The sequence below is a fragment of the Phoca vitulina genome, unplaced genomic scaffold (genome assembly GCF_004348235.1).
Source record: "Phoca vitulina isolate PV1807 unplaced genomic scaffold, GSC_HSeal_1.0 scaffold11, whole genome shotgun sequence".
In the NCBI taxonomy this organism is placed as follows: domain Eukaryota; kingdom Metazoa; phylum Chordata; class Mammalia; order Carnivora; family Phocidae; genus Phoca; species Phoca vitulina.
Genome location: NW_022589714.1, coordinates 21,011,225 through 21,155,403, shown reverse-complemented (window position 1 = coordinate 21,155,403; position 144,179 = coordinate 21,011,225). Strand labels below are relative to the sequence as shown.

The window sequence follows — 144,179 nt, the reverse complement described above, 5'->3', positions numbered from 1 at the left end:
CAGTTCAACAGAGTAAATTTAAAGATCTAAGTGTTTTCATTGAAAGATTCGTAAGTGAGCAGCATCCCATCAAGTGAGAAGAAAGGAACTCCGCAGGTCTACAGAAAGGGAAAAGTTTTTAAACAGAGGGCAAGGCAGTCATAAACAGCCAAAATAATAATAATAATAATAATAATAATAATAATAATAATAATGATTCTATCAGGCAAGGTCACCTCCTTTTGGGAGACAAAAAGTTCTTATTAGATACCTTACTGGTGCTGACTAGGAAATTGCAGACTGACTGGTTAACATTACATTCCCGGGGAAAGTTGCGACTGCAATTAGATTAGATCTTGAGACCTGGTTTTGTGACATGGGCTTAGCACAGGTGACTTTATTTGGGGCTATGGTTTTCTTTTTAGCAAGTCCCCACTTCTGGTCAGACCCTCAGCTTGACTGGGAGATGTGAACCAACTGGAAGGCGTCATTACCACTCTCAGCTATCATTGGCAGCTTTTGTTATTTCTTTTTGTGGTATCCATAGGTCGTGATGTTTGTGCTTAACTCCTGTGACATTGACAGGTCACAGTTCCAGATTAATAAATCTTAAAACCTGTCGTTCTCTTCACATCTTTTCTGACATTCTAGTCTAAGGGAGATCATTTGCTTATGGTTAGAGGCTGCGAATGTGCACTGAAAGCTTTTGAGAGAATAAAAGACACCAGGGAGATTATTATGATTACAGTAAGCAGGGCTTATCAACATTTGGAGTGCACTTTGAGGTCATAGTCCCTAAGACCCAAACCACTTAAAATCAAATAAGTCAAAGAAAGACCCCACTGAAGAAGTCACCTTTAAAAGCCAAGTGGCTTGCTCAGTGATCATATGTAACTGAGTTTCAGCTTCCTGGGAAGCGTTAATCCAGATACAGCAGGTGGCATTGGCCACAGAACAGACGCCTCCTTGGTCAGCTAAAAGATGATCAAAGGTGACCCTGTTATTAAGGGCATCCATGGCCTGAGAATCTCAGGATTTTAAGGGGGGACAGCTACTGCCTTAGCAATGGATTCTGAAATACCTTCTAGAATTAAGGAGAGATTTCTGATCATATTCTCACTTACATTTACTTCTAATCAGGAAAGTATGACCCTGCCAAATGAAGTGAATCCTGAGTCATGAATATTTTCTAGTAGATCCTTTCTAATAGGATAAATCCAAGGGATCTGACTAGTGAGATAGCTTAGTTCATTTGTGGGAAGTTAGGTGCATTGTTAAATAACCTAAGAGGCATTACCTGGCCATGTGCCAGCTATCTAGGCCTTCACAGGTCCAAGGAGAATGATGACCACCACCACAGACAAACCCTGTTGGGGTACAAATAATCCCATTAAGGATGTTAATGTGTTCATTTGCAGGGATTTCTGTGTTTATCCATTCAAGCTAGGACCAGTCAATTTTTCAGCATATATGGTAAGAGACTAAAGACAGTCGACCATAGTTTGTGGTGACATTGGAAATAGAAGAGAAATTGGTCACAGGAAGGACCAGAGGGTCTCTAGCATTGTGGATGGATTAGATACCTTGATGACAAGTCCAACAGTCTGAAATTTTACCCTCCTTAACAGTGGTCTGGGAGATAGATGGGAGTGTTTTCTTTCTATGCCAATACTAGACTAAAGGAAAGAAAGAAAAAAAGGTTTCATGCTTTGTGATTGTGTGAAGTCTTGATCTGCCATCTTGTGTGAAAGTAGTCTACTTCTATGTCAGCTACTTCTCTTCCCTGTCAGTTTGATTCAAAGGTCTCCAGCATCTTTACAGGAAGAGTTATCTGGTGGAACCTTCTTTAGCTGTGAGATGCATACCCAAGGCTCAATACCTTCTTGTTTTTCAGCAGTGTCAGTGGTCAGGAGCACTTGGTAAGGTCCTTTCTAATAGGGCTCCAGGTCTGTTTCCCTCTGATGAATTTCCAGAATACTCAGTCATAGGCTCCAGAGTAGGACCAACAGGATCCTTTCAACTGTGGTTCGGGAAGTCTTCTTTAACCTGTCATGAATGTCATGATGACAGGCTGCAGCATAAGTCATTAAAGACTTAAGTCTCTGCTCACATTAGCATGAGACAATAGGGCTCACCAGAAACTTGTATACCAATAGACATTGGTCTACTGGTGACTATCTCATGTAGAGTGATTTTATGTTTCCCAAAGTGGGACTATGAACAGTCAGCAAGAATAGAGAGAATATCTTAGGCCAAGTGAGTTCAGTAGTTTAAGCAAGTTTAGAGATTTTTAGTTTGAGAGTCACATAGTTGAAGGCCTAGGAAATTTCTTGGATTAGCTGAATCCTTTTTGGAGATAGCTGGATTCCTTCAGCACTTAGATTATAACCTAGGTAATGGACAGTGTCTAGAGATAATTATAATTTTTCCTTTTTTTAGAGACCATATATTACTTTTCAGCTAACTGTTGTAGCAAATAAAAGGACTATTTTATGGATGCCTCTTTGATAACTGAGCAGAGCAAGAGGTTGTTTACATATTGTAAAAAGCTTGATTTCTTAGGAAGCTAAAGGGTGCTTAAATCTCTGTGAAGTACTTGGGAGAGATAAGAAGGGCCCTCAGTGAACCCTTGAGGCATAACTGTCCAGGTATATTGTTGTATGTTCCAAGTAAAAAAATAGATACTGGCTGTTAGGGTCAATGGGAATTGCTGAAAAAGGCTGATCGGAAGTCTACAATAGTGAACGATTTCAGTCTGGTGGAACCTGCAACAAAAGGGTCTTCAAGTTTGGAACAACTAGGAAATGGGAAATAAGGATCTTGTTAATGACTCTCAAGCCCTGAACAGATTGCCATTCCCTCCCATTAGGTTTTTGGATTCGCAAGATTAATATATTACAGGGGCTGGTACAGGGAATGATTGGGTGATTAGGTCTTCTACTATGGGAGTGAAGCCTTGCATGGTCTCAGGCTTTAGTAGATATTGAGGCAATTCAGGAAAAGGTTTAGTCACATCTATTGAATCTTTATAGGCTCTGTACTTTTTATTCTTCCAATGTCAGTATTAGAAGCAGCCTGCAGATTTTCGGGCACCTTGATTAAATTAGGGACTTTTGTTGGAATTCTTTTTCTTCTATATCAAAAGCAGATTGTAAAGAACATAAAAGACCAGGTTCAAGTTGGTCAGGAAATTCTAAGGTGAGGTCTCCATTGGTAGCAAAATGTCCTTTAACTTTAGAAAGGAGATCTCTACCTAATAGATTCAAAGGGGATGTATCTCATAGCAAAAGGAAATGTTTTTCAGTAAAAGGTCCCAAAGTCATTTGTACTGGTTGAAATAGAAATTCTTTCTGAGCTTTACTGGATACCCCCAACATGGAAAAACCTTTTTTTTTTTTTTTTTTTTTTCCTTCTAGGGATTTGTTTTCCTCTGAGATAGGGTTTAAAGTAGAAAGCATAGATCTAGTATTAACTAATCCTTGGCAAGGTTTCCCATTAATTTCAAGTTTAATTTCCTCTTGAGTGTTTAAGGAAATTACTGGTAGTTTACTGGAGAACCCCTTGGAGTCCTGTCAACTCTGGGAGGGACCTATATGGGAGGGGGCTACCTTGGGGGTAGATAAAGGGGCAATCAAGTTGAAGAATTTGCATAAGACCTTTGAAGACAATCTTTTTTCCAGTGTCGCAGTTGATTACAAGTGAGATGTTGATTTTTGAGCCAGTGTTTTTATGATAGGACTCTAAGAAGACACAGAATGAAAGACCCAGGTATTATTTGAGGTCTCTTGCCTTGGCTTTGTTGTGGCTGCAAGGCTAATAGCCTGGCAGATTTTTGTTTGGAGACTTGCTCCAGGTCATTTCGAAGTGCCCAGCTATAGTCATGAGTTCAGTCAGAGGGTTGGCTTCCCATCCTATTTTCTGCCTTTTTATTAATCCACTAATCTCAGGATCTACTCCATTTACAAAAAGAACAGCTACAGCAAGTTTGGTGAGCTTATTTATTGTATGGAACCTGGAATACCATCAGAAGGGGACTTCCAAAAGTCCTCTACAGATTCATCTTTCTTTTGTTTGCGTGTTTGAATAATAAATCAATCAATCAGTAAGGGCAGGAAAAACCCTAGGAATGGACTGTAAAAGTTCAATTGTTATTTTGTAAGCTCTTTCTGATCTGTAAAAGGAGCACATTGAAGATCAATCATCTTAAATATCCTCCTCAAGGTTTTGCCATTTTGCTTCTTGCATCTGTTTTTCGGCTTCACTAGGTCCTACTGGTAAGGAAAATCAGTGTCCTAGGATGGCCAACTGAGCCAGCGACAGAATCCCAGTCCTTGCCCCGGGGCTCTTCCGTGTTCTTCTCCCTGCCCTGCTTCGGTCACGTGCCAAAAGTGCCAAGTATGCAGAAGCAGAAGTGTATAAATTGCCCCCTTTTTCTGTGCTCGGGGCTCAGACCTTTGGACATCACTCTCCTCTGAGCCTGCTGGCGTTAGATAAACTTCCTAACCTCCAAGATCTCAGAGTGCCGCTTGGTTCTTTTGTCGGGCGATCCAGTCCAGGTTCTGTAACACTACCAATATGTGGACTAGCTGATACAAATCTGACAGCCAGGGTCATAGGCCCCAATAATTATCCTAAATTCTTAAAAAAACAAACAAACAAACAAACAAAAAAAAACTTCTGGGGATCCTCCCTCGGGTTAGGAAATTCTTGAACTCTGATTCTGAGTTCAGTCTTTGACCAAAGGATAAAATATACATGAGGAGTTTTGTCAGCAATCTTGGGTAGTTTTATTTTTAAAGATTTTAAAAGGTAACTGTTTAATAGTCTCTTCAGAGTGGAAAGGCATTTCAGACTGAGAATTAGTAAAATGTGAATACTCGCTAAAGAAAAGGGGAACAGTAGGAGTCACATCAGTTTTATTGTCTTTTGTTTTAGTTATCTCCTATGTCTCTAATTTTACACTAGCCTTCTGTAACTAGTCTTTTAATGAAGCTATTTTGCAATCTTGTAGTCTTTTGGAAGCTTTGGCATATAAGTTAAAATAGTTATCCTATTCTGTTTATTTAATTTGGGGACCCTTGCTTTCAAGTGTGCTTCTTAAATGAATGATGTTATCTAACTGGAACATGCCCCACAATGGCCATTGTAATTCTAGGTTGTTTTTAGCAGGATTTTGTTATTTTTGTAGATATCGATAGCTTCCAGGACTATAATTCCTAGACACAAAATAAGCAGGTGTGCTGGAAGATGGTCTGCTTAACTCTTTGGAATTTAAAGATCCCATTTCTTTTAGCTAGCCTTTATCTACACAAAACAAGAAAAACAAACATGTGCTTCTTAATGTCTTAGCAGTAACCAAGAGATGTTACTGCATCCTTGCCAAGAGAAGCCCCTGTGTACACATCCAATAATTCCCACCATGGAGCCTGGGACTGGGGAATGGATTGAACTAGCAGACCTCAACAAATGGGTACTGCAACCTGATTCCAAACAAATGGGGAACTGCAGCCAGCAGTTTCCAACATGGAGTCTGGGTATGGAACCAAGGACCAGAATTTCCAAACAAAGGGAGAACCGTGGTCCAAACTACCAGTGGTTCCCATTGTGGAACTAGTGATTCCAAACAAATGGGGAACTGACTCAAAACCCAATTAGATCAGGGGCCCAACACAAAGAGAATGGAGCTCAGAACCAAGAGGAACTTAACCACATCCCTCAAAAATGGTAAGAAAGGCAGTAAACTCAAAATGGGGTTCATGGGTGCCACACCTGTGTTTCTCACTGTCCCTGAATGTCATCAGAAGTTTGCTTCCAATTCCACTGCCACTGCCACCAAATCTGTTAAATAACAAAAATTCAACTGATATATACATATACATATACATATATATATGTGTGTGTATATATATATATATATATATGTAAAGTGTAGAATCTTTAAAAATAGGCATCATGTCTTTTTTTTTTTTTTCCCATCCTCTTATACATATGTCTAGAAAACTTTTTAGAACATTATCCAGGACAAGTATAGAACATAGAAGTTGCTTAAGATATAATGAAACTATTTATTTATGGAATAAAATGTTTTAGATCAGACTATCCATATCTTTTCTCATGACTACATATAACAGATCAAAAAGGAACTGGCCACAAGGGAAAAGCATTCTATGAACCAAAGAGTGAGAAAGTACAATGTAATTTCAATTTCATTGTAAAGAACAGTTGAAGTATTTCTGAATGTTTTTCTTTCTTATAATGTGGACATTTTTTTTTTTAAGATTTTATTTATTTATTTGACAGACAGAGACAGTGAGAGAGGGAACACGAGCAGGGGGAGTGGGAGAGGGAGAAGCAGGCTTCCCGCCAAGCAGGGAGCCCAATGTGGGGCTCGATCCCAGGACCCTGGCATCATGACCCTAGCCGAAGGCAGATGCTTAATGACTGAGCCACCCAGGTGCCCCAATGTGGACATTTCTAATATATCTAATATCTTATACTTTTAATCCACTAAGGGAAAAGGAAATGTGAACATTTCTTTTTTTTTTTTTTAAAGAATTATTTATTTTAGAGAGAGAGACACACACAGAGAGAAAGCAAGGGGATGAGGGACAGAGGGAGAGAATCTTCAAGCAGACTCCCCACTGAGGGCAAAGTTCCTTGGGGGGCTCAATCTTATGATCTATGAGATGATGACCTGAACCGAAATCAAGCATTGGATGCTCAACCAACCGAGTCACCCAGGTGCCCCAACATGTGAACATTTTTAATGTATATAATATTTAATATTTTAATCTACTTAAGAGAAAAGATTCTTTTCCTATGGAACTTAGTATGCATGCAAGTAAAATTATTTTTCACCATGGAGGTACACATTTTTAAACTTTATCATTAAAGTTTTCTTTTTTATTTCTCACAACCATTAGGGGGTGTGGTATTTAAAAAAGTCACATATGTGAGAAATTTAAACATCTAAGAGGCCACATGCCTATGTTGCAATCTCTCCCAGTGTGAATAAAAGGTACTGGAATCTGAACCTGGTTCTTCTAGCTGTAAATTTAATTTTGTTTTGTTTTTCTTGTTTTAAAACTGGCAGAACTGAGATGGGGAGATATAATAGCACATTAAAAAAAAAAAGACAGAAAACAGTGGCAGGTAAGAGAAGTAACTAAAATTCATTTTGTGTATACTGTGTTTAAATTTGGGTCATTTCATTCTTAAAAAAATACATGATGTATATATTATTTTCCTAAATTTGAGCTCTAAAAACTATGATTCAAAGATCAATTTAATTTAGGCCATACTCTTAAATCGCAGGAAAGAAAAGACGTGCATACAAATCTCTTTGACGTTAACACTTACAATCTTAGGTCAGCATATCATGGTGGAGTGCTGAAACATGAATAGATATTAGTTCAAAGTTTGCCCAACATGTCTTTCACAGAACAAGAATAAGTGTTGCAAAAAGACAAGAGAAAAATGCCCTATTTGGAGGTAATTACTAGTTTCCATTTCTGGACCAAATACAGAGAAAAACAGATTCAAAAATCATATGTAAGATTAACATCTAAACAGTATATTGATAGCTTTACTGAAATTATATTAAGGCCTGATTCTTGATAATGATTCCTTCATAGTTGTGAAATGTCATTATTGAAGATACACTGGACCGCAGAACACTTAAAAGCAAATATGTATTTTGGAAATGCTTGACCAAAGGAAATAAAGTTGAGCAAATAAATGTTTTTTTCATAATTTATTAGGTTTGTTAGCAAAAAATATAGTTTTTATTTTTAATTTCTGCTATCTGCAAATATTGTTATATTAATTTTAAATTATATTATTCAAGTCCAAATGGAATTACATTTAAAAAGAGGCTTTAAATGTTAAGTTTTCTGGATCCCAGTAATTAGAAGACAAACAAGCTCTTTGTTTTATTTCCAAGGATACAAAGATATAACTAGTTGCATCACTAGTAAACTTCAATGATACATAATCTTAGCAACACAATGATTCAAAAGGAGAGTGTATGGCTACTTTAATTTATATATGTTCAGTTATTCATATGAATAAACAAAAGCAGGCTTCATAAATGTGTAATGACAACTTTTCCGCCAGATACAGTATTTCCTCCTTTGAAAATCCAAAATGAAGAGTTATATTAAACTTTCTATCTCCTCTACTTTGAGGCTACAATAAAATAATAGTAAAAAATTAAAGAATGTGTAAAATCACAACGAGGAAGATGATATAGGGAATGTTTCAATATATTGCTAGAACATGCTAAGAATATAAACAATATTGATTTGTGAAACCTAAGATGTAGCGTTCCCGGGTCCTTGAGCTGCAGAAAGAACTGAACTGTCCAGCGGGACCATATATAGAGAGGTTTTCAGTCTCAGGGGCCCAGGTGTGGCATCATGCTTTTCTCTGTGACCATTTGAAATTCTGCATTTAAAAAAGAGTTAGAATCCTTTTTCTCTCTCCTAAAGCCTCTTCCACATTTTCACATGGAGTTGCTAACAAGTTGTTATTTAGAGGCATAAAACTGATAGAATATTCTCTTGAGAAATGGAACAAAGGCCTTGGGAGAATAATTACAGCTAATTCAGATGATATAGCTTTTAGGGATACCCAGGAATAATATGCAATTCACCCATAATATGCATAATAATGCGCAATACGCCTTAAAGTCTAGCTGGCCAATTGACATTCTCTCGATGCACATAATGCTCCCATACAGTTTCTGCATTGCAAAAAGGAATAATAAACATGTATTACCAGTGTATTAGGAAAAACATGGGAAATATTAAAGAAGAGGACAAATACATACAAACCAAAGATCTGATCCTAGACAGTGAGCTAATACAGATAATTGAAGATAACATTTAAAAAGACTCTAGTAAATGTCTTCTAATATATTTGGAAACATTTTGCAGACATAAAGCAGGAACTGGTTGCTACATAAAAGATTCAGATAACAGGAAATAATAGCATTTTTTAAAAGATTTTCCTTATTTATTTGAGAGAGAGAGAAAAAGAGAGTGGGAGGGGGGCAAGGCAGAGGGAGAGGGAGAAGCAGGCTCTCTGCTGAGCAGGGAGCCCAACACAGGGGCTTAATCCCAGGACCCCGAGATCATGACCTGAGCTGAAGGCAGACGCTTAACTCACTGAGCCATCCAGGCACCCCAGCGTCTCTTTTTAATTATTAAAAAAAATAATTTCAATTAAAAATTAAAATTTAATTTAAACAAATGGAGTCAGCACACCATCTTTGGGCTGAGCCATGGTGGACGTTTTGAGGGCAGCTGACCTGCAGCCTGTGATGCCCCTCATGGTCTCCTATGGAAGCCTGAGCCAGTGTGTAGCTCTCTCCCTTTGTCTCCTAACCACGTCCACCAATAAGAATGTTATTTCACCAACTGCCCACCTTAATAGATTCAAGAACAAGGGGGAATACAGTACAGAAGTGAATAGAAGTTAATGTGGAGCTGAGGAAAGCTAAGAAGGATGACCAGATGCTGAAAAGGAGAAATGTAAGCTCATTTCCTGATGACGCTACTTGTCCACTGCAGGAAACCTCAACAACCAGGGCACTGTGAATTGGTCTGTTGATGACATTGTCAAAGGCATAAATAGCAACCACTTGGAAAGCCAGCTCCAGGCTACTCAAGCCGCTAGGAAACTGGTTTCTAGGGAAAACAACCCCCCACAGACAACATAATCGGGCTCCTTTGATTCCAAAATTTGTGTCTTTCTTGAACAGAACTGACTGTCATCCCATTCAGTTTGAATCTGCTTGGGCCCTCACTAACATTGCTTCTGGGACATCAGAACAGACCAAGGTTGTGGTAGATGGAAGTGCTATTCCAGCATTCATTTCTCTGTTGGCATCTCCCCATGTCCACATCAGTAAACAAGTCTATGGGCTCTAAAAAACATTGCAGGTGATGGTTTGGTTTTCTGAGACTTGATTATCAAGTATGGGCAGTTGGCCCACTGTTGGCTTTCCTTGAAGTTCCTGATATGTCATCTTTAGCATGTGGTTACTTACAGAACCTTACTGAACACTTTCAAACCTTTGTTTCAACAAGAATCCTGTTAGATGAGGTTGAGCAGATTCTTCCTACTTTAGTTCATCTCCTGCATCATGATGATCCAGAAGTATTAGCAGATACCTGCTGGGCCATTTCCTACCTTATTGTTGGTCCAAATGAATGGATTGAAATGGTTGTGAAAACAGAAGTTGTGCCCAGCTTGTGAAGCTTCTAGGAGCTACTGAATTGCCCATTGTGACTCCTGCGCTAAGAGCCAAAGGAAATATTGTCACTGGGACAGATGAACAGACTCAGGGTGTAATAGATGCAAGAGCACTTGCTGTCTTTCCCAGCCTGCTAATGACCCCCAAAACTGATATTCAAAAGGAAGCTACATGGATAATGTCAAATATCACAGCTGGTCACCAGGACCAGATACAGCAAGTTGTGAATCATGGATGAGTCCCATTTCTCATTGGGGTTCTAAGGCAGACTTTAAGACACAAAAGGAAGCTGTCTGGGCTGTGACGAACTATACAAGTGGCGGGACAGATGAACAGATTATATACCTCATTCATTGTGGCGTAATAGAACCATTGATGAACCTCTCAACTGCAAAAGTTACCAAAAGTATTCCGGTTATTCTGGATGCCGCTTCCAACATCTTTCAGGCTGCTGAGAAGCTAGGTGAAACTGAGAAACTTAGTATGATTGAAGAATGTGGAGGTCTGGACAAAACTGAAGCTCTACAAAGCCATGAGAATGTGTCTGTGTACAAAGCTTCATTAAACTTAATTGAGAAGTATCTCTATTGAGGAAGAGGAAGATCAAAATGTTGTGCCAGAAACTACCTCTGACAGCTCTCCATTCCAAGTTGAGGATGGCACTCCTGGGAACTTTAACTTTTAGATTGTACAGCTGAAGCATAAAATCGTTTGTTGTATACCAAGTTTGGTATAAGTTTGTCTTACTGTTTCTCGACTAAGAACTCTTTTTAAATGTGTTTTGTTATGGTAGCACTTTTTACAACGAAACTCTGCTTGACCAGTTCCAAATGGTACCTACTGTATGAAGCTTCTCTCAGTGGGTTTCTGAGTTTTATGTGGAATCTCATATCTTGCAGTGCCCTATAAGTAGAGATTAAATTCCACCCTTTTCATTAAAAAGAAATTAACAATTTCTTTAAAAAAAAATAAACAGATGGAGTCAGACTAGAGTAGAGAAGGGGAGTCTTTGGGCCTAAGTGTGCAGCAGGTCTAGAGAACAGTAATTTCAGATTGGCTGCAGAGTATAGAACTCGTGAGTAAAGGTGATTTGGGGAAATAGGATTCAGGCTACCAAAGTACATGAGTAGAATCTTAGGCACGGTAGAAGATATGACTGAATAAGAAGATACAAACACACAAAAAAACATTACAAATATCAAGGGGATAAAAAGGCAAAGAAAAATTACAAGAAAAGCAAAATCCAAATATAAAGATAACAAAAACCATGGTATCTTCTGAAAAATTTATAATGCAGATTAGAGATCCAGTGGAATGTCACACTAGGAATATTCAGGGTCATTTACCTGAGAGTTTTGTAAATATTAATAGATCATAATACATGATCCTGTATTAAATAATACTTATAGAGCAAAATCATATTGGATGTTATATTTTAGAATAAACATAGAATGTTACTATGGTTACAGAGGAGAATATACACCTTAACATGGAAAATGTAAAAATAAAGTTTTGATTGACTGAGAAAAAATAAAAAGTGGGAGAAGTATTGATAGGAGGGCTACCTCATGTCACTCAGTGGTGATTAGAAGGATACACTCTCTGGAGAAGCGACACATTACAAAGGTGTCTAGTAAGGAATGTAAGGGCATTGCTATAACTTTATTAGAAAAGGGAAAATTTTTAATTTTTTGTATTTTACAAAAAATTTACAAAAAATTTGTGATTTTTTAAGTCTAGTAAAATTATGCATCTAAATAATTACATAAAGATCAAGGCTATAAACATACATATTGCTGAAACATAGAAGTAACCACCAGGAAACTAAAATCAGAAAAAGTTAAAGACGTAGTCTCTGGTAGAAGAGACTAAAGAGTAACAGTTAAATTAGGGTTTTACTGCTTTTCATTTTTAAGTTATTCTCTACCATTTTAGAGATGCAAGAATAACTTGTTTTAAAAGAAAAATCATATAGGCAAATGCAAGGTTAACATAATTAATTCTTTTAAAAAATATAAAGGCAAACTAATTCTCATTCTCTGACCTCCAAATATGTTGATTATTTGTTTTATTTGTTTCCTTCAGACAGAGCAGTTAAGCCAACAGATTGACCTATGTTCCTATGCCTCAGTTTTGTTTTTGTTTTTTAAAGATTTTATTTATTTATTTGACAGAGAGAGACACAGCGAGAGAGGGAACACAAGCAGGGGGAGTGGGAGAGGGAGAAGCAGGCTCCCCGCTGAGCAAGGAGCCTGATGTGGGGCTCGATCTCAGGACCCTGGGACCATGACCTGAGCCGAAGGCAGACGCTTAATGACTGAGCCACCCAGGCGCCACCCCCGTGCCTCAGTTTTAGCTTCAAATAAGCCAATGAAATGTTAAGAACTTCAATACTTTTTTTTTAACTTTTTCATTTTGGAATAATTTTAGATTTACAGAAAAGTTGCAAAGATATTATGGAGAGTTCTCATATGCCTTTCACTCAGTCTACTCTAATGTTAACATATAACAATGGCACATTTGTCAAAACTAAGTAATTTAATGTAATTACAAATAATATTAATTAAACTCCAGGCTTTCTTCATGCTTTCTAAAACTTTCACAGATGTTCTCTTTCTTTTCCAAGGTCCAAACCACAACATCACATTGTATTTAAAGACTTTGGATGTAAAAGTCTTAGAGGAGAAGCAAAAGTTAAGATCAGGAAAGCTTCTGATCCCTGGGAGCTGGCGTTATAAGTTCCTAGGGAATTAAAAGATAATTAAGACCCTGTAAGGAGGTGAGGCTACTGAGGTGCGTGCATTGTTTGCTTAGATCATAATCATAGACCCAGTCTAAATCTCCATAAATGTTTTTTCTTTTTTTAAGATTTTATTTATTTGACAGAGAGAGAGACAGTGATAGAGGGAACACAAGCAGAGGGAGTGGGAGAGGGAGAAGCAGGCTTCCCGCTGAGCAGGAAGCCCGATGTGGGGCTCGATCCCAGGACTCTGGGATCAGGACCTGAGCCGAAGGCAGATGCTTAACGACTGAGCCACCCAGGCACCCTCCATGAATGTTTTTTCTAACATATCAACCATCAAAAAATGAGCAATACAGGGAAGTTATACATCAAGTGGGCTCATTAATATCACCTCTGTAGATTACCAGGTGCGTTCCTCAGAAATAACAGCCAGATCTTGAGACTTTCCTACGGTGGTTCTTATTTTGGAACAAGCTGGAAGGATGAATCACTCCTGCCATCTCTATTTTCTTTTTTCCTCATCCAAATAACCGCAACTAAATGATTTCTGCTTTTAAATGTCTGGCATACCAAATACTTGTTTTTGCTGAAACTTAAGAGTGGGATGGTATGAATGAAATAGTCTGTTGTATTTATCAAGTTAGCCTGAAAGCCATTTCATAATACATGTCAAAATATTATGAATTCAGTTCACATTTCAGTTAAAAACAATTTGAAACCCTTTACTAGGCTAAGCTCGCTTAAAAAAATCCTTATTAAAATCATCTATTATTGATTTCATAAACTTGACAGATTGTTTTGTTCTTTTAAATAATACTAAATGATCTTAAACCACACCTTGTACAAGAGTCATTTTCTTTAGGGACATATCTTCTTCCAGTGACTCAGGTGAAAAAATAAAAAGGCTGAATTTCCTTGTTAAAAACAGGGCCTGCGGCACCTGGGTGGTTCAGTGGGTTAAGCGTCTGCCTTCGGTTCAGGTCATAATCTCAGGGTCCTGGAATCGCGCCCCACGTCGGGCTCTCTGTTAGGCAGGGAGCTTGTTTCTCTCTCTCATGCTCCCTCTGTGCTCTCCCTCTCTCTCTCAAATAAATAAAATCTTTAAACAAAAAAACAAAACAAAAACAAAAACAAACAAAGCAGAGTCTGTTGAGGCAGATGGATTGAAGAATAGGAGGCTAGTCAAACAGGGAAGAGAATTTTGAATATAAGCTCTTTTAGAAATGAAATGCAGATTATTAACTACTCAGAATAGACTGTACTAAAGTTATCTTAAGTACATACACCAAGGATCTATCTCTATCTCTGTCTCTGTCTCTGTCACTAGCTGTATCATGTGTAGCCCAGGTAAATAACATGTCTGGCCAAAATGCAATGCATGACTGAAATGCTAGGTATTCACAGGAGAGATATTTTGTCACCTATCTTTATATGGGGCTAAAAGTAAATCAGATAAATAAAACATTCCTGTAGTCACCCAGCCAGTGTGAAACGTGAAATACAATTTTTGCAGTTTTGCATTAGAAAAATCCACTTTTTAAAAAGCTCTTTTCTATAACTTTCACAAGAAGATATATAATATGCAAAATTAAGATGTATCACTATGAGCCATCCCACAGGCATGCAATTTAAAAGTATCTTCTAATACCAAACTATAGAAATGATCCCTGAAAGCAGTGTATATATGCTAGTGGGTCTCACATCAATCCTAGGGATGGCAGTTAAATTTGAATTTCCTCAGTTTGCCCATCAGTAATGGAAGGTACTCTTCTTTCTATATAAGCCTGTAAGAGGAGAACAACAACAACAAAAAAATCTCTAATAAACTAATGAGTACAGCATTTCTAGTCCTTCAGAGGACAAGTAGTCCACTTACTAGACGCACATTAAGCTCATTAATATAATTAATGTCTCCAATCATTTTTTTTTATAAAAAATGGTTTGACTCAAACCTTTAAAGTGTATTAAATAAAATATTTTTGAATGACAGATAATAGCTTTGGACCTTAGTTTTCCATTTATGATTAGTTTCCTGGCTTGCCCAAGTATACTTTAGTGGTTTTTCTAATTTGGCAACAGGCACAAAATATTATTGACAAATGCTTCAGTAGGTTTGGAAATTCATTCATATATTTACTCTGGAAAATGAATTCAAAACTTAAAAACAAATAAATGAATACATAAATAAATAAAGTAATATTGTGGAAAGCAATACACTATTTTCTATGCCAGGGTATATTTTGTCATATTTTTCAAATGATAGGTTTTTGGCTAATAATTTTGTTAAATTGTCAAAAGAGAATAAAACAATGACTTATGTGGGAAAACACAACAATAAAATAAAACAATGTAACTAGAACTACTGAATCTATGTTAATATGCCGCAAATAACAAAATCTTATGTAGACTGGCTATCCATAAGTTGAATCTAGCTTATGTGTATGTATTTTGTGTCTAAAATGACTGCATAGTTTTCTTAAGGGGGCAGGGGAATACTTAGAAAAAGCTATTTTAATATGGAAAATCATGTCAAAGGGGCATATAGTTCAACTTTTTATTTTAAACACCATTAGTTAACTCTACTGACTTACATTTAAATATGTTCATTTTAACTTGTTTAAGCCTCACTTTTTGTATCATCATCATCATCATCAGATATGCTAGGATATAATTCTATTGGCATAAATAAATTTGGTTTATACAAGTTCAGCAAGATTTAAGAATTTAAAACCAAAACATGTATTTTTTATAATTTTTAAAATGAAGATATGGTGAAACTAGCAGCTATATAATAGAAGCACTGTTTTAGACAGGGATTTTTGTCGAGGATAAGCAACTTTCATGCATTATGAGAATACTGTTAATTAAATTAAATAAAAATAATATAGGCAGAAAATGAAGCTGTTGGAGAGCTTTTAATCTGTTTGTTAGACTGAATTATTTGCCATGGTTTTACATTTATCTTAAAGAATTAAACATCGAAACTCAGAAAGATCAAAATTAAAAAAAAAGCTTATTGCAAAGCAAATATAAATTAATTTGTTAGATCCCACTATTGGATATTATTTTATGAATTAACCATGTGTATGTTTTTGATTTGATTGCAAGTGATAAACACCTGGAAGACTGAAACCCTACCAAAGAAGTTGGTAGGTAGAGTTACCCCAGATGCAAGAGTCCAGAAACATGTAATAAAAGGAGACAAAGAAGAAATTTGAAATAAAATTTTTATGATACAGAGAGAGGCTTCTTTCAGATGAATGCCCCTATAGGAAATTATTTCTCATAAAAGCCCACTATTGTCTATGATTCTATCTGATGGTGATTGTAGCCAACTTTTAAAATGGAATATACTTGGAAAGCACTGTGGAAAACATTTATATGGAGGAGAGTAAGATATCTGGAAGATTCTGCATTTGCATAAATCTATACTATAAAAAAATAGGATCATAAAAATATAGTACCTTTGGAAAGCATGTGAAAAAGATAATTTTATACTTATCTGAAATCCAAAAGTGACAAGGAAAACGTGAACTACACACCAAAAGGCAAAACAAACAAAAAAGCAAACAGAATTAGAAAGAGGAGTGAGTCATTCCTTGGCTTAGATGCAGCATGATAAAAGACAGAGAATCTGTTTGAGAATAACTTCTCTTTCTCTAAAAGTTTTCGTGAAGGCATAAGCCAGGTTTTACTGTAGCTTCTGCTTGGGTGTATGCTATCTATTAGCACACTGGATATAGCGTAACTGTAACTCAATTATTCTCCAAGTGTATTTGTGTGTGAGGGTGAAAGTACACAAGTATTTTAATTCATTTCAGATAATTTATTCTCTTAATAAGAAGTCCTTGGGTTCATAGACACAAACTCCATATATTCCATTTAAAAAATGATGCCAAAAAATGACAAAGAGAAAAAAAAAAAAAGGTAGTTTTAGAAGTAAAGATTTGATATATAACAATGAAGTAGGTTGTGTCAGGATATCATTATCTCATCTGTTCTCACCCATAAGAACTCAGCAGCTCAGTTGCTGAGGGGCACCACCGGGGACTTATCAATAAAACGTATCAAGAAACAACTATGGCAGACAGACATGTAGACTATAAATACCGAGAGTTTGTGAGGACTCTCTGAGCGGTTAGTCTGGGCAAAGCTAAACTTTGCTGATCTAAAATAGCCCTCCAAAGACTTTGGGGCAATGAGCTCCTGCCTCTCTAAAGGCGACTGTCTTACAGGCAGTGACGAAAGCCAGACATCGGCCTTAAGATGATCTTGTCCGTCAACACCAGCACCGCGCCCCCTAGCGGTGTGTTTACCCACACAGGACTTTCACTTTTGTGCTGCAGCGGGTCGTCAGCTTTCCGTCGACTAAGCCCGCTCTTCAGAGTACTAATTCCTAAAAAGGTTCCTACAAAGCACACTTCAATTGGACTTTTTTCATCTCCCTTGCCAGGAACAATAGTGTCATTAATTTAACATTGGTTTGGAGTAGGTTCTTTCTTTTTTTTTAAATTATTATTTTTTTTATTATTATGTTCAATTAGCCAGCATATAGTACTAAACTGAGGGTTACAGAAGGGAGGTTATTTCTTTATTGGCTAATTTAAAGTCATCGTCCTGTGTACTATAGGCTTGCGAAATTCGCAAAGTGAACTAATATTAAATACATTGTTGGCAAAGATAGAAAAAAATGATGCCCAAAATGAGCATACTCAGTTTTATTCTCCTTATCTTATTTATTTAAAGGACAAGTGGTACTATAAAGAAAATGAAGACTTGGAGGCACCTTTTAAGCAACTTCAAAGACATCATTTCAGGGAAACATTCAATCTAGTGTGTGAAATTGGACAAAGGTACAAAAAATATGGCAAAGATGTTGATTAATGACTACAAGTTCTCAAAGAAGAGAACTAGTCTTGAGCTAGTATTTTAAGAAGTGCAGAATTTAGGTTTCTGTGTCACTGGGAAATGCTTAACATTTATACATTAATAATTTTAATATACATTAATAATTTTAATATTTGATTTCATATAGGTACAAATGTTGGCTCTAATTTGATTGTTTCCTTCCAAAATATTTAATTTCTCAGATTCACTTTATTATGAATGTCTTTTGTAGCCAGCTTTAATTTTTAAGATTTTATTGTCTACTTAAAAATACATTTGTAGGCTTTTTATTTTTTTAAGATTTTATTTATTTATTATTAGCCCGACGCGGGACTCGATCGTGGCACCCCCGGATCATGACTGGAGCCGAAGGTAGTCGTTTAACCAACTAAGCCACCCAGGCGCCCCAGGCTTTTTTTATTCTTGTCTGCTGGGGATCCTTTTAGAAATTCACTTCTTGAGGACACCATCACCAGAGGCTGAAGAGGAGAGCTATGCTAAATAAGAACCATTTTGATCCTATGTTTTCTCATATGTAAATACATGGATATAGTACATTTAAACTATTTTAAAATACACTTGAATATAATTTTGGTACTACTTAGAAAAAAGAGAAAATCACTGATATAAAATAATGAATTAAAATATATTATCACTACAATATTTTATACTCCTAGGAAGTTAGTTTAGGCTTATTTAGCAATAGATTTAAAAATTTATAGCACTCTTGTACATATATAAAAAAGAAAATATGAATGACATATACTAGGTAAAGGTTTTCAATCATTTTTTATTTTCTGGGTCAGACTTCTCTGAATAATTTGCATCTCAGAATAGTGGATGTCTATGAAAACCCGTAGCTATTAACAGATTTTCAGATAATAACGAGTACTCCTAGTCCTCACTCAAATGATCCCTTAGTGATTTGGAGACTGACGTACTGAGGAGTTATGGTCATCGACTCTAGAATAACGGCTAAGCTCTGACAAGCCAGGCAATGCCAGATTTGACATGACTACCACCTGGCCAACAGTAATACAAAACGCAACTGATTTTTGAGCTAGTGCGTGATTTCAGAGTTGCTAATATGTGAAAAATGGACATAGTCAATGTCTATAATCAATGGATATAATCAATAAAATACAGCATTTTTAAACTCATAGCATAATATTGAATATTAGAGATGATAACATAAGTAAAATTTTTAGTACGGATGAGGCACAAAATGCAGTAAAGCCCCGGGAAAAATGTGATAAGTGGAGTCCAAAAAAAAAAAAAAAAATCACGTAAAATGGTGCTATTATATAATTGTGAGAGTCATAAAATTGCTGGGGAGAGGCTGCATGGCCAACGGCCAAGGATTTCTGTAGGATACACATTAACTCTAGGCCCAGATGTATTTTGGAACTACCTAGTAGGTAACTTTTTTCCCCCTGGAAAGTAGTGACCAGGGGTATCTATCTCTGCCCATGAGAAACTATCTGGTACAAGACTAATTGCAATAAACAAATATAATACTAAACAAAACATATGAAGCACGTATTCTGGACATTGTATATCAAGCAATGCGGGACTTTCACCTCTCGGGGAAGAGAAACTCACAGGATGAGCCCCACCACCAAAAATACGGCTTCTTGATGTAGATACATTTGGTCAGTGGCACCCATTCTGCCAAGCTGAGAAGGCGGAGTAAAGAACCGTGAAACAGCTGAAATTTCTAAGGCACATTAACAAAGAACTGGGCAGAGAAAGAGTTCAAACACAGAGACATGAAAAATGATCTGAGTGGCACAACTCGAGGTTTCAACCAGAGTTAGTCTCCTGGTCAGACGGATGCTGGTAGTGTTGGTAGTGTTGGTAGTGACTGTATTGAAACTAAGGCCCTGCTGGAGAGAATAGTGTTCAAATTAATAGTTCTTTCAAACAAATACTAATTTAAATAACCACGTTTGCGTGAGATGCCTTAGTTCTTAAGAGTAACTCATTTTTAGAACTGCTACCAAATCATGCAGGTAGTGTATTAGGAGAGGTTACACTCAGGCAAACATGATTTTAAACTCTAAGTCTAGACTGATCTTGGAGAGGTGGATTTTCATATTTACAGAGTAAAATTGTGTATATCAAACTTTCAGAATCAATTACAAGGGTGTGCCTAATAAGATGACAAGAAACGAATAATGAAGACATGAGCCCATGTCATTTGTCTCAATAATAATGTCACATTTTAGCATTCTCTTCTACGTGCAAGGACTTAGTGATGGTACCTGTATTTATTATATGTAACTAGTGTAAGTAAACACATTTCAGGACCTTCTGAACTAGTTTTTCATCTGATATCAGTCACTTCCCATTCTACTGCTAACTTCTCTTGATGTCCAAACATGTCAAAATGAGCACACGTATGTGTGCAAGCACATGAACACACCAACCCTGGCCATACACACACACACACACACACACACACACACATATATACACATGTCTGACAAATAAACTTAATGTACGGAAGGGTGATCTTGTCTTTTGTATCTGTAGCAGGTGACTCCAGTGCCCGTTGCCATTAGTAGTCTGTATGTCTAGTAGTCTGAAAACTTTGCACCAAATCACCTCCATATTCCTAACGGCTGCACACAGGGTTTGTCTTTCTTTCACGTCTGATTTATATCAATCCGGGACTGGAATTCAGTATATGACTTTGTGCTTCAGTGTTTCCTGTGAATACTTTTTCTGTCCTGCTTGTTTGGGACTGTCCTTTTTTTCATCTCGGAACAGAGCATCTGCTTAGGTATTCTGCTGTTCTCCATGTTCCGTATGTGTCCTGCAAGCAAAGTTCTACTTTAGCAAGTATCACTTCAATAAAACACTGGGTTCTTTTCAGGACCTAATTTTGACATTTGACAAGAATGAATGGTATGTAATGATAAAAACTCATCGATATTGAGTGTGGAGAAAGTCTGATGTCATACGGACATCTAGAGATTTTATAACCCTTTCTTTCATCGGGTGGATGGCATAATCCTCTGCTTTTTGAAGACTCAGGTAGAGCAACTTGTCTTGATTCTCTTTACTATATTTTTAATGTAGTTGCGTATTTTTTTCCAGATATAAACTAAGGGGAAAAGATAATTCAATGGTAGATTTTATTTGGGAATTGTCAGTAAATATTTCAGTTTATGGTATTCAAGAGACAGACTGGAGCATAGCTTCCATTTACTTCATTCTATGCCCGGGTTTCAAGAATAAACATCGGAATATGGCAGTATCTTGATGTCTATCTCATGGATTTTCAATGATGCCTCCTGTCTATAAATTGGATATTTCCCAGAGGACTAAACACAAAATCTAACACCAATGTCTATATTCTTTCCGGCACTATTATACCTAACACTATGGCAGATATAATATTTTTTAAAGTAGAAATAAAGATGACTTAACAGTAAACATTGTTATATACATTTGCATTTAAGACTTTAATGTCTTTTTCATGAATTTATTTTATCTTTATGTAATAGTCCTCTTAATTGCTAAAAATATTCATTTTTCTAAAGTCCACTTGCTCTGGTATTAATATGGCCACTCTAGTTTTACTTTGATTATTATTTGTACGGTTTAGCTTTTGCCAATTTTTACTTTAAACTTAAGTATTCCTTATATTTAATATAGGTTTCTTGTACAGTGTTCATAGTTTGGACTTATTTAATCCAATGTTCATCTTTAATTGCTGTCTTTATACCACTTATATTTTTACTGAGGAATAATTCACATATAAATTTTTACAGAAGGTGTACATTTCTATTTTTTTTTAGTTTATTTGCAAAGTTGGGCAAGCATCACCATTTTCTAATTCCAGAATATTTTCATCACCCCAAAATGAAACTACATACCTAAGAGCAATCACTCCCATCTCCCTTTCCCCCAGACTGATCTACTTCCTGTCTCTATGGATATGCCTATTTTGGATATTTCATATAAATGGGATCATAAAATCTGTGAGATTTTGTCCCTGCCTTGTCTACTTAGCATAATGTTTTCAAGATCACCAATATTGTAGCATGTATCAGTACTCCATTCCTTCTTATAACTAAAAAAAATCCTATTTTTATGGTTATTCTATTTTCTGTTTATCCATTCATCTGTTGATGGACATTTGGGTTTCTTCCACTTTGTGGCCAATATGCATAATTCTGCTGTGAATATTCATGTACAAGTTTTTGTATGAACATATACTTTCTATTTTCTTGGTTACATACTTAGGAAGGGAAGTACTAGATCAGATGATAATTTCATGCTTAACTTTTTGAGAAACTGCTAAACTGTTTCCCAAAGAGGATGCACTATTTTGTATTCCCACCAGCAATGTGGGGTTGGTTCCACTTTATCCATAGCCTTGTCAAAACTTGTTATTGTCTATATTTTTGGTGGCAGCCATCATGGTACATGTGAAGTGTTACCTGTTATTTTTATTTGCATTTCCCTAGAAACTAATGACGTTGAGTAACTTTTCATGTGCTTATCGGCCACTTGTATGTCCTCTTTGGAGAAATATGTATTCAAGTCCTTTGTCCATTTTTAATTGGATTAATTATCTTTTAACTGATGCTTTGCTGAGCTGCTTTGGGTCCTACAAAGCACTATTTCCTCTCTGTGATTTCAACCCCTCCCCATCCCAGCCTGGCCTTTTGGTACCTTTCTTCCTGGTTCCTCCGGTCAGAAAAATGGATTTCTTTTCTTTTCTTTTTTTTTTTTTAAGACTTTATTTATTTATTTGACAGAGAGTGAGAGAGCACTAACAGGGGGCACAGCAGAGGGAGATGGAGTAGCAGGCTCCCCGCTGAGCAGGGAGCCTGACCCAGGGCTCAATCCCAGGACCCTGGGACCATGACCTGAGCCAAAGGCAGAGGCTTAACCGACTGAGCCATCCAAGCGCCCCCAGAAAAATGGATTTCTATCCATTTCAGCCACCTGCTCCTTCCCAGATCTGAGACTAGTACCACCTTCGGGGCAAATCATCCAGAGAAAAGAAGGAGAAAATGGGAAATACATGCTTTGTAGGTCATTTCTCTAAGCTTTGACTCCCTTCTACTATTAAACTGTTTTATTTTCAGAATTGTTCAATACTTACATTTTGCCTATTGCATAAAATTTTTAGTTATAATTAGTGAGGAATATAGGCTTTAGTAGACTTACCCCTCCATGCCAGAAGAACTCTACAGTCTCTGTAGACTTAAAGTGACAAATTTTTAAACTCTAAATGGAAAGACAGACTTTTGTTAATAACAGTGATATCTCACCCACTACTTTGAAAGGTATTATTTCATTTCAAAGTCCCGCTTCATCATTCCTATAGAGGTCTGTAGAGAATAATAAGTTTATGGGAATTTCATGATAATTTGTTTACATAACCACAAATATTCTGAAATTTAACTTCATGTATTTTTCCCACCCATGTATTATTTTACTATTCATTGTTTACATATTGCAATTATTTTAATTTTACCATTTTTTAATTTCACAGGTTCTTATACATTTATTATGATATTTATTGAATTAAGATGTACAGTAAACCATTGTATATTTAATATAAATTAATTTAGTTATATACCAAAACACATATACAATGGGGATTGTGCATTAATTATAAGATACTGTTTTAGCTAAAATTAATTTTGTTGTAGATATGAGAAAATAATTGCACACTTAAACTTGAATAGTATTCATGTTCTTAAAATCAATATTAGAATTAAAATACTATCATAATGTAAAATACTATCATAAACTATTATATTTAAATAGAATTTTAAACATTGAAAAAATGCTTAATTGAAGTGTTTGAAGGTTGTGTAATATAGATAGAATTATATTCACGTTTTGATTACATCTACTCAATTGATTGAAAAACCCAGAGAAATAAATATAGTCTTGTATGAATAAATTGTTTTATTGACTAAAAGCATCCATCTGTTGGTTTACAGGATTTTTATTGCCATTTCCATTTATATTTCATATGATGTAAGCATTAAAATTCTGTTAAGTAATAAACAACATAAAACTCAAGGCTCTTGTTCAGTTATATTAAGTCACAAAACAAATATATAACATTAGTTTCATATTTAATTATTTCTATAACAATGTTATTGTTCCGTTAAACAAAGAATTTTACCCCTCTCCAAACCTTTTATTTCACATATTTTATTTTTTATTATTATTATTTTTTAAGATTTGTATTTATTTATTTGACAGAGAGAGACACAGCAAGAAAGGGAACACAAGCAGGGAAAGTTGGGAGAGGAGGAAGCAGGCTTCCTGCTGAGCAGGGAGCCAGATGTGGGGCTCCATCCCAGGACCCTGAGATCATGACCTGAGCCAAAGGCAGACGCTTAACAACTGAGCCACCCAGGCGCCCCTATTTCACATATTTTAAATTCAATTAGCTTGGGCATATATCTGATGTGAATGAAAATATTTCATTATTGATTAAAGTCTTCTGTTGCTTGAATGTGTGTCTATATTGTTAAGATTTGCAATTTATTTAAGATTAAAATGGATTTTTCCTATTTTGAAAATTTTGAGAAGAAATAATATTACCATGTTAGAAACAGAACTGTCTATTACTAGGTCTTGACTTTTTACCAATTCTCGAATACATAAAATTCTTATGAATAGCTGTTTACTGACATAGGAGTTCTTATTTACATACCTATGCAGTCCTCAGTGATACAACCAAGTTAAAATCACAGTTTAATAGCATATAGTTTTCATGCCTTTAGAATCCATTATATTTTGTCTTAATTATCTATTGTCTATTCTTGCTGAAGCCAAAGAAACTTCATAATAAATTATATTCAATCTGAAAGCATAAGACATTATATATCTTTCCTTGCAACAAATAGATACTTTCTGCAATAATTAATTAAAAATGATTATATACCATACAACTATCTGTGAGATATGTTTTATCATTTATATTAAAGAAATTCATTATCTAATTGATATTTCAATGTAGCATCTGTAAAACATATATTGTAAGTGCTCATTTGAACTGATATTCCACAAAACATGTTTACATTTTTAAGAATTATGATAGGTAAAGCATCTGTTAGCCGTCCATAGATTACTCTTAATCATGATCTGTGTTCAAAAATGTGTACTTTTTGAAGCAAATAATATGCTGCTGGTTAATGATGTCACCCAAAATAGGAAAAGCAGTAAGCAACTCGACAATCACCAAAAGAGAAGATCAATTTTCTCTTTCTATTGAAATTGCCTTTCCCCAGGTGGTCAATTGCACTTGTCATCTGTTATTTTGGAAAATGTACAAGATTTAATAGATGAGGTATATCAAACTAACTACATTAGCAATGTACCAGCTGTCAATATGGCTTCAACCCAGCATCATCTTTTGGGAAAAACAAATTCCAAAATGCAGACAGTATACTATTAGTCTGATAGAATGATTATAAGTTCCACCATCTGTTGCGCATATTACAATTAATTGTGATTTGTTTTCTCTAAAAATGCACATTTCCTTTGTTATATAAGAAACATGATATTATGGAACATTCATTGTCTGGTAATGACAAAAAAGAACTATAAGTTCAATGGTGCCACATATTTGCACGATAATTATCCCCAAAACTAATTACAGATTTCATTCAAAAGTAGTAATGCCATGTCAATTAACTCAATTTCAGTCTTATATGGATTAAAATTACCTCTTAATTTTATTTTCAAGTATTACTATGACACAAATTATGAAAAATGGAATCAAACAGATAAAAAAATAAAAATTTCTGTCATAATTTTTATAGATACTATTAGTTAATTCTATGACAGGGTGCTCATTCTATCATCACAGAGTGCTAGTTTATTGTTTTAACACCAGTTTGTTTATACAGTTTATGATGTTAAATTAAATATCTAAATTGTTATTTTGTAGTTTTTGAAACAAGTTGGGAAATTTCTATCAAATTGCTATAAGATATGCAAATTAATACTTACTTATAAACTCTTCTGATTTTGATAGCTTCCACGATTTCAAAATAAAAGAGGATCAAAACTAGTTGATGTGTCTTCTGAAGCATAAGGTTAATTTTAACATCAACTTAGTTTGAAGACTAATCTACAAGTGAAGTCTTAAATCATTAAGGTCTGTGCCACATCTTACTCAGCTACCTATTTTTGAGGGACTAATTTCACGTGTCTCTGTTTAACAATTGATTAAACTATATTTCCATTCTATGTTTTTTACCCTAGTGTACCTATACTCTACTTTTTTGGCACAATGACATTTCAATTAGTAGCTATCTATTTTATGCTTAAAATTATTTGTCATAGTTCTAGAAACTTCTGAAATACAGAATATCTAAAACTAAACTACCTGCATTTACATATTTTATAATTATGAAAGTGTTCTTGAACTATAAAATTACTTTGAGTACTTGGTCAGTTGCAAACACAAATTCCTTAAATAAAACTCTAGGATTCAGAGACATAAATGGAAGCATAAATCTAATTAGATAAAGATTTGTGAGGTTTCCAGGAATATTGCTTCCTAGTTGTAATTACTATTGATGGTATTTACATTATAATATAAAGAATGCTCTTGTGTTCATAATTACTAACTTGCTGTTCTATGATACCACATTTGGGAAAGTCAATCATACACCATTGGAAAGATGCCCAGATTTGTGGACAACTTTCATACTATATGTATCACAAGAACAATTATTTTGGGGAAGTTTTCCTAATTTAAGTAACATTATTTGTACATTTGCAGAAATAAGTACCTACTTTTCCCTAAAATGATGAAAGACTACAACAGAAAACAATTACAAAAATTAAGCTTTAAAACATCTTAAAATAAGTATGTCCAAAATTATTTATTCACTGGCCCAATATATCTGGGTTTTAGAATATGTTGAGCATTTAGAGTAACTTTATCAGATGTTAATCTTCAATGTGGACTGAATTCATTTAGATATCCTGGTAGAAAAATAGGATGCATGTGATTTAGACTCTTCCCTCAAAGTGTTTATCATCTACATGGAGATTAAAGAAAGCTACATGTGAAAGCATATTACTAAAGTTACAAGTATTACATTGATAGTATAAATAAATGGTTTGAGAAATAAGAGGACGCAACATAAAGCTCGAAGAAGATATGAGACTGTAGGTTAAAAATCAAAGGACAGTTTATACTAACAGATAACAATAGCGAGAGTAACATTATTGTACTTGTTCCTTAAATCCCAAACCTTGGTGTTATGCGGTGAGTGCCAGACAACCTACACATTCAGTACTATGTATTATAGGAAAAGAACCCTGAGGTTAGGAAACCCTGATCTTATATATGAGGCTGCTAGCAAACCTGACCAAATTGCTATAGAGGAAAATATCTTATTTTCCTGGACATTAAGCAAATCTGCTCCAGAGAGAGATACTCTGTCTTTCATGGATGATCATTATAAAACAGTTTTGAAAAGATAATACAGAGCAAAATATCTACTAATGTTTTTCTACATAAATGTGCAGAAATGTAAACAAGAATGATCTTTTGGTACCTATATCTATAATCATATTTAATATATTTAATTATATAATAATAATAAATGAATAAATGTTAATTAGCATTATTCCTAAGGTAATAATAGAATAGTCAATAGCAAATGGAATAGCAATACATATGGTCATTGTTGACTAACAAAATAAAATAGTAAGTTGTGTAGTCTGATAGAGCATTATAAATATTTAAATGTTTAAAATGTCTGTATGATTGGGGCCCCTGGGTGGCTGAGTCAGTTAAGCATACAAATCTTGATTTTGGATTAGGTCATGTTCTCACAGTCTTGAGATCAAGGCCTGTGTGGGGCTCATGCTCAGCGCAGAGACTGCTTGTCCTTCTCCCTCCCCCAGGCTTATGCTTTTCTCTCTCTCTCTCTAAAATAAATAAATAAATAAATAAATAAATAAATAAAATATTATATTTTTTTAAAACCTTAAAAAATAAAAAATAAAATATCTGTATGATTAAGCTAAGAAAATGCATGAAATAATTTCAATGAAAAAGAGCTCAGTTTTGCCTGGAATTCTTTGAAAATAGTGTTTTGAAGATTGTGACTCAAGGTGATTTTCATGGATTAGGCAAGCGACAGACAGCAAAATGAAGTCAGCTTTAATGCCAGTAGGACCCTATACAAGAAAATAGAAAGAGATGTTATGGTGGGGCTTCTGAAAAAGAGGAGTCCTGGTCTACTGGGGAAATGCCAAATCATGGGTCCATAAGCACTCAGTCATTGAAGAGCAATTCATTTTTGGAGCCTATATCTAGGGAAGATGCTTAAGTAAACAACCACAGAGGTTTAATACTGGTTGAGAGACTGGGTGGAGATGAATCTTCAAGTGGTAAAACTTTTACTAGCAGTGTGGCAGGAAAGGAGCTGGAAGTAATTGTTCTGAGAACAAAGGCTTATGTCACCACAAAATCAAAAGATAGTAAAAGCAGTTGAAGAAATAAATCAATCTTTGATTCCCTTACTTTTCCTAATTTTCACATAGGCAATTTTTGTACTTTATGTAAATGAAAGATGGTGTTCTGCTTGATACTATAGTAAATGCTTGATTTGAAAGCTTTTCTGTAGGAGAGAATTGGGGTGAGGTAGGGAGAGGGGTTAACATAAAATTGTATTCTGATGTTTTTCTTATTTACAGATGATGATGTAAATCAAGTGCATGTTTGTCTCTAGTTTCATAGATCAGATGATTTTCAACTCTTAAAATATTAAGAAGAGGTAAAATCCAGGGTTGTGGCATAAAGAAGCAAACCAAATTTAATAGTCTCAATCAGCAATGTGCGAATGGAAATTTTTAAATAAATCACATATCCCCTTAAAAAAAAGAGGGGGATAAGAAATAACAATTTACCAAAAAAAGGGGTTTTTTAAATTAATAATTAATTAAAGCAAATTCAGCCTCACCAGGAAAAAACATCAAATTTTAGTGTTTTATGATAAAATCATAAGGTTAAAAATAAAAGTTTTAGTAAAATGCAATGGGAAAAAGTGTATTCTCATAGAGTGCTAGAAGAAATGTACACTCATGCCAACTCTCTGGAAGTAAATTGGTCAAGTTAAGACATAATTAATGCCTAAACCCGAATCAGACTGTAGCACAAAATGGAGTTCGTTATCTTGTTTTCATATGTGCTGCTTCTGGATCATCAGCTTCAGTCATGAGTGGGTCATTTATCAAACAGTATGTTATAGTTATGCAGAGAAAGGATTTGGAATTGGCTAGACCCATGGTCCAATCTGAAGACTGAACACCTAGGCAAAGTTTTACTGTGCTTGGCCACATGGGTAAATCAATTTGAACTCAAGAGCCAAGGACAGGATATAGCTAACTTCCTAGTAAATGAAGAATTCCAATGTAGGAATAGAAGGAGTGAAGAGAAAAGACTTTGGTACATCCATCTGTTTGATGAAATCAGAAAGGTAATCTTATGATAAAAGTCAGGATATATTTTAGCTTCAGCCTCTGAAAGAAAAAGTGAACATTTTTCTGCTATAAGTAAGGTTATATTTTTTCTAGTCATGCAGTAGGTTGCCACATTTAGACAAAAAGTCACCTCTCTCTCCAACTCTGTCTCTCTTATTATAGATATCTACAAGTCAATCCAAATTATTCCTGGATTCCTGTTTGCTTCCTTATAAAAATTTATTTTTAATTCCAAAATCAATACTCATATGCTTTCATGGTCATTCAGACATGTGCTGAGTAGTGAAAAGTTTGAGTTGCCCGCTACTCAAGTTCCCAGGTAAGGCTGACCAAAGTGATGTTCTGCCTTCTTGTTTCGGCTCTTCCACTATAAAAAGTATCCTTTTTTTTTTTTTTTCCAGTATATTTAGTGTCACATTTTTGTGCTTTTTGCTGGTGATTTTGCTGTTCAAAATGGCTCCCAAATATAGTGCTGCAGTGCTGTGCATTATTTCTAAATGTGAGAAGGCTGTGGTGTATTTTACTGAGAAAATCCATGTGTTAGATAAGCTTCTTTCAGACATGAGCTATAGTGTTGTTGACTGTGAATTCAATGTTCATGAATCAACAATATATACTAAATAAGATGTCTTTAAACAGAAACACAGGTAAAACAAGTTTATGCATTGATCAATTAATGAAAATGTTGTGACCAGAGGCTCACAGGAACCTAATTATGTCCAAGACCAATGGTTCAGCATTCGCTAATACAGTGTTCTTGGTGACTTTATAGAATATAACTAGCACAGACAGCAAGGATCCACTATATATATGTAATATGAAAATGCTGTGTCTGTGTCTTTACATCTCTCTCTCTCTCTCTCTCTATATATATATATATACACAAACTATTACATGTGTGTATATGTCTGTTTCTGTACATCTGTATAAACAGATATATACACACACATACACAGAAACACAGACATATGTACACACACATAACAATTCTCATATATATGAAAATATTTAAATAAATGTTAAGTGGTCAGATTATAAGTTATTTAATTTTTTATTTATATCTTTCAAAAATTTCCAAATGCTGTACAATCACTATTATGTTCACAGATCCAAATAAGTAAATCTCACTTCAAAATTATGTTACCATTTAATCAAAATGTCAAAAATGTCTACTTTTAGGAATTTTTTAAAAGATTTTATTTATTTGTCAGAGAGGGAGAGGGAGAGAGTGAGCACAGGCAGAGGGAATGGCAGGCAGAGGGAGAAGCAGGCTTCCTGCAGAGCAGGGAGCCCGATGCGGGACTCCATCCCAGGACCCCAGGATCATGACCTGAGCTGAAGGCTGAGGCTTAACCAACTGAACCACCCAGGCTCCCTTTTAGAAATTTTTAAATGCAAAATAAAAAGTAGCATATAAAGGCTATGGGTGAGAAGATGCATTATAGCATCACTTATAATAATAGTGTAAGATTGGAAGCAAATTTAAATGTCTCACCATAGAGAAATGGTTAATTAATCCATAAGTGTGATTAAATTTCTCAGAGACCATTTTACAATATGGAAAAGTGAGTATATATTATTCATTGCATAAAGAGTATATATTATTCATTCCATTAGATATCACAGAACACAAATTTTGTTAGAAACTAATATATATAATATTAACATGTTGTCATATTTATTATAATATGTAATATAAAATAAATGGTGTTTAAAATATATCATAAACACTTTGTATGTTAAATAATATTATTAGAATTAACAGTATAGAGTTAAATGCATACACTGGGAATTTTAATTCTTTTATACGTACAGTATTTTTTATGTTTTGTTTTATTTCAAAGAAAATGTGTTGTTTTTTTTTTTTAAGATTTTATTCATATACTTGACAGAGAGTGAGAAAGCTAGCACGAGTGGGGGGTGGGGCAGAGGGAGAAGAGAAGCAGACTTTCCACTGGGCAGGGATTCCCATGCTGGGCTCCATCCCAGGACCCCCTGGACCACGACCTGAGCCTAAGGCAGACACTCAACAGACTGAGCCACCCAGGTGCCCCAGAAAATGTGTTTCTTCCATAAGAAAAAAATTAAGTGTTTGTGACACAAGTGACTAATTTTTAAATGTTACAGTGGGTCACCTTGTTCAAAACTGTGTTGCACTATGTATATACTATTCTGAAATAATGTTTTCTGGTTTTTTTTTTTTTTTAGTAATAATAAAATGTAACCGGTTTAATCAGCAAATTTACCTACTAAACCTGACAAGGTAACCTAAAGTGAAGATACCTTATGAAACATGGATGCTATGAACAACACGAAAGGAATAAAGTTTACAGTCCCACATTGACAGTGTGAAATTGTATCTAGTTGCAATGAAAAATAACCCAATCGTATAAATATGAATGTATGAGACTATTACATTTTTCCAAACTTTCACAAATATGGTTTTGGAGATAGGAATGGGAGAGCTATGGTATCTCTTGTACAAGACATAGCATTTTTTCCAGGAAATTCTAAGGAATGGAGGTCAGGTTTAAATCAGAATGTTAACTAAGGGTTAAGGTAACACCAAGGCCTGTTGCTTAGAAGGAAACAGGTAGGACTGAAGGAACTGCTTTTAGCAGAAAAATGTGTAAAGAAAAACTAGAGCTTTCAAACACTAAGAGTCACCTCTGAGTCATCTTTGATTGAAGCTAGAGAGTGTTGAAGACACTGAGGCTGTGTTAAAAGCAGTGACTTGATATGGGGGAAGTTTATCCTCACAGAAAATGAAAGTGGTAACACTGCACTGAGTTTGGCACTGTGCCAGAAGTTTATCCCAAAAAGCAATTTAGAAATATAATTAATTGTGTCTCCTTTTGACCCCTTTATTTACCAATGCATGGAAAGTACATTTTTAAAAAGTATTCTCTTCCAAATTAGAAATATCACTTCAGAACTTTTCATGAGACAAGAACATAAATTCAAAGATTTTTTCATTAGAGCCAATAGAGAAAAAAAGCCCTCTTCCTTTTGCTACTTGAGAATAGTATCAGCTAGCATATATTGAGTATTCACCATGTGCCAGGCACTGTAAATTCTTTATATATATTAATGCAATTAATTGTTACTTTCTACTTTACAAAGTAGGCAATTCTTTACTCCAATTTTATCAAAGCAGTGACATAAAGCTACCTAATGACGGTATTAGGAGTTAATAAGGGTCTAATTCAGTCTAGCTTCAGAATCCTGGATGTTAACTAGTATCCTAGAGCAGCCGCGATATATAAAATTGATAACAAACTGAATATTCCACCAATATAGATTTTAATGCATTCACTTTGTCATACTGAGTAAATATAAATATTTTACCCACCTTTTTCCTAAAAAATGTTGTCTGCATTTTTATCCCCCCAAATAGTCTAAGAAGACAAACCTAATATCACGTAAGAAAATAACCAATATTTCACTACCTAAAAAAACAAACAAAAAACAACAAAAAAAAGCACAGCAAACAAACAACATATTAAGCTATTCCAATAAACACATTAGATGAGCAAAAAAGTGCTCTTGGAATCTTAAGATATAAAATAAAAAGGAAGGGAAAGTCACTGTATTCACACAATAAATGTGAGTATTCTCTCCACATATCGAGACTCATCTATTTAATAGATTATTTACATAATCACTGTGCAACATGGATCTAGTTCCAACTCCCATTTTGTTCTTATTTTATTTTATTTTATTTTATTATGTTATGTTAATCACCATACATTATTACATCATTAGTTTTTGATGTAGTGTTCCATGATTCATTGTCTGCGTATAACACCCAGTGCTCCATGCAGAACGTGCCCTTTTTAATACCCATCACCAGGCTAACCCATCCTCCCAAACCCTCCCCTCTAGAACCCTCAGTTTGTTCTAATAACAAAGTTTTAAAAGCCATATATGTATCCTATGCAGAATTTATATTTCATGGTGCAGAGATCATTCAAATAATCATCATTTTCTAACTGCTAGAAGAATCAATAATATTTTTAACAATGATAATATTCTCAATAAACTATCAGGAGGTTGGTGGCAGAAAGAAATATCCCAAAATAAAATGTGTGTATATTTACCTTTGTCTGTATATGTTCCAAAGGCATATGTATACATACGAACATATGTATATACAAACAAGCAAGATGCACATATAGGCATGTGTGTTATATATATACATACCATATATGTTTTTTTTTCTGGAAGTCTCGCAGTGTGTTATAATTCAAATAAAAGAATGCTTAGCTTTTCTCCTGAAGTCTTGTCATATAAGCTCAATGACACACCAACATTTCTGGAAGCTATTTATTTTATAGATATGAAAAAAGAGGATATATAATTTTTAACTACTTAACCTTGTGATAGTCTAACCATCAGCTCCAGAGTCCATATGGACTATGTGTGTGATTGCTATCCCTAGTCATCTTTTTCAGAAAAATGTAAGGTTATTTATAATTTTTTCCAAGACAACACCTTTGTCCATATTGTCTTTTATAATGTTACTTAATTAACTAATTAATTAATTATTAAAATTTTTAATATGAGTATAGTTGACACACAATGTTACATTAGTTTCAGGAGTACAACATAGTGATTTGACAAGTTTATACGTTATGCTATACTCACGGCAAGTGTAGCTACCATCTGTCACTGTACACCTCTATTATAATATCTTTGACTATATTCCTTATGCTGTGCCTTTTATTCCTGTGACTTACTCATTCCATAACTGGAAGCCTATAAAACTACTTTATTTTAATTAGAGTGCTCAGCAGAGTCTCTATTTGGATTTTTATCAAAATTATTCCTCTTATCTCTAAACAAGTATTCTGGAGTTAAACCCTTAACTGTCCAATGAAAGATAGGGCAGTGAAAGTGACAAATTCTATCCCTGGCTAGTGTTATCTCTTATGATATACTAAGTCCCATTTTGCTCTAGTTGGATAGAATGAAAATGTGGTGATGTTTTAAAAAATTGTTATCTATATCCTAAAAGCAAACAAGATTGTATTTTCAGCATTTTGTTGATTTTGGCAATTCTGATTGGCCCTGTGCTACATTCTCAATATTTAGTTCGTTTAATTTGTGTCTTCTTTCCGATAAGAAAATTTCATGAGGGTAGGGATCTTATTCATCTTGCTCAATCCTGTGTCCCCAGTTTTCAGTATATTATTTGGAATGTAACAACAGTATTTATTCATTGAAGAAAGTAATAAGTGCAGAAGTTATCAGATTTACTTCCAAAATATCATGTTTATATAATACAAAAAAGTCAAATATATCTTTGTATCAAGGTATGATTAAGAAATAATAAAGTACAGGGGCGCCTGGGTGGCTCAGTCGTTAAGCGTCTGCCTTCGGCTCAGGTCACGATCCCAGAGTCCTGGGATCGAGTCCCACATCGGGCTCCCTGCTCCGCGGGAAGCCTGCTTCTCCCTCTGCCGCTCCCTGCCACTCTGCCTGCTTGTGATTCCTCTCTCTCTCTCTGTGTCAAATAAATAAATAAAATCTTTAAAAAAAAAAAAAAAAGAAAGAAATAATAAAGTACATGAAAAGTTGCAAAATGAATTCAAATATATTCATTTGAATGAGTAATATTCAAATGAATATTCTCTATCTAAGGAATTATTTATAAAACATTAGAAAGTAGAAAAAAAAATCTGTTAGAAATATGGGTGTTTTAGGTTGATTATTTTAATAAGAAAATGGATTCCAATCAAGATGAAAACAAAATCTTGGCCAGTATCACAAAGCCTTAATTTTTGCACGATTTAAAAACAATGTTACAGTTGTAAAAAATTATATGTATCTTCTTATCTAAATGTGTCAAACTGCACTTAGGTTTACTTTGAAATAAATTCTAGAATCATTTGGTCAATTTTGACAAAAATAAAGTAAATGGCTAGGATTTTGACTGGAAATATATTTGAAACTAAAATTCAATTATTTCTATCTAAAAGCACAGTATTTATTCAAGATATATTTCACAAATGCTGAGCTCTGGAAATTCACAAAATGTTTAAAACAAACAGAAAAATGTTTATACAATAACAAATACTGACACTCAACTAGAACTGTAGGTTTTGTGATGTTTGAATTTAGGACTACTCCCAAACCCTAGCCTCAAAAAACAACAGCCTCTTTCTTAGCCATCAGAAAGGGCATACCTGTTTGGCACTCATGAGAAGTCCCATCACCAGTGTATTGTCACTCTGTGACCCAACATGAAGTTCCCAGGAAAAGCTTCATTCCCAGTGTGTTGTGGCTGTTTGACTGACTCAGAGCTCAGCTCCAGAGGAGAAACCTTATCCTCAGTCGTTGAAAACAATCAGCTGCAACTGTTTAACACAGGAGCTGCCTAAGGCTACAATACAGTTTGTACAAAGGAGCACAGCCAAAAATTTAGAAGTAATATCTAGGGAACAAGAAGTATATGAAGGATTTTAAAAAGTTGTAACATATTCTTGGTAATTGAAAAAAACTGCACATATGCCCAAGAAAGACTGGAGAGGGCTGCAACTATTCACCTCTGACTGTTCTCAAGGCATTGAACGAGTAGGAAGTGAAGCATAAGGCAGAATTATACACTGCCTGTACATTGAAGTTAACCCTAATACACACATGCACACAGATTCTCTTCTAAAGGTAGAAGTCTTACTGACTCAAGGAACTTAAGGAAAACCTCTAAGCTATACTGACTACTGACACAGATACAACTGCTGGCCCAGGACTAAAAATAAATGTGATTGATGTAGACTGAAAATTTGTATCCCTCAGAATTCATGTGCAAATCCCCAATTTGACACATTTGGAAGTGGATTCTTTGGGAGTTGCTTATGTCATGATGGTGGAGCCCTCATAAGGGGGATTAGTGCTGTAGAAATGAAATCCCAGAGAGCTCCCTTTGCCTCCTGTCATGTGAGGAGACAGCAAATGTTGGCTTTTCAATGAGGAAGTGGTATCTTATCAGACACAGATCTGCTGGCACCTTGATCTTGGTAACTATGAGAAATAAATATCTGTTGTTTGTAAGTCACTCAGTTTATGGTATTCTGTCATAATGGCCCAAATGGACTAAGACGTGATAACAATAAAACCAAACAAAAACATCAGAGGCATTAGTGGTTGCACATTAATGGAAATAAAAGCTACAGGGAACTAGTCTAGACGAGTAAATAAAGAGCAGTAATAACAACAACAAAAACAGCAACAGCAACAATTGATGGATATAATTGCTACAACAAAATTTCTAAAACATCCAGGTTTAAACAAACAAACAAAAAAATTGGAGATTTGCAAATAAACAGGAAATTGTAGTCCATACAAAGGAAAAATAAGCATTCACTAGAAACCGCCTAGGAGTGTACCTGGATGTTGGACTTGGTAGACACTTTAAAATAACCTTTATAAATATGCTAAAGGAGCTAAAGGAAATCATGTTTAAAGAAATAAAGCATGACAACTCTATCTCACAAATATCTCAATAAAGAGATAAAAATTATGTTAAAAAAACAATAGAAATTCTACAATTTGAAAGTCCAATAACTGAAATGAAATTTTACTAGAAGGGCTCAGTCATAGATTTTAATTGACAGAAGAAACAATCAATGATCATGGAGATTGGTAGAATTAGGGACATCTGAGTAGCACCGAGCACACCTAGCCCTCAGGTCTTGGTTTCATTGGAAACATTTTCTAATGTAAGGAACTGAAACTCTTTGGAGAAATGTCTGATTCTAGCACCAGGGCAGAGGAAATTCAAAATAAGCCTGAAGCATCTTGTAGTAACAGAAATTAAGGAACTGCTCACATAAAAAAAAGAATGGGGGCATTTAAAAAGGACAGAAGCCAACCTGAAAGAACTCCAAATGGTCCAAGTTGGAATATAATAGACAACAATAGTATCAAATTATAAACCAAAGAATAAAATAAGATCCATAAATCCATGGATTTTTACATAAATTAATAAGTAAGTAATTACATACATACATGCATACATGAAGGAAAGAATCACCCTTGTAGAAAAATTCCAAATAATAAATGTGGAAAGAATCAGGGACATAGAAAATCACCAATAGAATTCCAATAATAGTTGATGTGAGATTCACCAAAGAATGTAAAAATTAGTGATGAACTTTTATGAGACACAGTTTGATTCACCTCCCTCCAAAGATGTTTCTTATTTTCCCTCCATTGGAGGTCAGGCTTAACTTAGTGATTTTCTTTTCTTTTTCTTTTTTTAAATTTTTTTATTATCATGTTCAGTTAGCCAGCATATAGTACATCATTAGTTTTCGATGTAGGGTTCAACGATTCATTAGTTGCATATAACACCCAGTGCTCATCACCATATGTGCCCTCCTTAATACCCAGCATTTGGTTACCCCATCCCCCCACCCTCCTCCCTTCTGTAACCTTCAATTTGGTTACTGGAGTCCAGAGTCTCTCATGGTTTGCCTCCCTCTCTGATCTCTTCCCATTCTGTTTTCCCTCCCCTCCCCTATGGTCCTCCATTCTATTTCTTATGTTCCACATATGAGTAAAACCATATTATAATTGTCTTTCTCTGCTTGACTTATTTCACTTAGCATAATCCCCTCTAGTTCCATCCATGTTGATGCAAATGGTGGGTATTCATCCTTTCTGATGGCTGAGTAATATCCCATTGCACATATGAACCACATCTTCTTTATCCATTCATTTGTCGATGGACATCTGGGCTCTTTCCATAGTTTGGCTATTGTAGACATTGCTGCTATAAACATTGGGGTGCAGGTGCCCTTTCAGATCACTACATTTGTATTTTTGGGGTATATATCTAGTAGTACAATTGCTGGGTCAGAGGGTAGCTCTATTTTCCACTTTTTGAGAAACCTCCATGCTATTTTCCAGAGCAGCTGCACCAGCTTGCATTCCCACCAACAGTGTAAGAGGTCTTCCCTTTTTCCACATCCTCGCCAACATCTGTAATTTCCTGAGTGGTTAATTTTAGCCATTATGACTGGTGTGAGGTGGTATCTCATTGAGGTTTTGATTTGGATTTCCTTGATGCCGAGCGATGTTGAGCACTTTTTCATGTGTCTGTTGGCCATTTGTATGTCTTCTTTGCAGAAATGTCTGTTCATGTCTTCTGCCCATTTCTTGATTGGTTGGATTATTTGTCCTTTGGGTGTTGAGTTTGATAAGTTCTTTATAGGTTTTGGATACTAACCCTTTATATGATAAAACATTTGCAAATATCTTCTCCCATTCTGTTGGTTGTCTTTTGGTTTTATTGACTGTTTCCTTTGTTGTGCAAAAGCTTTTTAGCTTGATGAAGTCCAATAGTTCATTTTTGCCTTTGTTTCCCTTGCATCTGCAGTCGTGTCTAATAAGAACTTGCTTCGGCTGAGGTCACAGAGGTTGCTGCCTGTGTTCTCCTCTAGGATTTTGATGGATTCCTGTCTCACATTTAGGTCTTTTATCCATTTTGACTCTATTTTTGTGCATGGTGTAAGGAAATGGTCCAGTTTCATTTTTCTGCATGTGGCTGTCCAATTTTCCAACACCATTTGTTGAAAAGACTGTCTTTTTTCCATTGCATATTCTTTCCTGCTTATAGCAGCATTCTATGGATCTTGGATTATTTTATATCACAGATCATTTTTTATTTTTGAACTAAAACTCATAGTATGCATAGTTGCATAGTGTTTTGGTGATTACATATTTTACTCACAAGGATGTCTCTTGATAGATGGAGAGGTAGATAGACAGATGATAGATAGGCAGATAGATATGAATCTATCAGAGAAAGAGACATATGTTCTAATCATCTCTAATGTCAGGAAGTGGATAGGATCCATTTATGAACAATCATTAGTTTATAAAAGATAGATTCTAGTAACACTGAAGTAGTAATGCAGCAAAACCAAAGATCTGGCATCTGACATCTCTAATGTCAGCAAATATATAGGCAAATATGTGTTGATACGAATATTGCATCAATTTAATTTTGCTTCAATTTAAATTTTAAGATTATAGAATAATCAGCACTTATTCAAAAACTTCATCAATATACTGAGTATACTGGAATATAATAAAGTGATGTTTGTATCAAATCAATATTATCAGTTCATAGTAAACTATAAAAGAAATAAAGTTATAGTTAATGATGCATATTTTTCCAAGTGAAAAATCAAAAACTGGAAGATAGGAAGCCATGACAATAAACTATATAGCTATTTCTTTTTTTTTTTATTGCAGTAGAGCTATAGTCTGGCAGCTAGGCAGCTTTAACAACTTGATATTAAAACTCTACCACTTATTAGCTGATTCTCACAAGGATTCTGACAGATTTAGATAAACAAGGATTCTGTGAACTAGCAACTCCTATTGTCCCTAATGACAGCTGACTTTCCTTCTTAGATCAGTAAATTATGTATCAGAGAGGTGAATTCATAAATTTAAATTAATGCCCTTCAGAGGGTCAATACCTCCTCTCAGAATTATGTAGGAGAAATATTTTATGTAGTCTTGGGACTAGAGTTCAGAATTGGTGACTCTTCCACTTCCTAGTCCTTTTATTTAGAATAGTTATTTAACCTTTTTGACTTTCCATTTTTTCCTATGTAATATTATAGAAGTCTTCCCTCCCAGGAAAATAACTTCCACTTGTTCTTCCTATAATTTTACCACTAGTTTTTAGCTAAGAGTTCAAACGATTTGTTTTACTTAAAAACTCAATAAAATTTCAGATAAATCACTTAGATGTAATTGTCATGTTATAAACTGGCTTTTGAGAATTTTTGCTTTCCAAAACAAATCTTTCAAATTTCTGTTTGAGCGGCACTGTGAGGGGTAATGACGCAGGCTAACAGAGATATTTTGACACGGCCAGAAGTAATATAAAAGAGAAGCTGGAGTATAAGCAAACCTTGAGACCAGATCATAAGAATTCTGGGGGGAATGGGTAGGATCAATTTATGAACAATTATTAGTTTATAAAAGAAAGATCCCAGTAACCCTGAAATAGTAATGCAGCAAAACCAAGATCTAAAAGAATTTCTAAATTTACAATTTAAAAATGTGAACCTGTAAAATATTGATTACTCACTACAGAAATCTGAGTGCTCGCTTCGGCAGCACATATACTCACTATAGAAATCTGAATAGCTATATTTCAAAGTAAACTTTCAGTGATAGAAGCTTTGAGTTCACTTTGTCTATGAGTTTTTATAGCATTCATAAAAGTGCTATGAATATAGAATAAATTCGACAAATATTAATTGAGTATAATGATTTCCATGAAACACATAATTGAAGTAATTGGGGTTAAGACCTTGCCTAAGGCAATTCATTTTTACCATCTAAAATCTGGCACTGTTTCTCCTTGAAAATATATTATTTGCTTCATTAGCTCTAGCAAAAGTTTCTATGACAATTATTCCCAAATAGGTGAACATAGAAACTGTGACAGATAAATTTGTGCTTGTTTTCCTTTGATATTTTAGTTTATCCCTTATCTCTGGATCTGATTGGAATAAGCTAAATCGAAAACAAAAAAAAAAAGGGGACACCTGGGTGGCTCAGTCATTAAGCATCTGCCTTCGGCTCAGGTCACGATCCCAGGACCCTGGGATCCAGTCCCGCATCAGGCTCCCTCTGCTTCTCCCTCTGCCTGCCACTCCCCCTGCTTGTGCTCTATCTCTCTCTGACAAATAAATAAATAAACTCTTTAAAAAAAATAAATAAAACAAAAAAAATAAATTCAATAGAATGAAGATAAAATAAGTTAGCTCAAGTGAGATAAAAGTGTTTAGACTGAGAAGATTTAACATATCAGACAGTATGTGATTAAAAAAAAAAAAAGTTACTGCAACTGAGCATAATTCTTAGCTCTGTACTCCCTGGCAACATGGGAAAGATTACAGCAACATGTAAAGTCAGGCATACTTCTTCCAAATATGTATTATAGAAACCTATACCATAGTGAGGAAGATAAATAACCAACAAATACATATCAAATCTATGCCTTAATGGAATTGTCTGTACTCAACAATTTTAATGGTTACTTTCAGAGCTTCCATACTATACTTTAGATGTTAATAATAATTTATTCTAGTCTCACATCAGTATCAGCAAACCCATGCCAGTAGGATAGAAATGGTTGTCATCCTGTGTGTTTTCACCTTTTTTAGGATAAAAGTAAAAATCTTTCAAATCTTGTTACACTATAGATAGAACCATGTAGACAATTTATTTTCAGGCTTTTTTAAATTTCTTCTCATATAAGCTTTCAGATGAAGAAGTCTCACAACTCTTTACCTGTTTATTTCCAAGCACTGAATTCAACCAGAGAAAGAGCTACATTAATATTGCCATATTTCAGCTAATCCATTATTTTTATGACATAGAAGTTAAGTATGCATGCCAGTGAGAATAGAAGTCAGCATAAATCACAGAATTATAAGATAACATCAAAGCCAATTTCTTTAAAGCAGAGACAACATATATATTATATTCAGTATGATATTCAATATGCTAAGTTCACCCACACTTTTGGTCATTCTCAATTTTTTTTTTTGGTAGATCAGTTGCAAATACCCACAAATCTTTATGCTTTTTGGTATGAGACCCTTTGCAATATTTCTCTCTATGATGAGATAGAGCTTACTTAAACTTCCTAAGTGTACACAGACCTTGTGATGGTCTTTTAACAACAGAAGACAGCAGAAGGGACAGCACACCAGTCTTGAAACAAGGCCTTGAGCTTTAATGTTATTCCCTTCTCTTTTTTGGACGCCTGTCACTACCATGTAAATAAGTTCAGGGACTTGTCTGATGGAGGATGAGTGATCTGAGGCCCAGTGTTCTCTGTCTCACCAGGCAGCTTAGTGCTATACAACCATATCTCAGAGGTACTGTGGGTTCAGTTCCAGATCACCTGCAATAAAGTGAATATCAAAATAAAGCAAGTCAAATGATTTTTTAGTTTCCCAGTGTATATAAAAGTTATGTTTACTCTACATTATAGTTTATTAAGTGTGCAGTTTGTCTGAAAACACAATGTATAGACATTAATTTAAAAATGTTTTCTTGCTAAAAAATTCTAACCATCATCTGAGCTTTAGGGAATCATAATTCTTTTTCAGGTGGAGGGTCTTGGCTCAATGCTGACTACCAGGGTGGTGGTTGCTGAAGGTTGGGGTGGCTGATGCCATTTTTTATAATATGATAACAATGAAATTTCCCACATTGATTGACTCTTATTTTCATGAACAGTTTCTCTGTAGCATTCAATGCTATGTGATAGCATTTTATCCACAGTAGAATTCTTTTCAAAATTGGAGTCAGTCCTCTCAAACTCTGCCACTGCTTTATTTACTAAGTTTATGTAATATTCTAAATGCTTTGTTGTCATTTCAACAATCTTCACAGCATTTATACCAGGAGTAGATTCTATCTCAAGAAACCACTTTCTTTTCTCATCCATAAGAAGCAACTCCTCATCCAATCAAGTTTTATCATGAGATTGCAGCAATTCTATCATATCTTCAGGCTCCATTTCTAGTTCTAGTTCTCTTGAGACTTCCACTGCATCAGCACTTACTTCCTCCACTGAAGTCTTGAATCTCTTGAAGTCAACCATAAGGATTGGAATCAATTTCTTCCAAACTTCTTTTTTTTTTTTTTTTTTAAGATTTTATTTATTTGACAGAGACACAGCGAGAGAGGGAACACAAGCAGGGGGAGTGGGAGAGGGTGAAGCAGGCTTCCCACTGAGCAAGGAACCCCATGCAGGACTCAACCCCAGGACCCTGGGATCATGACCTGAGTGGAAGGCAGACGCTTAACGACTGAGCAACCCAGGCGCCCCTCTTCCAAACTTCTTCTAATGTTGATTTAAAAAAGAAAAAGATTTATTTATTTATTTGAGAGCGAGAATGAGAGCTAAAGAGAGAGCATGAGTGGGGGTGAGGGCAGAAGGAGAGGGAGAAGGAGACTGCCCGCTGAGCAGGGAGTCAGACCTGGGCTCAATGGCAGGACCCTGGGATCATGACCTGAGCCAAAGGCAGACGCTTAACTGACTGAGCTACCCAGGATCAGTGTTAATGTTGATATTTTGACTTCCTCCCATGAATGATAAATGTTCTTTTTTTTTAAAATTTTTACTTTATTTTACATTCCAGTATAGTTAGCTTACAGTGTTATGTTAGTTTCAGGTGTACAATATAGTGATTTAACAATTCCATATATTATCCATTGTTCATAATCATGAATGTTCTTAATGGCATCTAGAATGGTGAATCCTTTCCAGAGGTCTTCAATGTACTTTGCTCAGATGCATCAGAGGAATCACTATCTATGACAGCTGTAACCTTATGAAAAATATTTCTTCAATAATAAGACTTGAAAGTCAAAATTATCGCCTTGATCCATGGGCTGCAGAATAGACCTGTTAGTCGGCATCAAAAGAACATTAATCTTGTACAGCTCCATTAGAGCACTGGGGGGACCAGGTGCATTGTCAATGAGTAGCTGTACTTTGAAAGGAATCTTCTTCTTTTCTTTTTTCCTGAGCAAGTAGGTCTCAATAGTGGGCTTAAAATAGTAGATATTTCTGTAAATATTCATGTTATAAACAGATAGTGATCATCCAGTCTTTTTATTCCATTTATAGATCACAGGCAGAGTTGACTTAGAATAATTATTAAGGGCCCTAGTAATTTCAGTAAATGAGCACTGGCTTCAATGTCAAGTCACCAGCCGCACTAGCCCCTTATAAGAGAGTCAGCCTGTCATTGGAAGCTTTGAAGCCAAGCATTGTCTTCTCGTCCCCAGCTATGAAGTTCTTAGATGGCATCTTTTTCCAATATGAGGCTCTTTCATATACATTGAAAAATTATTGTTTATTGTAGCCATCTTTATTACCTTAGCTAGATCTTCTGGATAACTTGCTGAAGCTTTTACATCAGCACTTGCTGCTTCATCTTGCACTTTGATGTTGTTAGATGGTTTCTTTCCTTAAACTGCATGGACTAACCTCTGCTAGTTTCAAACTCTTCTTCCACAGCTTCTTCATCTCTCTTGGCCTTCACAGAATTGAGGAGAGTTAGGAACTTGCTGGATTAGGCTTTGGTTTAAGGGAATGTTGTGGCCGCTTTGATCATCTGTCCAGACCCCTCAAACTTTCTCCCTATGAGCAAAGGTCTGTTTTGCTTTCTTATCATTAATGTGTTCACTGGAGTAGCACTTTTAATTTTCTTCAAGAACTTTTCCTTTGCATTCACAATTTGGCTAATTGGTGCAAGAGGCCTGGCTTTAGGCCTATCTCAGCTTTCAACTTGCCTTCCTCATTAAGCTTAATCATTTCTAGTTTTTGATTTAAAGTGAGAGATGTGTGACTATTTAGTACTTAGAGGTCATTGTTATTAATTGGTTTAATTTCAATATTGTTAATTAGATAGACAAAAAGACATGGTTTCTTGCCTCTTAGAATTCTGTTTGTTGCTACAATCTGGTATTTAATATTAATTTAAATTATGGTGCATAAATGTGAATATTTTAGGTTAAATGTAATATAAATAGTGAAGAAAAAAGTGAAATATTATTTCCCACCTCTGGATGCTATATTTTACTAATGAACTTTGTAATTATTTGTGTTTTCTGTCTCTCTAAGTTTGAGTCTCCCAGGAAAAAAATTTCCAATTCCCATGTTTGAGAGTCACTTTTTTTTTCCTTTAATCATAAATCCAGCTTGATTGGAAATCTACATAGCCCTGGGCTTTAAGATGGGATCTATCTCTTTTCCACCATCTTAAAATAATTTTCATCTCTGTCATCCTGCTAAGAACAAGAACCTGCCAATGTTTGTTCTCAGATTCAGAAACAGTAATTCTAAAATCTAGAAAGGGGGTGCCTGGGTGGCTCAGTTGGATACCATTAGGTATCCAACTCTTGGTTTCTACTCAGGTCATGATCTCATGGATTGGGAGATTCAGCCCTTCCTCAGGCTCCGTGCTCAACAGGGGGTCTGCTTGGGTTTCTCTCCTTCTGCCCCTCCTTCCACTCTCTCTCTCTCTCAAATAAATAAATAAATCTTTAAAAAATTTAAAAAATTATAAAATTTAGAAAGTAATCAGTTATAAAATGTAATAAAATCCTCTTCACAGTGGCAAAATCTATATAACTATGGATATTCTATAAAAATGTGTTATATATTATAAAATAAAAAATATGTGCTATATATATTGTAAAAACACAAATAGATTTTGAAAGTCATAAATAAAGATCCAAGTATATAGACAGATAGGATCCTATGAAGTTGGGAGAACCAAAATTTAAATTTCATAATCTATGCATTGATCTATCCAAATTTAAAGGAATTTCATTAATAATCATAATAAAATAGTTCATCAGAAATTTCATCCTACATTTCACATGAAAGAGAAGACCTCAAGAACAGCCAAAAATTTAAAAAAATAAAATTTAAATAGAATGAAAGTTCTTCCAAGAAAGGTTGCTATGAACAAACACAAGTTTTAAAATTCTTTTTTTTTTAAAGACTTTATTTATTTATTTGACAGAGAGAGACACAGCAAGAGAGGGAACACAAGCAGGGGGAGTGGGAGAGGGAGAAGCAGGCTTCTCATGGAGCAGGGAGCCCAATGCAGGGCTCGTTCCCAGGACCCTGGGATCATGACTTGAGCCGAAGGCAGATGCTTAACGACTGAGCCACCCAGGTGCCCCAAGTTTTAAAATTCTTAAATCATTTGAGGTTCTGTGTGATAGTATTCTTTTCCAAGAGAAGATTTGCTTTCCTCCCTGGAAACCAGTTAGGGTAGGAGCAGACCACCTTAATATGAGCCAAAATTGATTTATTCAAAACTCTGCTTCAGTCTCTGTGAAAACATCTCTCTTTGCAGTTTACCACTACTGCAATGGCTGACAATTCTAGTATCCTAAACTGCAAGTCAGGTCTTCACTTCTTGGTTTGTTCTGAACTCCAAATTTTGTCCATCCTTTTGAAATTTGAGTTCAAGATTCCCAACTGTATCAGGCAGGATTTGATTAGAAATGTGTAGATTCTAAGAGTGGTACAGAAAAACTATGGAATTTGAAATTACACAATTTGAGGAGATAGTTTATACAAAGCTATTAACTTGCATCTGGTTCTGGATCTGCAGGCAGCAAGGTAGGCTATTAGGAAAAAAACAGAAGGATGAGCAGTAAGGAAGAGAACACAGAACTAACTAGAACTTGTGAAAATGAGCTGGAGTCTGCAAGGATAAACTAGATCTCACATTGTTTTCTCATCACTGGCATATCTCTAACTTCAATGATAGAATGACCAACAGGAAAAAATGGTAATCTTCATCATGGAGCTCAATCTCTATCTGTCCCAATAATTGGAGAAGCTAAAGGACGACCTGGAGGAGCTGTGGGCCCGGTTGCTGTCTTCCATCAAAAAGATAAGCCAACAAGTCCATGATAAAGTGCATGAGCAGCAATAGTGTCTGATCTCACCTCTTAAACACTCTATTTTTTCTAATATTTTTAAATGTCACAATTGTCTTATAAACTCAATCCAAGCTACAATGACCTCTTGCTTACATCACTGGAATAGCTTCCCAACTGTTCATCTCACATCTTCTGTTACTCCCCTTAAATGCGGCCTCTTCCAAACAAACATTTGGATTTTAAATCCAACGGTGAAATTTTCTAGAAAGTCAGTGTTTCTCAGCTTTGGCACCATTAACATTTTGGGCCAGGTAATTCATTTTGTGGGGGCTTGTCCTGTCATCGCAAGATGCTTAACAACATCCCTGTGAACTAGCCACCAGATGCCAATAGCCTGCTTCCCCCAAAAATGTCTCTAGTCATTGCCAAATGTCTACTGGGGGCAAAATTGTCGCCAGTCAAGAATCATTGTTCTAGGTCAAAATTATCCAGTGTTTTATTTTTTGTTTGTTGTTGTTGTTGTTGTTGTTGTTGTTTTAATAATCCTTAGGAGAACATGTAAATTTCTCAATAAACCTTACAGGGCTGCATCTGTATGCACCTTATAGCTGTATGCCTATTTCTTCTGCATCCTTCACCACTTTTAGACTCTTGGGTTGACTGCAATATAGTCAAACCTATCTTCTTTGGGGGTTCTTGGGATGAACTAAGAACTTTCCCTTCTTAGGGATTCCAAAATGTACATGTAATAGTTTCTAACCATTCCCTTTCTCTTCAACTCACTAACTAGCAATCCTTATCAGGTGATTTAAATGTCATATTTTGGTGGAAGACTTGTAGAAACTCAGAGATTAAAATAGGACTCTGCTGAAGCCTCTCAGGTACTCAATGTTGATGTTTGGAATATTAGTCCCTTCTGGACTTATTAAATTAACAATTTTAATGGATTTCTTTCCTCCTATTCTACTGATACAGCCCCAAAAGAGCAGGGATGGTGTATTTCTTTTATTTCTAGAGCCTAGAACATTGTTGGTATTCAATAATTAATTGCTGAATAATAGATGAAAAATGTATTCAATGGAGAAAACACTTGCATTCAATTGAGAAATCTTCCCTAACAAGTTTTGGAAATAGGTGAAAGTGTGTATCTATAAACTGTCTTCCCTCCCACTGCAGATATAACATTCATATCTAGATCCTAGATAGATCCTAGATCCTAGATGTGTGAATTACTTCTAGGCTTCAGTGACTCCTCCTGTTGAAGTCACTACAGAAAAGTTCTCAGCTTTCCAACTGTGCCAAATCCAACAACTATAGAAATATCCTGTGGAAGGAAGACCATAGGTCAGTTAAAAAAATATTTTAGCTTTCTATGTCTATGTAAAATTTGAAATTTTACTCTTCCATCTACTCATTTTAGTCTTCCACATACGTATTGAAGTGTCTGATTAAGGTGGTGTCTAATTAAATATTCCGCTAATGATCCTATGATGTTCTGATTTCTCTATATGTTATATAAGCCCATAGGAACTCATCCATTTTATACCAGTCCCCAGACAATTCACTGTCTTTTGGCTTCTTCTGAAATACCTATATCTTAATTACGAAGCACCTGTAACCTCACCACTGAAACCGTATAGAACATCTGCATAGATTACATCCCCACCTTTCTCAGTGGTGCCCTACAGCCTGAATTACTACATGGCAGTAAAAGCACAGTTTAGCATGAAAAACACCTGTTAGTACTCTTCCTAATGAATGTGGCTGAGCTGCTTAGCCAAATGGTAAAAATATTTCTAGTAATCTAACAGCAATGATTCTGGCACATGCTGACAGAACAGCATGCAGTAAAGGCAAGCCAGATTCCTCAGCCTCACTTGGAGCAGTTAATGGTGCTCCCAGAGAAGAGGGCTTGGGATCATTGATGTGCATATGTGGTATATCAATTGAAATCTTTGCAGAATCATGGAGAAATCAAGAATTATCAATTTCTACTTTAGACTTATGTGTACCTAAATATGTTTGTTTCATATATAAAAAGTAAAGGCATTTTTTTCCTACTAAAATGCTTATAAACAAGTAAAATTTGTTATCTGGGCTAAATATCCAGATGGCAAAATTCTATTTTTCTTTATGTTTGGAAAGAAATTATTGTTATGATGAAAAAATGGTTATAAAATGGCTGTGCAGCACAGTAATATTCCACATAATTAATATTTTAATGTGTAAACCTAATTAGAACCCTATGAAAATTTTCTTAGAGATAAGTGAATCACTCCACAAAGTCAAGGAGTTGATAAAGGTACACATCATTCTCCCTCCACTTGACTTCCAACATCTTTCTGATTTTCATTTTTCTGATGAAATTACCATCATTTTCTAATGCATCAACTCGCCCATCTATTCAATAAATAGTCCTAAAGCACTTGATGTTATATTACATGATTAAACAGCTTTACCTGTTGGATTACCACTTGAGAAGGATGATCCAAATTCTACATTTTTCCATGACAGCTATAGGCTTATCTTGTAGGAAGTTTGTGGAATCACCAAACTTGAGAAATATTGGCCACAATCCTCCATACCACTTTGTAATATCTCCTAAAATATCTTGAAGGAAATTGAAGGCACTCTGTCCTAAAACCCTGCTATTAAGAAAGTAGGTTTTCAAAAGACATCATAGGTTTGGAAGGATTTATTACAGTGTGCACAATGTGCCCTTGGTGTTTTGAAATCAGCACAAACTGGCCTCACTTGCCAGTTTGTTCATCTCTTTAAGAGCTTTCTCTGCTTCTGAAGTCACTTTCTCACACATGCAGCAGATTGAAATGCTGGGAATATATAATGCTCAAGTTCAACCTTTAAGTGATATTGGATAGGAGCTGTTGTTTAAGTATCTCTGTCCAGTTGCCCATCCATGGTCTGACGCTGCAGATTTTTCCCATGATGTTAACTTTCAATAGCCATCAGTGTAACTGATTTGATAATGCGTCTATATCAGTTCCTTTCCTTGTCTCATTTTCCTACACCCCTGTTGGCTCACCCTTCACCTTCCAAATAAACTACTCTTAGCAGAATCTTTGTCCCAAGGCCTGCTTCTGGAGAACCCAAGCTAAGGCAATAGTAACATAGTTTTTGGAATTGGAAGTTTCTAACTTGAAGGAATTCATGGCAGACATGGTTTGGAAAAGATAGGAAATAATTCAATACCTTAGAAGTGAAAGTGTCTCTACTCATACCAGTACATTTTCACTGACTTGATAGAAACTGCAACAATTCTGTCATTTCTGGTATGAATTACAATGATACATATCTAAATCTTCCTCAATTGGGAAAGCTATAGTGTCAATAATTTGATCATAGGTCTCCTTTAGTGCCAGTCCTTCTATTTTCATCAAGGAAGTGTGATAATATTTTATTCTTCCTGCAGAAATAAATGGTAGAGGATAAAGATCTTTATTTTAAAATGAAATCTTAAGCTTGTTTTTTCTGTTTCCTGTCATAAGAGGTGCTGAAATGCAATCACTCCAGAAAGTCCAAGACAGAGGCTGAGGTAATACTTATGTTCTGACTAGAGATTTGCACATTATAATGTGTGGAACTTTATTTAACTCAGTGAGAAAAAATAATACAGGATTTCAAGAACTGTTTTATCATGGCAAGTGCAATTCCTTAGTTAAAATTATATGTATGTATTTAGAAGTTTCACAACTTTTAAACTATAGAATATTAGAAAGGTGAGGACACAATTTTCTATCCTCTCATTCTTCATTTAAGAGTTAAAGAAGTTGAATTTAAATAAATTTCCCAAATGAACACGGCATCCCCAAAATATTAAAAAGAAATGGACATACCCTTAATTCTAATATCCTAACTATCCAGTTTTATTCTGAATTCCATTATTGTCAGCTTCCTCTTTTATGACTTCATCATTTTTTTTTTCCTATCCCATTCCTCTGGCATCTTCTACCTAACTTTCTCTCAAGGTTTATTATTCCATAAGTGCCTCTAAATTCTCCTATTCACTATGCACTCATTCATTCTGAACCGATTTTCTCCCTCTCTTCCTTTCTTTCTCCTTCTTCTCCCTCCCCTTCCTCTCAAACTCTCTCTCTCTTTCACACCCACCCACCCACCCACACACAATTCTACAAGGTCCTTATTGAATTCTCGTTGAAAAACTGTCAAATTTAAATTCTGCCCCATTTATCATGGGCTCCCAATGAATTTGTAATTTTGAGGATCATAAAGTTTTAATAACATGCATTTTCCTCAAGTTTTTTTTGAAGCATTCCCCCCCAATGCTCTCGAACAATATGTAGAAACTAATATCTCTCTTTGGCTATATCTCTCTACAATTCTTTTATCTCTTTCTTTCTTTATTAAAAATTATAACAATTGATACATAAAGGCAATTTCAAAATCTTCATTGCTAAGTACAAGTTTCTTTATTACTCATGGAAAAATCCAATGTAGATATTGCTAATTGAGTGGCTCTCCTGGACAGCTTTCTTATAATTTGTGAGTCAGGGATCTAGACTCTTTCCAACTTATCATGCTGCTCTATTCAACATATGGCCTTCAGGCTAACTAAGCAAGAGGAAGAAAAGTATGAGATATATATATATATATATCATATATGTGTATATATATATATATATATGTGTGTGTGTGTGTGTGTGTGTATGTGTATATATAATGTTTAACCTTTTCATCATGAGGTGTCACATACTATTTCTGTTTACATTCATTGACCAGTACATATACCATTTCAGATTCTCCCTAGAATCAAATCTACAGTATGATGTGGGCCAAAAATCATTAACGCCAACTAGATGTCTCTGCATAAACATTTTTTTTTTTTTACTTTTTTAAAGGATTTATTTATTTAGTTAGTTATTTAGTTTAGTTTGGTATACCTAATTAACCAGTTAAATAACTAAAATTTATTTCAACCTTAAAATTCCTTTAATTTTTACTATAAGATATATTGCACACAAACTTTAAAATCTTGGGGGAAAAATCATCACTTTAATGTGTAACTGGTTTTGTTTTCTTCTTTGGGGAAAAAGTGAGGGAAGATCTTTGGGAAGAATAATGGTATAGAGTATAGAAGCAGAATTTAAGGTTATTTTGTGTAATGGTTGGGGAATTTTGTGTTCTTGTTGCATAAAATATCTAGTTGTTGCTTTTTTAACCTGTTGGTCCTCATTATCTGATTCAGTAGATATATAACAATGTTTCAGCCCAATAAATCCATTTAGATAATGAGATTCGGGGATCCCAAGTTGTTCAACACCACTGGAGACAGACATGGTGTGTGTATTTGCACATCACTAGGGATCATCTTACTTTATCGGTTAGAAGATACTTCATCTTGCCTTCTGCTCCATTCTGAGATGTCACAGTTACAATGAAAATGTGTCTGTACATATCCAAGCTTATCTCAATCCTAAAGATTATTTTTATTAATGCAATACTTATGCCAAGTCTCTGATTTTTACGTGGGGAACATTTTCAGTTTTGTATAATGTAACTGTTTAGATAGATAATCATTATATTGTGCAAAAAAATGGTTTGAGCTGACAATATTTCTGAGGAGATGTCAGTACACTACGAAGGAAGTGGGGTTAAATTTTAAACAAAATGGAGAGTTTGATAAAAGGCAGCAGGCATCCTGTGCTGAATTAGTATAATGGTGTCCCTTGTGAGACCAACTACAGCATTATAATGAGCATGAGAAAAGTCAGTGGTCATTTAGGTTTTGACTTGGCAGCAAAGTTTTTTCATGTCCACAAAGAGCTGATGAGCTCTATAGAAAGAACTGGTATACCTTCTAGGGAGAAACAGTACAATGACATCTCAGAGCTTCAAAGACCACCTCTACTCCATTATGGCATTGTTCTTTTGAATGACTAGTTGCCCATAAATAGAGACCCACGTTCAGAGTGAGAATGTTTCCATAAAGAATGTTGACTTCCAGCTATTTTCTAATTTATTGGGATAAACATCTCAATGGCACCTAATCACTAATGTAGGATTTAACTCTGCCCACTAAAGCTCATGTAAGAGTCACTGTGAATTATAATTTACCACAACATGAAGAAAATGTATTGATAATTCAAATAAGAGGGGGGAGCAGAGCCTAGAACATTCTCACAAAAACATGAAAGTGAGAAATAGTCATTTACTGAAAAACAAAAAACTACTTTTCTATTTAAATTGTTTTTATAAGTACCAGGTGAAAAAGACCCAACACCCAATAACATACCTTTGTGCTAATGGTTGAGACACAAAGTATGACTGGTAATAAAAAAAATTCTTCTCTAATGTTTTTAAATACATATTTACATCTTTAACATAATTTTGAAATGATCTTATACAACATGAAAACCTCAACAGCATCTTCCCTCATTAAGTGTTTTTGCTTGTTTGTTTTGCCCTTATGGGTCACTAAAAATTTTGGGTAGCTACTTTCTCATAATGCTCCAACTCCAGCATACTTTACCAAATTGATTTGATTTAAAGAGATCTGAAATATAACATCTTTCCAGGCTTCTCCTATGATGGAGAAGAAAGATAGAAAATTGCATATGTAAGTCTTACTTTTATATTTTGTTATTATTGGACATATGGTTTCCAAATATTTTCTCCCAATTCATAGTTGTCCTTTGTTGATTTTTTTTCCCTTTGCCATGCAGAATCTTTTTAGTTTGATATAGTCCCATGTGTTTATTCTTCCATTGCCTTTGCCTTTGATGTCAAATTAAAAAAAAAAGAGAGAGAAATCAATTCCATGAACAATGTCAAGTTTTTCCCTGTTTTCTTCTAGGAGTTTTAAGATCCAAAATATATAAAGAACTTTTAAAACTTAATAATAAAAAATAATCTGATTAAAATGGGCAAAAAACCTGAATAGATATTTTCCCAAAGAAGACATAGGGGTTCCTCCATGGCTCAGTTGGTTAAGCAGCCAACTCTTGATTTCAGTTCAGGTCATGATTTCCAAGTCCTGGGATCAAGCTCCTCTGAAGGGCTCCGTGCTCAGTGTGGAGTCTGTTGAGGATTCTCTCTCTCTCTCCCTCTGCCCCTCCCCTGATCATGCTCTCTCTTTCAAAAATAAATAAATAAATCTTTTAAAAAATGACATAAATGGGCAACAAGTATATGAAACAGGTGTATGAAAAGGTATGTGCAAAGATACTCAATATCACTTAATTGTAAGGAAATACAAATCAAAGCTACAATGAGACATTACTTCACATCTGTGAGGATGTCTGTTATCAAAAAGACAAGAGAAAACAAATGTTGGCAAAGATGTGGAAAAAAAGGAACTCTTGTATACTATTGGCAGGAATGTAAATTGGTACAGCCATTATGGAAAAAGGTATGGGGGTCCCTCAAAAAAATTAAAATAGAACTACCATATGATCAAGCAATCCCACTTTTGGGTACGTATATCGAAAGAAAATGAAATCACCATTTTGGAGTGTTATCTGTACTACCATGTTTATTGTAGCATTGTTCATAATAGCCAAGATATGAAAACAATTTAAGTGAATGGATAAAATATATTTTATCTTAATAAGTCTTTAAAAAGAAGGAAATCTTGTCATTTGAGACAACATGGATGAAACTGGAGGACGTTATGTTACATGAAATAAGCCAGAGAAAATAAGCCATTTTTCACAGTGTCACTTCTATGTGGAATCTAAAAAAAAAAAAAAGTGAAATGTAGATTCATGTAGCCCAGGGCATCTACAAAGACTATTCAGTTGCTGATGTTCTCCATGAGGAAGATTCTTATGGAGGTTTGTACATAGTGAGATACATAATTCCAAAATCCATTGTCCCCGCATAGAAGAATTCATTTCCTAAAAAAAAGCTCAGCTCAATTTTCTTGACTAAAAGTATGTGTTTGTGTACAAAAGGCTCATTTTCCTCTGGTAACAGCCAATGTAGCATTCCTTGATTTTCTACTGATATCCCTTTCAGTTTAATCTTCTCTTCACTGAGCAAGCACAGCAACAAGTGGTTCTACTTGTGCTGCAGCAGTTACTGGTTTTCATTATTCTGCCTTACCATAGTCTTGAGTAACTTTCCAAATTTGAGGCTTTACATTGGGTGATTCAGAAAATTTGAGTACTTACTTGTGGCAGTAAATGGGGACAAAATTATTTTTTCAACTTCCTTCTTCTTGGAACACTTCTTTGCATAAATAGCTTGATGGCACTTTGGGGTGGTAGCTAAAGAGTTTGTACACAAAACTGGGTCATTATGGTCTCCTGGTAGTCCTCCATTCAAGCCTCATTGTGAAGTCTGAGAGCTCACTGAGGTTATGGGGAATATCAGGGAACTCACATTGCTTAGTTTTATTTGGAATTCTCACAGTTTTGTCCCTTGATTACTGGCTTTGACCTTGTAATTTTTCATATATTTCTTTTACTTTTCTTTGTATATCCCCTTTCCTAATTTCTGCACTCATTCTCTAAATAAAGTCTACTTTTTGGTATATCCTATTCTCTTTCTACATACCTGCTCTCAAGGATAATGTCTATTCCAGTGGCTTTTACAAACTCTTATATGGATGGATCACAGACCAATATCATAAACCCCAATTCTCTACCAAGTCTCAATTCTATAACTACAATTTCTTTCTAGAAAACTTCATTTGAATGCAAGTCATCTCTCAAATAAATGACAATAAAAATGCTAAATTTTCTTCAAAATAATCTTACTAAAGTTCTGTTAATACCCAAACACAGTTCTAAATATTTTAAGCTTGATGCTCATGGTCTGCCATATTTTCTTGTTCATCTTCCCCTTGTATTTTTCCTCAAGGACTATGCATTTTTCCATAAAAAACATCTATCACACTTGTCCCTTGATTTATCTTCTCATCATCACTACCTAGATTATACATTTAAAGCATCCTGACAGAATATTTCAAAAGCCTTCGAACTTTTGTATTCCCAATGACAAATATATCTTCAATGTAAACTCCCACATGCACAGCTTCAATCATATTTCTACTCGAATCAGAAAAGTGCCATGATTCCATTTTTGCACTGATCTTAGATAAAACTCCAATTTAAGTATTCAAAATTTCCTTTTTAAATGTAAAATTGCAAACAGCCAACCTAGATTGTTCATAGTTCTTTAACATTCTATTTATTCTTTGTATATTCTTCTTTCCACACATAATAATCTTTCCATCTGCCAAATCTTTCCATAGTTAAGGTCAATTACCACCACCACCCTTGTATTTCAATTTTTTAAAGATTATTTATTTATTCAAAAGAGCAAGAGAGAGTGCAAGAGTGAAGGGAAGAACAGAGGGAGAAGGACAAGCAGACTCCACGCTGAGCGGAGAGTTGGGGGTTTGATCCCAAGACTCTGAGATCATGACCTGAGCCAAAACCAAGAGTTGGACACTTAACCAAATGAGCCACCCAGGTACCTTCAAGTATATCAATTTTTATTTAAAAAAAAAAAATCAAGTTGTGCAGCCAAGATTGGTGCACATTACTGTATGTAAATTATAACTCAACCAAAAAGAGAAGATTAAAAAAAAAAATCTAAAAATAATTACTGAGCACATTCAATAGGGCTGGCACTGTGCTAAGTACTATGGACAAAATAGTAAACCATTTTTCCTCTCCAAGAGCTTAAAGACAACAAGAGATAAAAATTTACTGTTTTTTTTCTATGTTCCAAGGATTGGGTAAGGACTAAAAACCATTTCCTTACTAGTCCTTAGCTGTGAGGAAGGTATTAATGGTCACATATTAAGATAAGAAACTGATACTCGACATGTTCAATAACTTACCCGAAGTGTTAGGGTATGGATAGAAGCTTAGATTTTTCTTAGTACCAAAAAACAAACAAACAAACAAACAAAAAAAAAACCCTGCATTTTTAATCATTATGCTCAAATGTTTCTCTGTAGTTTTTTTTCCACATTTATTATTATAATAAGTAACTTTATATTAGTATTTTGTCACCAAAAAAATGCAGAGGTTCTTTCATTTTGATTTTTATATTCCTATTGTTTTGCAGTGTTCAGTACAGAGTAGTCATGAGTGCTATCTGATGAATAGATGAATAAATATGACCTTATAAAACAGTTCAAAAATGAATGTTATGTATCTTTTATATATTCATCATATTATAGCTTTTATTTTAACTATTCCATTCCAAGTTCTTTTATAGTAAGGATTCTATTTTTTGTCTACCATGTTGTATTGAAAAATATTAAAACAAATTTAATTGAGATATCACACATAGATGAAGAATTATACTAGAACAGCATGCATTAGGCAAATACTTTCATAAAAATTTGTAATGTTTTGATAAAGTACCAAACATCTCTTTTGCTTATCCAGATTTATCAGATTTTTTAAATCATTAAATTTTTAAAAATAATCATATGTCTAGAGCTCTCATATCTAAATAATTTTTCTTTGGGATTGATGATGGAGGCTGGAATGAAGCTGTCAAAAAGAAATTAATGCAGATTGCTCAGAGGGCAGGAAAACTATATTTTATTTTATTTTTTTAAATTTTTATTTATTTATTTGACAAAGAGAGACACAGCAAGAGAGGTAACACAAGCAGGGGGAGAGAGAGAGAGAGAAGCAGACTCCCCGCTGAGCAGGGAGCCCGATGCGGGGCTCGATCCCAGGACCCTGGGATCATGACCTGAGCCGAAGGCAGACGCTTAACGACTGAGCCACCCAGGCACCCCAGGAAAACTATACTTTGAATAGAAAATATACTTTTCTCCTGACTGAAGAACAAGCTACTATTAAGGCATTAAGGTGTAATCCACTGGACAGTGAAAAAGATTTTTGGAATAGAACCACCATCATCATGTGAATGTGGGAATATAAACCTAACACACACAAAAAAGTGTATTAGACCATAAATACTTATCACCATATTCTTTTGATTCATGCATTAGCACAAAAATGAATAGTTTTCTCTTAAAGTTTCCTTTCAATTCAAGAGCTTCATAATGAAAGACCAAGAAGGTAGATCATTTTCACCATAAAATTAATCCATTTTTTGAAATTTTATTATAAAATATCTTGTGTACAATAAGCTGTACATATTTCAAGGGTACGACCAGATGAGTTTTGACATATGTATACAGTCATGGAACAAAAAAACACAGTCAAAATACGTTTCTATCTCACTCAAAAAATCCCTCATGTTTTTTCATTCTGTCTTTATGCAACCATTGATTGACTGTCCTTGTAGGTTAGTCTGCATTTTTTAGACATTTATATAAATGGAATTAAACATTAAATGTACTTTTTTTGTCTAGAACTTCCACAAATTATAATGATTTAATACTCATGTTATGATTTATTCTTTTATTGTTGAGTAAGATTCTACTTATGGATATACAATAATCTGTTTATCCATTTACTTGTTAATGGAAATTTAGTCTGTTTCAGTTTTTAATTATTACAAATAAAATTGCTGTGAACGTTTGTATATAGTTTATGTGTAAATACATAATTTTATACTCTTTGGTAAATATCTAGGAATGGAATGTCTAATTAGTATGGTGAGTGTAGGTTTGGCTTTTAAAAAAAACTGTCAAATTGTCTTCCAAATCGGTTTATTCATTTTACACTACCATATTGGACCTGGAAAATGACTTTATCATTTAACTCTTTTATTAAAAATATTCCCTAGGAAACTTTTAATGTTTACTTTTATTAAACTGTATAAAATTATTATAATCTTATTGTGTAAAATTTTAAGAGTTGTGAAAAACAAAAAGATAAAAACTCATAAAATATCCTTAATAAAATAACACTTATTAAAATTATTTATATATCATTCCAGTGCTTACTAAGCATTTATGCATTTAAGTGGATTAAATTTATATTTTATCTATCCTTTTATTTTTTGAATTTGATAACATCTTCAAAGCATTTCTCTATGTGACACACTGTTTTAGAAGCTAAGGATAGAACAAGAACCAGATTACCAAGTTCTTACTTTCATGAAACAAACTTTGGCGAGAAGAAGGAGTATACAATAGTTATGTTAATATATATAAAGCCAAATAAATAAGCAGTGTTAGTATAAGTACTAAGGAGAAAATAGGAAATGACTATGTGCCAGAGAGTGACCAAAGTGGGAAGTTGTAGAAAGTTCAGAGACAATGTAGCTAACCCCTCAGATATCTTCTTTCAAATGAGACATAGATGAAGAGAAAGAAGCAGTCATGGGAAGAGCTGTGAAGAATTGTCCTAACACAGGCCATTGAAAACATAATGAGCAGGAAGAGGGAAAAGTTTTAGGAGCCACAGCATATTGAACAAGGGAGAACATTAAAGGAGTTTGGAGATGTGGATCATAGACAAATATTTACAGTTATGAAGGTCATGAGAAATCATTTTGGTTTTATATGTTTATTTTAAAACAGAGAGTTTACACGATCTTATTTATAATTGTAAAACTGCATTTTGGCTGCTAAGTTGATAGTGAGGGCAAAATTGAAATCAGGAGTAAGTGTCAGGATACTCTTGTAGCGGTACAGATGAGAGTTGAAATGGCTTAGAGAAATGGGGAGACAGAGAAAGTGGACAAATTTAGAATATGCAACTGTATTCATTGTTGGATTGAATATGAATTTCAGGAGGGCATTAGTGAAGAAAAAGTTTGAATCAAGAATGACTCCTAGTCGTTGGCTTCAGTTTGACTTAACACCCCTTGGGAAGAGGGATAAAGGACAGGTTTTGGGAGAGAGAAAGAGTTCTAATTTGAATATATTATGCTTAAGATTCTTTTTGATATTGACAGTGATTTTTTTTTTTAAATTAGATGATGGGTATGAGAAAATCAAGATCAAAGAGAGATCAATACTAGAGTTGCAAATTAACATTCATTAGCAAATAGATATTTAAAACCATTGGATAGAATGAAATTACCTAAGAACGGAAAAGAGATACATATATTAGAAAGTCAGATCTGCTTTCAGGCACTCCAGTGTTACTGAGGTTTGTTAGAGAGAAAACAGCAAATGAGAATGAAAGAAAGGCAGTTAAGAAAAGTATGTAGCTGGGGCGCCTAGGTGGCTCAGTGGTTAAGCGTCTGCCTTCGGCTCAGGTCATGATCCCAGGGTCCTGGGATCGAGCCCCGCATTGGGCTCCCTGCTCCGTGGGAAGCCTGCCTCTCCCTCTCCCACTCTCCCTGCTTGTGTTCCCTCTCTCGCTGTGTCTCTCTCTCTGTCAAATAAATTAAAAAAGAAAGAAAGAAAGAAAGAAAGAAAGAAAGAAAAGTATGTAGCTAAGAACAATGTTGTGCAAGATTGTAGTTAGTGACCCTAACAGAAGTAATTTTAGCAGAGTAGTAGATTCAGAAAATGGGCAGATAGATGAAAGAGTAAATGTAATGGAGGTAATCTTTTCAGTGCTTCTTCTAAAGTACATTTGTATATGATAGAAATGAGCCAGAGAAAAGGAGGAGTTGACATTACCATCGAAGGAAGGGATTATTGTAGGAAGTCATTCCTTGAAATGCAAGAGCAAATGGGATCCAGGACACAAGTAGAAGGGTTTGTCGTTGGTAGATGCAGGGTCACATGTTCAATGAAATAGAAGGCAAGGAAGATTATATAATTTGTAACTTTTTGTTTTTAATTTTATAATTAACAACATGCCCTGTAAATTTTCCAATGTCCTTCTACATTATAAAACATAATTTGTTAACTGTGATCTTATATTTAATTGATTTATCAGGATCCAAGTGAAAACTAATTTGAAGAGTTCAAGGAATAGAAAATGGTGGCTCTTAGCAAAAATTATGTGAAAGATTTCTTAATGCATTCCAGGGGCTTCTGGATAATGTTTTGATCATGGTTATATAACCTATATTTTAAACATTTTTTTCTTAATGATATATTTACTTTCATTGAAAAGGAAATAGTCAACCACTCTGCCTTTCCCTGTGTGTCTAAGGTGATTTTTATACGATAAGATTAAGTCAGGGTTACCTTTTCTGTTCTCCTGAAATCCTAATTCTATAAAGCCTTTCTTGTTGCTCAGTGTTTTCCTGGTAGTGTCACACTTAACTGCCTGCTCCTAGAAGACCACAAAACGAATGCTATCAACAGGAGTCACTTCCACTTGAGGTCATTGATTCTCCCTCTCTTTCTCATAACCCTAGCCAAAGTGTGTAATCACACACATATGCATGCACGCACAACAGACACACATACACACACACTTCTTGGATTCATAATATCTGAAAGTATAGAATAGATATCATACCTGTGACCTATTTAAAAATATCTCCATGAACAACTTAGTATTATTCTACTTGTTTTCAGTTAAGTTTTGTAACATGCTTTGTATCATTTTCTTCTGTGTCTTTAGTTAAACTAGGAATAATTAATTTTATGCTATCAAATTTCATATTATATGCCTCAAATCTTATTGCCCTACATAACTAAGCCACTAAATATGTCAGCACAAAAATGTTGGCCCTCGGCTCTTGGCACTAAGGCAATAAAGAATTAGAGACAGGCACCCAAAGTGAAAGCAGAAAGCAGTTTGATTAAGGACAGCACACTCTCAAGGTGGGAGAGCGGGCAGGTCCAGAGGTGGCAAATGCCTTGAGGCTACAGGGGTCCTTTTATGTGAGCAGGGTCTTGAGTCATAGACGGTGTGGTCTGTAATAGAGGCTGCTTCTAATCATTTGGGGGACTCCTCCCACATGCTGGCAAGGGGAGTTTTTGACCCTACAAGGTTTGTACCAGAACCTTCATGACAACCTTTCTTCATCAGGGGCTATAACCGCAATGCAAATGTTTTATAATGAGTCTAGGGGTTACCCTGGGGCAGAGGTGGAAGAGGAGAAGCATACTCTGTACCTGTGGCTCTTGGTTTGTTAGCCCCAGGGTCTCGGGAGCCACGAGGTCAGGATGTGCCCTTGGACTTCTAACGTGTAATTTATTTATCATTGTCCTTGCTCCCAGCTCATGTCTAATTGCCTACTCTATCATTCCCCCCTTAAGGACTTGGGACTCTGTAAACTTTCAGGCCAAGGGATGAAGTTTTCTCAAGGCATTTCTTCCATTGCTCCTATCTAGCTTCTACCTAACAAATATAGATTAAGATTTGTCACCCACACAGAAAAGTTTTAGCCTAACAATGCATCATATTATATTTCCTATTTAAGTACTAATGGGAGTTATATTTCTAAATGCTATAGATCTGTATTTATATATTTCTATATCTATGTTTATACATATATCAATAGCTATAAATAAAAATAATTATATAAAATAATGGAAGATAGATATTGCTAAGAAAATAATATACTTGATAAAATATCACTAATTAAGATTGTAATCAAAAAGATATATGATATGGATGTTATTTGGGTCATATTCAGGATAATGAAGATGGGCAATTAGCCTATTTGGATAATTAGTCTAATTGTGCATGGTATTTCTCACATTCTTCTCTATATATTGCAAAAGACAATCCTTCTGATATTTATGGACGATGTTGTCATTTTGGAAAAAAACATACAATTTGATTATTTAAGGTTGATTTAAAGTGAGATATTTGGTAAATAAATATATAATAATTATAGATTCTATTCATGCAGTGCTCATTTTATAAGCACTGATTCACCTAAAAACAGACTGATTTTAGTAATATAGCGTCACATTTTTAAAAAAGATTTATTTATTTTAGAGAGAGAGTGAGAGAGACAGCATGTGCATGAGCAGGCAGAGGGGAAAGAGGGAGAGAATCTTCAAGTAGACTCCCTGCTGAGTGTGGAACCCAGGCAGGGCTCAATCACAGGACCCCATGATCATGATCTGAGCTGAAACCAAGAGTTGGACGCTTAACCAACTGAACCACCCAGGTGCTCCTAGAGTCACATTTTTAAAGGTTGGTTATATTTATTTTCTCAACATAACTTGGAATTAAGTTTCTTTGAACCCTCTGTTTATGTTTCATATGACAGACCTGTTGAAGATATAATTTTATATTACTGTAACAACATTCACTTAAGCTAGGTTTTTGTTACAGTGTCACAATTTTTCATTCAGACTTAACTTTGAAAATAAAAGCAACTACTCATGTTACTTACTTTAGCACAAATATTTTCATTAAATATGAATTTATGTTTTGTAGATTTGTAACAATAATTTATTTCTATACTAGTTGATGAATTCCTGCAAAAAAAAATTAGACACCTTCATCCTTTATAATTTTTTCCTTAATGAGGTGGCATCTTAGATAAATCAGACCTGTCATCTACTTCACTTTTTATTTTTTATTAAGTTGATAAAAACCACTCCTTTAACTTAAATAGTTAAAAGAAATGATGAATTACATGTTTTCAACATCTGGCACATAATTTTTAACATAAGTTTTCAAAAATGGTATTTTATAAGTGATATAATTTTCCCAATTTTGAAATTTTGATTACCATGGCAGACTATTGATATAGATATCCTGTGGTTGTGGAGATATTTTCTATGCCCTTCAAATTATGGTAACTAGTCCTTCAAACAAACTTGTCCTTCAAATCATTTCATATTGCATTATTTCACCTATGGAGAAATCCTTATTTAATCCTTACTAAATAGCATTTGGTAACTAATTAATAACATATATACCAGCATATATATCAATACACACACACAGAGTGAGTGAGAGTATTGGCTTTGAATTCAGACAGAACTAGTTTATACCATCTTGCATTGACTTCACCACTCAGGTGAAGATAATATTCACCAGATTTCTTTCCTTCCTCCTTTCCCTTTTTTTCTTTCCTTCCTTTCTCCTCATGCCTAGGAGGATATGGAGAAAAGGTAATTTTTGTGCAGTGTTGGTGGGAATGTAAATTGGTGCAGCCACTATGAAAAACAGTATGGAAGTTCCTCAAAAAATTAAAAATACAAATACCATACGATCCAGCAATTCCACCTCTGCACATTTATCTGAAGAAAACAAAAGCACTAGTTAGAAAGATATATACACCCTATGTTCATTGCAGCATTACTTATAATAGACAAGATATGGAAGCAACACAAGTGTCTACAGGTAGATGAATGAATAAGGAAGATGTGATATATATTTATAATGGAAGTATAATTCCATTGTGACAACATGGATGGACCTAAAAGGCATTATACTAAGTGAAATAAGTCAGAAAAAGACAAATACCATGTGATTTTTCTTAAATGTGGAACCTAAAAAAACAAAACAAACACATGAAACAAAACAAAAACAACTCATAAATACACAGAACTGGCAGTTGCCAGAGGGAAGGAAGGTAGAGGAATGGGCAAAACAGGTGAAGTGGATTAAGAGGTCCAAACTTCTTCCACTTATAAAACAAATGAGTTACAAGGATATAAAGTACAGCATAGAAAATATGGTCAATAATATTGTAATAACTGGGGTGCCTGCATGACTTGGTTGAGTTGGACTCTTGATTTTGGCTGGGGTCATGTTCTTGGGGTCGTGGATTGAGCCCAATGTCAGGCTCCATGCTCAGCTTGGAGTCTGCTTGGGATTCTCTCTCTCCCTCTGCTCCCTCCCCCTGCTCACATGCACTCTCTAAATAAATAAATAAATAAATAAATAAATAAATAAATAAGTTAAACTTAAAAAAGTAATAGTATTGTAATAACTTTGTATGGTGACAGATGGTAACTAGATATCACATTAATCATTTAGTAAAGTAGGTAAGTGCTGAATCACTATTTTGTACACTGGAAACTAACAGTATGTTAGTTTATATATATGTATGTATATATATGTGTGTGTGTATATATATATAAAATTATGTTAATTATACTTCAATAAGAACAAAAATACAATCATCTGTAAAAAAGAAAAAAAGAGAGCGAGAGAGTAAAAATGTTTGTCTAGATTTAACATCTCCATCCAGATTTGTTTGCATCGCTTTAAAAAATGGGATAAAAAAATAATGCCTATTAGGTCTTCTCTAAGGTTTATTTCTATTCTTTTGATTTGGATAAACATCAATATTTACCTCCAAATGTATAACATTCTCCCCTCTCTTCACGCTAGGAAAAATCCCTACTATTCATCACTATGACCAAATTAAAAAATTTCCTCCTTACAAATCCTGATCTCATGAACTCCTCTCATATTCTGACCGAGGCAGCATTTTCTCCTTCTTTTGGCTTCTACAACACTTTATTCATAGCATGGTAGAGCGCCAATTACTTGCTTACAAATCTGTCTCTTCTAATAGACCAAATTCTTCTAAAGCAGAGAGCATATGCTATTTCTTCTGATTAGTCCCAGGTCTCTGTCAACGTTTATTGACTATGCATGAGTACTAAATTGTTTGTAACCATAACTGAAAGAGGCATGGCAATTTTCAAACTTAATTATAGCTGATTCTCACTATAGAGATAAGCAGATTTGCTAAAATTCATAAATTAATTGTACTATTTTCTAGAATATTATTAGTAGCCACATCAAAACCTTGAAAATACCTCTGACAAAACGCCAAAATAGCAAAATTTGTTATACCGTTTGTTGCATAACATACAAAGCCATTTTAGTAAATATGAATACAAGTACCTGTCTCATTTCATTATTTCAGGCCAACTATCACTTTGCATTTCAAATCTGTGTTCATCAAGTAATACAATAATGATAAGCACTTAGATTCTGAACATGAGTACTAATCAGTAAATCTTTTTCAAAGGAGCAAGATCATTTTAATTTGCTATATTTTAACATGTTCAATAAAATCAGGACAATGTCTAATAATGAAACAAATTACTATGCATAATATTCAACTGCTACAATTATTTGTCGGAAGTCATATTTCTAAAATCATCATAATCTAATAACATTTAAAAGAACATTTCAAGTTACTAGTTATCTTTTTCTCTTTGTAAATGTTTTGCAAAGCTGCTAAACTGGATATGTTATATGTTGATTCAGAAGTGTATATTACATGCAGATGTCTATTAGCATTTACACAAACTTTCCTCATACCCCTTTATTATACATGTATTTCAAAAGTGGCATATATTATTGTATAATGTGTCTGGGTAACTGTTCGCCAAAGGTATTTCAGCAATTCTTTTTCATGGTACTGCAATTATTTTAGAGGCACTGCTATTAATATCACCGATGTGTTTGAAAACTTTAGGATTATAGATAGATTAGGAGCACTGGGTATTAAAGGTAAGTAATGAATCACTAAATTCTACTCCTGAAGCTAATATTGCACTATATGTTAATTAACTGGAATTTAAATAAAAACTTGAAACAAAATAAAGCAAAACAAACAAACAAAGAGACGACATCAACCTGAAAAAAGAATACAATTGACAGAAAACAAAAAATACAGTTAAGCTATTGTCTAAAGAGGTCCTTATTCTATAGATCATGGGCTTCCAAAAACAGTTTATGGAACTGAGAATTACCAAAAAGAAACTCAAATATTTTAAAATACAGATAATTTCTCTCCGAGCCACTCACAACAACTGGACATTGTTAATGTATTCGAATATCTTTCTATATTTAAAGAAATGGCGGGACAGGTAAACAAGCAAAGAAACAAAATCCACTAAATCCAAACACAGCAAACAAAATTTTGAACATTACTCTTTAAAATCCTTCCCCCTCTGCCACCTTTCTCCATCCTTTCACACACAAGTAAATGTATTGGAAGATTGTTCTAGATTATGTATCTTTACTGTCTTATCCAGTTCGCATCTCAATCTACCACAGTCTTTGTCCATTAAGACTCCACTTTCATCGTGATCTCCTAATATCCTAATATCCTATCCTTGGAGTCTTTTAATTGTCATTTCCCTTAGTTAACCTTTCTGAAGGATCAGCTTTGTTTGTCAATCCCTTTAGTTCAAGTAGCTCTGGATTCTGTGTCACTTCTGGGTCCTCTTTTTATCATTTTGACTACTTCTGCTTGCTTCTTATACTAGAGAATTAGAACTCATCTAATGATTAGAACAGGAAATAAATTTTTCTGGTATCAGAACTGTACGGTCTGACAAATTTAGAAATCGTGTAACAACCAGGAACCAAAATGTGATGACATATGAAGAAAATTTTCAACAACAGTGAAGGTAGAATTTTATGACAGACATTGTTTTGACATTTTCTTAACAAGTTCTTTTTTTTTTTGAAAAGGAATGCAAAAGAAATGTCTTGAAGAAAAAGTTACTTTCTATTTGTGGAGACAAAAAAGAGAACTAACAATTACATAACAGTGTGAGTAAATTCTTGGGCAAAATTTTGCATTTTATGCTACGGAACAAAGGGGCATGATCTGATTTTTCCCCAGTGCTTATGCTGTCAGTCCTTTTTTCATTCTAAGCACTTTTTTTTTTTTCAGTATAAGTACCTTCAACAAAGAAAATATGCTAATAAATAGTAAATACATATCACCAGTCCCAAGACCTCAGTCCCAGAGCCATACATTCAATTATCAATTGGACCTGTGTCTTTTGATATCACAAGGCATTTTTTTTTAAAGATTTTATTTATTTATTTGACAGAGAGAGAGATAGCGAGAGCAGGAACACAAGCAGGAGGAGTGGGAGAGGGAGAAGCAGGCTCCCCTTTGAGCAAGGAATCCGATGTGGGGCTCGATCTCAGGACCCTGGGATCATGACCTGAGCCGAAGGCAGATGCTTAACCACTGAGCCACCCAGGCGCCCCTCACAAGGCATTTTAGACTTAATCTGCCTGAGTGAACCCCACAAATATGATTGTGTCATTTCCCTAGAGAAGGTTCTTCAAAACTTCGTACTTAAACTCTCCAGGATAAATACAAACACATTAGAATAACATGAAAGTACCTTTAATAACCAATTTCTGCCTAAATTTTTAACCCCATAGCCTGACATCCATACACAAGTTACTGCATATACTGAATGTACTGTACTCTCATTCTTTTCTGTCTTTATTTTCTTTCTCCTACTGGCACCTTTGCTTCTCACTTACATACCCTTGACTCTTCCTTCAAGTTTCCGGTTTTCTCCATCTTAGTTTCCGTTTCTCTACCATTTAACTTTTCTCCAGTTAGATTTTCTCTAGAAAATCTCCCTTTCCCTTCCACCCATGGAGGACTTACTTACTGTTTTTGTAATTATTCATTTACAGATTACACTTTGAAGACAGTCTGTAAACCCCTTGGAGGAAGGGACTGTACATTTCTTGTATTTTCCTGGTATGTAGGAAATAACCAAAATATTGTAGATCAGTATATTTCCATGGATTCACTAAAATAAATTTAAGACAGAAATATTATCAAGATGTTTTCGAAGTGAAGTTAAAACAGAAGATGAAAGAATATTAAATATAAAACGTAAGAAAACATAATCTAAGATGTGACAAAATAAAATATAGATCAAAAAGAAGAAACATGGACAGGGCAGCCTGGGTGGCTCAGTCAGTTACGTGTCTGCCTGTGGTTCAGCTCATGACCCCAGGGTCCTGGGATTGAGCCCTACATCGGGCTCCCTGCTCAGCAGGGACCATCTTTTCCCTCTCCCTCTGCCCCTCCTCCCCCTGTCATGCTCTCTCTCTCTCAAATAAATAAATAAAATCTTAAAAAAAAAGAAACATGGAAAGATGAAAGGTAGGATCAGTGGAATTCATCAGGGGCAATGGCATCAGTAATTTGGGGTGTTAAGAATGGAATTCACAGTGACCAGAGCTGTAAAGTAAAGCAGTGCAGCGAAGAGGGACCAGTAACAGCTATTCTGAGGGCAGAAAAGTGATGCATCAAAGGCATAATTTTATTAACATTAGTGTAGATGTGATGATCTGTACAAACTATCCTCTCCTTTATTGCAGTACTTTCTGATACAAGCATGAGTGAATGTTCCACATCCAGTAAAAATCACTGGAGAAGTCTTATGGACTGAAGGTTTGTGTCCCTTCAAAATTAATGTGTTGAAGCCTTAACCTGCAGACTGATAGTATTTAGAATCGGGGCCTTTGAGAGATAATTAGGTTTAGAAGATGGTATGGGGATCAGGCCCCATTATGGGATTATTATCCTTATTATAAGAGGAAGAGAGACCGAAGCTCCCACATGGGGGGACAAAGCCATGTGAGGACATAGCAAGAAGGCAAATGTCTGTTAGGGAGAAAGAGGGCTCTTATCAGTTACTGAATTGGCCGGCACCTTGATCTGGGACTCTCCAGCCTCCACAGCTGTGAGAAATAAATGTCATCCAGTCTATGGTATTTTGCTATAGGGATTCACTGTATACCAGCCCACATTATTGCGACAATCAAAACTTCTGACTCACTTGTGGACTACTTTATTGGAAACATAAACCACAATCCATTGGAAAGGAAAAGTACATTATAATAAAACCCACTTAAAATCATTAAAATTATAAAATTAAAATATATGTAATAAAAAGCTATCTGGGAAGATGTTTGACAGAGATTTCTGAGCAGACGGAGATAAAAGTTCACTTTACATGGAATGGTACTACATAGGATAGGGTTGTTAAAATGTAAAGATCAAAATATTTATTTGGTAATATAAGATTATTTCTATATTTATGTCTTGATGAAATAATCTTTTAAGAAAATGTATAAAGAGCAAATGAACAATGGCATAAAGTTCTTTATTCAGTAGTCACTAAATTTAATGTGCATATGGTCTTTACAAATTTTATGGTTTAAGATTTTGCTGTCACTTTATAGGGAAATATTGCAAGATCATCAGCGTTATGTGTTTATGTCTCTATAGACATTCTGTCTATGCTTTGAGTATGCCACTAATAAAGAAATGAATGTGTAAGTTTCAAAACTTCATGACTCAAGCTTTTAGATTTCTCAAAGGTGTAGTTAATTAAATCAAAGAGAACAATACAGAGCTCTGTAATTTCTTAGGCTTAAGAAAGAAGGGGCCATCTAGGGTGTTAGGTATTTGGAAGCTTCTGGCAGTTGGGTATGTGAGTATTATAACCTAGGAGTGCTAGAGCCTAATGATGGAAGGGATGGGGTCAGACTGCCATTATCGGAGTCGGAGCTCTTCGAAAATGGCTAATCATTAAAGACTGTTTAGGAGCACTTTAGTAAAATTACTATATCTAGAAAATCCTAGGTCACAGAAGGCTTATAAGGATACTTTTGCAATGTGACTAAGTTCAAAATGACTTAGAAGTAGAAATGGAACAAACTGACAAATACGTGAGATGAGGTAAGAGAAGAATGTGTGGAATTTAATGCCTTGTAAGACAGGGTTATAGCAAGAAGAGGGAGCAGGCAGAAACAATTCTAACACTGAAATAAGGGGAACTTTGACAGATGCTATAAATGGCTTCTTCAATTTCCCTTCCAAATTCTTACTAGTGTGCTTTTTCTTTACAATAGGTCCCTGAAAACTATCAACTACATAACCCAGCTTCCCTTCTAGTTAAAATTCTGAATATATGATTTAGGTTCTATTCATCAGATTTACTCTTACACAATTTACACTCAAAACAGGATTAAGTGAAGAAAATAAGTGTACCAGGTATCTATTTTGCTGGTGTAGATATTGGCAGAGGCAATGTGGTTCTGCGGTTCCTGGCTTTATGATGTTGTGGTTTCCTGCATTAGCAGTGGTAACATTCATATTTCTTTGCAAAGCCAATATAGTCAAGATTCTGAGTCATGGTTTCACACAATAATGAGTAGCTTTACAATCTTAGCAGAGGCAGTGTAATTTGGGTGGCAGAGAGCTGTTTTAGAATTTTTGTCTATAACCTATTATTATTTCTACCCTTCCAATTATATAGTAAGCAAACTAATGTCAGGTAAAAATTTTTTTCTACTCAAACTAGTTACTGTTTGTAACAGAAACTTAACCAAAATAGTAATTAAGAGTGTTTTGATGCCAATAACAGAAGAAGGGAAATTTTAAAGGACTGAATATTTAAATGAGGATAAAGATGAATTTTCTATTGTAATATGTAAAGATTAAAAAGAAGGGAGGGAGGGAGAGAGGGAGGGAGAGAAGGAGGAAAGAAGGAAGGAAGGAAGGAAAGAAGGAAGGAAGGAAGGAAGGAAGGAAGGAAGGAAGGGAGAAACTGAACTTTTCATATGAAAATAGGAACATGGTGAGAAACAAAGATTTGAGAAAAAATTACATAGATGTGGTAGTTGACAGTACATAAGAGAAAATAGGATTAAATTGATTTTTTTTTTAAAGGAAATAAAAGATATAGGGAGAGAACAGTGACCATGGGACACAATTTACTGTGGTTATATCCCAAACCAAATCCTACATTAGTGACAGCTTAGTAAGTGTATTATAATTTTAATAATAGCACAGGCTAATGAAATAGTAATATCTTTGCTTAGTAACATTTGAATTTCATTGTTTATAAGATTAAGTTGTTGAAACAAAGTAATAACAACAGGACATATTCTGGCTACATCAATCATTTGAACATGACTTTTCTTTATATTTATAGAGACAAAGTGAAAAAAATGTTTCAATAACCATATATGGAAGTTATGATTTCAAAAATGTTTCTATGCAGTTTTGGCTTGAATTTTTGCTATTGCTTTCCTTTATCAATCTGATTAATGACATAATTACAATGCATAAATATAATGAAAGAAGCATTATGCAGATGAAATTGCACATGGTTGCATCAAATGAGCAATTGTCTTTCCTCTTAAATACTGTAATTACTCACAGTGTGACCCTGAGCTAACCACCTAACCTCTCTAGGCCATAGCCAGGTTTTTCAACTCTAATTTGGGAATTATATATTTTTAACCTTCCTACATTCTTTTGACTCCTGGAGGATCTATAGAGGAGAGGTAAGAGTTCATACTGTGAAATCAGTAGACTTGGGTTCACACTTCAGCTGAGGAATTTCTAGTAATGTGACTTTGGTAATTTATGTCAGTTCGTTATGTCTCTTATGTTTTGTAAAAGGAGAATGACAGTACCAACCTCATAGAATTATTATCAGCATTAAATGAGATTGTATTCTCATATATATATATAGTTTTTTCTTATTTGTGCATTCAGAAGATGTCAAACATTTTAAGATGACACAACTCTTAATAGCTAAACTTATGTTTGTAATCTTTAATAATTATATCAACTCGAAATATGAATTTTCCATTATAAGAGTATTCATTAACAACTTATATTCTAACATTTTCTCAATTTGTCATATTTTCATAAACAAGTAAGTTAATGCCTAATATTATAGGAAATGATTATACCATACTACTAGAATAAAGATAATGGGATTCTCAATGGTCTTAATGGCTACCAGTTTAGAAAAATTATGTCAGGGGTGCCTGGGTGGCTCAGTTGGTTAAGCATCTGCCTTCGGCTCAGGTCATGATCCTAGGGTCCTGGGATCGAGCCCCGCATCCGGCTCCCTGCTCCTCCCTCTCCCACTCCCCCTGCCTGTGTTCCCTCTCTCGCTGTCTCTCTCTGTCAGATAAATAAATAAAATCTTAAAAAAAAAAAGAAAAATTATGTCAGAGGTAATTTATTAAGTATTGATTATTGATAAAGTTCATTTTAATAAGAGCATAATTTTTGTATTTCTCCCTATTTTCAAAAGCAGGGGTTTCTCAAAGCTAAAAATCAATGGATAATTGCAAAGTTAGAATGCTTTTATTCTTCTGATCAAAGTCATGCCATGCACATAGTAAAACTTATAATCATACCTGCAAGTGACTAGAGTATATATCGCAGATTACTTGATAATCTCACAATTTCATATGAAGAAACAGAGATCCAGAACTCCTAAAAGATTTGCCAAGAATAACAATGCAAGCCAGTGACATCAATGGAATATGAAAAATTCCACTTCTTTGGAGAGGAAGATGGAATGATTATAATAGTGATTGCTTTAACTACAGTGGAAGTATACATTTTAAGATAATTTTCAGTATTTTATAATTTACTCTGAATTTTTTAAAAAAGCAAATTGAAATTAAGAAAGATATCACTTTATTGGAAAAACTAAAAATATAAATTATTACTAGGAAATACCGCATAACCATTTGAAAAACTTGGCATCAAAATTTTTACTGTTCATATTCTAGGAAGTTAGTAATATATGATGACTTTATTGTATAATTTGGGAAATGATGTGCTTCCCCTGAGTCTTTAGGATGATTTATGCTCATTACTTATTAGTATCATAACAGGCTTTGAAAGTAGTGTGATGGCTAATGAATTATAGGTTTGGGTGACACTTTTTATTACATTGCATTTTCCTTTTATATACTGCTAAACATCAATGCCAAATTGCAGAGGGTACATGTGTCTTTTCTCCTTTTCTTTCTCTTTGCTAATTGATTGCTTATTTCACCTTTAGGCATTTAATATAAAGAACATGAAAACATTTACAAATAATTACTTATTCCTTTACTATTCTCCTTTCTAATGAGATAATAACTATTAAGTAGCAGTTTAGAAATAAGGAACCAACAAACTTTTAACTACCACATTACGGCTGCTGAAAAGATCATGGCAAGTCACTTAATAAGAGAGTATCAGTGACTGGCAAGTGCCGCACAGTAATTACCTAAAATGGACAGGCAGACAGAGGGAAATGGTGACTGGGGGTTCAGTGAATGCATCAAACAGGTTAGGAACATTGATTCCTTTTGTTTTGCTCCTACTTAGCAAGGCGTGGAATGTTTAGCAAAGCAAATGAATTATAACTGGTGTATTAACTGGAAGCCATTCTAGGTAATAAAGGCTGCTTCCAGCAAGAACCAGTCACTTTTTCATTCAGTGATATAAGTCATGGCAATACTGGGTACAGTACCCCTTACAAAGGGTCTCATTTGTCACAAGGAGGAGGTAGACAGTTATAGTTAGATGAAATACTCTGCAATTTGTCCAGGACAATCCCAGGAGGTTACACCTGATTTCTCAACATATTTCAATTGCACCACTTTCCCTCTAAAAAAGTACATGAGTTTGGGATATAAAAGTATATGATCCCCTTATTTATAGTCCCCACAAACCCATGAGTTGTATGCACACACACACACACACACACACACACCTCTAAGTATATTATTTTAAGCTGCTAGAAAACAAAAAATCAATTAATAAAACTCTTGAAAGCAGCAAGAAAGAAAATATGCATTACAAACAGAGTAACAAAGATAAGAATTGCAGGCTATTTCTCAAAAACTGTACAAGCCAAAAGATAATAAAGTTACAAATAAGGGGCAGAAAGATAAAAGGGAAAAAATAATAACCCCCCAATTTTAATCACAGCAAAAATACCTTCAAACAATTTTAAAAGGAATAAAGGAAATCAGATAAACAACCAGCAGCAATACACTGTGTGGTAGGCTTGATAATTCTGCCCCAGTGATGCCCACATCCTAATATCTGGAACTTGTGAATGTTATCTTATATGGCAGTGACTTGCAGATATGATTAATTTAAGAATCCTCAGATGGGGAAATTATCCTGGATTATGTGGGTGGACTCTAAATGCAATCACAACTGTCCTTAAAATAGGGAAGCAGACGGAGGTTTGAAGGGGGAGAACGCAAGGTGATCATGGAGGCAGAGTGAAGTGATGGTACCACATACAAAGAAATGCCAGCAGTCATTAGAAACTGAAAGAGCAAGAAATAGATTCTCCTCTGCAGCCTATGGAGGGAGCAAGGCTCACACCTTGACTTCAGCCCAGTGATACTGATTCAGACTCTGGGCCTTCAGAACTGTGAGGAAATAAATTTACTGTGGTTTGCGGTATTTTGTTACAGTAGCTATAGAAAACAATATTATGCACTACAGGAAAAGTTAAAGAAAAATGTTCAGGCAGAAGGGATATGATACAACAAGGAAGTACAGATCTACACAAAGAATTGAAGAGCACTACAAATGGAATATAAGATCACAATAAATTTATTTTTCTTATCTAATGGCTCTAAAAGATAACTGACCGCAAACTAAAAAACAGAAACAAAAAAACCAGAGCAAATATTTTAATATTAAAAAAAGAAAGTATTAATATTAAGCCAGTAGCAGATATACACGTGTATATATAAATTCATCAAGAATAGGGCTGAAAAATACAGAAAAAAGAAACATTAAAAAGATGGAACATTTAGACCATGGCCACCAGGATGGTACATTTTAATCCAATCTTAACAAGATTGCATTGAATGTAAATAGTCTAACCACCAAATAAAGGATATATTGTCAGATAGAAAACAGAGCAAGACTTAGTCATGTGCTGTCCACATGAATCCCATTTTTAAATATAAATATACAGATACATTAAAAGAAAAACTATGGAAGAAGATATGCTATGGAAACACTATCTGTTATTATCTGCAGAAATCTCAGAAAAATAGGGTATTATAAGGGATATAGTAATATACTACATGATTATAAAAAACCCAATTCTTCAAAAAGATAACATAAATAGAACTAAAAATTAGCTAGATTAAAACTAAAAATTAGATCTAAAAATTGTAGTTAAATATAAAACTTCAAAATATTTGAATAAAAAACTAATAGAACTTAAAGGAGAAATAAACAAATGAAAATTACAGTTGAAGGCATAGATGGTCTTCCCTTAGTAATCGATATGACAAGTAATCAGAAAGCTACTAAAGAGATAGAAAAGATAAACCATAGGATCAACCAACTTGACCTCAATGATAACACTACAAATAACAGCAGCAAAATAAATGGTTATTTAAGATGCACATGGGACATTGTTCAACCCTGACCATACCCAAGATTATTTTTAAAAGCTAAATACATATAAAAATTGAAAGTATTCAAAGTGTGATCTCAAGCAATGCTGGAATTAAATTAATAATCAATAAGAAAAAGATATCTGGACTGGTATCCAAATAGTTTGAAAATAAACAACACACTTCTAATTAACACGTGGGTAAAAAACAAAAACCTATGGACAGCAAGAAAATGTTTTAAAATGAATGAAAATGGCAATCTAACATAGTAAATATGTAGGATGTAGCTAAAACAATATTCAGAGAGAAATTTATAGCAATAATTGCTTCTATTAGGAAAAGAGAAAGGTCTCAAGCAATAATCTAAGGTTCTACATTCAGACACAAAATACAGAAGAGAAAATTAAACCCAGCCATGCATAAGAAATTAAATCAATAAAATTAAAAGCAGGAAAAAAAGTAGAGAACATTTGAAAATCAAAACTTTTGTTCTTTAAAAAATAAAACAATAAAATCAATAAATCTTGACCAAAATTGACCAAGAAAATAAGAGGAAAAAACATAAACAATATCATGAATGAAAGAGGGACTTCAGACTGTATTGACATTAAGAGGAAAATAAAGGAATACCAAGAATACCTCAATAAATAGGACAACTTAGATGCAAGAGATAAATGCGTTGAAACAAACTGCCAAAGTTTGCTCAAGAAGATATAGAAAAACTTGAATATTACTACCTACTAAAAACGTTCAATTTTGAATTAAAATCCTGACAACAAGGAAAACTGCATATCCTGATGTCTTCACCAAATTGTAAAGAATAAAACCAGTCGTACACACACACACACACACACACACACACACACACACACAAATGCACTAATATATTGGAGAGGAAGCCCACATAACACAGAAAACCAGACAGAGACATTACAGAAGAGAAAACCACAAACCAATATTGCTCATGAATATAGAGGCAAAAATCCTCAACAAAATGCTAGTAAACATATCTCACAATACATAAAAAAGATAATATATTGTGACAGAATGCTGTTTTTCCCAAGCATACAGGGTGAGTTCAAAATTGAATCCATGTAAATCAGCATGCAATAGACTAAAGAAGAAAAAATAAACAATCATCTCAATGGATGCAAGAAAACCCTTGACAAAATTTAACATCCATTCATGATACAAGCTCTTAGGAAACTAGAAATGGAAGGTGACACTCTCAAACTTGTAAAGGATATCTGCAAAACATCCCTGCAACTAACATTATGCATAATGGTGAAAGATTAAACGTTTTCCCCTAAAATGATTACTCTTATTCAACATCATACTGGTCAGTGCAAGAAAGAAAGCAAAAAGATATAAAACGGTTTGTAAAGAGAGATATAAAATATATCTATATTCAGATAAAATGATCATATAAAAATCCCAAAGACTCTTAAAACACTACTAGAATTAATGAGTAAGTTTAGCTAGATAGGATGATTTAAGTGCAATATAAAAATTCAAATCAATCATAAAAGTAAACTAGTTCTACACATTAACAATGAACAGTCAGAAATTATGGGTGTATGCAATGTACATAAATGCATGCATGTGTATACACATCTATATAATTTTGGTACACCAAAAATATGAAATTTTTAAATAGAAATATTAAAATATTGATACAATCAAAAACTATAAAAAGTGGTGAAAAATCAAAATATCTAAATGAATGAAGAGATATACCATGTTTATAAAATAGAAGCCTCAATATTGTTAAGATGCTTTCTTTCCCAATTGATGTATTTATTCAATGAATTTCCAATCAAAATTGCCATAGAATTTCTTTAAAACATTATTGGGAAATTTGAAGGAATTGGAATATAATTCCAAAAAGTAAGAGAAAACTTATGAAAAGAAAAAAAAAAGTTTGAGACCTTACATTAACTTGTTTTCAAATACACTATAAAGCAGTAGTAATGTAGAAACTGGTGCCAGAGAAAAAGAGAGTCAGACCCACACTAATATTGTCAATTTAATTTCAACAAAGATGCAAAATGAATTCAGTAGAGAAAAAAGTAATTTTTCAACAAATGGTGCTATAGCAATAGGACAATGCACAAAAAACTTTAATAAATAGTAATAAATAGTAGTAATAGGTAGATAGATGATAGATACGTACATACATACATACATAACCATAAATGTCAACCTAAAAAAAAGATTCAAAATGATTTAGACCTACACAGAAAACCCAGAATTATAAAATTCTTAGAAGAGAGAGCAGAGGAAAGTCTTGTGAACTTGGATTAAGCACAAGGTTTTCTAATGTAACATCAAAAACTCATGAAAGAAAAAAAAAAAGAGATGAACTGGGTATTATCAAAATAGGCACTTCTGTTGAATACACCATTGAGGGAGTGTGAAGAGAAACCAAAGACTAGGGTGAAAAAAATTGTTTATCACATTTTAATTAAATGATGTTTGCATAGAGTATTAAAAAAAAAACACCTCTTGAAACTCACTAATAAAAAAACAATCCCCAAAAAAAGTGTGCAAAAGATTTCAACAGTCACTTCACAAAAAAGACATACATATGACAAATAAGCTTAGGAAAATGTAAATTAACATACAGTGAGATACCACCAAACATCTATTAAAATGGCAAAAATAAATTAATAATAATGGAAAACACTAAGTTCTGACTAAGATGAAGAAAAATGGACTCTCATACAGTGCTGGTAAGAATGAAAAAAATGTTACATCTATTTTGGACAACTTTGTCCAAACTATTGGAAATAATACACTATGCCTGCCATATAATCCAGATGTCCCACAACCAGGTAATTATCAAAACATAAAAAAAACCTCTGCTTATAGAAACTTTTGTATATGGAAGTTTGTAATAGCTTTATTTGTAATTGTTAAAACCTGTCAAAACTCCAAGTGCCTCTCAACTGATTAATAGATAGAACTGTGATACATCCATGTAATGGGATGCTACTCAGCAATAAAAAGAATGAATTACAGATGCTCACAAAAACATAGATGAATCTTATATATATATATATATATATTACGCCAGTGAAAGAAACCAGACTCAAAATTCTGCAATGCTACATGGTTGTATTTATCTGTCTATTTTTTTTAAATTTTATTTATTTATCTTAGAGAAGCACAAGTTGGGAGGGGCAGAGGGAGGAGAGAGAGAAACCTAAAGCAGGCTCCATGGACAGCATGGAGCCTGATGCAGGGCTTGATCTCATGATCCTGAGATCAGGACCTGAGCCAAAATCAAGAGTCAGACACTTAACCAACTGAGCCACCCAGGTGCCCCTAATTGTATTTATATATAATATTCTGATAAAGGAAAATCAATAGGGACAAGAAACATATTAGTGGTTCCCAGGGCTTACAGTGTGAGAAGGGGTTAATCCCAAAGAAGCACGCAAGATTCAGGGGGATAATTGAACTGTTCTGTATCATGACTGCAGTGGTAGTTGAATGAATACTATTTCAAATCTCATGGAACTGTACACTAAAAATGGTGAATGCTATTCTATGTAAATTATACTTCAGTAGAAAAGTGAAAAAAATCAGAAAATATTTGTGAATTCAAATTACTCAAAGTTTTTTTCAATAAAACAAACAAAAAAACCCATGAACGATAATTTCAAATATTATTATTTACCTCATCATTGAGGAATGAGGTTATATTTTATTTTAAATTCTCATGATGTTTCATTTCAAGACTATGTCATACAATACTCATCCATTTTTCAGTGAAAGAAATTATATTAAATTAATGTTTCACTTATGGAAAGCAATAGTTAAAAGTACTTGGATACCTTTTCCCATAAAATTATATAAAATATAATTTTGCACTTAAAAACTTTATTGTTGTATTCATTGCTTAAAAGACAAGTTCTCAAGTTAACTTTTGTTTAATTCCATTTTGTTTTGAATTAGCCTCAGGTTGATACACATTATTATGCCTTTAGTATATACATTCAGATCATCAGGATATTTCACTTAATGTCTTCTCCTTTTATTTTGTTTTCATAGAAAAATTCATATGTTCTGAAAATATTGCATCATCAAATACAGAAATGTCCTGACACAGGAAGTATGGAGCTCTAATTCTATTATCATTATTATTATAATAAAATCACAGTGAAATAAGCACTTAACAAGTAGTTATTATGTACAAGTTCCTGTAGTAGGGAATTTACATATATTTTTTTGTCTCACTTACCTCTGTCAACAAACCTTTGATCTAGGCATCACTATTATTACAAACCATAATTTTTTTAAAGATTTTATTTTTTTATTTGAGACAGAGAGACAGAGATAGAGTACAAGCAGGGGGAGTGACAGGCAGAGGGAGAAGAAGGCTTCCCACTGAGCAGGGAGCCTGATGTGGAACTCGATCCCTGGACCCTGTGATCATGACCTGAGCCGAAGGCAGACGCTTAACGACTGAGCCACCCAGGTGTCTCTATTACAAACCATAATTACCTATGAGGAATGAGATTCACAAAGTTGTGACCATAGTTGTCCAAAAGCAGGTAAAAAGCAGTATTTGGCTATGCTCTCTGATTCTAAAGCTTCTATACCTGAACCCTCATTTCTAACCATTATATGATCTTTCATCTCCATTTCCTCTTCTTCCTATCTTTCTAATGGTTCTACTTCTGCATAATGGTTTTTGAACATTTGTTGTGTGAAAAATTATTTAAATAGATTTACGTATTTGTTCTTTAAAGCAATCTCTGAGGAAATAATGCACTCCGTAAGTATGTCAGTGGGCATTCAGTAACAACTACAACTAGGAACAGAACTTGGGTTAGCTGCTGAGAATGGAGAACAAGAGAGACATAGCCTCTGCCCTGGTAGAACCTACAATCTATTTAATGGAATATAAATTTGTAAGTACAAATTAAAAATTTTATCTGTGTTAATAGATCCCTGTTAAGGAGATAAAAATGACTAAGATAAATAATTCTGGGTATAGGGAAGCCAATTTTTGAAAAGATGGGTCAAAGAAAGCCTGTCTGGAAAGATTTGATCTGAAAAGCAAATGATGGGAAGAATGTCAACCATATAGAGAAGAAATCTCTAGGTAGGGGAGAAATCATGTTAAAGAACATGGATAAGAAAGAGAGCCGAGACTGTTCAAGAAACTAAAAGATGCCAATTTGACTGGAACATGATGAGTTGAGGGATAGACAGAAGATAAAGAGGGAGCACTATTAAGGGCACATTTTTAGCCTCAGAGGCCTTGATAAGAATTTGAATTTTAAGTGCATGGGAAACCAGTGAGGCATTAAATTAGACAAGTGATATCATTCAATTTACCATTTAAGAATCACCATTGTTATCAACATTTTATTTATGGGGAAATGTCAACCAAAAGCTAAAAACTGAGAGTGTTCCCCCTAAGGTCAGGAACAAGGCAGGGATGTCCACTATCACCACTGCTATTCAACATAGTATTAGAAGTCCTAGCCTCAGCAATCAGACAACAAAAAGAAATAAAAAGCGTCCAAATCGGCAAAGAAGAAGTCAAACTCTCACTCTTTGCAGATGATATGATACTTTATGTGGAAAATCCAAAAGACTCACCCCAAAACTGCTAGAACTCATGCAGGAATTCAGTAAAGTGGCAGGACATAAAATCAATGCACAGAAATCAGTGGCATCCCTATACACCAACAACAAGACAGAAGAAAGAGAAATTAAGGAGTCGGTCCCTTTTATAATTGCACCCAAAACCATAAGATACCTAGGAATAAATCTAACCAAAGAGGCAAAGAATCTGGACTCAGAAAACTATAAAATACTCATGAAAGAAATTGACGAAGACACAAGGAAATGGAAAAACGTTCCATGCTCATGGATTGGAAGAACAAATATTGTGAAGATGTCAATGCTACCTAGAGCAATCTATACATTCAATGCAATCCCTATCAAAATACCATCCACTTTTTTCAAAGAAATGGAACAAATAATCCTAAAATTCGTATGGAACCAGAAAAGACCCCAAATAGCCAGAGGAATGTTGAAAAAGAAAAGCAAAGCTGGTGGCATCACAATTCTGGACTTCAAGCTCTATTACAAAGCTATCATCATCAAGACAGTATGGTACTGGCACAAAAACAGACACATCGATCAATGGAACAGAATAGAGAGCCCAGAAATGGACCCTCAACTCTATGGTCAACTAATCTTTGACAAAGCAGGAAAGAATGTCCAATGAAAAAAAGACAGTCTCTTCAACAAATGGTGTTGGGAAAATTGGACAACCACATGCAGAAGAAAGAAACTGGACCATTTCCTTACACCACACACAAAAATAGACTCAAAATGGTGAAAGACCTAAATGTGAGACAGGAATCCATCAAAATCCTTGATGAGAACACAAGCAGCAACCTCTTCGACCTCAGCCACAGCAACTTCTTAGAAACATCGCCAAAGGCAAGGGAAGCAAGGGCAAAAATGAACTATTGGGACTTCATCAAGATAAAAAGCTTTTGCAAAGCAAAGGAAACAGTCAACAAAACCAAAAGACAACCGACAGAATGGGAGAAGATATTTGCAAATGACATATTAGATAAAGGGCTAGTATCCAAAATCTATAAAGAACTTCTTAAACTCAACACCCAAAGAACAAATGATCCAATCAAGAAATGGACAGAAGACATGAACAGACATTTTTCCAAAGAAGACATCCAAAAGCCCAACAGACACATGAAAAGTGCTCAACATCGCTCGGCATCAGGGAAATCCAAATCAAAACCTCAATGAGATACCACCTCACACCAGTCAGAATGGCTAAAATTAACAAGTCAGGAAACGACAGATGTTGGCGAGGATGCGGAGAAAGGGGAACCCTCCTATACTGTTGGTGGGAATGCAAGCTGGTGCAGCCACTCTGGAAAACTGTATGGAGATTCCTCAAAAGGTTGAAAATAGAGCTACCCTATAACCCAGCAATTGCACTACTAGGTATTTACCCCAAAGATACAAATGTAGTGATCTGAAGGGGCACATGCACCCCAATGTTTATAGCAACAATGTCCACAATAGCCAAACTATGGAAAGAGCCAAGATGCCCATTGACAGATGAATGGATAAAAAAGAAGTGGTATAGATATGCAATGGAATATTATGCAGCCATCAAAAAAAAAAAAAAAAAACAGAAATCTTGCCATTTGCAACGATGTGGATGGAACTAGAGGGTATTATGCTAAGTGAAATAAGTCAATCAGAGAAAGACATGTATCATATGATCTCACTGATATGAGGAATTCCTAGTCTCAGGAAATAAACTGAGGGTTGCTGGAGTGGTGGGGGTGGGAGGTATGGGGTGGCTGGGTGATAGACATTGGGGAGGGTATGGGCTATGGTGAGCACTGTGAATTGTGTAAGACTGTTGAATCACAGACCTGTACCTCTGAAACAAATAATACATTATATGTTAAAAAAATAAATAAAGAAGAAGATAGTAGGAAGGGAAAAATGAAGGAGGGGGAATCAGAAGGAAAGATGACTATGGACTCTGAGAAAGAAACTGAGGGTTCTAGAGGGGAGGAGGGTGGGGGATGGATATTAAAGAGGGCACGTATTGAATGGAGCACTGGGTGTTATATGCAAACAATGAATTATGGAACACTACATCAAAAACTAATGTTGTAATGTATGGTGATTAACATAACATAATAAAATAAAATTAAAAAAAAAAAAGGTTAAGATCACATAGCAGCTGAAGTGGCAAAGTCAAGGTCCAAAGCCTGGCATGTAATACCTCTAAGGCAGTTCAATTTCAGTCTAAAATCAACATGTTTCTGAAGTTTAAAGATTCACTGGGAAATATTTCCTAATTGTTGTTTCTCCATTGAACACCTAGTTTATTATACGCAAACAATGAATCATGGAACACTAATCAAAAACTAATGATGTAATGTATGGTGATTAACATAACATAATAATAATAAAAAAAAGAAAAGAAAAAATAAAACAAAAATAGTAAAAATAATGTGAGATAATTCTGGCCTTTCTATTGCAACAGAGCTTAATCTTGTTTTGATCTAAAATATGCCCCATTTGGCCTTTTTTTCTTTTTTTCTCCCTTGTATATTTTAAGTCAGAATATCAATAGGATGTGAAAAGGATGGCCATTCTGGAGAGACAATCTAGTGGTCCATATAAGTATGTAAAGTTTTTCCTACTCAATTGCAATTACAATACAAGGATAGAATTTAATGTCATGAATTCAATGAAATGGCAGTTTAATATTTCCAGTATTTTATTTTTCAAAGGCTCTCATAAGTATTTATGTAAAATAATATGGGTATTATTTTAAAATTAATTTTATATTAATATTTTATGAAAGAGACCAATGGTATCATAAAATACCTCATATTTTGTATTTATTATAATAGGCAATTTTTACATTTCTTTTTTTTTAAGATTTTATTTATTTATTTGATAGAGAGAGACATAGTGAGAGAGGGAACACAACCAGGGGGAGTAGAAGAGGAGAAGCAGGCCTCCCGCTGAGCAGAGAGCCCAATGCAGGGCTCGATCCCAGGACCCTGGGATTATTACCTGAGCTGAAGGAAGACACTTAATGACTGAGCCGCCCAGGCACCCCAATTTTTACATTTCTAATAAAATAACCATCTGACGATATAATGACACAAAATTTTTACGAAATAATTTCAATGTTGAAACAACAGAACATAAAAATGCATCTCATGATTGGATCAATTTTATATGAATTGTCTCATTATAAAAGCATTTTAAGTTTCCTACAATTGGGGCACCTGGGTGGTTCAATTGGTTAAGCATCAGACTCTTGATATCAGCTCAGGTCATGATCTCAGGGTTGTGGGATCGAGCCCCATATGGAGCTCCACGTCAAGCCCCATGTCCAGACCCATGTTGGGCTCTCTGCTCAGCATGTAGTCTGCTTGAGATTCTCTCTCCCTCTCTGTCTGCCTTCCCCTCCCCCATTCACTCTTTCTCTCTCTAAAATAAATAAATAAATAAAATCTTAAAAAAAGAACTTTCCTACAATTTATTTACTTCCACTAGAAGGTAGATGATATATTTTTGCCCAATAAAAACAGAGAGGGTCTGTGTACCATATGTTTCTACTCATTTGTACTCGCTAGTAAAATTATTGTTCAAAGAGCACCACACTTAAAATTCATCATAGATAAAATAATTCATAGTTCTTTACTGAGTTTATTTCTTAAGAACTGGGTCTTCTATGTTATACCACAATACTTAACGGTTTCAATTTCCCTCATAACAGAAATATATCAGCATGAATATTAACTTCAAAACAAATGAACTTAATTTTAAAATAAATGCCTAATCTGCAAAAATATTAAGTGCTTAGTCATATATATTTTTATTAAATATTATCAATTTTCTTTTTATGACCTTTCCTCCACCTGACATTCACAGATATATGTCCAACAACAGAGTTGCTGATACTTCTTTTTATAAATGTCTGATGATTTTACTTGGCTAGACATTATAGTTGATTAATTTTGTCAGTAACCCAGTTGCCCTTTTCTTCACATCCACACTGTTTAGAACCACGGCTATCTGGTGATAATCTTCTTAACTTGTTTACTCTTGTCAAGATTTATTGTGAAACCACTTCCTAAGAGTAAGTTCTATCATCACCAATTTATAAAATTCACACTTCTCTCAGTGTGTTCGGGTGTGATGTTTGTATGCACATATGCACATGTATATGCACATTTATGTTTAAACATACTAATATATGTTTCCTTATGCCACTTCCACTATGTAAACACAGATGATTATCTCCTCCCAATTTTCTACATATATTCTCCCAACACTTCATAAGATAGTTCTTCTCAAATCTCTCATCTGAGAAATCAGTCTACAGGAATAAATGTAGCAAATTATTAAAAGCATGAAACAATAGGATTTAGGATAAAAAAAACATTCATTTTGAAGATATTAAGTACTGGGGAAAGGTATGGTAGATATATACAAAAAGTGAAATTGATGTAGTCCTCACTCTAATTTTAATTTACAATCTGTGACCAGAGCAACAATATTCATAAATAACAAAAGAATAAAGGAATTAAGGATAAAATTCCCTATGTACTAAACTTTTCAAAACAGAACATTACCATTAAAGTTTTGTTCTGGGAACAATTCAGTGTTTGGTGAAGAAATGATTGAACAAATGATATTTCATTATGTAGGCTATGTTTGAATAACATATTGATATATTCATGTATTAAAAATATGGGCATGGAAGTTAATATATTTAATTAGCACTACTAGCTAACAATTTCTTTTTTTAAATGGACAGATAATCAAATAAGAGAGTAAATAATTATTGAAATAATTAAAGTTCAGGTATAACATAATCTCAAGACATTATAGTAGGACTCTGGAGGTATCACTGACTATCCTTCTATTAATTAAAATTAATCCAGAATAATAATGTTTAATTATTTACTAAGACTTACTTGATTTTTAATTTTTAAAAAAGATAATTGCAGCATCAATTCAGTTTCCATACTAATGTCCATTGTATTTAAAATGTGATTAATCCATTTTGTTAATTCTTTTCAACTCCTGTTATGCTGTTTCTTTTTCTTTTTTTATTGTTATGTTAATCCCCATACATTACATCATTAGTTTTAGATGTAGTGTTCCATGATTCATTGTTTGTGTATAACACCCAGTGCTCCATTCAATATGTGCCCTCTTTAATACCCATCACCAGGCTAACCCATCCCCCCACCCCCCTCCCCTCTAGAACCCTCAGTTTGTTTCTCAGAGTCCATAGTCTCTCATGGTTTGTCTCCCTCTCTGATTTCCCCCCCTTCATTTTTCCCTTCCTGCTATCTTCTTTTTTTTTTTTTTTTTAACATATAATGTATTATTTGTTTCAGAGGTACAGGTCTGTGATTCAACAGTCTTACACAATTCACAGTGCTCACCATAGCACATACCCTTCCCAGTGTCTATCACCCAGCCACCCCATCCCTCTCACCCCCCACCACTTGTTTCCTGAGATTAAGAAGTCCTCATATCAATGAGGTCACATGATACATGTCTTTCTCTGATTGACTTATTTTGCTCAGCATAATACCCTCTAGTTCCATCCACGTCGTTGCAAATGGCTAGATTTCATTCCTTTTGATGGTTGCATAATATTCCATTGTATATATATACCACATTTTCTTCATCCATTCATCTGTCGATGGGCATCTTGGCTCTTTCCATAGTTTGGCTATTGTGGACATTGCTGTGATAAACATCAGGGTGCACGTACCCCTTTGGATCCCTACATTTGTATCTTTGGGGTAAATACCCAGTAGTGCAATTGGTGGGTCGTATGGTAGCTCTATTTTCAACTTTTTGAGGAACCTCCATACCGTTTTCCAGAGTGGCTGCACCAGCTTGCGTTCCCACCAACAGTGTAGGAGGGTTCCCCTTTCTCCGCATCCCCACCAACATCTGTCGTTTCCTGACTTGTTAATTTTAGCCGTTTCTATGTGCCTATTTGTTCACATATTGTTTTAGGTAATGTCTTTGTTATATTTGTAAACAAACAGAAATATAAAGATGATGGTAATTTTGTCCATACAACTTTATTAATATGGTACCACCACATCAAATTTTTATCACAAAAGATTTTAGCAAGCATACAAAAAATACATTAAATACTAGGAATTATTCACCATTTCTTTTCTTTACAGAATCTAATGTGAGCATTCTGGAGAAGTTGATTATTGTGAAACCTCTGTTGCTTTAGAATTGGCCTTTTGGAAAATTAGCTGATGAGATGGTCTTAGAACATTAAAAGGTCCTTTCAGTTCCAAGTGATTAATTTAAAAAGATCCTAAAATTAGTTTTTCAACTTTCCTTCTATTTTCAGAGAATTTTTTATTTATTTAAATTGAATAGTGTCTGGTGCCAAAAAGAACAACAATCAATTAAGCATTGGTTTCTAGATTCTAAGCAGTCAGAGACGATATTTGGACAGATTTAGAAGAAGAGAGAGAAGTACAGTGTCATTACCAAATCCATTCACTCATTTATTCAAAATATGGCTATTGCTGGCACCTGTTCCAGATGCTGAGATAAAGCAGTTACTATCTTTGTATTTATTGAGCTTCTATTCTGTTGGGAAAGACAAATGAACTTCATCAGCAGATAAGTGAATATTTAACACATATTAGTGACTATGCCATGAAAAAGAAATGAATGATAAGGGGAGAGATGTGGACAGGAAAGACCTCTCTTAGTGATCTCATTAGGCAGATACCTAGAGGAATGAAAGAATGGACCAGCACATGTCTAGAGTACCAACAAATGCAAGACTATGAGGAAGAAACAAATTTAGCCCTTTTGAAGATCAGCAAGAAGTGAAGTATCATGGGGGGAGAGCAGTAGAGAGATGGAGTTGGATAAATAGTCAGGGTCCTTGGTGATGAGAAGCCACTAGAAAGTTTGAGCAGCAAAATATCACAATTATTTTTTAAGGTATCATTTTATTTGCTGTTTTGAAAATACTGTAGAACTGAAAATCAAAACACAGGACTTCATAGGAGAGGACGGCAGTAGTCAGGGATGTGGAATAGGAGCTTTGGACAGAGCTTCTCTAAGCCTGATATGACAAGCTTGGGTGCTGCAATGCAACCAGGTCATACCAGCTGCCCACATGGACTACAAGGATCAGTTTCTTAGCACAACTGCAAACACCCCCAACCCAAGTGTCCTGGCACCAGAATTGGGAAGTTCTTGCTTAGGATTGGAAGTTCTTGATTTACTTTGAGATATACTTTGAAAAAGCCAACAGAAATTACTGATGGATTGGAGACCGAATAAGAATGAGAAAGAGAAGTTGAAGATGATGTCAAGGTTTGGGGCCTGGACAACTTCTAATAGCAGGTATCTATTTATTAAGCCTGAGAACACTGGGGCAATGCAAGTTTGGGACAGTATAGGGGGAAATCAGAGTTTCATTTTGGACACATAATGCTAAGAGTATGATTAGATACTCAAGAGACATTTGAAATATGTGTTTGGACATGTGGATCAAAGGAAGTGGATATTTGAATGTGGACATCAATGGTATTTGAGGTATGGGACCAGATATTGACTATAGATCAAATGATTCCTAATCCTGGCTGTACCTAGGATGTTATATGATACCAAGCCAGAACCTATCCTAGCATTTCTGATTTTTTTTTAAAGATTTTATTTATTTATTTGCCAGAGAGAGAGGGACAGCGAGAGAGGGAACACAAGCAAGGGGAGTGGGAGAGGGAGAAGCAGGCTTCCCACTGAGCTGGGAGCCTGATGAGGGGCTGGATGCAGGGCTGGATGCGGGGCTGGATGTGGGGCTGGATGTGGGGCTCGATCCCAAGACCCTGGGATCATGACATGAGCCGAAGGCAAACGCTTAACGACTGAGCCACCCAGGCACCCCAGCATTTCTGATTTAATTTACCTGTGGTACAGGCTGAAAGCCACTGGTAGAGATGGAAAAGAGGAAATCTGAAAACTGAGCTCTGAAACATTCCAATATAGGGAGACAAAGAAATGATCTAGCAAAAGAAACTATGAAATTGTTACCTCAGAAGGAAGGAAATCAAATCTAAACTATGTTAACTTGGCAATGAACAAAGTGTTTTTGGGAGGGAGGGGTGAACTTTATCCAGTGGTTTGGTGCAGAGTAGAGAACTGCTGGGAAGTTTACATTCTAGTCAGAGAGACAAGGAGTAAAGAGAAAACAGTCACAGTATGTGGTCAATGGATACTTGCAGGCTGCTCAGGCTTTAAGGCATGAAGGGCACCTTCCTCAGCCCTAAGGAATTAGAAAAGCTTCCGGGGAGTGCTCGGCTGGGAAAATGAAGGAGCAGATGTGATCTAGGAGATTGTAGAGAAGTTTCCAGGCAGAGGGAATTGTCATGTAGTGATAAAGCATAGCAATTCTAGGAGCTGTAAGCAGTTGAGTATTTTTATAGTGTAGAGTAGTTTGGGGAGTGGCAAGAGATGAGACTGGAAAAGAATAAATGCTAAACCCTTAAATTCTTGGTACTTTAGTGTGGCAGGCTAAGAGGTTTGGGTCTATAGATAGCTTCTGAGAAATTCTATTTATAAGCCTAACGTTATTTTCTAAAAGTTTTTTTAATAAATATTTAAAGCTTATGTAATGCATCATTTTAACACAGGGCATTAGGAGTCACTGAAAGTGCAAATGTTTTTTATCAAAATATCTTCAAATAAATGTTAAAATATGCATATTAAAATGAAGTCATTAATGACGTCAAATTTTTGTAGTTACATGTTTAAGTATATGTTGTATCATATATTCTGTACATTTTTTTCATTTTGTTTTATTATTTCATGAATGTATTTTCATCCCTGAACATCATCTTACCACTATCTTAATGTGCACTTATTTGATTAATTTCGACCTTGGGTATCTCTTAATGTTTTTTGGCGAATTTAATTTCTCTTGTGAATTAACCATTCATGTCCCTTGTCCATTTTTCTTCTGTGGCATGTCTCTACTTTTTACTAACTTGGGAGCATGGTTTATATATTAACCTTTTAGTTGTCAAATATAATTTAATATTTTCTAGTGTCTTGTCTGTCTTTTAGTTTTAACATTTTATTATTATCTATATGTACACATACAGATATATGATAATAGGTACATAGAAAGATAATAGATAGATATTATCATATCATACATGTGTTATTAGAAGGAGAGAGCAAACTCTCCTTTTAATGTCTATGTCTTACCATAAGCTCTCTCCATGCTTTGGCATCAATGAAAGAGATCTCATTGCCCTCATCTAACATCCTCAGGGTTCTGTCCAAATTGGTCAAAGTAGGGGTATAAAGTCCAGGCTGTCTGCCCTCAGGTGAACTACTATTGAAGGGCCATTAGGGTCCCAGAGCATTCTGTGGGATTGCCTGTAAGCCCAATGGAGTTCTCCCTGTGCACAGTCCCATTCCCTTCTCTGCCCAACAGATGATACTGAGAACACTCACCAGCAAACTTCTTGAACACAGCCCTCCTTCACAGAGTCTGTTTCCCCAAGAAAGCCAGTCTAACACATTTTTTATTTCTCAGCACTACTTTTGTGGAGAGAAAATATATGTCTTTATGTATCTTTCTCCTATCTGAGAAAATGTATTTATAAACCTAACATCATTTTCTAAAACAGTTTTTTTTTTATAAATATTTAAAACTCTAATGCATAATTATCTTACTTTTGGGGGGTACCATGTTTGCAATATAATAAATTTGTAATATCTCAAGTCTTGTTTCTAGACTTTCTCTCCAGTTGATTTTGGTGCAAGTTCTTTGTCATTATTGCTATTATTTATTTATATCATAAGGTATTGTTTGATAATGCAAGTAGACATTGCAGTGATAAGTTTGTAGCACTCATTCTTGTAAATGAGCTTTGAAAAAGTTCTGCCTCATGGCCTCTGGAAAAAATGGCAGTGAGTGCTAGTTATAGATATTTCTATGAATTTGTACATTAACTTGAGAAGAACTGATTATTTTTGAGAGATAATTTGATTTTTTCATGAGAGATGTGCATTATTCAACCATTTGTTCATGATTTTTTCCAAGCCCCTCACTAAAATGCTTGGTTTTCCTAAAAAGTTTGCATGTATCTTGATGAGTTTATCTCTCAGCAGTTTATTGTTTCTATTTAATACTAGTATAAAGATAATCGATTTACTTGTGTTTAATTGTTCTGAACTGGCAGTTTATTGAATCCTTTGTTGTTTTAAGAATATCATTTTTTTTTAGTTGTTACTCTTGGGTTTTCAAGGTAGGTAATCTTAGCTTCATTAAGAATGTCAGATTTGTTCATCTCCCTTAGCTAAGCTAAGAGTTCTGAGCAGAACAGAAAGAAAGAACTCAAAAAATTTGTGACTAAATGAACTAAGCAATAATGATTTTTCTTATATTTTTCTAAAACATAAACTATTTGGGTTGTTTCTCATTACATTAGATACCATTTTCATTATATTGCTATATAATGTAATGCAAAGAAATACATTTTGTCCTTTAGAGGTAATGTTTCCAGTATTGTACTTACAAGTATGATGGTTGTTGGGATAAATTAATAATGTTTTCTGTCATGAGAAGAAAAATATCCTTTACATCTATTTAATAAGTTTTTTTAAATAATAAGAATGTGTGCTTTATTTTATATGTATTTTTCATTTTTGTCTTTTGGTATATTAATTAGGTGGCTTTGCACCCTCCTCAACTTGATAATCATTCTTCTTTACCAGGTAATAAGTTCAATTTGATACTATGTTTTCTGGGATTTTTGCTTTTAAAATCCATAAATGAGATGGTTTTGAATGTTCCATTTTCCAAGGTGTGTCTGTTAGATTTAGGTAAGTCAACTTCATAAAATGAATTGGCATGTTCGAGATGTTGTAGAAAGATCACTCTGGCTGCAACTACTACTCACTAGAGCTCCATGGCTGTAAGTGAGATGGGCCCTTCAGCACTTTAGTGAGATAAAGTAATGGAAGCCATAGGAGATTCAAGGAGCACTCATGGCTGTTGGGTTCATGACATCACATCATCAGTTGCTACTAAGAATAATCAGCTTCTTTTAGAATCATGTTTGACTGGTAAGTTCTTCCAAAATGTTGGTAAAACTAATTACTGCATGTTTTATACATAACTTGGTAATGGATTTTCTTCTTTTATAGCTTAAATTTCTATCGACAGCATGTAAACAACCAAAATCACAAATAAACATGAACATGGATACCATCTCAACATTCTGTTTTCCCATTTGTTGAACGTTCGACATTTGGTAGAACTTTGGTAGATCATTCATTTTTTTCAGTAAAATTAATTAAAATTTAGAAAACTTCTCATACTCTTTATTGTGAATTATTATTAAAACTGAATTCTTCCATGTTAGAATATATTTGCCGTGAGTGAATTTTTAAAATATTCCCTCCACAGATCATTTCTCAAAACATATTGAAAATCCCCCATAGCAAAAGATCTATGTTACGTACTACCTCTTCTTAATATTGACTTTAAATGCAATGAAAAGTTACATGTCTATATTTTTTAAACTACGATTAGGCATATTTTCCAATATATGTTTGGTTAAAGACCAAGACTTAAGTATTTTAAAGCTTATCTTCAGTAATTTTAGTACCTAAAATTCCAGGGGTTAGGTTAAATGAAATTTAACTTATTTGTCATATTATATACTAATTTCGACACATAACATATTGATTTGTGCCTAAAATATATTATTGTAAAATAAAACCATTGAGCTACGTGTCATGTTTCATGGTTTGTGACGTATCAGTTAACTCAAGAACAAGTTTGTATAATATTAGATTATATAATGGTCAACATGCATAGTTTGTTTTTATGAGAATTATATTGACCTATGTAAATTATATTGGTTTCTGGTGAGATGAAAATGAGCTTGATGTTAAATTGCAATTAGTCTATCACTATAATAGTTTCCTTCCTTTGAAATATGCAAATGCAAAGGTCAATGATTAGCCAGGTACATCTTTATTAAAGAAAGTTTAAGTAAAAAATTGTGAAATTGCTGTTTAATTCTTACTCTTCCCCCTAACAAACACACACTCTTTATTAGAGAAGAAAGTTGATATTCACTTGGCATATACTTGATTGATCTTTCCCTGTCACTGAAGATTAGACCAAGAGTGAAATTTGCTCCTAGCCACTGGAAATCACAGAAAAACACTCTGAGAAATGTCACACCAATTTTCTGACCTCATGCCCCATATATAAGGCTCTTTTATATTAAGGATTTTTTAGTTCTGCTAAGTGGGTAGAGAGTGCATGACTTATAAAGACAACATTTCAAAGCGTTGAAATAACTGGTCCTTTCATATGAAAATTCTGTTATCCCCTGAAGAGTTAATTGAAAAAATGAGTGTTTCTCCCTTCTTGATTCTGTTGCATATGCACCACAACTGTAGAATAGGACTACTTGTGAAGGAATGATCACATGCATTCTTTCTTCCTCTCTACACTCATTTCCAACAGAGCAGTCGCAGAAAATAGGAACATTTATTGTGATTACTTTCATTTAGTTCCTTTTCTGAGCCACTACAATGCATTTAAACCAATAGAATACGTTTAAATAAACTAATAAATTGCATTAGTCATCTATAGAACAGAAAATTTCTAAAACATGAAACTAGAAGTTTCATAATTAAATACATAAGTATTTTAGAAAATTACAAATAATGTTTGTATTTCTGAAGACTGCAGTCTTCTTAACCAGCTTACATATTGAGTACTTCTTTTAACCTATATTATGAAAAGAGAGATTGTAGAGATATAACAACTCCCTCTGTTCCCAATCCTGGGTCAAAAGGAAACTACCTTGAAAAGAAGAGAAAGTAATAAAAGGAGTCATATGCCATAGATCTTATAATCTAGGAAATATTTATTATAGATCTTTCTATAACAGACACTGTGCTCAATCTAAGAATATAAAGAATCCAGCTAACGCTAACTTTGCACTTACTATGGGAGGCACAGTCTTAAACACATTTTACTCTGATTATTTCACTGAATCTTCACAACAACACTTTGGTATTAGTAAAATTATAACAGATAGATAGGGAAATATCATAGAATTTTTTTATAAATAAGAGGACAACGAGGGGCAAAATAACTTGTCCACTGCTATGAACTCTAAGTGCAGAACCCACAATTTTAAGTACATTATGTACAAGATGAAGAGATAATGAGGGTATATGCTTCCGTTATAACACTACAAACAATGATTTTAGTATATTTTAGCTCTTTTCATTGTCTCTAATTTTATAATAAAATTAGGAGAAAATAAATAAAATTAGGGAATTTTTCTGAAAGTGACAATATTACACATACTCACTTTTTCATTTTTTTCATCCAATTTTTTCCCTAAGAGTACCGAAGTAACAAGCTTGACTTCCATGTTTATTGAAACTTTTGAGGTATGTGTGTGTGTCTGTGTGTGTTCGTGCATTTATTTGTGGTACTTGGCACACAGGGAGGGCTCAATAAATGGTACACACATGCACACACACATACATATTTCTTCAACTGCTTCAAATGCCATATCTCATAAAATCTAATAATGACAAAATATATCTTGAATTCTATATTTAAATAGATAGAGAAGAACTCTTAGTGTGTTTGGTCTTTGATAAAACCTCTAATTAACGACAACACTTTCCTGGGGAAATTTATGATGTTTTGGATTTTCCCACTCCCCCTCTTCCACAATCATCTCCTGTAACTCTGACAAGAATTTCTTATATTACAAAATTTAACTCTCTTTCTACCACACACACACACACACACACACACACACACACACAGAGTCACCTAACATGCTCATTTTAAAAGAGAAATAAGTATGGCTCTGGCATGCTCAAAGTAACTCATCCCCAATTCCTCCTGCCCCCATGCCTGATCATGGCTACAACTAACTTTGGTGAGACTGGGGGTATGCAGTGGCACAGGGAGGCTACTAGCAATCTTTCAAGTCAAATGAGCCTCACTAAGAATCCCAGTTTTCTCTTAGGTAGAATTACTATCCTCTCTGGGTCTATTTTCTCAATTTTTATGAGAATATTGAGTTGTTTTGAGGCTTAAATAACATAATGTAAGTAAAATGCTAAGCAGACTTCCTGGCACATAATGAGTGCTCATAAATGATAGCAATTATTATTTTTATTGAGACTACAAAATAGCCTTGCTGATGGTTTTGAAAATCATTAATACCTAAAGAGTAATACTCACAGTTAACAATCAGGTGGCTCTGAGGATCAAATGAGGCAAATGCACATAAAATACTTCACCCAGGATCTGGCACTTTTATCAGTCCTTTTCTGCTACTTGCCCTTTGACCTATGACTAAGAAGGAATGCAAAATAATGTTACTATTTTCAAATTTTGAAGAGAAAATGAGCATATTATTTTTATTACAATCATTTCACAGCTGGTATCATGACTGATGTCATGAAATAATAGAAAAAATGTTCTTATTCTGAGTTAACATATTGCCTGGATTCAATAGGTATTATTAAATGATTTTCATGGGTTGTTTTAATGACATAAAAAAAGGCATACCAATATTTTTTACTTTTCCTAAATCAAAATTTGATTGGCATGAAGCCAATTCCCCTTGCTGTTTATTCCATTTTCAAGCATTTATTTTATAACAGTTAAATTTTAATATTATCATTAAATCCTATTTAAACCTGTCATTTCCTTGGTCCTGGAAATTCTGTCTTTTGATGGCTTTGAGCTTAATTCTTTATTCTCCAATCCTTCCTGATTTCAAAGCCTGGCAAATGATCTAATAGGAATGCTGTTGCCCCTTGTGCTTGTTGCAGGATTCCTTTCTCTAGGGACATTTTGTCTCCCATGTGGTGAAACTATAGGACATTTCCTTCTGATTTCCTGGCTAGCCCCCAGTATCCCGAACTCTGTAAACCTCAGTGGATGTCCCACAACAAAACCCAGCTGTGTGTCTGAGGTTCTTCTAGCCTCCAATCTCCGATTGCACCAGCTCTTTATGGCCATAGAAACTCTACTAACCCCCCTCCCCCAGCCAATGTCTCATTTGAGCCGAGCCTGAGTGCCAGGCCATGCTTAGAACCAGTTAAATGTTTCAGGAGAGAAAATGGCCTGTGATGGCTTAATGAGAAAAGACTCTTTCCTCTACAGAAATAACTTTAAGTCTCATACTTCCAGCTTACTTTAAAAATTGTCTTTAAAAATGTGATTTTTGCAGTTTTTCCCCCTTTTTAGTTTTTTGCACAAAGAATGTTAGTCTATTATGATCTATCACATTCCACTCCAAATCAGAAACCTTCAATTAATTAAAAAACATTATTCATATTTATAACATTATATATCAAAAATAAATACTTACATTTATAATTATTTTCATGAGAGAAAAATCTACCAAAGTTTTGTGATTTTTAGGTTAATGTTCCTTATCAAATGTGTCAAGATCCAAGATCTTGATATTATTTAGACATGTTTTTACTTATCTATTTCTTTTCAAATAAGTTAGTGAATAAAATAATAGAGCCATGCTAAACTGTTTCCTCTAATTAAAGGTAAACACTAGAGAAAACAATCATACTGAAAATTGTAATCATTTTTATGAAAATCCAAGACTTTCTTTTACCCTATTATTGTGGTTAATAACTAAATAGCCCATAGTTAATCTACTTTTAATATGCAGACTGGAAATTAGAGGTAAGACAAAATGCCTTCCTATAATAATTTAATGTATATTTATTTAATAAAAATGGTAAATATTAAAAATTAAAAATCTGCATTGTGTAGTTCAGGCCTGTCAGGTCTGACAAATAATCGTTATTACCCCTTTACACACACACACACACACACACACATTCATTCATTATTCCATTATATTGTATCCATGTCCACATTTTTAAAAAAGAAGTATCTCTGTTCACATGCTTCCTTGAGTATGAACATAGTACTAAAGATTCTTATTAATGCCACTTTGTAGTCCCTCAGTTGTATTTTCTTTCTTATCACACCTACAGGGAAGAATGAACCAAGCTATAGTGCCTTAGACCTAAAAAATCATATATATTTAGCCATGTTTCTTCCTCTTCTTTCTTTGCATATGAAGATATAGGTAAGTTTTGTTGACTTACAAACTCCTCATCCCTTGTGGGACAAGTTAAAAACTGCTCAAGTATTATAATATTCTACCTTTTTCCTTCTAACTCAAAAATAACTATGAATTACAAGTGGATAAAGATTTTGTTTTTAATGAACACTTTAAAAGTTTACACATCTCCTGACACATGATAATTTTGTATTCTATTAGCAGAAAGTCAGCCAGATTCAATATCAAAGAATCACAGAGAGATTAGAAGAGGCAGTAAAGGTAAAATCTCCATAACAGTAGTGGAAATATGAAGAGTAAGAACCTATGAATTTTCTTACCAGTTTTAGACCCTTAATTTTTCCTTGATTGCCTATCTTTAGCACAAATGGATGTAGACTGTGGCATAATATCTTTGTTATGAAATTAAATTTTCAAAACCATTTTGAAATACAAATTTAACTACTGATTTTCATAATAATCTATTGTAACTTCACCAGTCGTAGCTTTTTGCTAAAGTCTTTTAAAAACACCCTATATTTTTAGCCTTTATAACTTGACAATGTTGAATAAGATTTTTTTGTTTGTTTGTTTTTTTGTTTTTTTTGTTGTTTTTTTTTTTTTTAAAGATTTTATTTATTTATTTGAGAGAGAGAGTGAGAGAGAGAGTGAGCACAAGAGGGGGGAGCGGGAGAGGGAGAAGCAGACTCCCCGCTGAGCAGGGAGCCCGATGTGGGACTCGATCCCGGGACTCCAGGATCATGACCTGAGCTGAAGGCAGTCGCCCAACCAACTGAGCCACCCAGGCGCCCGAATAAGATTTTGTTAAACATCTTGAGAAGTAAGAAGATTCACTTCTTTAAAACAAACAAATCTCTCTTACAACAACTATTTTAGCTGAAAGTCATTTATCACAAAATCACTCTTTACCAAATATTTTTCAATTTAGTAGTTCTTTTCTTGCCTTTCTTACTATTTAATTTGTGGAAGATCCTTCAGTCAACCACAAATCTAGTTGATTAGTTGAAAAGAGAAAGTTGGGGTCTCAAGAGACCTAAACTTGTTAAGTCCTTACCTACCCCTGGACTTATTATGTGAGATAACTGATGCTCTTAGTTAACTCTCCATTTTAACTAATACAGATTAACAGACCGTGAAATGATGATACAGTTAGTAGAAGAGGTAAACAATGAGGAGTCCCCTATTCAGAGCTGGAGGAAACTTGTTACATACTTCCCACTGTATCTTTAACTTCTCATACCTTATAATGTAGAGCCCTAAAAATATACTCACCAAAGGTTTTAATATAAAGGGAAAGATTGAGAACATTAATTTGTAGTGGGTACTTTCAGAGACATTCAGGAAAGTCCTACAAGGAAGAGGGGACATAGGGTAAAGTTCACTAGCCATTGATCTGAAAACAGAAAACTAATATTTGATTTTTTTTAAGATTTTATGTATTATTTATTTGAGAGAGAGAGAGAGAGCAAGAGAGAGCAGGAGCAGGGGGAGGGGCAAAAGCGAGGGAGAAGCAGACTCCCAGCTGAGCAGGGAGCCTGAGGCAGCGGGGCTCCATCTAACTGAGCTACCCAGGCGCCCCATATTTGGTCTTGATAAATGAGCACTCCCAGACTATGACCTCCAACAGAAACATGGTTGCTGGCTGTTCGGGGTGAAAGCAAACCAAGGCCAGAGTGCACAAAAATAGTAAAGGAATTTCAGGGGATGTGGGTGGGGCTCTGACATCATCTGCTATGATCTTTATTATTATCAGTGTGTGTGTGTGTGTGTGTGTGCGTGCGTGCACCGCACGCAACCATAAACACCTCCTGGCTTTGATATTAGAAAAAGACATTTGAATTATCTCAACATGACTAGATAGGATATTACAGATCTTATTTATTTATTTATTTATTTACGAGAGAGAGAAGAGAGAGCACACAAGTGGTGGGAGGAGCAGAAGGAGAGGGACAAGCAGACTTCCTGCTGGGATCATGACTTGAACAGAAATCAAGAGTCAGACCTTAACCGACTGAGCCACCCAGGTGACCCTGGATAGAGTATTACAAAGTAGGGTAGAAAAAATACTTTAAGGATGCACATAGCAGTGGTCTCAGTAGGTGCTCTGCTCAATAATTATTTATTGAATAAACTAATAAATTAATAAGACTAGTTAGTACCTACTTTCTCATCCCACTTAGGTTTAACTCTTCAGAGCAAGAACTCTGCAACCCTCAGGGGCATCACCTGTGGCAATGCAGCTTCTGTTCTATCAGTTAAAATGCTTTGCATCCCTTAGGAGCTCGAGAATATATACTGCAACTTTTTTCACCTAAGCGGCAGATATGTTCTTCAAATCCCTCCCGTGTTTTTAATCCCTTGATTGTGATTAAGAAAACCTGAAACCAGGGAGGTCTCTAAAAACAAAGAGGAGGGGCGCCTGGGTGGCTCAGTTGGTTAAGCGACTGCCTTCCGCTCAGGTCATGATCCTGGAGTCCCTGGATCGAGTCCGGCATCGGGCTCCCTGCTCAGCAGGGGGTCTGCTTCTCCCTCTGACCCTCCCCCCTCATGCCCTCTCTCTATCATTCTCTCTCTCTCAATAAATAAATAAAAATCTTTAAAAAAAAATAAATAAAAACAAAGAGGAGAATGGAATCTCAATCATTGTGAGCCAAATGGCCTCTACTGGGCCTGTTTGCAAGGACGTTTTATATATATAAACGCAGATGAATTCAAAGTGATCTCCTGGTGCCACAGGTAGAGGGAGAAGATTGAAAATAAACCACTTTCATTGTCTTCATGATTCACATAAACTGGCTTGTTGTGTCTTGTCATAATAAACCTCACAGATGCCTGTGAATCAGTTTTATATGCAGCAAACTAAATGAAGGGTAAAGGTCTTCAGGTAATTTTTCCACAGAAGTTTGATTCATATAGAAAATTTATCTTTGCTCTTTTAGGAACTGCAGCTAACTTCAAGTAATCAATGCATGTGATGAAGAATAGTTCTGTTTTCTAAAATTATAACAATTTGAAGAATTGGAAATCAATCTACTAAGGAAATGAAAATGATAAATGAGCAAATGAGTAATCCGAACGATAAAAAATAGCATTATATTTTCTCAGTAGGACATTCATATAAATGTGTTTTGTAAAATATTAACCTAAAATACAAAGTTACATGGAATGATAAATTAAAATCATATATTAAAGTAAGAAGAAATTTTTGTCTATTAATAACATTTTGAACTTATATTCAATACAATACAATCACACAATTTTATTTTCAAGTATGAGTCTATGATAATCTATTAGTTAAAACTTGATATTTCTCCCACCATATTTACTAAACTTAATCAGTTCTAAAGACTATAAAGTTATGTTTCCTAAAAACTTGATTGCCATTGATTTTATTAGACAGCACACTAGAATAAAAATATTTAGTCATAATATAATGCACCTATAATACTATAGGGACAGAATGAATCACATCTTAGAGCATCTTGCATTTACCTACTGTCTGACTCTTGCTTAATCTCTCGGTCTGGCTACAGTTTTGCACTGTGGTTTTGAAACATCTATAATTCTGGTTTTGCTTCTCTACACTTAGTCCTAGCCAGGATCAGCTTTTGGTATCAGGGTCTCTCTATTTCTAGCAAGTGCCCTGACCAATGTAGCCTGGTGCTTTAGAATCCCACCCTAAAGCAGTAGTATTTTCTATAGACCAGTGCATCTGTTCGTGCGGGTTTTCCTATAGCTTGGAATCGCCTGGAACACCAATCCTATCTCATTTATTTCTTGGCATCCTTTGTAAGATGGCCTCTGGTGGTGCCCTACTGAGATCTGTAGGAGCCAATACATTGCTACAATGACCTCCCAAGATATAATTGTAAAAAGAAGCTGGTAAAAGTTACTTTGTAGAAGCCTAAGGGAAACATTCCTCTGAGGATCCAGAAAGGCTTTTATAATTAACCTCTATCTCCTCAATACAAAGTTACAAAATAAATGTTAGAAATATCACTACAATTCTGTTGCTCCTGAGAATAGTTTATTTAATATGTACTATTTACTTTAAAAAATTATTTTTGAGTATCCCTTATGCTGGTGCCATATGGATGTGCTTTGTCCACATAATCAAGTATGTGTCCACACCTTTTTCTGAGTTAGTGTTTAGGTTCAACAATCTTCCTTAGGCTACGGGTAAGCTCTCACAATCTCTACTGGTGATCTTTTTTTTTTTTTTTTTTTTTTAATTTCTAATGTAAAGTTATCTAAATTCAGATATCCAGGGGATTAAGTGTAAACTTCAATCATCATAGTAAATGTGCAACCTTAACTAATGATCCTGAGTCAAATATGTAACTCATACTCCACTGTGACTATGAAGAAATGACATTCATTTATACCAAAACTCACAGAATATTTTGAATGAAGTGCTTAATAATTCCAAGAAACTGTGCTCTAATCATAGCATGTTACACAATGTAATTTACAAACTAGCAAATTTTTATTCTCATTTTCTCCAGTCCCATTTGACTTGTCCCTTTATGTGTTAGTTACATATACCTTTCTGCTGGTTCCTAAGCACTCTTTGCATATTCAGGCCATATACCATGACTGTTACCATTTCTGAGGTAGTCAGTCATCTGCCTCTTGCTGCAAAACTTTTGATAGTTTTCTAAAAAGAAAAAAAGAAACTGTACCTTTTCCCCAAATTCTATCTTATTTCCAAGGAAATCACTTGTTCCCCCATGTTACTTTATAGCTACCTATATTTTAGTACACTTCACATTATATTACAGTAACATATCCATTTCCTCTATTGGACAGTCGAGTAGAGAAGGGCAGAGATTTTTGCCTCATTAATCTGCATGGCCTTAAAATATAGCACACAGCCCAGTACATAAAATATCAAATATACTTTATCCACTTTAATCATATTCTCAAGAAATTATCATTCAGATTTTTGGGATTATTATTTGTATTTCTTCCACACATTGGGCATAGTAATTTAGAATAGAATGATTCTAAAATCAGATTATCTAAACCAAGAAACAGACAACTAGAGAGAATAAACTGATGTTACTGGAAGGGAGGTGGGCAGGAGGATGGGTTAAATAGGTGATGGGTATTTAAGAGGGCACTTTTTGTGATGAGCACTGGGTGCTGTACGAAAGCAATGAATCACTAAATTCTACACCTGAAACTAACATAGCACTGTACACTAACTAGTTAGAATTTAAATAAAAACTTGGAAAAAAATAAGATTGTCTAAATTTGATCCCAACTCCAAATTTACTAGCTATGCAATTCCCAGAAAGTTAATTACAATGGCTCTGTTTTCTCATCTTTTTTTTTAAACATTTATTTTTATGGAGATATAATTGACATATGACATTGTATAAGTTTAAGGTATATAATGTGTTCATTTGATACATTTATATTTTGCAATATGATTACTACAGTAGCAATAATTCTATTACATCATATAATTATCCTTTCTTTTGGTAGTGGGGACAATTAAGATCTAGACTTTTAGAAATTTTAACATTTATAATACCGTATTGTTGTCTTTAATCACTAAGTTGTGCATTAGATCTCCAGGACTTATTTGTCTACTGGTTGCAAGTTTGTGCCCTTACACAACATCTCCCCAGTTCTCCTACCTCCCAGCCCCTGGTAACCACCATTCTACTCTTTGTTCTTATGAGTTCCCTTTTTTAGATTTCACATATAGGTGATACATATAGTATTTGTTTTACTTTGACTTATCTCACTTAGCATAATGCCTTCAAGGCCCACCCACATTGTCACAAATAGGAGGATTTCCTTCTTTTTCATGACTTGATAATATTCCTATATATATTCTTTATCCATTCATCCATTGGTGAACACTTAGATTGTTTTGATATTTGACTATTGTGAATAACGCTGCAATAAACATAGGAGTGTAGTATCTCTCTTCAATATCCTGTTTTCATTTTCTTTGAACATATACCCAAAAGTGAGATTGCTGGATCATCTGGTAGTTCTATTTTCAAGTTTTTGAGGAACCTCCATGTTGTTTTCATATTGTTGAACCAATTTGTATTCCCACCAACAGTGTACAAGGGTTCCATTTTCTCCAGATCCTCACTAACATTTTTCTCTTCTCTTCTTGATGATAGCTATTTTGACAGGTCTGAGGTGATATCTCATTGTGATTTTGATTTGCATTTCTCTGAGGATTAGTAATGTTGAATATCTTTTCATGTGTCTGTTGGCCATCTATATGTTCTCTTTGGGAAAATTGTCTATTCACTGTTTTGTCTTTTTTTAAAAAAGATTTTATTGATTTATTGGAGAGAGAGAGAGAGATGAGCAGAGGGAGGGGTAGAGGGAGAAGCAGACTCCCTGTTGAGCAGGGAGCCCGAGGCAGGACTTGATCCCAGGACCCTGGGATCATGACCAGAGCCAAAGGCAGACACTTAACTGACTGAGCCACCTAGGCACCCTGCCTTCTTCTTTTTATTAATCTAGATTGTTTGTTTCTTTGTTATTGAGTTATATAAAGTCTTTATATATTTTGGATATCAGCCCCTTATCTGATATATGGTTTGCAAATATTTTCTCTCACTTCACAGGTTGCCTTTTCATTTTGTTTTTATTTTTGCTGTACAGAAGCATTTTAGTTTGATATAGTCTCACTGATTTTTGCTTCTGTTGCTTGTGCTTTTTAAAGATTTATTTATTTGAGAGAGAGAGAGAGTGAGAGAGATCAAGTGGGGGTGGGGGCGTGGGCAGAAGGAGAGAGAGAAGCAGACTATCTACTGTGCAGGGAGCCTGATGTGGGGCTCAATCCCAGGACCCTGGGATCATGACCTGAGCTGAAGGCAGATGCTTAACCAACTGAACCATCCAGGTGCCCATTTTCCTTGTGCTTTTGCTATCATATTAAAAAAAAAATCATTGCTAAGATCAATGCCAAAGAGCTCCTTCACTATGTTTTCTTCTAAGAATTTCATGGTATCATGTCTTATGTTTAAGTTTTTAATTCAAGTTAATTTTTGTGAGTGGCATAAGAAATGGGTCCATTTCATTTTTCTGCATGTGGTTATCTAGTTTTCCCAACACCATTTGTTGAAGAGACTGTCCTTTTCCCATTGAGTGGTCTTGGCCCCCTTGCTAAATATTGGTTGACCATAAATGTGGGGATTATTTCTGGACTTTCTACTCTGTTCCATTTGTTTAAGTGTCTATTTTTATGCCAGTACCATATTATTTTATAGTTTTAATTACTATAGCTTTGTAGTAAAGCTTGAAATCAGAAAGTATTATACCTTTGGTTTTGTTATTCCTTCTCAGATTATCTTGGCTATTCTGGAGTCTTTTGTGTTTCCATACAAATTTTAGGATTTTTTTTTTCTATTTCTATGAAAAATATCATTGGAATTTTCATAAGGATTATGTTGAAGCTATAGATGTCTTTGAGTAGTATGGACATCTTAACAATATTAAATCTTCTAATTAATGAACATGGAATACCTTTTCCCTTGTTTGTGTGTTCAATTTCTTTCATCTGTGTCTTATAGTTTTCAGTGTAAAGACCTTTCACCTCCTTGGTTAAATTTATTTTATTACTTTTTAAAAAGGATTTATTTATTTTAGAGAGAGTAAAAGAGTGAGAGAGAGCACGAGTGGGAGGGGCGGAGAGAGAGGGAGAGAGATTCACAAGCAGACTCCATATTGATCAAGAAGCCAGACACAGAGCTTAATCCCACAACCCTAAGATCATGACTTGAGCTGAAACGAAGAGTTGGACGCTTAACAAACTGCGCCACCCAGGCACCACAATTTTATTAGTTTTGATAATATTGTGTTGTGATATTGTGAATGATGTTGTTTTATTTCTTGTTCAGAAGTTTGTTGTTAGTATCTAAAAGCACAACTGATTTTTGTAAATTGATTTTAAAATCTGCAACTTTGCTGAATTCATTAATTAGTTCCAAGTTTTTTGGTTAAACCTCTAGGTTTTTCTATGCATAAGATCATATCATCTGCAAACAATGACAATTTTACTTCTTCCTTTTTTGAATTTGGATGCTTTTTATTTCTTTATCTTTCCTAATGGCTCTAGCTAGAACTGCCAGTACTATGTTGAACAAAAGTGGTGAGAGTGGGTACTCTTATCTTGTCCTTGAACTTAGAAGAAAAGCTTTCAATTTTTCACCATGGAATATTATGTTATCTGTGCGTTTGTCACATAAGACCCTATTATGTTATGTCTCTTCTATAACCAATTCATTGAGTTGGGTTTTTTTTAGCATGAAAGGACATTGTATTTTGTCAAATGCTTTTTCTGCATCTATTGAGATGATCATATGATTTTTATTCTTTTTTGTATTAACATAGTGTATCACATTTATTGATTTGCATATGTCAATCCATCCTTGCATCACAGGTATAAATCCCACTTGGTCATGGTGTATACTCTTTTTAATATATTTTTGAATTTGGCTTGCTAATAATTCACTGAAAATGTTTGCATTTATATTCATCAGAGAGCTCGATCTATAGTTTTCTTTTAGTGTCCTTATCTGACTTTTGTATCAAAGTAACACTGGCCTTGTACAATGAATTTGAAAGTGTTCTATCCCCTTCAATTTTTTTTGGAAGAATTTGAGAAGAATTAACATTAATTCTTCTTTAAATATTTGGTAGCATTTTCCAGTGAAGCCATCTGGTTGTGGAGTTTTTTGTGGTGGGAAGTCTTTGATCACTGATTCAATTTCTTCCCCCATTACTGTAAGTGTTCTTTCCATGTCCTTTGATATTCTTTTCTGCCTCTTTCATGATTTTCTCCACCCTCTCAGTCATAGACAACTCAGCTGAGTCTCACAGCACTGGGGTTTCAGGATATTCAATCACTGCCTTCCTTTTCCCCTGTGGGAGAGGTCCTTGTTGACTGATAGTTCGGTCATCAGCAGTGCTGCCTTGGGAATGGAGCAGGAATGGTAAAGTTCTTACTGTTTCCACTGTGCCATAATTCTTTTTTTAGCTCTTTTTTTCTCCAATGGAATCTCCCTTCTGGAAGGCTGGACTTCTGAAATTTCTCTTCTGGTCTTGTGTATCTTCCCAGGTTAGCATTCTCCATGTTTTTTCTCCAACTATAGAGAAAGGAGTTGGGGCAAGTTCACTTCTCTACTGGTTCCACAGCCTGAACCATGGTCTGTGTGCCTATTTCCAGATGCACAGGTGGGTACGGCTCCTCCCAGGTTCATTGGTATATGATTCTGGATCCCATAAGTACCACACAGGCACTTTTGTTTATGAGACAAAAAGGAGGTACATCTTCTACCACCATGATGTTGACCTCACTCCATCATTTCTCCTCTTTTAAATGAAATCAAGTAATTTTATTCACTAGATAGAAATTTAGTGAAGATACAACAATTTAATTAATGTAAAGCTCTCAATACAATATTTTGTAAATAGTAGACTATCAATTAATACCTTATTTTACCAATAATCATTTTGCTAGTAGTAGTTAAGTGTTTACCCTGGTAATTCCTACTGTATGATTTTAAAGCAATCTGCTAAATCCACCAGTTTTTAGTAAAATTGCATGAAAAATTTTGTGACTATCAGGGTGGAATCATAGTCACAAATTATAGTCACAAAACCATTTCTAATTCATAATTCCATATCAGTATACAACCTACTTTCAACAGAAGAGTTAATATGAAATTAAAGTGTGGCATGTAATTTTTATAATTACTTTAGCATGCTCTTAGTTTGAAAGATAATCTTATCCTATTTTATTTGTCCCAAGTTTGTCAATGTTTTTTAATAGAAAGAGTATTTCTTTTGTTAAAATGATTAATTCTACTTTGCATTTTGCCATGCTTTCTGAATGGGCTCCCTGAATAATGCAATGACTTCCCAAATTTATTTTAAATAAAAATCATAGCCTCTAGGGCTCATCTTAGCTCTTTTCCTTTATTCTTTACTTGATATAATTTTATGATGACTGTTCATGGCTATAATTTTTCAGTGTTTAATAAAATGAAAATAGCCCTCAAGAGATAAGCCAAGTGAAATAAAATTTTAGAAGTGATTTTTGTTGCATTAGGAAAAACTAGAAGCAAAATTATCTCCATAATCATTTTAAAAAATAACAGGCCTCTTCATATGTAGGATATAAACTTTAAACAGTAAAATTTGTTAAAAATAAAATTCCGATTTGCATGGCCTTTTATATGTATATATAATTCACATTTAAAAGCATATCCTTCACACAAACTAAAGAATTCACCTCCAGAAAACTTGCAGAAAAACAAATACCAAGGATAATTTTGTCCATGCAGAAAGAAAGTAATCCTGGATAAAATCACCTTAAAACAGAAATGGAAAGATAAATATATGGGCAAATTAAAGTGAATATCAATATACATAGTATCATTATGCGATATATAAGATTGATGTAGACATAAAATATATGACTGAAAAATCCACAAAAAATGGAGTATGATAAATAGATTTGAAATGTTATAAGTTCATTGATTTGTCAAAGTAGCAGAAAAGTTCTAATACATAGTAGACTCTAGTAAGTCAAATATGCTGTTGTAATCCCTAGAATATCTAGTAAGGGACTAATAAAAGAATGGGCAGTTAACAAGATAAAGATGGGGACACTAGAATAACTTAAGAGTAGAACTAAAATAGGGGCGCCTGGGTGGCTCAGTCGTTAAGCGTCTGCCTTCGGCTCAGGTCATGATCCCAGGGTCCTGGGATCGAGCCCCGCATCGGGCTCCCTGCTCAGCGGGAAGCCTGCTTCTCCCTCTTCCACTCCCCCTGCTTGTGTTCCCTCTCTCGCTGTGTCTCTCTCTGTCAAATAAATAAATAAAATCTTAAAAAAAAAAAAAATTGCTTTATTAAAAAAAAAAAAAAAAGAGTAGAACTAAAATAAAGCAAGACAAAATAAAAAAAATGAATAACATGGCCCCAAAAAACTGGAAATATGGCATATCATTTTCTAAATGTATCAATTATTGCATTAAATCTGAACAGATGAAATAAACCAATTGTAAGATTGTGATCAACAAACTAGGTTTTAAAAGAAAACGAACTATATGTTATGTGACAGATTCTCTCCTGTTCCACACCTTATAATTTTTATTCCCACAAGTAACTCTTCCCACTACATCCCTACCTACAAGTGTAGTGAGGACCTGTTTAATTTCTAACCATTAGATTATTACAAAATTGATGAATATCACTTCCAGATTGATTATATCCATTATATAAACCTCCATTATCCTTTCAGACTCACTCTAGACACCCTCCTTACTGGCCTTATGAAGTAAGCAACCATGTTGGGAAAGCCAATGTAGCAGAGAATTGTGGACAGCCTCTAGAAACCACATGTGACCTTAAAGAAGTTGATGGTAGCCTCCAGCCCACAAGGTAGTATCTAGAGGTCTGCAACCTACAGCTGCAAGGAGATGAATTCTACCAACAACCTGAATGAGCTTGAAAGTGTATTCTTTCCCAATTGAACCTTTAGTTTAGAATATAGCCCAGCCAAAAATCTTAACAGCAGTATAGTGAGTCATAAGTAAAGAAATCAGCTGAGCAGTGTCCAGATTCATGTCCCACAGAAACTGTTGTTTAAAAAAAAAGAAAAGAAACTGTGTTGTTTTAAGCTACTAAGATGTGTTGGTTATCAATAGAAAATTATACATTCTCCTTATAAATTATAAAATCCTTGAATATAAAGATGGAGAAAATTTGAAAATAAAATATGGGGGTGCCTGGGTAGCTCAGTTGCTTAAGTGTACAACTCTTGATTTTGGCTCAGGCCATGATCCCAGGGTCTTGGGATCGAGCCACATGACGGGCTCCACACTCAGTGTGGAGTCTGCTTAAAGTGCTGTCTCTCTCCCTCCCACTTCTCCCTCTGCTCCTCCCCCTGCTCACGCGCTCTCTCTTTCTCAATAAATAAATAAATAAATAAATAAATAAATAAATAAAATCTTTAAAAAAAAGAAAAGAAAATATGGAGAGGTACATATCAAGCAAGTACCAATCCTAAAAATCATTGTACCAGGTTGACTTTAATAAAATAAGGATAAGAGTTATAAAGGATTATTTCATAATGAAAAAAGTGTCATTCTAAAGAATGATATAACAGTCTTAATTTTTATACTGAATAACATAGTCTCAAAATACATGTAGGAGAAACTGCATATTGACAGATTTAATAACCGTAGAGGGTTATTTTGAAAGAGTTATTTCAGTCACAGATGCAAAAAACAAAATCAACAGAAATACTGAAAATTTGGGAAACCAATTAATAAACTTAACTTAAATGATGTATATAGAACATCGCATGTAACAGCTGAAGCTTACATATATTTTCAAGTGCACGAGTGTGATGAAATTAACAAATTGAGTATGAACGTTATGTCTCAACAATTTCAGATTAAAATCTTATGTAGTTATATGTATGTGTTAATAAATAAAAATTAATTATAAAATTACCAAATTAAAAATTCCCAAAATGTTTGATATTAATCCTTACATTTATAAGAAACCTATAAGTCAATTAAAAATTAAATTTAAAAATACTTTGAATGGAATGATAATACAATAAGAAAAATCTAGAAAATGGAGAGCAAATTAAATCTAGTAATTATGAAAGGGATAATTTCTAAAAGATGGCAAATGATACAACAGAAAACAGAGATACGATTAAGTAATTTAAAAAAATTAAAAGTTGACTCCTTACATTTATAAAAACACGTATTTGTATTATAGGCACCCCAAGAATTATTACTATAAAAAGTTTGAATATACTAATTATCAATTAAAAAATAAGAAGGGAAGATTCTACAGACAGCAAATATATAATATTTAAGATATTATCAACAAAATCATGTCAGATTAAATGAACAAATCCCTTTATTAACCAACCATACAAAAATCAAATTAGAAAGAAATAAAATTTGAATATTCTCATACATATTAAGGGGATTTATATTAAGAAGTTCAACCCAAGAAAAACTCAGATTCAGATGTCTTCCAACATCTGAACATGTCCAAGTCCAAGTCAGGATTACTCAAGGAATCCAATTTTTGCCTAATATTAGAAATACAAAACAATGTTATACACTGTATTAACAGAATGAAAGCAAACAAAAACATCCTACATAGAAAAAGCATTGGATAAAAGTAAACATCCATTCAAGGCTTAAAAAAGAAAACTATTTTAAAAATTTATCAATAATTTGAAAAAGTATATTTTTTAAACTAAGAGTATCTACAAGGGAAAAAAAAAGAACCTTCAAAAAACATAATGGTGAATATTGAAAACTCTCTTCATGATCAGGAATAACACAGAGATTTCCACTATCAATACTTCAGTTCAACATTATACAGGAACTTGTTATATATTTTGTATTTCTATATAATACATCTTAATTTTCAGAGATGTTTCCCTCATGTATTCCAGGAGTAAATTTGTTGCCCCTATTGGCTACAACTGTACCACACAGACTGCATTACTCACACTAACTTCTTATTTTCCCTTGCAGTTCCCACTCTGCCAGGAACTATTACGATATCAGTTATAATGAAAATAATCTATGTATCCCAATATAGAATTTTATCCATATGTATTCTGGCTTGCCATAGCAACTTAATGACTAAATTTTATATTCTTTGCCCTTTGCAAAATTTATAGCATTATTTTCTGTGTACACTGTATAGGGATTCTCATTATTGATTTTGGTGGCTACATAAGAAGAAAAAAGCTAACATTAAAAAATGGTGAGCAAATATTTATTTAGCAAATCATTCACTAACTCAACACATTTATAGTGAGTACCTACTATAAGCTGAGTGCTCTATTAGTGCTGGAGACATAACTGCAAACCAGTCACACGTTCAACAATCATGGAACTTACCATCTCATATGGACCGACTTATGTCCCCCCAAATTTATATGTTGAAGTCCTAACTCCAAGTGCTCAAAATGTGACTGAATTTGGAAATAGGGCCCATAAAGAAATGATTAAGTTAAAATGATGTTGTAAGAGTGGGCCCTAATCTACTCAGACTGGTGTCCTTATCAGAAGAGGAAATTAGGACACACGGAGCAAACCAGGGGTGTTCATGCAGAGGAAAGGCCATATGATGGGACACAGAGAGAAGGTAGTCATATGCAGGCCAAGGAGAGAGGCCTCAGGAGAAACCAAAGCTCCTAACACCTTGATCTTAGAATTCCAGTTTCCAGAGCTGTGAGAAAATATATTTCTGTTATTTAAGCCACCTACTTAGTGGTATTTTTTAATGGCAGCACGAGTAAACTAATATACCCTCTAATAAAGGCAGAAGTATCTATAAATCAATCACAAAATATATGATTATCTACTGTAATAAATATTGGTATAAAAAACTATGAAGTATTATGCAAGCATATTTTAGAAAGAACTGATCTACTGGTGGATAGGGTTGAGTTATCTCCATAAACACTATTTGAGTTAAGAGCTTAAGTTGAAAGTTAAGAGTTAAGAGTTAAGTTGAAGAGTTGAGTTAACTTAAGAGTTAAGTTGAAAGGTGGAAGGTAGGAAAATGTGTTAAGGCCCAACCAACAGCATGTACCAATACCTAAGGTGACAGTGGAGCTAGAAGAGAAATTTAAACACTAAAATGCTAGAAAGTAGGGAGCAACAGAGGGAAAACATGTGAGCTGATGCAAGAGAAATAGACAGGGACCAAATAATACAGGTCTTTGCTGTGGCACAAACCACCTAGCTGTTCACCCCAACCATGTTGTTATCTTTTGAGAACACATCTAGACTATTTCCTGATCTCACTTGCAGTTAGGTGTGACCATGTGATTGAATTCTGTCCAGTGAAATGTGGGGGTGGGGGCTGAATAGATGGCAAAGATGTGTATTACTCTCAAGACTGAACATAAAAGATGTCACACTTAATTCCCCATGTCCTTTATACATCTGCAGGCTAGAGGTCAATGCTCTAGGGTCTTTAGTCACATATATTAAAGACGAAAGAGGCACCTGCAGCCTGTATGCCCAAGTGCCAGTGAGGAGAAGAGTATCCTTCCCCTTCTTACTAGTATCAACCATCTGGGTCTTCATTGGACCCCTTACGAGCATGATAAATACATTTCTACTGTATGAAACCACCTCAATCTGTGTGTGTGTGTGTGTGTGTGTGTGTGTGTGTGTGTGTGTGTGTTGTGGTGGTGGTGTTTTTGGATAGTGGCTCTGTTATCTTATTAATTTCAAGACCATGTCATGGATAAGCTTTGTTTTTAACTAAGATCCAAATTAATGCCATTGAATGGCATTAATTAAAGCCAAGCAAAGACTTGATATTTAATTTAAAATGTTTGCTATAAAGATAATTCAAGCTATTATAATATACATTGTATGTGTGTGTATGCACATGTGTGGAAAGGGGTGGATGGCTAAAGTTGATACCAATTTTGACATTCTTGGCAAGTCTACTGAGGGATATTATTAGATTCATTTAGGGTGATGTATAGGAATTTTGGAACTGAAACTAAATATTTAAGATAGTTTGGTTTCAGAGATGAGGCAGAGGGATAATTAGAAAGAACCCTAGATTTCTGCAGCTAGCCAAATATACCACCCAAAATAAACCAAACCTAACTGCACTTTTTTTTTTCTGAATGCTTGCTTGCATTAGTTATATGACAATATATCTAAAAATTGACAATTATATAGTAAACATAATGTTTAATTTTGAAATGATTTTAAGTGTTTCATCTAGCTATTTTTAATTTAATCCAGCTAGTTAATTTTTACAGTTATTGTGTCAGATATATTACAAAAATAATTTTCTTTGTAAAAAAGTCAACATCTATTTATTGGTTATGCTATGATCCTAGTTTTTATGTTTATTTTCTTTGACATATACAAAGTACATACATTTTCCTTGTGTTATTTTTCACTTTTAAATTTTGGGTGAGAGACTGTTGAATGTGGAATGTGTTCAACATTTGTCCAAAAAGCTACTGCATGAATGTTTGTGCTTCTCAAAAACAGATAGCTACTTATTATGAAAGATTGAAGAAAACATGTATAATTTCAATGAAAATAGTGCCCAGTCATCAATATGAATTATATAATCAATTAATATATAACCAATTATATAAATATAATCGATATATATTATAAAAGACTTAACCAGGAGTTTGTCTGTTAAGCAACAGACAAATGAAAATTGCAGTGTTTTCATTATATGACTGGTATAAGGGTTATTCTGGATTCTAGAGATTGTATCGTCTTCTTTGTTAGATGCCTCAATTCAAAGCACTGTCACCCTAAAGAAGCTTAGAAGTGTTTTCACTTCATTGAAGGCAGGGTAGAGTTATCACAGAAACAACATAACCCTATGGATTAAACATCCAGATAGAAAAAGCAGTTTTGTATATTAATACTACCAGACACACCTACGTAATTTATCCATTAAGAATGCCTGAAATCTAGGTTTTGGACTATCTTGGCCTTGGTGAGATTAGTTCATAGTACTTGTTTTTCATAATACTGCCTGCTTAATTAGGCTTATTAATTGCTCTGACAATGTAGAAATAACACATATGTCAGATTCTAAGGCATTAATGTATTCTTCAATTAAAAATAAACACACATATACCAATGTAAATCCCATATCACTAGTGTGTGTCTTATTAGTGATATTAATATATCAGGTTATCTGGAGAGAACATTATCCAATTTCCTGAGGATTAGCAAAGGAGAAGCTGTTATTGTTCTAGTGATTGTTTATATCTATAAGATGTTTCAAATTTTGAAGTAGAAAAAAATATTGATTTCAGAAGTGTTCATACCAAAAGCAGTTAATGTGTTGAAGAGTTAGTTACGGCAAAGATGACAGAGGTCCTTCTATTCTAAGCTCCAGTTTGTCCTTTGTGAGGTGACCACAGGAAGTCATTGAAGGGTTTGATGAAGAGAATGGCAGAACAGATTTCTATCTGAAGAGACTGTGTTGGCACAAATGTGTGGAGAAGAGCTCAGAGGAGCATTGTGGTAGATATATATTTCCATATGATAATAGATCTATGTGATAATATATACCATGTTAAAAAAATATTTTCATTATCAACTAAGTTTAGGAAAAGCTGGTTTAAATGATTAAATATAATATCTAAGTTTGATAGAATGTTGACTATGTTCAAGACACTGTGTTATATACTTTGAGTAATCTTACTTATTTCTTCCAACAAACTTGCAGGTTATCCAGAGGCAGACATAGCTAGCCACTGTGTTGAATTGCTTATAGCAATGGTCCAAGTCTGTTCTTGCCTCCCTGTAGCTGTGCTATTTAGTAATATATTTCTACATTGACTCTGGGTTTTACTATGTGACTTAATTTGGCCAAAGGTACAATAGCAAAGTTATGTAAACCAAGATCTGAAAATGACTTGCACATTGGTCCTGCCTTCTTGCTGCTCCTAGAACCATCCTGCCAGCTGCCTTGTGAACAAGCCCAGGCTATCCTGCTGTATAATAAGATATGTGTGGCCCAGACACCACCCTCACCCCTCACCATCAGAGCAGACAGTGAGCCATTTGCCTGATCATCCAGGCCTCAGAAGACATGAACCGATCAGAATTCAGCAGTGCCTATTTCAGATGAGCAGAAATCAACTGACACATAGACATGTGAGCAGTAAATAAATGATTATTGTGTAAACTGCAAATATCTGTGTTCATTTAGTAAAAAAGCTTATATATCCATATATATTTATTCTCTTCTAACTTACAAAACCATAATTTTGTTGCAAAATATCCACATACATATTTTTAAAAATATTATTTCCCTTGATTCCTTAAAGTTGGGCATAGCTATGTGCCCCAGATCTGAATTATAAGAAGCAAGCAGAGTTTAACAGGTAAGGAATCCAAGAAGGCTATTAATTTCCTGGTATAAAGGGATGTGTCTTATCCTTTACTCCATCTGACTTCTTTCTGTCTGGGACATAGATGAGATTCCAGAAGATGCACCAAGATCTCATCAAAAATGAGATGCCACATGTTTTTAGAGAAAAAATAGGAAAACTAGAAGAAGCTTGTCTTTATCATTACCCAGCTATATCAAACCTCAAAATGTGTACTTTCGGAATAATTCTTAACATGATAAAAGTAATCCGAACTCATCTGTTACTGTATTCTTGTTTAGTTTCTGTAAATGCAGTGTTACACAGTGCTAGCTGATTTGTAAGGTTAGAAAATGAGACTTAAGAATATTAAGTAACATACTCATAATATTTATCTATTAATTTGATTCTATTTCTGATTCTGCAAATATATATTTACCACAGAGGAAGGAAGGAAGAATAAAAGGAAAAAAAAAGAAAATATATGAAAAAATAAAGAAAATTACTCAAAAGCATTTAAATTAGAGCATATTTCTTACATGTAGTCAAATTAGAAAAATACCTCCCAGAAACACAGAAGATCAATTAATCTTCATTCAGCAAATATCAGTTGGCCCCTACCATCTGCCACATACCAGAGCACAGTTCTAGAGACAATGAGTAAAAGTGTAAAAAGACAAGTCGGGACCCTTTTAAAAATGTGTTTATTTTCCATTTGGGGAAGGTAGGTATTGAATAAGTGAATAAATCCAGAATCTGAATATTTTATAGACACTAATAAGTGCTCTGAAAAAAAAATTAAACAAGGAAACTATGACAACTTTCATTCGTATTTTCAAATTTAATGAGCAATAATGTGGTCTTTGGAATAGACCTATACAACACAAATATATTACCCCATATACATTCCCATTCCCTGAAAAATAAACCATTTCAAGACTAGCAGTAATGAACAGGACTGTAAGACAAATTTCCATGTATTAGTTTTCTCTATATTTTCTCTGTAGTTGTAAAGTAGACTCAAACTGAAATAAATATAAGTTCTGGTGTTGAAACTGGTACTTTGAAAGAACTAGTGCAATAATCTGAGCCACTTTCATCACAGTAGGCCAACCAAGGCAGAACTGATGGCATGGAGATAAACACCTAAAGCTTTACTAGACGGAAAGCACACAAGTGATGACAATGTTCTCTACTCTGGGTTCTTCTTACTATGGATCCAAGACCTAACTGGTCAAAAGGCAAATCCACTAGCCAGTCAAAAGCCTAACCCTTATGTTAGGTTGCACTAAAATTTAATTTTTTTTTAATTTGTCTGATAAATGAGGTAAAACAAGAGAGCCAAAATGTGTATTTGCTTTCCACAATGTCTAAGGACTCCATCAAGTGTGCCACATCTAATAATTTAGGTCCAATACTATAGAAAATTCTCCTTCAATCCAGTGGCACTTTCTTGAAATTCCACATAATTGCAGTATGAGAAACTCCCTCCATTAAGGTGGCAAGTCTCAGAGAGTATGTACTGGGGAGGATTATACCCTATCTTCTGAAAGCTCTGTGTCTTACTGAGACATATAAAATATTTATTATTTCTCAATCTATAGGAACTGTCAACATGACTTCATCAGTGGACTAGTGTGATGTCCGATTAAAATTGTAAGATGGCCAAGTTCCTTGTTGCATATATTGTACATAACAAACCAGAGGGCTGATTTACCTTTGAGACAAGATGGAAATGTCTCAGATAGAAAACTATAAACTTCCAATATTTGCCATCTTCAGTTGAATAGAGTGAAAAATTAATAGCAGCAAAAAGTCACTAGGAAATGAACTGAATAACTATAGCAAGGACCTGGGAAGTAGGTCTACATGTGTCAGCATAAGCTAATATAACAAACACCCTCAAATTCCTGGGACTTTACATGATAAAGATACATTTCTTGCTCAAACAAGAAATTTGGTGGATTTCTTGAGTAGCTATATTCCCATTGACATACTCAGGGATCTGAAATTCTTCCATCATGTGGCGCCACCATTTTTGGAGTACTTTACTTCTAGCCATGCAGAGAAAATAGTGTGACAGATTGTAGTGACTGTCTTACATTCAGACCTAACTATATTGTGCTTCATTTCTTCCCTCAGTTGGTCAAAACTCAGTTACATGATCCAGCCTGGATACAAGCAACATGGGGCAAAGCAATCTTTCTACATGCTCAGGAGGAGAATAAAATAATTTGATGAAATATATTATATTCTCTGACACATATTCCAAGTAGGGTCAAAATTTGAGTAAGCTTATGATAAACACATGTTATTTCCCCAAAATTATCAGATTTTTTCACTGGATCTATTACAGAATTAAAAAAGAGGTATGACAGAATCAATCTTTCATATAGCTCTAATGGTTGAATATTTGAGCAATTCTTTTAGGAATGAAATATGACCATTAGTTAACTATTTTTACTTTATTTTTTTACTTTTTAAAAGATTTTATTTATTTATTTGAGAGAGAGAAAGAGATTGAGAGAATGAGTAGGAGGAGGGGCAGAGGGAGAAGCAGACTCCCTGTGGAGCAGGGACCCCAATTTGGGACTCGATCCCAGGACCCTGGGACCATGACCTGAGCCGATGGCAGATGCTTAACCAATTGAGCCACATAGGCACCCATTTAACTATTTTTAAAAGAAGAGTAATATAAATAACATTTGACCCTTCCTATAAGTATAAATCTTATCCACAAATCAGGAAATTTATTATAGTTTTGCCAATTGAGAGTATATCAATTTTAATTATGAATTTAAGATCTGGAAACGTTACCACCATGGAGCTTTGAATTCACCTGTGCTAATCATGTAATACTTATGTAAATTCAGTTTATCTCTTGAGACTCATAAGTTCCATTCACACCAGTAGACCCCAATGTAGTTCTGGATTCCCAAGAATTAATGTTAGATTAGACTCAATGTCCAGTAATTCATAAGAATTCTGTATATGTTTCCTTTCCCGAAAGCTTGATTAGGCAGATAAATAAATGTAAGATCACTGTCCTTTTGGAAAAACCTTGAAGAAAGGATGACATGTAGCTTTTGAGCACAGTTATTTCTCCTCATTTCAGGACTTGGAAATATGCCATGACTCAGATACATGAATTGAGGGGGAAGCATTGTGACTCTGTAATGTAATATATCAAGTCAGGCCTTTAACTATACTATATAATAAAATATAATACTCATAATAATAAAATTAATATAGTTGTTAATTTGATATATAAGGCAAATCATTCCTTAGAGGTGGCCTAAAATTTTCTTTTCTATAGACTCATGATTAATTAAATTTTCTCAGAGATTTCTAAGGTTAGGCTACTCTTGGAGATTGGATTAGTATGTCCGTCCTTGTAGCCAAATGTTAATCACATCAACTTTACTTCTTTTTAAAACTTTCCTGAGTTTCTTATACCTGGATTCTGATGTCTGTAATCCATCCAGCCACACTAAAATCAGAGAGCCCATTTCAATTGGAACTCCTTACTATAGCATTCATGGACACATTTTTTGAAACCTATGTTTCTCTTGGAAATCTCTTCCTTAAAATCTTGGCAAAGGAAATTCATTCTAGTACCTCTCAGAGAATATAATTAGGCAATATTTTTCAATTAATTCACTAAAATATATCCAACATTTCAAGATCTTTTTAATCTAGAATCCAGTATCTTTGAATCCCAATATTTTCAAATACCATGTGATTTCTGTCTGTTCAATGTCCTTTGGGCGTGTTAGTGGTATAGTGGTGAGCATAGCTGCCTTCCAATGTCCTTTGGGCACCAAACTTGCATACACCTGAAAACTGAGTCATCTGTAGAACTGCAGAATGTCTTGTAAGTGCACCTATAAGGGTAAATTCATTTTAATCTAGCACTGTTTTTTTTCTTTAGTCAATATCCTCAAAATCCATCATCAAAACAGTCCTTAAGATGTTAAAATACATAAATAAGTTTCTGCTACATTTTATGAATGACAACACTTTATTCTCTATTTTAACTCTACAGTTTACTTCAGAACATGGTGAAAAAAGATTTTGCTTACCTTTGCAATTTGGTGATGGAAGTGTTTACTTGTATTCAAAAACTTGAAATATACGGTTGCCTTCCTTACTTTGTAATTATTCCTAATTTTTCTTGCTAAAGGATAGTATAAAAACAGCTGTGTAGATAGCTCAGAGCTATGAAATGGGATATGCTTCACTTTCTAATCTGAAAGACCATCAGTGATCTCAGTAGATTTCCAAAGCAGTGTCAGTCCAGGAGAACTGATGATTTCTCACGATCTGCCCTTATTCCCTTGTCTATATAAAGGTAAACTGAAAAGAGCAAGACATCTTGTCAGGGAATAGGAATCTTTTCCTCCCTTCTTCTGTCTGACCCTCTTCCTGAGTTACAGTTTATTTTGTCTCTCATCTCAAAATCTGTAAAACACATAAATAGAAGTTATGTAGAGTAAAGCAGAAACATTTATGTATGGCGACAAGCAATATTTTTCTCATCTGATGTAGTAAAATTACATGAGTTCATGTAGATTTTGAGAAGAATCTATCAGAGATATCAAGACATCAAAATGTCTTCAACTTTTCAAAAGGACCATCCACTAGAGGGGGGAAGCACTGCATCTAGACCCTATGATATGAGGGGGCTCACACACTGGGGGGATACTATGGAGGGTGAAGCTGCAGCTTGACCTGGATCCTTCACACCAGGTATCTGCATGGACATGGAGTCTGAAGAGTCTCCTAAAATCCAGCAAATACACAACACAATATCGCCAATTTTTGGATGTCAGTAGCACAGATGGAACTGACAGGTCAATAGTACTAGGCAGAAGTGCAAACTACTACCAAAAGAACAGAAGAAAATATAAAATGTTACTTATTCATTTTAGAGAGAGAGAAAGAGAAAGAGAGAGAGAGAGATTGGGCAGAGGGCCACAGGGAGAAGGAGGGAGACAACCCCAAGTAGATTCTGCCTTGAGCACAGAGCCCGATGCAGGGCTCAATCTCACGTCCCCAAGATCATTACCTGAGCCAAAATCAATAGTCAGATGCTTAACAGACTAAGCCACCCAGGTGCCCCAAGGAAAAAAATATATAAATATTTATTGTTTTTGTCCCTACAGCTACTACTACAGCAGAATCAATAGGACAGAACATAAACCCAAAAGAGAAAAATCAAAGAAGGGAGTTACATCGACACACTCTGCTTTCTCCTAGTGATTCACCACTGAATTCAGTTCTTAAAAATAAAATAAAGACCACTATGCACAAGGAGATATTGAGAAGTCATTGAATGGCAACAGTTTACATTTTTCTTTGCTATGATCCCAGCCCAGCCCAATGAATGCTGCAGGGAATGCTCAAAAAAAAAAAAGTTGAGTAGGAATCATTTGGAAATGAGCTCATGGCTGAGGTCAGGCTGTTCAATTAAATCTGTAATACAAAATCATTAGTGTATTTCCTGAATCTGCACATATATTTTTATTCTAATTCATATATTGACTTTTTTTAAACTTCCATGTCAGAATGCTAGAAGGGATTGGAATTTAGTTAATGTTCTAATTTATCAAATGAAAAATCTAGCACTGGTTTTTCCTTTCAGTGATTTCAATCCTGTGGCTATAAGAAGTATAATATCCTTTTAGTATATGATTCTGTTTCTGTGACTGACATGAGAATTTAAGGATCTGATTATTTTGTTCTCTTCCTTTTTTTAAATCAAGCATATAGCGGCCCCCCAGCCATGATAACATAATTCATCCTCTTCAAATTACTCTGTGTCTTTGTCTGTTCAGTCACCTAGAGTTTTCCCTACAGTAGGCACAATTCTATGTGACCATAGGTGATAACTTAATTAGCTACCATGGAATATTATTTTTATATCCCAGAAAATCAATGAGATTACCACTGCATTTTGCCCCATGTCAGCTCAATAACAAATTAAAAGTTGTTCCCATCACTGGGTTTAGTCCATTCTATGTCCTTCATTGCATAGCAATTGCAGACAACACCAATTAACTTTGGCTAGCATATGCATGATAAAGGAAATTCAATAAATCTATAGGGCAGCTCACACAATGAAAGGAAAAACTGAAGAATTCTGCATCAGAAAGAATAAGAACACTAGTGCAGTTCCCGGGATGTAGTAATTAAGGGACAATTTCTTCATTGTGTTTTCTAACTAAAACCAAATTCCTATAAGAGAGAGACTGATTGCTATAGACTGAAGAAAGTGAGGAACATTAATTGACCCTTAAGTTTAAACTATAAGCAATGGAACAAGGGTAGTTACCCAAAGGAAAATTGAAGTGTCATTACATGAAGAGGGATCTCAGGCAGGCAAAAGCAACTAATGCTGCCATTTTGCACAATAGTTTAAAAATTCAAAAGTTAATGAAAATTTAAATGTCATCAGGGAACTGAGTCAGCAATAAAAATAAAGATCAAAAGCGACATTTCAGAAAAATAATTCACTGGTAGGCTTTATTCACCCAGAATTCAGAAGAATGGGGAAAACCAGTATTAGTACAAAGAATAGCAACAGATACTTAATTTAGAATCCATCCGTACCTAACTTATTCAAAGTCCAAACAACAAACTGCAGACTAAGCACTCTTGCCTACTTTTATTTATTTACACCCAGTAATGGAAAAGGCATCTTATCCCTAATATAATTAATCCCTTCATCCATATTCTGGATCCAAATCTCTCTGACTTTTCAAAGATCACACTGTATTTATGACATCTCTCTTTTTGATATGGTGTGAGGATACATTTTGTAAATATGGCATCTACTCAATATTTAAGTAGAATAAACTTAAACCCCACCAAATATTAAAATATATTAAAAGGTAAAGCCATTCTGAGGAATACTAATTGGTTAATGAAGCATAAAATAAATTTACAATCAGACAGAATTATGTGTGTGTATGTCTATGTTTGTGTATGCAGTTACTTCTTGAGGCTTGTAGAATTTCAACTAGTGAGAAAGTGATAGATTATTTCAATAAAGACAGTGACACAATCAGTTAGCCATTTGGAGTATCAGCCTAACACCAAAATTAATTTCAGATAAAATAAGAATAATAAAGTTAAAATGGAAAAATGAATAAGTAAATAAATAAATGGAACCATATCAACAAATGAAAATGAGAAGCTTTATCACATAGCTATAGGTAAGGCTGCCTTGACTATGATGTCAAAGGAAGCTCCAAGAAAAATTTTAATTGAAATTACTAAATAAATTTTAAATGATTTATATAGAAACATATCATGAAGAAAAGTGGTAATTTGAAAATATTTGCTGAAGGAATGAAAAGTAAGACTATTGTTGAGAGATGATTTTCCATGCTTATCTCACATTTCCACTTGGTTCAGATCCTCTGAGAAAGGCATTTATAGTTAAGTGGAAAATGCTTGCATAGGGAAAAATTCCAGGATAGTAATGTTTGAGACATATGTCCCTCCCTGGTCTAGTAGGAAGTATAAAGACATTTCCTTCTCCTCCCTAAAGTAGATTTGCTGTTTTCCAGGATAATAAATCTAGAGATGTCCTGCCCATCTCCCTGGAAGCATTTGCTAGAGTAAAGACAATGTTTTTTGTTTTTTGTTTTTGCTTTTTCTCTCTACTCTCTGAGTCTCTCTTGAAAAAAAAAAAAAAAAGGATGGTTGAATAGGTCACTAGTAGTCCTATATAATCAGAATTGCCTAATTTTAAAGATCTTCTTCTGTGATATACCCCAAGTAGAAAAGAGAAAGAAAGAAGGAAAAAGAAAGAAGAAAGAAAGAAAGAAAGAGAGAAAGAAAGAAAGAAGAAAGAAAGAAAGAAAGAAAGAAAGAAAGAAAGAAAGAAAGAAAGAAAAAGAAAGAAAGAAGAAAGAAAGAAAGAAAAAGAAAAGTAAAAAGGTAGGAGAAAGCAAATTAATGAATCAAGAGTCCATATGAAGTCTGTGTGGAATAATTTGCCAAGATCCAGATAATGTAGTAAACAGAGATTATGGATCAGTTGGTAGTTATGAAACAGAAAGATAGATGAATTAATGCTTACTGGCCTCAATTTTCTTTTTAAATTGTGTGCAAATGGTACTGGTTGGTAAAAAAAAAAAAAAAAAAAAAGAAGGAATAGACACTAAAGATGCTGTATAATATGAAGGAATGAATTTGTCCTGAACACATAAAGGAACTTTACACTAATCCTAAATTTACAGATCATAAATTTTAACAGTCAGAGGGGTGCCTGGGTGGCTCAATGGTTAAGTGACTGACTCTTGATTTTGACTCAGGTCATGATCTCAAGGTCCTGAAATCGAGCCCCACATCTGGCTCTGCACTCAGCAGGGAGGCTGCTTGTCCCTACCCCTCTGCTCCTTCCCCTGCTCACACTCTCTCTAATAAATAAAAATATAAATAAATAAATAAATAAATAAATAAATAAATAAATAAATAAGTTAACATTCACAATATTCTGGTTTATGTAATTTTCTATGAAGCTTTTCAGAAGTTAGAGTATAGCAAAGAGAACCAGACACTTGAATTAATTCAAACTGAAGAATTTTTGTATCTGTGCATCAGAAGGAAAAAAATGATCACATTATTATTTGTAAAAGTGATGGTGAGACTGAGGAGATATAGGTAATTCTCTGCTTGAATAGGAAATAATGCAAAATAAAGGGGAGCAGAAGAGATAGTGGGGTTCCTAGATGACAGTAATTATAAATTCAAAAAAAGAGGAAAAATGATATAGTATAGCTTTCAAAATAGAATTTTTTTAAAGATTTTATTTATTTTAGAAGGAGAGAGTGCCCAAGAATAGGGAGGAGCAGAGGGAGAGGGTGAGAGAAATAATCTCCAGCAGACTCCCTGCTGAGCCCAGAACCCAATGCAAGGCTCAATCCCAGGACCCTGAGATCATGACCCTAGCGGAAACCAAGAGTCAGATGCCCTACAGACTGAACCACCCAGGCGTCCCTCAAAATAGAATTTTGAATAAGAACAGTAGTTATTTGAAAGACTGAATAGAAAAGTAGAGAATCTTTAACCTGACTCTAGGATCACTGTATTTACAAGAATGAGCAGTATTTAGTTGATTATTTCATGAGGGAAAGGGAATTCAGAAAGAGAACCAAGTTTAATTTAAAACTCATCAGGACATGATGGTACAGAGAAGTTTGTGAAAAGAATGCTTATGTAGGAGTATTTACAATCGAAAAAGACTTCAGAGGGTACTGGAACAAGTAGAAAAGTTGGGATTGAGGGAGAGGAATGACAGTTAGGAAACAGGAGTACACAAGCGTACTGGAGATAGAGGAACTTGCCTTTGAGAAGCAACAGAGGATGGCAGAGGAAAAAAAAATTTGGATAGACTGACTCTACTAACAAGATGACATAGGCTCATATAGTCCTGGAGCTTATTGAATGTCCCCCTTACCGTTTTAATGGAAAAGATTAACTGATTGATTGAATGCTCAAAAATAGACTATAATAATTAGGTCTGAGTGTAACTACAAGAGCCTGGAGTACTGCTGGGAAAAGTCATAAGGTCAATGAAAATATCATAATACATACCATAATGACTACAATTATTTGTCATTGTATTTTTAAAAAGGAATTAAAATCTGAAAAGCAGCTATAAATATGATACACACCTGGTAAGAGTGTAAATTCATACAATTGTTTGGAAAATGATTTGTCACTGTCTACTGAAGCACAACATAGACAAACTCTGTGACCTGGCAATTCTACTCCTAGTTCCTTACCATAAATGATTACAAATGTTCAACAAAAAACTATATGAGAATGTTTATTATAGCACCAAAGAACAATAAAAGAATTTAAGCTCTCAATATTTCTAATATTTGGGGCAATATTAGAGAAATAGATAAAAAGATACTGTGAGATAAAAATTAAATGTAAAAACCCTCATAAAAACAAACATGACAAGACTACATATATAAATATTTGGTAGCAAGTTATTTCTAAGATAATAAATTCTAAAACTAAAAATTCAAGCATATTATATTTAGAAATTTCTGTATTTCACAACACCAAATAACAATTAAATGTAAGAAGCAAATTACAAATTGTAAATATTAGCTGCACATGTGGCAATTTAAGGATTGATATTTTTAATATATAAAGTTGTCTTAAAAAGTTTAAGAAAAAGGTCGAAAAATAACATACACCTTACACAAACATATAGGAGATATATAGAAAGAGAGAGAGAATCAATATATCTAATGAGAAATGTGTTTCCAAAATTATTCAATTATTCTGAAAATAAAAAATGTTATGTAAAATAATCATATACTATTTTAGTCTTAAAAAGTTAAATATCATTGTAACAAATTATATTGGAGGACATATAAATCTCCATGCCTTACTACTGGCAATACAAATGATGCAATATTTTTGGAAGGTAATTTGACAAATGGATAAAATATCTTGAAAACATACTTAACTTATGACTAAACAAATCCTTTTTATTTCACCTTGTCCAACAAATATGGTCAATGGTTTATTATTACTACATTAATGTGCCATTACTTATAATGGTTAAAAGTAAGAATATATTGCAATATGCATCTGTAGTGGCTAGTGTATGAAGTATTTGAAGTTTTATAGTGAGTGACTTTCTGGGTATTTTATCCAATGCAAAAAGAAAAAAAAAATACATGTATATATCACATATATAATGTAATTGGTGAATCCACAGTGCTTGGAAGATGAAATTAAATTTTCTTAGTAGGGCATATAAAGTACTTCATAACCAAATACCTCCTTGACTCCACCATTAAGTCCAATATTGAATAGCAAGCAATGGCAATCTATTGCTGGGGAATAGGTTGAACCTAGAGTGAGACCACCACCTCTGGTGCAAACGTAAGTAGACTTCCAAGAATTGCAGGCCAAACAAAAACACCGAGAAAAACTTACCAGTACCTCATGCCTACAAGATCCACAGAGCAGAAATATTTGTTCACTAAAAAATATTGAAGCCAGGGTATACTCTGAAGTTAACTCTATCAGTAAGAAAACTCAAACCCTGCTTAACTGACTAGATTGACTCAACATCCCATCCTCATAAACTGACAAGAGGAACAGGTGTGCTTATTCAAATAACATCTATCTTTATCTTGACTTTTCTCTACAAAATATTGAGCACTCGGTCAAAAATTATGAGACAACCCAAAAAAGCAAATGGACAAGAAGACAAAATAGTCCACAGAATCATACCTGCAGATGCCCCAGAAGTTAGAACCACATACACAGAATTTAAAATAACTTTGACTAATATGTAAAGAGATCTAGTCAAAAAGGTAGACAACTATGTAATACGAATACACCTATATAATCATCATCTCAATAAAAATAGGGCATTTTACAAGCATCTTATGAACATTTCTCACGATTCATTTTAGACAATAGCCTTTCAAAGATCACCACTATAGGCTTTATCACCATAGATCGATTTTTGTCTGTTTTTACAATAGATAGATATAGATATATAGACATAGATGTTCATATTATGCAATATTGTGTATCTGGCTCCTTTTGCTTAAATAACATTGGTGATATTCATTATGGTTTTACATTTAGCAGTAGTTTGCTCTTTTTATTGTTATTCAGAGAAAAGAAAATAGATATGAGAGAGGTAAAAAAGAATGGCAAGTCATGAAAACTTTTAAGGCTTCTACTGCAAAAAAAAAAAAAAATGGATGGTCTCATTAAGCTGGATTGAGAACTCAGGGTGGGAGCTAACAATCCATATAGTCAGCAACAAATAAGTTAAATATGAGATGCCTTCAATACATTCAAGTACAGATTCAAAATCTGTTACTTAAAATCACTGGAGCCAAATGTGTTTTGAAATTCAGACTTTCAAAATATTTTGGCCACAAAATAAATTTCATTTTCATTTTTTCCTTTTCCTAAGTTTTTGTAATAGTGAATAAGAGATTTAGAAAATGAAGCATTTTCACTAGACATACCAAATGACAAGCCCCCAGTAAAATCTGACTGCTGGAAATAGACACTCTGCAGTTTTCAGCATGCATACCATAAATGAAACCACTGAAGTAAGAATTTAGAATGAATACAGGAAATGAGAAACCAAAGATAGATTAGGGAAGAGCCCTAGGGAGCATGTGCTTGACCACATACCTGGGTGCCACGGCATAGCAACATTTACACATAAAATTAACCATCACAATGGTTAAATTGTCAAATGTTTACAAAATCAAAATTAAATAAGACAAACTCTTCTACTGAATTAAATAGTTTTTATTTACTAGTTACACACACCATTTCACTTAAACATAAAAACACACAAATTTTATATAATTGCTTAAGATCCATCATGATACTCTCTTACCTCTTTCTCCTCTTCTCTGAGGGCCTTTATATTCTCTTGACTTTCATTAGAGCTTGTATTTCTATCATTCTTTAATTTGGTTAATTGCATTCTGAATCGCTCAGGGAGAACATTTGACTTCTGCATCGCATAACCAATAAATTGTTAAGTTGTTAAAATTCTACCTCTATGTTATTTCTCATATTTATTTATATTCTTCTCTCCATTTCTAATTGTGATTAATTATTTCCTTATAGAACCTCATTATTTCTAATCTAGAGTATGGAAGTAGCATAATAAGCAAGGTCACCACCTACCCTCTCTTCACTTCACAATCTTTTTACATAGGCCCTTCGTACAGCAAAATTCTAATCATGCTGTTACCCCTAATTTTGCAACACTCCTTATTACTATAGTATAAGCTTCTTTGCCATCAGTTCAGAACCTCCCAAGATCTTGCCATATCTAATCTACAACTTATATACTATATAGTTTTGTCACTATTGTAAATCAATAGATCTTATTATATTTAATTTATTAAAGAAACTATTATGTTTTATTTATCATAAACACTATTGTTTTTTGAATATTAGTTTTTTTATCTTTCTATTGCTGAAATTGTCTTTTAGTTACCTTAGATTATCTGTAGATTCCTTTGGATTTGCTAAGATGGCAGTCATATAATTTGCCAAAAAATCTAGCTTAGTTTTCTTCACTTATTTTCCATGGTTCTTATGATTCCAGATATAAGACTAGTTGAGAGACACTGAATAAATATGTTGAGTACAAATTATGATATTTTTAATCTTTGTCTTGCACCTCACTTTAATGGGACTGTTATCTACATAGCTCCCATTAACTATGTCAATGTTTGGTAGATATTCTATCAGGTTGAGAGGTATCCTTCTATTCCTAATTTTGAAATTATTTTTATAATAAATTATTATTAAATTATAGAACATTATTTTATTCTTTTTGAGATAAATACTACTTTTCCCTTTTAATCTGTTACAGATTTTCCTATTCTGAACCAAATTTTCATTAGTCTTAATGTGTTAACATTCTATAAATATTTGATTTTGACAATTTTTACTAACAACTTCTTCACTTATGTTGAGAAACAAGATTGCATTTTTCTGAGAGAGCAGGAAGATGACAGAGTAGGAGGATCCTTAGCTCACCTCCTCCCCCAGATACTCCCAAGCAATAACTATGTGTATTGCAACTCACTCTGAACATGACCCAAAGACTGACAGCACAGACATTCATAGCAAATTATAGAGAGAAGGCCACATGAAAAAGAGTAGGAAGGGTGGAGACATGGTCAGGAACCAAACCCCTAGGGTAATTACTCACAAATGGGAGTGGTATCACAAGTACATAGGAGCTAGAGGATCAGGCCCTACACTAGGCATTCCTGGGCCTGGGGACCCACCGTGGGAAGATGTGTCCCCATAATGTTTGTCTTTAAAAATCACTAGGGCTTACTTCGGGAACTTTACAAATCAGTGGAGCTTAACTCAACTTAATTTAGATAGCTGGATGCTTGCAGAAGCCAGTTCTGATATTCTCCATCTACCTTGTGAGCAGCACTTGCTCTGCCCTGGCATTCCCCTGCAGACCCAACCCAGCAGGCATTCCTCCAAAGCAACTACCATCCCACCACAGCCAGTAGGCAGCCCCAGCCAGGACTGGCACCTCCTCCAAAGCAGTTCCTTCCCTGAGGAGGAGAGCTAATCCCCAACACCAGCATACCCATAGTTGCAGCAGCCAGGCCTTTCAGCCAGTTGCACAGAGAACAAGCCCTAATCATCAGTTCACCCTCAGCTGTCAGAGCAGTTGTAGCAACTGTTGGGCTGAGGGAAAACCTCACTCACCAGTGAGCATGCAGCAGCTGTGGCTCAGCCACAACAAAAGGACACATGCAGCCCACACAGGGGACAGACCTAGAATGTCTGGTTCTGGTGACCAGGGAAAATTGCAGTACAGCACCACAGAACCCCTTCTATACAAGGCCACTACTTCAAGACCAGGAGACACAGTTGACTTACTTAATATATAGAAACAAACACGGAGAGACAAAATGAGAAGACAGGGAATATGTCTCAAATGAAAATACAAAACAAAATCACAGATAAGGAGCTTAAATAAAACAGATAAACAGTGTGCCTGATAAAGAGTTCAAAGTAATTGTTATAAAAAGACTCATCAGACTTGAGAGAAGAGTATATGAACTCAGTGATAACTACAACAAAGATATAGGAAAAAAAAAAATATATATATATATCTTACATATATAAGATATATAGAAAATATATTTATTATATATTATATATTATATATATATTATAAATAGCTATATATTTATACATAAATATATAACTATATATTATTTATATATATCATCTATAATAACTAAAGAATATAACTAGAGAATACAATAACAAAAATGAAAAATACACTAGAGAGAATTAGCAGATACAGAAGAACAGATCAGTCATCTAGAAGACAGGATAATGGAAAGCTATCAAGCAGAATAGCAAAAAGAAAAAAAATAATAAAAAATGAAGACAGGTTAAGACCTCTGTGATATCATCAAGTATAATAACATTCACATTATAGGGGAGAAGAAACAGAGATAGGGGCTATTATTTGAAGAAATAATAGCTGAAAACTTCCCTAACCCAGGGAAGGAAACAGACATCCAGATCCAGAAGGTGCAGAAAGCCTCAAAATGATGAACCCAAGGAGGTCGACATGAAGACAAATAATTAAAATGCAAAAATTAAAAATAAAGAAAGAATCTTAAAAGTAGCAAATGAAAAAATAGTTACATACAAGGGAAAACCCATAAGGCTATTAGCTGATTTTTCAGCAGAAACTTAACAGGAGAGAAGAAAGTGGCATAATATATTCAAAGTGCTGAAAGGAAAAAACCTACAACCAAGAATACCCAGCAAGATTATCATTCAGATTTGGAGGAGAGATAAAGCTTCCCAGACAAAAGTTAAAGTAGTTCATCATTATTAAACTGGACTTACAAGAAATGTTAAAGATAATTTTTATAGTGGAAAGAAAAGGCCATAGCTAGAAGTAAAAAACAAAAAACAAAACAAAAAACAAAATGTAAAAGGAAAAAAAATCACTATTAAGCAAATATATAGTATAGGGGGTAGATCAATTACTTATATAACTAGTATGAAGGGTAAACACCAAAGTGGCAAAATCAATTATACCTCCAATGAGTCAAGGGATATACAATTTTTTTAAAAACAATGTAAAATATGATATCATATACATAAAATATGGAAGGGGAGTAAAAATGTAGTGCTTCCAAAATTAAAAATTAGCAACTTAATATAGACTGCTATACACATAGGATGTTATATATGAATCCCATGGTAACCACAAACCAAAAATCCTTTAATATACTTGTCTCTCTAGTACAGAAAAAAGAAAAACAAATGTGGATTCTCCCATCACTTTTCAGACTGCAGAGATCCCTTTTCCTCTGTTTATCTTTGCAGAGAAAGAGAATTTCTAGTGGAGCTTTAGCTGCTACCGCTACATACTAATACTGACTGCTCAGCTCTCAACAGAGGGTTGCCTTTGGGATACTGTCATAAGTGCAGAGAGGGAGAGTCTCATATATGTCTAACCCTTACTAGTCATGTCTCCAGCTTTTGACTCCCCTTTGCAATCTATGTGCCTTTGATTTAATTTTCACAGTTCTCATAAGTTGTAGTTAACAAGTAGAGATAGAGTGTACTTGGCTTTTTTCATCTGGCCAAATATCTCATAGTAATATGACTATATAAACATTGATACTGGTTTAACATTTTAAAGAACTTAGTTGGCAAAAACTCCCTTTGGTATCACATAAGCATATTGATCTTCTGAAATTATACACTATAAAAATAAATCTAAAATCTGTAATTTACTACCTAAATTATATATGAATTTTCTTTCCATCTCTTCCATTTAAAAAGCACTTAAATATTTTAATGATCCTGGGCGCCTGCGTGGCTCAGTCGTTAAGCGTCTGCCTTCAGCTCAGGTCATGATCCCAGGGTCCTGGGATCGAGTCCCACATCGGGCTCCCTGCTCAGCGGGAAGCCTGCTTCTCCCTCTCCCACTACCCCTGCTTGTGTTCCCTCTCTCGCTGTCTCTCTCTCTGTTGAAAAATAAATAAAATCTTTAAAAAATATATATATATATATATATATATTTTAATGATCCTAATATTATGAATATTGATGCTCTGGTTGGTACATTTCCTACCACTGTACCTTAGTCAATACATACAATCAAGAATTTTAAACATGGAGGTTTCCATATCTACATGAAAGATTTTTTTTCTCTTTGCCACAAATCCTACATGCTCCAATAAGTTTATGAAATATAATCTAAATGCTCTATTCAGTAATTTTAAAATCCAACTCCAATATGTCTTTTGTTTCGGGGTTGCTGCATCTGATTGTTTAATGAGATTTAATGCTTATAGCAGCTTAATTGTAATCACATGGCTGATAGAGAATGAATAAATTATATGATTGCAAGTACTATTTGAAATAGTTCTTGTAAAATATACAGATATATTTAGTTATCATTACCTCCAGCTTTCCTTGTTTTAATGTAAATCTTAACTTAAAGAGTAGAATTCTTTTCCTTGGTTAATCCCAAATTCTAAGAGGTCTTTTCTGAACATGCTGAAAAATACTGCTTAAGAAGATTTCATTAAAAAAAATAAAAATAAAATAAAGCATATGAACAGGGCAGTATTTTCTCCTCCTTGGAAAATTCCTGATAGAAACCAGGCAACATATAAAATTAAGTATGCACATCAGGGAATACCTTTGCATCCCCAAAATAAAATTAAATTAAAATATATTTATGTAATAGAATTCTAAGTTAGATTTTGTGCTAAAAGCTTTATGAAGGAAAAATGTCATCAAGACATTTGGTCATCACATATTATATGAAAAAATATTTTCAAAATATAATTAAAGGTATTTTTCTTCCTTTTATTAAAAGAAGAAAGTGAAATATTGATAACATACTCACTTAACCTTACTCTCACTATATCAAATTACCGCCAGGGATTAAACCTCCAGAACAGCCAATGAAATGATTATTTGAAATATTGTTACAAGAACTGGTAAAGTGAACTACAGATCTTTTCAATCAAATAGTTTCCAACATTTTGCTTCCAACTAATTTAATGAGAACCCATTCTAATATTCTTTATTCTAATTAATGTCACTGATTTCACAAATAAAAACATATTTCAGATATTCAGTAGGATAATTACCTTACTGAATGTATGTGATGAGGTTTTTAGTTTTTTGTTTTTCCTTTTTTGGTAACCTCTGATTTAACATTTGCTGGCTAGTACCCAACAATGCATTTCTGATCAGCATGTTACCATGACTAGCTAACTCCTAGACTATTAATCTTTGATTAAAGCTTAGCTTAATATCTCACTCTATGTGCAGAAATATTTTGGAGTAAATTGCAGATATCGTAAGAAATTTTATATAGGAGCATTACAATATCAATATATCACCATTACATGTCAATCAAAAATCTAGTTTAGCTAAGTTCTTAAGACCTATCACAGGGGACTATTCCTTAAAATGGGTTAAAAAATAAGTACCTAAATATATTTCTTTTTATATCATAGAAAATTTGTAAACAATATAAATATTAAAAAAATTAGGCTTAAGTAATTTTTGGTATTTCTACTTGATGGATTTTTTTATGCATACACGATTCTCAATAGTATTTGGAAAATGCTACTACTTTAAAATGCAAATGTTTTAAAGATTCAGAAAGAAGCAGATATTTTCTTTTTCTTTTTTTTTTTTTTTTTTTTTAAGATTTTATTTATTTATTTGAGACAGAGAGAATGAGAGAGAGAGAGCACATGAGATGGGGGAGGGTCAGAGGGAGAAGCAGGCTCCCTGCCGAGCAGGGAGCCCGATGCGGGACTCGATCCAGGGACTCCAGGATCATGACCTGAGCCGAAGGCAGTCGCTTAACCAACTGAGCCACCCAGGCGCCCGATATTTTCTTTTTCTTGTTTTTTTAAAGAAGACTTTTTTTAATTTTTATTTATTTATTTATTTATTTATTTATTTATTTTTAAAGATTTTATTTATTTATTTGAGACAGAATGAGAGAGAGAGAGAGAGAGCACATGAGAGGGGGGAGGGTCAGAGGGAGAAGCAGGCTCCCCGCCGAGCAGGGAGCCCGATGCGGGACTCAATCCAGGGACTCCAGGATCATGACCTAAGCCGAAGGCAGTCGCTTAACCAACTGAGCCACCCAGGCGCCCCAAGAAGACTTTTTTTTTAAAGATTTTATTTATTTATTTGACAGAGAGACACAGCGAAAGAGGGAACACAAGCAGGGGGAGGGAGAGGGAGAAGCAGGCTTCTGCTGAGCAGGGACCCGGATGCGGGGCTCAATCCCAGGACCCTGGGATCATGACCTGAGCCCAAGGCAGACGCTTAACAACTGAGCCACCCAGACGCCCCGAAGCAGGTATTTTCAAACATGAAAAAACTCTGGAGATTTCTCCTAGAACCTCTTAGGTTTTTAATGTTAACCTTGATTTCAGTTAGAACATTTTTTACCTCCAAAAAAGGTATATATTATTTCTCTTTCATATTTTAAAAACAATATTTGAAGCTCTCAAATAATTTTCAAAGCAAATTATTTTTTTTTTTCCAAAGATTTTATTTATTTATTTGAGACAGAGAGAATGAGAGAGAGAGAGCACATGAGAGGGGGGAGGGTCAGAGGGAGAAGCAGACTCCCTGCCGAGCAGGGAGCCCGATGCGGGACTTGATCCAGGGACTCCAGGATCATGACCTGAGCCGAAGGCAGTCGCTTAACCAACTGAGCCACCCAGGCGCCCTCAAAGCAAATTCTTAATTTTAGGCTTAAAGTTTTATTTTCTTGGTTTAGAAAATCTTGATCATATTTAGAAATTACTTTCATTATTTTACTGAATTTTTAATGAAAGGATAATGATTTTTATCAGAATAATTTTCTACATTTGATATGATGTTTTTCTCTTCCCTATTTTTTTATTAAATGAATTAAAATAATAACTTTCTTAATGATGACTGACTGTTCCTTGCTTTCCAGGTCTGTACCTTACTTGGTCTTTGGACATGATTCCTCTGATATACTGCCAAACTCCACTTCCTGTACTTTATAGTTTTGATCTACATCAATCATCACTCTGTTTTCAGATTATCTTTATCATTTTCAATACTAGTAGTATGCTGGTACCATAAAATGTAAGAAACAGATTTTTTTTTTTTTATTTTTCTGGCCTAAAATAGTAGGTAACATTCAGAATTATTTTTACGGAAACAAATTAAAATGACTTAGAAAAGTTCACATTGAAAGAAAAGGGACTAATGTTTGCAGATCTTGGAACAAATAATTATTTCTAATTTTGAATTCCTGCTTTCTCTTCTACTCTGAGATCTCTTTGAAGACACAGAAACTGATCTGCTTTGTTTACTTACCACCATCAGATCATGACAGTTGGCATCTTCCAGAAAGTTTGACTTCACCATAAAGCTTGGAATTCAAGACTTGGGTCAAGCCATGTATGTCATTTGTCAAATGACTTTCACAAGCCATAAAATATACCTAGAAAAAAATCTCAAATTGCCTTCAACTGAGGAATTGAAATAATTATCCTAAAAGAATTAACTCAATAAAGAAATCTTGAGAAATTTCAGAAGAAAATGGGAAAGAATATAATTAAACTTTGTAAAAACTATTACTTATTTGTAATTACAGCACTATAAATTGTATAAATAAAGTAGTCTCAGTAAAATACCATACAGATTATTCAAATAAGTTTGAATGGTGCAGCACTAGTTCAATGAACTACTATGAAAGCATTCTACTTAAATCATCTATTACAATAAAATCTTTTTACAACTAAAATGCATACAGAATTTCCTTTCAAAGTTTTATGGAATTTAATCATGATTAGAATAAAACTTAACAGTCTAAATTAAAATATATACTTATTCTAGTCATAATTGTATTTAATTATTTATTCAATCATTGACATAAATGACCTGGAAAAATATACTTTGTGAGGTAAAGTCTTAAGCAAATAAATCTTATATATTTGATGAATTTAACCACAATTTATTTGACTTAAATGCTCTCATTGCAATTAAGAAAAAAGTTTAAAAACCACAGTGAAGAAGGCTATGTAACCGTTTCTCCTTTGCAAATTAAATGGCACTTCCAGTAACCTCCAGTCGCAGAAAAGTCAAGACAGTGAGTGATTGCTTTTTACTATTCAAATATTCAAGTGTTATATTAAATGTTTCACCAATCCATTGATCTCAGGTGACTTAACCACTGAGGCAGGTCACAGCTTGACGAATTCAATTCCATCATGAAGTTAGCCAAAAAAATCAAATCAGCTTAAGTATGACAAAACATGTATTATTTATTTATTTGGTATTTATATAACAAAATAACTTATAACATTCATGATACAATGAATCTCAGGCAAGAAGCTTAATTTCTAGAATCACCTTATGGTTTGTTTCAACCAGCCAAATCAGCATTTACCTTGGTCAATCTGAAGTGGGTAAATACTAGAACAAGCAAACTTCTTAAACCATTACAAAGCAACAGTTCATGCTACTGGCTCAGTGTCTTTGTTCTTCCCTCCCAGTGAAATGTTATTTTCTATATATATGAAGAATCACCCTCCCTTAATTCATTCAGTTCTGCTTATATATTAATTCCAGAGAGACGACCATCCCTGTTCTCTCTGTTTTGTACAATACGGTAACCACTACCACTATGTGGCTATTTAAGGTTAAACTAAAATAAAATATTTAGTTCCCCTGTTTCACTAACAACATTTCAAGAGTTCAAAACCAAATGTAACTAGTGGCTACTACATTAGATAAAACAGAATATATCTGCCATTACAAAGAATTCTATTGGGTACTTCTGCTCTAGGTCCTTAACATATTTTACTATGCATAGTTTGTATAACTATTTGCTTTCATTTTATAAATCTATTAATTTCTAATTAGTTGCCTTTTTAATGAAAGGGAACCTTGCTTTAGTTACCACTCCCCCTAGCATCTAAAATAATGGCTATACATTATATGTTAAAAAAAAAGAAGATAGTAGGAAGGGAGAAATGAAGGGGGGGAAATTGGTGGGGAGACGAACCATGAGAGACGATGGACTCTGAGAAACAAACTGAGGGCTCTAGAGGGGAGGGGGATTGGGGGATGGGTTAGCCTGGTGATGGGTATTAAAGAGGGCACGTACTGAATGGAGCACTGGGTGTTATACGCAAACAATGAATCATTGTTTCATCGATGTAATGTATGGTGATTAACATAACATAATAAAAAAATAAACATTTGTAGAATGAAAAGCAGAAATTCTTCAATTTGCTTGTATTTCCCAGCAACCCGTATGTTACCATTATCTGGTCCTTTAAAAGGTATGAGACATATGCCCTTTGCCATTTTAGTCTATAGCATAGATAAGTAGACATTTTCCTGACTTTTTTTTTCAATTATATTTTCTACTTGGCCTTCTAAGCATTATGTTGCATATAGTAAGGGAGAAAATATCTCTGAATGTTAATACTCTATGAGTAATATGAAGTGTTTCAGTAAACAACTGACCTGCAGGGGTGGATCACCATGCTTAGGGTGGTGCCTGAGGCAGAGGAGAGATGAAAAACAAAATAAAATAATCAACAAAACCAATTAGCCAATGCAAATTCCAAAAGAAAGTATGCAAATAGAAAAAAAAAACCCACAGTATTTTATAGATTTAAGAGTTTTTAAACTCATTGTTCTTTCCACAGATCATGGTCAAATCGTATGTCCCTTGCATTACCTTTTAATTCTTATCAAAAGTGTAACTAAGAGGAAGGGTAGGAAAGTGGGTAGCCCTTGAGCTCACTAGGCATGAGAGTACATACATTTATTTATATTCCATGAGGAACTTTAGGCCTGCTTTGAAAGAAGTATCATACTGAAAAAGATATATTTTCTCTTACTGATTCCTGTCATAGTAATACATTTTACTTCTCTGTAAGCTATAAACTACACAATGCATTATTATTTTTTGTTTTATTTTTTTTTTCTGTGATAGGTGAGTGACCACACATAATCTAAACTATTAGTTACCATTCATGTGCAGCCCTCAAAGAGAAAATTCTTTATTAATTCTGAAAGAGAAGGAGAGAGAGAGCTCTGTTTTACCCACCACTCTGGTCTTTGGGAGAAGTTAGATAAAGGTAATTATTTTATCAAACTTACTTCCAAACTAATTTATTCATATTGGTGAATTGATTATCATAAAGCCTAATAATAATTGTCTTACCAAGCCTCCTGTTACCAGATTATTTTAATAAACTTTATTGAAATATAACTTACATACTCTAAAATGTGTACACTTTATAATTTTATGAGCTTTGACAACACATACACACCAACACAATCAATTACATTTTAAAGAAAAATAACTGAGATTCCAGTTCCAAATGGCAAATGAGCATACACATTTACTTGACATCTCTTCAGAATCCTCAGTAAATTAAAAAAATAGTAAAAGGTAAATAAAAAAAAGGGAGGGGGTGGAATAGGAAAGGGTAGCCACACATGAGAGAAGCCTACTGAGAGCTGCAAACAAAAAAGGATACAGTTATGGGACGCCTGGGTGGCTCAGTCAGTCATGCATCTGCCTTTGGCTCAAGTCATGATCCCAGGATCCTGGGATCAAGTCCCGCATCGGGCTCCCTGCTCCCTCTGCCTCTGCCCCTCTCTCTCTGCCTCTCATGAATAAATAAATAAAATCTTAAAACAAAAGAAAAAAAAGGATACAGTTATGCCATGTGATGATCAGTGTAAGAGTTACGTACCCCTTAGTATATAGAGCAACTCTCTCTTCAGAACCTACTCCTATCAGAACTTAGAAGGGATTTTTTCTAAGATCTTCAGTTTGGAAACCTGGTGGAATTCCTTCAACGAAAACCCATGAAATTGTGGGACTCCTCCTTGGACTACAGACCCCCAGGGGCTTCTCACTCTCATGGTAAACTATACTCTCCGCAGCAATCTATCAAAATTGCCATTCAACTGTTCCTACAAGTGTATGGTTCTAGGGGTGTCTGCTCCATGTAAACAGATCTGGGTTGTATCTCTCTGGTTGCACCTACTCTTCAGAATTTTGGATGGTAGTTCGCCCTGTGACCCCAGTGCACTGAAAAATTCAAGAAAAGTCATTGATCTTCAGTGTGTTCAGATTTTTATTGTTTTAAGGATGAGGTTGAGGACTTCCAATCTCTACATGTCAGAGCTGAAACTTAAAGTAACTTTTTTAATGTTAATCATTTAAAAACTTGTCTAGTTACGTTTATTTATTCCCTTCATTTCTGTATTCCCTTTTGATCTCTATCTTTTTTATTTCACCATCCATTTACTCATAGAAATAATTCTTTAAGTATTTTTAAATTCAAGTATAATTAACATTCAGTATTATATTAGATTCAGGTATACAATATAATGACAATTCTATACATTTCTCAGTTCCTGTTAAGAAAACTGTATGCTTAATTCTATTTCACTGATCCTCCCACCTACCTCTCCTCTGGCAACCACCAATTTGTTCTCTATATTTAAGAGTTTATTTGGTTTGTTTGTCTTTTATTCTTTATTCGTTTGTTTTCATTCTTAAATTCCACATGAGTGAAATCATATGGTATTTGTTTTTTTTCTAACTGACTTATTTCACTTAGCATTATACCCTCTAGGTCTGTCCATGTTGTTGCAAATAGCAACAAATATACATATATGTATATCACAACTTCTTTATCATCTATCAATGGACACTTGGGTTGCTTCCATATCTTGACTATTGTAAATAATGCTGCAATAAATATGGGAGTACATATATGTTTTTGAATTAGTGCTTTCATATTCTTTGAGTAAATATCCAGTAGTGGGATTACTGGATCATATAGTAATTCTACTTTTACTTTTTGAGGAAGCTCCGTACTGTTTTCCACAGTGGCTGCACCAGTTTGCATTCCCACCAACAGTGCATAAGGGTTCCTTTTTCTCCACATCCTTGCCAACACTTGTCATCTTTTGTGTTTTTGATTTTAGTCACTCTGACAGATATAAAGTGATATATCTCATTGTAGTTTTGATTTGCATTGTCCTGATGATGAGTGATGTTGAGCCTCTTTTCATGTGTCTGTTGGCCATCTGTATGTCTTCTTTGGAAAAATGTTTATTCAGGTCCTATACTCATTTTTTAGTTACCTAGGAATAAACTTATCCAACGAGGTAAAAGACCTATACTCAGAAAACTGTAAAATATTGATGAAAGAATTTGAAAATGACACAAATCAATGAAAAGATATTCTATGTCATGGATCAGAAGAACCAATATTGTTAAAATATCCATACTACCCAAAGCAACCTACAGATTTAATGCAATCCCTACCAAAATACCAACAACATATTTCACAGAACCAGAACAAATAATCCTAAAATTTCCACAGAACCACAAAAGACCCTGAATAGCCAAAGCAATCTTGAAACTGAAAAACAAAAGTGGAGGTATCACAATCTTAGATTTCAAGATATATTACAAAGCTGTAGTAATGAAAATGGTATGGTACTTGCACAAAAACAGATTCATAGAACAATAGAATAGAGAGTTCAGAAATAAACCCATGTTTTTATGGTCAATTAATCTATGATGAAAGGAGGTAAGAATTATACAATGAGGAAAAGACAGTCTCTTCAACAACTGGGTTTGGGAAAACTGGATAGCTACATGCAAAAGAATGAAACTGGACCACTTTCTTACACCATATACAAAAATAAACTCAAAATGGATTAAATACTCAAATGTGAGACTTGAAACCATAGAATTCTTAGAAGAAAACCTAGACAGTTGTTTCTTTGGCATTGGCCATAGAAACATCTTTCTAGATGTGTCCTCTAAGGCAGGGGAACAAAATAAATATTAAACTATTGAGACTACACCAAAAAAAAAAAAAAAGAAAAGAAAGCTTTTCACAGTGAAGGAAACCATCAACAAAAGAAAAACAACCTACTGAATGGAAGGAGATATTTGCAAATGACATATGGATCTAAATATATGAAGAATTTAACACAATTAATTCAACAATAAGAAACCAAATAATCTGATTATTATTTTTGTCTTAAATGGTCAATAATGTTATAGGAATACTTTAAATAAGAAAAATTACTCTCCATTTACTCAATATTTATTTTTTGTGCACTCCTCATTCTTTTCCAAAAAAAAATCACATTTCCATTGGCTATTATTTTCTTTCATCCTCAATTACCTTCTGGAACATTTCTTGTAGTACTAAATTAATGCAAGAGAATACAGGAAATGAGAGAAACGAGGACTAGGTGGGAAAAGGCAGAAAGCAACAGATAGTAGATTTAAATTCTATTTATTTCTAATTATTTGTCATTATTTTATTATATATAATTAAATGAATAGAAATGGACTAAAGATTCTAATTAAAGGACAGAGACTAAATATAAAAAGAAAGATCAACTACTTGCTGTGTATACAAACTGACTGAAATATAAAGACAGAGAAGACAAAGTAAAATTAGAAAAGATATGCAAAGACAAAGCATGAAAAAGCTGGAGTGGTTATTTTATATCAGACAATATAGTTTTATGAGGTAATGATAAGGAGGGATATTTCACAATGACAGAGGGACCAAGTTAACAAGAGACATAATAATCTTAAAAGTGTGTGTACCCAATAAAGGTGCTCAAAATATAAGAGGTGAAAATTGATAACACTTAAAAGAGAATAAACAAATGCACAATTATAGTTGTATAATACTTATCTTTCCATAATTGATTTAATTGTATAACAAGTAGAAAACCAGCAAAAATGTAGAAGACTGGAACAACACAACGATCCAATTGGACCTATTGGCATTTATAAACATTCCACACAACATCAGAGTTCGTATTCTTTTTCCAGTGAACATAGTATATTCAGCAAAACAGAGCATATGATGTGTTATAAATTTCAATAAATTTTAAGTAATTACATTATACAGAATGTGACTTCTGACTCCATTGGATTTCAATTAAGAATTGTTAACAAAATAATATTTATTTAAAAGGCAGCAGTTTAGAAAGTAAACAACGCATCTCGAAGTAACATATGCTTCAAAAGATAAAAAAAGGGAAGATTAAAAAATATTTTGAACTTAATGCAAATTAAATACAGCATATCAAATTAATATTGGAAAGTTCAATATTGAATAAAAATGGAAAGAGAAAACATCTTTTACTTATTGCTTTCAACCCTGAAATTGAGGTCTTTTTCAGTGCAACAAGGCAAGAAAAACTTATAAAATGCAGAGAGAATGGAAAAATAGAGGTAAAATTCTATTAGTTCAGAGGAGAAATGATTCTATATGTATATAGTGTGAAGTAATCTATTTAAAAAAACACTAAAACTAAGAAGTGATTTAGCAAGTTCAGAGGATAAAAGGTCAATATTCATTTTTCAATTGTTTTTTTTTCATGATTTGGAAATAAAAGCAATTAAGAAGTTAAGGGCGCCTGGGTGGCTCAGTTGGTTAAGCATCTACCTTCAGCTCAGGTCATGATCCCAGAGCCCTGGGATCATGCCCCGCATCAGGCTCCCTGCTCAACAGGGACCTCCTTCTCCCCCTGTCCCTCCTCCTCTGCTCTTGTGCACTCCTGTGCGCATGCGCTCTCTCTCTCGCGCGCGCGCTCTCTCGTGCGTGCAAAAATAAATAAAATCTTTTCAAAAAAGAAGTTAAACATAACATACCTTCTATGAGTATAAAAAAATGAAATAAATAGGGTCACATATAACAAAATATGTGCAAGCACTTCTTATTAATGACTTAAAAATATTACTAAGAGAAATGAAATAAGCACAAAAATTAACTGAAATGTGTCATAGACTAAATTTAAAAAGGTAAACTTAAAAAATATATATCTGATAGAAAGTGTTGGAAAATAACCTTGTGGTAAGCAAAGATTTCTTTTTTAGCAACAATGCTGAAACATGAAAGAGAAAAACTGATGAATTAGTCTTTATAAAAAATTAAAAACCTCTATTTTTTTAAAAGACACAGAAATTAAAAGTAGGCCACAGACTATGAACTATGAAAACCAGCTTGCCTCTGTACTTTCATTCTCAGATTCATTCCACTCTGCTCCCTGGCATTTATAAATTCTTAAAGGCTTAAAATAGTTGACTTTATCTCAATTTATGCCACTCTCAGATTATTCATGTAGTGATATATGCATATAATGGATAACTGGATATAGCATCTGCCAAAAGATCTGCTTCTTCTTTAAAGTGTAATATAGTAGATAAGAATACATACTTCTTAATAAGAGAAATTAATAGTTTGATTCTTGTTTCTACCACTTACTGATAGAGACAATTAGCAAGACATTTAACCATGTTAGTCTGTTTTATTATTTGTAAATTGGTTATTAAAATAGTCTAATAGGGCTGTAGAGAGGTGTTTTAAAGCACTTAGCAGAATTACCGAAAATATGTTAACTCTTAATAAATATTAGCTAAAAACATTTGAGTTATCTTTAGTTTTTTTCCTTCACTTCTAAATTGTAATCACTAATTTCTCTATTTTGAAAAAAAATACTTTAAATATATTGCTTTCTATTTCAGATATCATTTCCTTAATCTAGATCAGATCACCTCCCTTGGATTACTGAAACAACCTCCAAGTTTACCCTTTGCTAAGTCATTTATAAAGCTGCACCACAATGTTCTTTCTAAGAAGCAAAATTTCCCTTCAGTAAAGAACTGTCCAGTAACTCTTTTGTTAAAACTTAAGCTAAAGCTAATGAACACAGATTGTAAAGTGCATCATAATGTGCCCCCCCCCTTTTTTTTTAACTTTTCATTCTCTTCTGTCCTTCACTGTCTAATCTTTCTGGGCAGCCATATTAAATGACTGTCACTCCTTTTCTTATGCGTTTTCCTCTCTCTGAAAATTTGTAGTACCTCTTTTTGCCTGAATGACTCCCACTTACTCTGTCACTTCATCTGAGATACCTTATTATTTTATATTAGGTCAAATGTCCAGGCTATGTATCCCATAACACTCTGCATTTCCCCTCAGCGGGCTCGTGAGATTGTAATAATATTACCATTTAGTCTTCTGACACCTCCAGTGGATGCATGATTTATAGGGTCCAAGACCACACCCAACTTCCTACAGAGAGCACTGACCACAGGCCTGTACACAACCCATAGCTAATGTTTCAGAAATACCTGTGAAGCATACTCTTGTTGAATAAGTATAACTCCCATAAGAAGGATTCCAGAAAATTTGGAAATTGTCATTCCATAAAATTGCCTTCTTTACCAGGTGTTTTTTATTTCATGAGATTTTTCCAGGCTCTATCTTTTCTACTTGCTAGAGATTTTTGCTTGCTCACTGCTTCTAATTCTGTTTGGATCTGGAATTTAATATTGGTCTGCTTTTTTGCGCTCATT

General features: G+C 34.3%; 1 pseudogene; it reads left to right on the top strand.

Moving 5' to 3' along the window:
- Positions 1–9,262: 9,262 nt before the first annotated feature.
- On the top strand, positions 9,263–10,922 carry LOC116635765 (annotated as a pseudogene).
- The last annotated feature ends 133,257 nt before the right edge of the window (positions 10,923–144,179 follow it).